Source organism: Pecten maximus, chromosome 2, assembly GCF_902652985.1.
Source record: "Pecten maximus chromosome 2, xPecMax1.1, whole genome shotgun sequence".
Lineage (NCBI taxonomy): Eukaryota > Metazoa > Mollusca > Bivalvia > Pectinida > Pectinidae > Pecten > Pecten maximus.
The window spans coordinates 5,115,489-5,227,444 of record NC_047016.1 but is presented as its reverse complement, the minus strand read 5'-3'; the positions used below and the strand labels follow the sequence as shown (position 1 = coordinate 5,227,444).

Below are 111,956 nucleotides of genomic sequence, written 5' to 3'. Positions count from 1 at the left end.
AAAGATATCTATTTTACTTAAAATGATGTTCACGGGTTGAGAGAATGTTTCAGTGACTTGACTATCTAAATCTCTGCTGCTAATACATATGCTGACTTCACTATGCTTGCGAGCATTTCCTTTCAATATATCTGTATTACGTGTTTGTATAATAGGATTTTCGGAAGTAATCAAGAGTTGCGCGTTATAATTCAAGTAATGGTTTTATGTTAAGGTCGCTTTTAAGCTGTAAAATGTGAATTTTATCAAGAAAAATATGTGAGGGTGCCAGGGTTACGGTTCGGGAGAGCAGTAGGGATTCGACACTTTGCATGTAAATGTGTTAAATAGGCTATTACTGGTATGTGCTATATACATGTCATTCTGATTTTGGTGTCTTTACGTCATGTTGAACCATGACTACCTCCTTTGAAAGAGGTATGGCGCATATTGGCCTGTTTCGACCTAACGGTGACCGTTTTCAAAATAAAAACTCAGTTTTTGAATACAAACCTTAAATCTATAACATTTACAAATTATTATTTGTGAATATTTTGTTTGTTCATTGTAATGGAAATTTCATTAAATGACCGTAAAGTTGCATTATCACACGAAGGTTCTGAGTTCGAATCACCAAGATGTGTCATATTCATATTTTGTTATGTTTCTAAAAATATTACCTTTTTTTATCGTTTTTGAAAGATATTTTCAACAGTAAATGCATATTTGATATAAAGTATTTAGTATAAAGGTGATAGAAATGTTGAGATAAAAAAAATCACTTGGATAAAAAAAGCCTGAGTGAAATCAAAGCCGATTTACTCGGTATCATTCAAAGTAAAATGTAAGTGAACTGCAGCCTTTGACAACAGTCATTATGACATTGATGAGTAGTGTAAAATTTATATTTAGCGTGTCAATTTAACTTTATTTCAAATGGTATTGATTGACTAATACATGTAATCCGTTCACAACACACAGCGCGCAAATGGACTATGACGATCTATTTTGATACTGTTTATTATATCTCCAACACTACAGCGGTTCCTAAAGAAGTATGGCGCATATTGGCCTGTTTCGACCTAATTGTGACCGTTTTCAAAATAAAAAAATTATTGTTAATAACTGAGTTTTTGAATACAAACCTTAAATCTATAACATATAAAAATTCTTATTTGCGAAAAATGTGTTTGTTCATTGCAATGGATATTTCATTAAGTGACCGTAAAGTTGCATCATCGGGCTATTTGCAACTTTCGAGGGGGGTTTTCCCGCATTCATATCATTTTTTGACATAGAACGCATCGGAAGACCAACTTTAACAATGTCTTATCTTATTTCATGTACCAAAAAACAACTAAAATCCTATTCTTAAAAAGTGGTCCTCCGATGCGCTGGTATCGAAAAATTGAAAAAACGTGGTTGATAAAATATTTTAATTTTATCATTAACTAGACTGACTATAATTGATAACATAACGTTCACATTCCCAGAAGTCCGCATAGCTCATATGGTAGAACCATCGCTTAGCAACCTGAAGGTTCGGAGTTCGAATCACCAAGTGTATCTTATTAATATTTTGCTATGTTTCTAAGAATAATACCATATATTTTTTCTTGGTCATAGTTGAAAGAATTTTTTTAACATTAAAGTGTATACATGTATTCAATACAAAATATTTAGTATCAAGATAGCAATGTTGAGATAGAAAATTTTCACTTGGATAAAAAAAGAGTAAAATCATAACCGATTTACTCCATATCATTCAAAGTAAAATGTAAAATGAACTGCAGCGTCGACCACAGGCATACATGGATGGGTAGTGCAAAATTCCTATTTAACATGTCAATTTAACTTTATTTCATATGGTATTGTTTGACTACATACCTGTAATCCGTTCACTACACACGGCGCGCCAATGGACCATGACGATCTATTTTGGTAATGTGGGCATCACTGGGGTCAGAAATTGATAAACGTAAACTGTATTTCCTGCAATTCCTGGCCAGCTCTAATCCGAATACAATATCAAAGGAAATATTCATCCGGAGACTATTCCGTAATTTTGATCAAGAAAGAATACAAGGCGGGTTCATACCCGATATCCTTAACATACTTGATACATATGGATTAACACAGTACTTGACCGAGTATATAGACAAACACCATTTTCCTAACAAATGGACATGGAAACGTATAGTTAAAAACGCTACAGACGTGAAAGAAGAAAAATTACTACGACAGAGAATGAACTCCGACAGTCAGATTTTAAACGATTTCAGTATGTACACAACACGTCGTACAGACCGTATCCACTTCTAAACAATTCTAAAATTAAACCGAATGTGAAAATGTATATATGTAAAATGTTAACATGTGTTCCCTTACACACAACAGTTTCAGAACATTGTGATCAATGTGGTGAACTCCGATCGGATATAATCAGACATTACCTGACTTCCTGTAAGGTTACCTACGCCCTGAGAGATGTGCTCAAAGACAAAATTTTAAATGAATATGGTATACCTCCATATCTAGCTGTTAGTAACATGGAAAATGAAATTCTTGTACAGACTATGTTCAAAAGCAAAATCAAAGACTGTGTATTTGATAATGATGAGCATTGTAACTCATTTCAGAATGATTGCGCGTCATTCTTGTACATGGCTTCGAAAATATATTTCCAATAATGAAAGAAAATGTCTGTTATAACGGAAATGAATAATGAACATTGATCTACAAACGTCTTTGTAAATAGTATTTATTACATTGTATTTGTACTCTCTTTAAAAGAGGAATAAAAGAATATTGATTGATTGATTGATCACTGGGGTCACGTGATATTTTACCTGTATTTTTAGCCCAGACCATCGCTGTACGTGGCCTAGGTCAGGATAAGCGGAACACGACCATACCTCTTTGCTGGAAACATAGCGGGCAGCTCTGCGTTGTACCACAAGTATGGGTCCCAGACAAACGATTACGTACGTTTTGACTTGTTTGGAACCTATTTTGATGTTTAGAAGCAAATAGCTGAATTTGCTTTTGCACAGATGTTTTCAATATGGACATCCCACAGGAGATTTGTTTGGAGAGTTACTCCCAGTTACTCTGCCAAACATGTCGGCGGATACATTTAACGAATTTATATATATTCGTAAGTAAAATATGTTTGAAATTAAATAAATTATTATTTGATCTTTTTAACCTAGGTACGTCTTGTACGTTTGAAGTGTCGGGTTGATTGAAGCGAGAGAAATTCTTGTCCAAACAAGCACCTAAGGGTTTGTCGCAAAATTGCCCCTTTTCAATAATAAACTGAAATACTTGCCTTAGTACAGTACCAATTTTCAACGCTAGACTGTGCTAATCAGTTCCAAAAATACATAAATTGTCGTCCGGCTATGATTTGTTGTTTTCGTCACATTTTGGATATTTAAGGTGAACAATTGACAAACGAGCTTCGTGTTGTCCGACAAGATCTCTATATTTGATTTGATACAGTGACGTTTATATAGACTTATATTGACAAAGTTTATATAGATATACACTGTAAAATGATTCTGTAAGTTTAAGTAACAATAGTAACAGAAAATAATTAAGTAATTGGTCTAGTTGGCAATTTCGGCAAGGAGATGCTGAAATTTTAATTTGTTTAGAGACCCGTGGTTCACAAGTTAAGAGATTCCGTGTCAACATGAAAAGCAAATAATAAACATTCCTAATTATGAAATTATACAACCACAAGAAACACGACACATAATCTGCTATCTTTCACTTACAAAAGTCGACTTGTACAATATAACTTTGACAGGGGGAAATGCTTTGTAAAAGAGAAAAGGCGATTTTTCACAATTTGCTCCGACTGGTGAAACTGTGCAGAGGTGTTTGAAATAACCATGCAGTATTCAGCCACATTCATGGAAGATCACTTAAATATCGCTGCGGTCAGTGCGCTATATAAAAATAAATAAAGATACAACATGTAGTATTTGGAGTACAAGAAACACGATTCCTTAGCTGACCTACTTTCTACCGCTTCAGAATAGAGACCCCCGTGTTCACAGTTTAGAGACCTCGATGTTGAGTTTGAACTCGGTGATATATTTCAAGGATATTTCTCAAACTTCAATGATCACCAACGTCTCTTGTTGTGCCCGTTCAATTTTGAGTCCGATTGGCAAAACAAAATGGCCGACAGGTGGCTCTTTTGAAACAATTGATTTTTTTATTTTATTTTATTTATTTATTTATTTATTTTTGCTATTTCTTGATAAATTTAAGGGATATTTCATAAAATTCACATGCAGGTTACCCTTGTTCCTTGAGTATGCCCATTCAATTATCAGTCTAATCAGAAAACAAAAGACCGACAGGTAGCCATCTTCGATGTTGACAGTTGAAGGTTGTTTTTTTTAATGAAACTTTGTTCCTTTTACTTTGATATAAAGGTGTTTTTTTATAGCAATGATTCCGGTATGTAAAGATATACAAAGTCATTGTAAATACATGTAAATGATGAGTATGAATTACATATATTATTTAATAATAACATGCATTCCTCAATTTTTATCGTTATTTCCAAAAAAAGCACAATAGGTATATTTCTCAAACTTCACATGTTTATAGGTTTTCGTTTGTCCCTGGTTGTGTCCATTCGATCTTGGGTCTGATTGGGAAAACAAATTGGCCAAAAGGCGGCCATCTTGGATTTGGAAAGTTAAAATTTGATATTGATATACAGCTGTATTTCAGAAAGTCCTTATATCTTTCATAGACTTTCTAATTTAGGTTCACCATGTTATCAAATGATTGAGTGGAAAAGGGGAAAGGAGGGGGAAAAGGAAAAGTACAGAAATTACCATAAGGCATCTGCGATATTTTGTCTCGAGGATTACAGGGAGGAATGTACTACTTCAGGTGTAGGTTTCCTTTTTCTCTAATTGAGCATACTTCATTTTAAGTCTTTTCCAAGAAACAAAATGGCTGAATTTTAAATTTTGTATTGATATTTCTAATTCAATGTAAGTTGTTCTGATATCCCTCTTTGATTGCATATGTAGATTCACCTTGTTATCAAATCATTAACCTGAGTAGAGATAACATAAGCCTTATGGTGCCAGAAGGGGGCGCCGTTATTCATGTGGGATCTCATAAAATATCATGATTTCACTGCAATGAGATGATGGAAATTAATCAAGGCTAAAAGAAAGAAAAATACCCTCCCTAAAAAAACAATATATATATAATTAGCCAATGAAAATAATCATATCGACTCCAAGATCTGTAATTTTTCAACATAAATTCCGTTAGTTTTGTCAGAGTTAGTATATAGGTCTCTGGTTTTGTCTCAGGAGATTCAGTTTGATAATCCAGAGATATATTTCGAAAGATATTTTACTAATTAACAATTCATACGGAATAAAAAACAAAAATACCAACATTATTATATGTTTACAGTATACACAGGCAAAATTCCTTCACGTGAAATTCACTTCCATTTTTTCACATTTTTAATATGAAATACACGTGATTTATTTCATGTGAATTTCACGTGAATAATTTCATATGAATTTCACTTTTTTGCCCTTTTCATTTTCACGAGAAAAAAATCTATGTGAAATTCATGTGAATTTTAAGTGAAGGATTTTTTTCCTGTGTACAAGGTTCGTTTATTTGAGATATCATTTGTATAGTAAATCGGTTTTCTCAGTGATAAAGACTTCAAATAACAAACGAGAATATAATGGGTGCTAGCGTAGAACAAAACAGTGTTTGATAAATGTGTCGGGCTTAGTTTGATACCTTGGATCCAGTTAAGTTGTGTTGCTAGATTCCTAATTCTAAATTAAACCGGATTTTTCACTTGGATATGTTTGTGGAACAACATTATTTTACAAATAGGTGTAGTTCTCGTGCACCGAGGAGCATTTATATTCTAGTCCGGTCCGGATCCCGACTTTTAATTTATTGAGAACATAAATTGACCCTTGACCCCATATGGCATGATACACTGAAGAGTTACACATACCCGAGTTACAGCTAGCGACATGGCAGGGAAACAGCGATTAACTGTAATCAAGGAACACATCAAATCAGACACACATCCATCTGCACGGACAGACGAGTTACAGATTTGCTGTAACGATTGCAGTTCAAGAGATGACGGCCGAGTTACGTTCCAGTCGGAGGCACCCACCATTCCAAAACGCCGGTAACTTCTGATGACACTATACAGTAGATATCTACATGTAGTAACATCACATGTGTCCGGTTTCTAATAATCCATATGATATATATGTAAAAGTTCCACTCTGCTACTATATAAATATATTGTAGTAGAGTGGAATTTTAGTAGTAGACTGGATTTTTGATATATATTATATATGGACTATTAGAAACTGGGCACCTGTGATGTACATGGCGTACTTACATAAGCTAATATTTAGTACAAATTATTCCCAACAGCTGACACTCAGTTAGCTCGAGTTTATCCTGGTCTCCACAGTAGATGTAAGACATTTTGACCGACACAATTTTCTGGTCATTGCGTGTCGAAATGTCTAACGTCTGACACAGGGGCATGTCTAATCTCAAGTATTATATTTAAAAATATAGCCACGATTCCTATGTATGTATATAGAAGAGACTGGTAGTAGAATTATGTAGGTACTGTAGGTGTAGTTTTTGTCTGGAAAAAGAAATTTGAAGAAATAGGTAAGAATTTCAATGGCAATCCAGGCGCGGATCCAGGAATTTGAAAAGGGGGACCCCGGCCCTGCCCCCCTGGATCCACTAGTGGCAATCTGTCATTCCCTTTATAAATAGATAGGTATTTTTGGATATTTTAAAGAATAGACACGCCTCTGTGCGTCTTGTGTTTAGCACAATGGAAATGTGTGCTAATGTGGGACCCACATTTATAAGGGGTGTGATAGGCCTATACATGTATATATAGGGCTCGGAGTGAGGGGTGTGACAGGCCTATACATGTTGTATATATAGGGCTCGGAGTGAGGGGTGTGACAGGCCTATACATGTTGTATATATAGGGCTCGGAGTGAGGGGTGTGACAGGCCTATACATGTTGTATATATAGGGCTCAGTGTGAGGGGTGTGATAGGCCTAGACATGTATATATAGGGCTCGGTGTGAGGGGTGTGACAGGCCTATACATGTTGTATATATAGGGCTCAGTGTGAGGGGTGTGATAGGCCTATACATGTTCTATATATAGGGCTCGGTGTGAGGGGTGTGATAGGTCTATACATGTTGTATATATAGGGCTCAGTGTGAGGGGTGTGATAGGCCTATACATGTTGTATATATAGGGCTCAGTGTGAGGGGTGTGACAGGCCTATACATGTATATATAGGGCTCAGTGTGAGGGGTGTGACAGGCCTATACATGTTGTATATATAGGGCTCAGTGTGAGGGGTGTGACAGGCCTATACATGTATATATAGGGCTCAGTGTGAGGGGTGTGACAGGCCTATATATGTATATATAGGGCTCAGTGTGAGGGGTGTGACAGGCCTATATATGTATATATATGGCTCAGTGTGAGGGGTGTGACAGGCCTATACATGTTGTATATATAGGGCTCAGTGTGAGGGGTGTGATAGGCCTATACATGTTGTATATATAGGGCTCGGTGTGAGGGGTGTGATAGGTCTATACATGTTGTATATATAGGGCTCAGTGTGAGGGGTGTGACAGGCCTATATATGTTGTATATATAGGGCTCAGTGTGAGGGGTGTGACAGGCCTATATATGTATATATAGGGCTCAGTGTGAGGGGTGTGACAGGCCTATATATGTATATATAGGGCTCAGTGTGAGGGGTGTGACAGGCCTATACATGTTGTATATATAGGGCTCAGTGTGAGGGGTGTGACAGGCCTATATATGTATATATAGGGCTCAGTGTGAGGGGTTTGATAGGCCTATACATGTTGCATATAAAGGGCCCAGTGTGAGGGGTGTGACAGGCCTATATATGTATATATAGGGCTCAGTGTGAGGGGTGTGACAGGCCTATATATGTATATATAGGGCTCAGTGTGAGGGGTGTGACAGGCCTATACATGTTGTATATATAGGGCTCAGTGTGAGGGGTGTGACAGGCCTATACATGTATATATAGGGCTCAGTGTGAGGGGTTTGACAGGCCTATACATGTTGTATATATAGGGCTCAGTGTGAGGGGTGTGACAGGCCTATACATGTATATATAGGGCTCAGTGTGAGGGGTGTGACAGGCCTATACATGTTGTATATATGGGGCTCAGTGTGAGGGGTGTGACAGGCCTATACATGTTGTATATATAGGGCTCAGTGTGAGGGGTGTGACAGGCCTATACATGTTGTATATATAGGGCTCAGTGTGAGGGGTGTGACAGGCCTATACATGTATATATAGGGCTGAGTCTGAAATGTAGTATCTGTGTATTTTGTAAACTACTGATGTGTTTTCTTGCCTTTAATGCATCCATGTCTTTCCATAAAAGATATGTTGTAGTTACTAATGTAAGTTACTTCTAATCTGCTGGATACCCCATTAAATGACAGTATCAACTTTAACCATCAAATTAGAACTGTCTATAAGATGCATGTTCCGATCATTGGTATGTTGGCATCAGGTGCTCTTCTATCGGTCTTGTAGACAGAAACTTGTCCAGGCAAGCCTTCCAACAGATTTTAGGGACACCATTTATATAACTGTAATAGACTGTTCAATTCACCTTTAGTCGATATTGTGTCACTCAATCTGTTATCATTATACATACACAAACATGTGGAGCAGACGTGGACTGAACTTGATGCTGGTGGCCAGATTGAGGTAGTTCAAATGGTTAGGAGAGTGTTTCTCTAGAGTTGGTGGTCCAGGGTTCAAGTCCCAGTCTGGTCATTGCATTTTCCCTGTGTTTGGTGCCATACTTAATATCCACAGAAGGTGGTATTAGACGATAGGGTCTTTTCTGGGTGTGTTTAGGGTCGGAGACTTTGTTGAAAGATGGATAGGAATGTAATGGAACTAGACTGGACTTCATTCCGAATGTTCAGGCAGCTCAAATGGTTAGGCTTTTGATACATATAGATCTGTCTAGAGATTTGTGGTTCTGGGTTAAAGTCCCAGTGTGGTCATAGTAGTTTTCCTCTCTTGTTACAGGTGTGTTTGATTTATTGAGAAGTAATTGAAGGATTTTTCTTTCTTGTGTTCCAACCTATCCACTGAACTAAAATGATTGAATCTATGATTTGTTGCTAATTTGTATGTGCTGAAATTGTGATGTCATTTGTTATATTGTTACAGGCAAGAAATACTAAAATGGAATGGTTGGGGTTACAAAGATTCAAAATTTAACCTCAATAAGGATGGCCAAGTAGAGTTTAGTGGAGAAAGGTAACTATCAACGTTATATTATAATGTCTCCTGTCTCAGTGGAGAAAGGTAACTATAAACGTTATATTATAATGTCTCCTGTCTCAGTGGAGAAAGGTAACTATAAACTTTATATTATAATATCTCCTGTCCCGGTGGAGAAAGGTAACTATAAACTTTATATTATAATGTCTCCTGTCTCAGTGGAGTAAGGTAACTATAAACTTTATATCATAATGTCTCCTGTCTCAGTGGAGAAAGGTAACTATAAACTTTATATTATAATGTCTCCTGTCTCAGTGGAGAAAGGTATCTATAAATTTTATATTATAATGTCTCCTGTCTCAGTGGAGTAAGGTAACTATAAACTTTATATCATAATGTCTCCTGTCTCAGTGGAGAAAGGTAACTATAAACTTTATATTATAATGTCTCCTGTCTCAGTGGAGAAAGGTAACTATAAACTTTATATTATAATGTCTCCTGTCTCAGTGGAGAAAGGTATCTATAAACTTTATATTATAATGTCTCCTGTCTCAGTGGAGTAAGGTAACTATAAACGTTATATTATAATGTCTCCTGTCTCGGTGGAGAAAGGTAACTATAAACTTTATATTATAATGTCTCCTGTCTCAGTGGAGAAAGGTATCTATAAACTTTATATTATAATGTCTCCTGTCTCGGTGGAGAAAGGTAAATATAAACTTTATATTATAATGTCTCCTGTCTCAGTGGAGAAAGGTAACTATAAACTTTATATTATAATATCTCCTGTCTCAGTGGAGAAAGGTATCTATAAACTTTATATTATAATGTCTCCTGTCCCAGTGGAGAAAGGTAACTATACGCTTTATATTATAATGTCTCCTGTCTCAGTGGAGAAAGGTAACTATAAACTTTATATTATAATGTCTCCTGTCTCAGTGGAGTAAGTAACAATAAACTTTATATTATAATGTCTCCTGTCTCAGTGGAGAAAGGTAACTATAAACTGTATATTATAATGTCTCCTGTCTCAGTGGAGTAAGTAACAATAAAGTTTATATTATAATGTCTCCTGTCTCGGTGGAGTAAGGTAACTATAAACTTTATATTATAATGTCTCCTGTCTCAGTGGAGAAAGGTAACTATAAACTTCATATTATAATATTCAGAAATGGCATAACATTATCATTCTTGTATGAAAAGACCACAATTTTACATACAACATTTCATTTTCAAACTGGAATTATAACTTACTTGCGAATATATTTGTATATAATGATGTATTCTGCTTCGTAACATCGCGGTACCGGTGGGGCGAATCGTCTCAAATCTCACTACGGCGGCCCATACTCGCAAAACACCGTATTGACAATATTTGACTAATTCAATGCCATTATTTTTCATTTTCCCCAACTTAGATTTTTCTAGACTTTTGGTATGATTTAAAGGGTGTCGTATTCTATTTAAAACCAATAAAGTTAATTCTTTTGCAATTAGTTTGAGGTCAAATCTTTAAATGACTGGACTATATCTCATCAAACTTCATTTACATCACTTTGCAGTTGTCTTTAAACAATAATATTGCTTTGCCATCTGTAATGTAACTTTGCAGGTAAACTTCTAAACTGGATATTTTATGCTGGTATAAAGAGTACCCACAGTGGTATCTCACATTCTAAAGAGAAAAACTCACAAGCCTTCTAAATTTTTTCACAAAAAATATATACAAAAATACAAATAAAATATAGCTAAATTTAGTCTTCAATTCAACTTCATATAATATTTATTTCTCCATTTATTCTACATTTGGTGATCAATCTGAAACAAGGAAGAGAGTTATGTTATTTTTAGGGAATGTATAACCACTGGGTAGTCTAGACACTAATGAATAGTAAAGCAGATATATATCTAAATGTAAATAAGTAAGTTTTTCTTTTCTGACTTACAGCATGTTTGTTTATTTCTGATAAGTGATGGTACAGTCAGGTTAACAAAAATAACTGCCACTAGTTCATTTCAATATAAACATATTTCAATTTTATCAAAGCCTGGTATTTCATCATTGTTTTTTCTGATTCTGTCCTGTTTCTCACAGTTGTTCCCAGTTAGATGGTTAAAATATATGAAAATAATAATCCACCATTTTCATGTTACTGACAGGTATCGACTTAGTGGACAGGTAATGCCACAACTTCGAGATTGGATGATGGCGACAGTAGGCATTAGTTTGGACCACAAAACACCTGCTCAGGTAGGTCATACTCAGAATACCTATAACCAGGTACATCAGGTACACAACATCTAACCAGGTACATCACATACACAACATCTAACCAGGTACATCACATACACAACATCTAACCAGGTAAGTCACACACACACCACCAAACCAGGTAAGTCACACACACACAACACCTAACCAGGTACATCACGTACACAACACCTAACCAGGTATGTCACACACACACGACACCTTACCAGGTATGTCACACACACACGACACCTAACCAGGTATGTCACACACGCATCACACCTAACCAGGTACGTCACACACACACACACACACACACACACAACACCAAACCAGGTATGTCACACACACACGACACCTAACCAGGTACATCACGTACACAACATCTAACCAGGTATGTCACATGTACACACACACACACACACACCATCTTACCAGATATGTCACACACACACGACACCTAACCAGGTACATCTCACACACACACACCACCAAACCAGATATGTCACACACACACAACACCTTACCAGGTAGGTCACACACACACAACACCTTACCAGGTAGGTCACACACACACAACACCAAACCAGGTATGTCATACACACACAACACCTAACCAGGTAAGTCACACACACACAACACCTAACCAGGTAAGTCACACACACAACACCTAACCAGGTAAGTCACACACACACAACACCTAACCAGGTAAGTCATACACACACAACACCTAACCAGGTACGTCACACACACAACACCTAACCAGGTATGTCATACACACACAACATCTAACAAGGTAAGTCACACACACATACACACACAACATCTAACCAGGTAAGTCACACACACACAACATCTAACAAGGTAAGTCACACACACATACACACACAACATCTAACCAGGTAAGTCACACACACACACACACACAACACCTAACCAGGTAAGTCACACACACAACACCTAACCAGGTAAGTCACACACACAACATCTAACCAGGTATGTCACACACACAACACCTAACCAGGTAAGTCACACACACACAACACCTAACCAGGTAAGTCACACACACACACCACCTAACCAGGTAAGTCACACACACAACACCTAACCAGGTAAGTCACACACACACACACACACACACACACACACACACACACACACACACACACACACACACACAACACCTAACCAGGTAAGTCACACACACACAACACCTAACCAGGTAAGTCACACACACACAACACCTAACCAGGTAAGTCACACACACAACACCTAACCAGGTAAGTCACACACACACAACACCTAACCAGGTAAGTCACACACACACAACACCTAACCAGGTAGGTCACACACACAACACCTAACCAGGTAAGTCACACACACACAACACCTAACCAGGTAAGTCACACACACAACACCTAACCAGGTAAGTCACACACACACACCATCTAACCAGGTAAGTCACACACACAACACCTAACCAGGTAGGTCACACACACACACAACACCTAACCAGGTAAGTCATACACACAACACCTAACCAGGTAAGTCACACACACACAACACCTAACCAGGTAAGTCACACACACACAACACCTAACCAGGTAGGTCACACACACACACAACACCTAACCAGGTATGTCACACACACAACACCTAACCAGGTACGTCACACACACACAACACCTAACCAGGTAAGTCACACACACACAACACCTAACCAGGTAAGTCACACACACACAACACCTAACCAGGTAGGTCACACACACACACAACACCTAACCAGGTAAGTCACACACACAACACCTAACCAGGTACGTCACACACACACAACACCTAACCAGGTAAGTCACACACACAACACCTAACCAGGTAAGTCACACACACACAACATCTAACCAGGTAAGTCACACACACACAACACCTAACCAGGTAGGTCACACACACAACACCTAACCAGGTAAGTCACACACACACAACACCTAACCAGGTAGCTGTCACACACACAACACCTAACCAGGTAGGTCACACACACAACACCTAACCAGGTAAGTCACACACGCACACAACACCTAACCAGGTAAGTCACACACGCACACAACACCTAACCAGGTAAGTCACACACACAGCATCTAACCAGATGGGCCAAAATGAGGACATCTGCTCATGCAGATATCATAATAAATATATTTATTTTGGCAGTCTTTTAAACAACATAGACTCTTTACTATTAAGATAGATAGTAATTATAAGTTATGCATTGATGATTATAAATCTGCAGAAAAGTCTTCAGTCAAGATTTTTACATTCTTTGTATATATCAGATGTTTTATTCTATCTGTACATTTTTTGAAGTTGATAAATACCAGTAATTCCAGTTAATAAAGTTTTAGATATTCCAGATATGCATGTGATTTATGGAATATTTTGACAATATTTGCAGCCAGAACTCACAGCAAAAGACATTCCAGCACCAGTTAGGAATGAAGACTTCATATCCGAGCTACGGAAGAAAGGAGTAGCCTTCACTGATGATTGTCAGGACAGACTTTTCCGAGCTCACGGTAAGTATCAATTCTGTTGATGAACATGGCCAACCATCATAACTTACTTTCATTGGGTTGTCTCCCTTGTTCATCGCAGGACCAGATAAAATGTCCTCATGTCAATTTAGGTCAAATTCAGATAAATATTTTCAGGTCAAATTGACCTGAACAGAACAGAACAGTCAATTCATGTCAAGAAACTGACCTGAATTAGACCTAAAAATAACATGAGAAGTTTTTCTTTCTGAAATTAAGATCAAATTTACCTCAAGACATTTTGCCTGTGTAGAGATACAAAACTTGAACATCATATTCTATTTCAACCAATTAATATAAAACCAGACAGATCAAAACTGACGCTAATGTGTATATATATAAATAAAACATTCTGTCCAGAAATTTGGGTAGAAGCTTCAAGTATAGATTCAATGTCATTGAGGGATTGGGGTTGTCACAGTTTAGTATAATTTTTGTGCATTTTAGGAACATCCAGAATGTAATGTTAGGTAACGGTGTAAAATTCTGACTTTCTACTGTAACATATTTATCATTTATATACCATTGTTATATGAAGAATGATATATATATATACTGACTACACAGTTCTGACTTTTATCAGTACATTTTCACCCATGTATATATTATTATTTTGATTCTGAACCTGTATTTCTTTATGCCGTCCAGGTCACACATTGCATGAAGTGTTTGTCCTTAGGGAAGGGATATTCAAACGCATTCCAGACCTCGTAGTGTGGCCGAGTAAGTATCTGATTTCCATTCTTGTGTAGAATATACTTTCTTAGAGATGTTTGAATGTGTTGAAAGCTGAGGGTGATAATTACTGTCTTTGGCATTACAGAGCTGATGGTTATGAGTTATACAAGGGTGTAAATGTTCTAATAATCTGTCTCTTGTTTACAATTTAGGGTGTAAATGTTCTAATCATCTGTCTCTTGTTTACAATTTAGGGTGTAAATGTTATAATCATCTGTCTCTTGTTTACAATTTAGGGTGTAAATGTTCTAATAATCTGTCTCTTGTTTACAATTTAGGGTGTAAATGTTTTAATTATCTGTCTCTTGTTTACAATTTAGGGTGTAAATGTTCTAATCATCTGTCTCTTGTTTACAATTTAGGGTGTAAATGTTCTTATCATCTGTCTCTTGTTTACAATTTAGGGTGTAAATGTTCTAATAATCTGTCTCTTGTTTACAAATTAGGGTGTAAATGTTATAATCATCGGTCTTTTGTTTACAATTTAGGGTGTAAATGTTCTAATAATCTGTCTCTTGTTTACAATTTAGGGTGTAAATTTTCTAATAATCTGTCTTTTGTTTACAATTTAGGGTGTAAATGTTCTAATAATCTGTCTCTTGTTTACAATTTAGGGTGTAAATGTTCTAATAATCTGTCTCTTGTTTACAATTTAGGGTGTAAATGTTATAATCATCTGTCTTTTGTTTACAATTTAGGGTGTAAATGTTCTAATAATCTGTCTCTTGTTTACAATTTAGGGTGTAAATGTTCTAATAATCTGTCTTTTGTTTACAATTTAGGGTGTAAATGTTCTAATAATCTGTCTCTTGTTTACAATTTAGGGTGTAAATGTTCTAATAATCTGTCTCTTGTTTACAATTTAGGGTATAAATGTTATAATCATCTGTCTCTTGTTCACAATTTAGGGTGTAAATGTTATAATCATCTGTCTCTTGTTTACAATTTAGGGTGTAAATGTTTTAATTATCTGTCTCTTGTTTACAATTTAGGGTGTAAATGTTCTAATAATCTGTCTCTTGTTTACAATTTAGGGTGTAAATGTTCTAATAATCTGTCTCTTGTTTACAATTTAGGGTGTAAATGTTATATTCATCTGTCTCTTGTTTACAATTTAGGGAGGATAATGGGATTAACCTTATTCAGTCTTTATAGTCTGTTTCCTAGTTTAATTTTGAGTAAAAAGCTTTGAAATAAGAAAAAATCTACTTAAAAGTCTTTTTTTTTTCTTTATTCCATCAAAATTGGCTTTTAAAATTAATTTTGTTGATACAAGGGCTGATTGATAAGTTGTGAGCCTCATATTGAAGGGGGTACCCAAGGGTGTTTTTTTTTTAAAGTCGTACTATTCTCTGGCTATATAAAGATTGTGTCTTGATTTAATTGATTGATCATCCGCCTTATTCACCTGATCTCACTCCATCAGACTTTCATTTATTTCCAAAACTGAAAACAGTTATTTCAGACACCCTAACCCTTACATGCAGTGGGTGACTTTTTGAACAGACAAGAGTTCTATAAAAGTGGCATTGAGGCCCTTTAACACCACTGGCAAAAGTGTAAAGATACTGAAGGGGATCATGTTGAAAAATCATACAATAAGTCCGGCAAAATTCAAATCGTTCAATATGAGGCTCACAACTTATCAATCATCCCTCGTATCAGAGATTCTGAGCTGTTGATTATGCATACACCTGCTGTCTCATCTTGAGAAGTCCTTTAACTTGTTTCTCAGTTTATAAGCGTGCATGTCCATACTCAGGACATCCAGTAGACCCCTGAGAGTATGTTTTTTAACAAAAATCATATTAGAATCTTGGTTTGAAAGCACATCATTGACTATTTGACATATGTTTTGACTCTTCACATTTCTGAGAAGTGGTGATTTGACTTCTGAAATTGCTAAATCTTCAAGGTTTGGATGGTATTATATCAGTGTATTGTTATGTTGTTGTGATTTCAGATTCCCATAATGACTGTGTTAAAGTGGTCAACTTGGCATGTCAACATAATGTTGTGCTCATCCCATTTGGTGGTAAGTTTCTGTTTCCTTAGACATGACTAATAAAACTGATTAAAAATAAGCTCATTATGTTCAATATTTTGAAGTGTAACTACTTTCATATTAAATACAGTTAAGTAATAATTGCCTGTTATTAAATTAAATTTGCATAATATATTATGTAAACAGTCCTATTTGAAATTTTTTTTTCTGCTCAGATTCAATGGAAATTAATTCTTCAGTTATCATTAAAAACATCAAAAAATCAAAATTAATGAACAACAGTTACTTGATCATTTTCAATAAGGAATTATCAATCTGGATTTGGACTACAACTGTTATTCATCAGCCAGCATAACGAAACATTTTATAACATTGTATCTATTGTTTTTTATCAAGGCTTTCCTGGTAAACCCCACCTTTCTTAGAGTCTTTGTTTTAGCAATGATTGTAAATCTATAAGTGAATGATGTTCTGATTTTATTTGCCTACAAGGGGGCACCACTGTGTCTGGAGCTGTCGAATGTCCAGAGGGAGAAACCAGAATGATAGTATCCTTGGATACATCACAGATGGTAGGTACATAAGGTCATTAATAATATACAGTAGTAAAACCTCACTTACTGGAGCTCCTAGGAACCATAGTTTCACCCATGTCACCCTTTTGTGTTTACTGTAAGGAAGAAATACACTTTGAAACTGCAGTTATTTGATTACAAGAAAGGACACAGTACATAGGATGTCTGAAACAGTAAATGCCTACCTGTAGATATCTGTCATACATGTACATCCATAGCTGGTCACGGTTAATTTGAATTACAGATTTACAAAAATATATATGAATGTTTTCTGACATAGAACCATTATAAACTTTTGTGATATCTTCACTCAAAACAGCCATGCAGGATAGGCTGAAATATGTTTTGTCATGTACATACAATGTAGTTATGGAAGTAAAGAGACACATTCAAGACTGGCCCCTTGTAAAAGTGGCATTGGACATTTCATAGAAGAAAAACCTTTGTCCTGTAGCAATCCCCGATAGTGAAAATGATAGAATCTCTGAATATACAGCTGCAAATTTACCATTTTCTTTCATTTTAGATATTCTTTAACCTAATTATGTATTTTTTTTATAAGAACAAGATCCTGTGGGTAGATGAGAAGAACTTGATAGCCAAATGTGAAGCAGGGATCATAGGTCAAGACCTGGAACGGCGGGTAAATACAGTCATAATAGATAAATTAGGTTAATGAACAAATAATTTTCAAGATCTGAAGATGTTCTTCCGAATTACACAAATTGATGTATAGGGAATGAGTGCATATTTGGCCATGGCTTATACAGAATGTATTGCTTTAAAAATATGTTTGTGCTAGCATGCAAAACTTTTCATAAGAAATATTGATGTATCTATCAAATAATTCCCCTTTTTGTTTTGTTGATTTGCAGCTAGCCGAGAAAGGGTTCTGTACAGGTCATGAACCTGACTCCATGGAGTTCAGCTCCCTAGGGGGCTGGGTAGCTACCCGAGCTTCTGGCATGAAGAAGAACATCTATGGCAACATAGAGGATTTAGTTAGTACTTTATACCTTCTTATTTAGTCACTGGTATTTTATGAGAGGGTTGTGATAGCTGAGTTGTTTAGAGCATTGGCCATGTAACCTCAGATAAAAATCTTATGTGTGTAGTTCGACATTCTCTACCCGTGTCAGTTTGTAGTTCTCAGGAAGCTGGTTGTGTCCATGGGCAAGACTTTTTGCCATAATTGCTCTGGATGGGATGTGACGGGCCTCACGTATTTTGTTCAGTCATGTAGTCACCAAATACTACAAGCAGGCCCTGCATCATAGGTGTTACTTTACTTAAGGTGTCCCGACACTTTAACACTAGCCCTCCACTTCTGGGTTGCGAGTTCGAAACCTACGTGGGGCAGTTGCCAGGTACTGACCGTAGGCCGGTGGTTTTTCTCCTGATACTCCGGCTTTCCTCCACCTCCAAAACCTGGCACGTCCTTAAATGACCCTGGCTGTTAATAGGACGTTAAACAAAAACAAACCAAAACAGTGTTACTTTCCTAGCAGCAACAGCGTCAACACTTCTGTTAAACTCGATATTTCTGTCCAAGTATATAAGCTGTCATCATGGCACCTGGAACATACATGTATCTGTATATAACCATCCCAAGACACCTTTCAGATTCAGAATTTCTAATGAAATTTACTGTTAATTGGACTTTGTTGCGATGTGAATAAATTGGGCCATGTTTAAGTTTTCTGTTTAAATGGGAGATAAGTTTAATTTCTCACAAAGTATTCTGCTGTCATAACCAAACCTGGATTATACTTTCACCTATGCAGGGCATATCTAGGTGCATTTCAAATTCTGTACTTCACCTACAGTTTACCGTTAATTGGATTTTGTTAATTGATTGTACTATGTTTAAGTTTTCTGATTAAATGGGGGTTGAGCTTAATTAGTCACCTTTTGTATTTGGAGAAAAAAACATTAAAGAAATATAATCTTTTCTGACATAAAAATCAGGTATTTACAACGTACAATGAATACAATAAATACCAAATGTCGTCTTACTCATACACTAAATGATTGTAGAAGTAGAAGACATGTGAGACATATAATTACGTGTAATTCTTGTGATATTAATTCTCAATTAACTACTTTCTGGAATTAATGGAATGCTTCTTAATGTATAAATTTGTCTATAATGAGTATTGTTGTTGTAGTGATTATGGAATTACTGATATATTTGTTTGGGTTGGCAGATTGTACACATTAAGTTTGTGACTCCTAAGGGTGTCATGGAGAAAAGTTGTCAAGTACCACGAATATCATCAGGACCAGACATTCACCACTTCATTATGGGGTCAGAAGGTGAGGTTGGATTTCCCTTTTCTAATTATTTTTTTTTCCTTGAAAGACTTAAATACTGACCTGTGATTCATAGCTGGCAATTTTGTCAAAGTCACAATTTCTCTGTTGAAGTAGTTCAAGCAACCTCAGTTTTCTATATTGTTATCATACAATGTATATTGCGATATTTTGAGAATGTTTATCTAGATATTTCACTGCATTTACTTTATACCTATTTGTGGGTTATATTTTGTATTCCCCTAGTTGATAAGTCCAGTTAACATATCTTCACTTGTGTATACTCTGCTAATTCTTGTGGTGTTCATTATGAACTTTACTAACTTTTCTGGTGTTCATTATGTTCTTTTCTAACTTTTTTGGTGCTCCAACACAGGTACACTTGGCGTGGTCACTGAAGTAGCTATCAAAGTGAGACCTCTACCAGAATGTAAGAAATATGGGTCCATCGTGTTTCCAGGGTTTGAGAATGGAGTGGCATGTCTGAGAGAGGTTGCTAAGCAGGTAAGATGACTTTGAAACATAATGTTATTGTGCTAGGAAATGTTATACTCCACTTCTACTCAGTCTAGTTTCATTAAAATGCACTATCAGATAATAGCCCTACATTTAAAGTAAGTCTCTATAGATATACCCACCTAGATTTGGTGACCTTGGTTATCTCTTATATATATCCTCCCAGACGTCTGGTGACCTGGGTTATATCTATAGATATCCCCCCAGACATCTGGTGACCTGGGTTATATCTATATACATCCTCCCAGACAATTGGTAACCTGGGTTATATCTATAGATATCCTCCCAGACATCTGGTGACCTGGGTTATATCTATAGATATCCTCCCAGACATCTGGTGACCTGGGTTATATCTAGATATCCTCCCAGACATCTGGTGACCTGAGTTATATCTATAGATATCCTCCCAGACATCTGGTGACCTGGGTTATATCTATAGATATCCTCCCAGACATCTGGTGACCTGGGTTATATCTAGATATCCTCCCAGACATCTGGTGACCTGAGTTATATCTATAGATATCCTCCCAGACATCTGGTGACCTGGGTTATATCTAGATATCCTCCCAGACATCTGGTGACCTGAGTTATATCTATAGATATCCTCCCAGACAATTGGTGACCTGCGTTATATCTATAGATATCCTCCCAGACATCTGGTGACCTGGGTTATATCTATAGATATCCACTCAGACATCTAGTTATTTTGGATTCATAGTTGGTCATGGGCTTTAGTCAATGTTTATTGCAGTCTAATGACCAGAGTTTGAGACATATATCAGTAGAAGTTTTAGACAGATAAGTTTGTTAACCTTTGGGCTTTTTAATGATGATTTTAATTTTTGATGCAGAGATGTGCCCCAGCCTCCATCAGGCTTATGGACAACCAACAGTTCCAGTTTGGTATGTCAGCATACACATTCTTACTATTAAAAAAAATAACAATTTGAGGATCGGTATTCAAATGTTACATTTATCTCTGTCTATATGCATCTTAAATTAAACGTTGAATATTAATTTCTTTTACTGTTACATGATATATATGTACAATAATGATACATCAGATTCGTAATATCTGACTGATAATCTTTGTGTGACAGGACAAATAACTTATGATGTTTATCATTTATGTTAAAAGCATATTACAGAATGGTGCATGAACATGTATATGTTTCTATACTTCGACTGTCACTTATAGAAATTCTAACATATATAGGTCATGCCCTGAAGCCAGAGAGTGGATCCATGCTGACAAGCTTTGTTGACGGAATTAAGAAATTTTATATTACCAAGCTGAAGGGATTTGATCCGCAGAAGCTCAGTGTTGCAACTCTTCTGTTTGAAGGTACCCAACAGGTATGGTGTAATTGGGTTTACTTTTTACATAATTGCCAACCTTTTCCCTTCTTGATAGTTCTGATCAGACAACCTCATTCTTTTCTTATAATACTAAAAGAGTAATATAACCAGAAATAAGAATCTTAGAGTATTGCAACAGACAGGTGATCTGCCTCTAATTTTAAGGTGTAAAGTGACATTGTTTCTGCAAACCAGATCTTTTCATTTAGCATTAGGAATTGGCTGTTGAATGGTTAAACTGTCTACTATATATGTATATGTATGACTTCCATAGGCTACCTGTGCTTACAGTAGCATTGTATTTTCAGGAAGTGGCTGCACAAGAAAAGAGAGTGTATGAAATTGCATCAAAATTCGGGTAGGTTTACTTTTCATGATGAACTAATAAGTACCATTACAGTCGATAAGAAAAAAAAGTTGTAGATTTATTGTACATAATATATCTTGTGATCATTTGTATGACTTGCATTGTGTATTGTCCATTAATTTAAATAAATATTAAGTGATTCTGAATTCTGATTCTGAATTTAATAATTGCGCATCTTCTCTAAAATTGGTTAAACAAGATTTTGATTAATGGCAGTGTATCTATTTATTGTACTGTTACAGAGGTCTAGCCGCAGGAGCTGACAATGGAGAGAGGGGCTACATGTTGACATTTGTTATAGCTTATCTCAGGGTAATATGGCACTAACAGTTTCATCCTTTCTGTAACATATCGAAATCCACACAGTAACCTACAGTGTTTATCCCACAGTTTCCCCATACCTATAGTAATAAGTATAGACAGGGTATATTGCATTTGAGTAAAAACGACAATTGATGCTATTTTTTGTCATGTGATGAGTCGGTCCCCCACTTTGTCTTTATGTGTTTAGGCTTATTACAAAAAAAATATTGTAGATCAAAATAAATTCAATCATAACATGTTTATTTTTCAGGATCTTGGGTTTGAGTACTACATTGTAGCAGAGTCATTCGAGACATCAGTGCCATGGGACAGGTATGTTCAGTCCTAGTGTCATGGGACAGGTATGTTCAGTCCTAGTGCCATGGGACAGGTATGTTTAGTCCTATTGTCATGTGACAGGTATGTTAGTCCTAGTGACATGGGACAGGTATGTTCAGTCCTAGTGTCATGGGACAGGTATGTTTAGTCCTATTGTCATGTGACAGGTATGTTCAGTCCTAGTGTCATGGGACAGGTATGTTCAGTCCTAATGTCATGGGACAGGTATGTTTAGTCCTAGTGCCATGGGACAGGTATGTTCAGTCCTAGTGTCATGGGACAGGTATGTTTAGTCCTAATGTCATGGGACAGGTATGTTCAGTCCTAATGTCATGGGACAGGTATGTTTAGTCCTAGTGTTATGTGACAGGTATGTTCAGTCCTAGTGTCATGGGACAGGTATGTTTAGTCCTAGTGTCATGGGACAGGTATGTTTAGTCCTAGTGCCATGGGACAGGTATGTTTAGTCCTAGTGACATGGGACAGGTATGTTTAGTCCTAGTGACATGGGACAGGTATGTTCAGTCCTAGTGTCATGGGACAGGTATGTTAGTCCTAGTGTTATGGGACAGGTATGTTTAGTCCTAGTGTCATGGGACAGGTATGTTCAGTCCTAGTGTCATGGGACAGGTATGTTCAGTCCTAGTGTCATGGGACAGGTATGTTTAGTCCTAGTGTCATGGGACAGGTATGTTCAGTCCTAGTGTCATGGGACAGGTATGTTCAGTCCTAATGTCATGGGACAGGTATGTTTAGTCCTAGTGCCATGGGACAGGTATGTTCAGTCCTAGTGTTATGGGACAGGTATGTTTAGTCCTAGTGTTATGTGACAGGTATGTTCAGTCCTAGTGTCATGGGACAGGTATGTTTAGTCCTAGTGCCATGGGACAGGTATGTTTAGTCCTAGTGCCATGGGACAGGTATGTTTAGTCCTAGTGACATGGGACAGGTATGTTTAGTCCTAGTGACATGGGACAGGTATGTTCAGTCCTAGTGTCATGGGACAGGTATGTTAGTCCTAGTGTTATGGGACAGGTATGTTTAGTCCTAGTGTCATGGGACAGGTATGTTTAGTCCTAGTGTCATGGGACAGGTATGTTTAGTCCTAGTGTCATGGGACAGGTATGTTCAGTCCTAGTGTCATGGGACAGGTATGTTCAGTCCTGGTGTCATGGGACAGGTATATTCAGTCCTAGTGTCATGGGACAGGTATGTTTAGTCCTAGTGTTATGGGACAGGTATGTTCAGTCCTAGTGTCATGTGACAGGTATGTTTAGTCCTAGTGACATGGGACAGGTATGTTCAATCCTAGTGCCATGGGACAGGTATGTTAGTCCTAGTGACATGTGACAGGTATGTTTAGTCCTAGTGTTATGGGACAGGTATGTTTAGTCCTAGTGTCATGTGACAGGTATGTAAGTCCTAGTGTCATGTGACAGGTATGTTCAGTCGTAATGCAATGGGTCAGGTATGTTAGTCCTAATGTCATGGGACAGGTATGTTCAGTCCTAGTGTCATGGGACAGGTATGTTCAGTCCTAGTGCCATGTGACAGGTATGTTCAGTCCTAGTGCCATGGGACAGGTATGTTCAGTCCTGGTGTCATGGGACAGGTATGTTCAGTCCTAGTGTCATGGGACAGGTATGTTCAGTCCTAGTGCCATGGGACAGGTATGTTCAGTCCTAGTGTCATGTGACAGGTATGTTCAGTCCTAGTGTCATGTGACAGGTATGTTCAGTCCTAGTGTCATGGGACAGGTATGTTCAGTCCTAGTGTCATGTGACAGGTATGTTCAGTCCTAGTGCCATGTGACAGGTATGTTTAGTCCTAGTGACATGGGACAGGTATGTTAGTCCTAGTGTCATGGGACAGGTATGTTCAGTCCTAGTGCCATGGGACAGGTATGTTTAGTCCTAGTGTCATGTGACAGGTATGTTTAGTCCTAGTGTCATGTGACAGGTATGTTTAGTCCTAGTGTCATGTGACAGGTATGTTTAGTCCTAGTGACGTGTGACAGGTATGTTTAGTCCTAGTGTTATGGGACAGGTATGTTTAGTCCTAGTGTCATGTGACAGGTATGTAAGTCCTAGTGTCATGTGACAGGTATGTAAGTCCTAGTGTCATGTGACAGGTATGTTCAGTCCTAGTGTCATGTGACAGGTATGTTCAGTCCTAGTGTCATGTGACAGGTATGTTTAGTCCTAGTGTCATGTGACAGGTATGTTTAGTCCTAGTGTCATGTGACAGGTATGTTTAGTCCTAGTGCCATGGGACAGGTATGTTTAGTCCTAGTGTAATGAGACAGGTATGTTCAGTCCTAGTGTAATGAGACAGGTATGTTAGTCCTAGTGCCATGTGACAGGTATGTTCAGTCCTAGTGTCATGGGACAGGTATGTTTAGTCCTAGTGTAATGAGACAGGTATGTTCAGTCCTAGTGCCATGTGACAGGTATGTTCAGTCCTAGTGTCATGGGACAGGTATGTTCAGTCCTAGTGTCATGGGACAGGTATGTTCAGTCCTAGTGTCATGGGACAGGTATGTTTAGTCCTAGTGTAATGAGACAGGTATGTTCAGTCCTAGTGCCATGTGACAGGTATGTTCAGTCCTAGTGTCATGTGACAGGTATGTTCAGTCCTAGTGTCATGGGACAGGTATGTTTAGTCCTAGTGTAATGAGACAGGTATGTTCAGTCCTAGTGCCATGTGACAGGTATGTTCAGTCCTAGTGTCATGGGACAGGTATGTTCAGTCCTAGTGCCATGTGACAGGTATATTCAGTCCTAGTGTAATGAGACAGGTATGTTTAGTCCTAGTGTCATGTGACAGGTATGTTTAGTCCTAGTGCCATGTGACAGGTATGTTTAGTCCTAGTGTAATGAGACAGGTATGTTCAGTCCTAGTGTAATGAGACAGGTATGTTTAGTCCTAGTGTAATGAGACAGGTATGTTTAGTCCTAATGTCATGTGACAGGTATGTTTAGTCCTAGTGTCATGTGACAGGTATGTTTAGTCCTAGTGCCATGGGACAGGTATGTTTAGTCCTAGTGTAATGAGACAGGTATGTTCAGTCCTAGTGTAATGAGACAGGTATGTTTAGTCCTAGTGTAATGAGACAGGTATGTTCAGTCCTAGTGACATGTGACAGGTATGTTTAGTCCTAGTGTCATGTGACAGGTATGTTCAGTCCTAGTGCCATGTGACAGGTATGTTCAGTCCTAGTGTCATGGGACAGGTATGTTCAGTCCTAGTGTCATGGGACAGGTATGTTCAGTCCTAGTGCCATGTGACAGGTATATTCAGTCCTAGTGTAATGAGACAGGTATGTTTAGTCCTAGTGTCATGTGACAGGTATGTTTAGTCCTAGTGCCATGTGACAGGTATGTTTAGTCCTAGTGTCATGTGACAGGTATGTTCAGTCCTAGTGCCATGTGACAGGTATGTTTAGTCCTAGTGTCATGTGACAGGTATGTTTAGTCCTAGTGTAATGAGACAGGTATGTTCAGTCCTAGTGTCATGTGACAGGTATGTTTAGTCCTAGTGTCATGGGACAGGTATGTTCAGTCCTAGTGCCATGTGACAGGTATATTCAGTCCTAGTGTAATGAGACAGGTATGTTTAGTCCTAGTGTCATGTGACAGGTATGTTCAGTCCTAGTGTTATGGGACAGGTATGTTCAATCCCGGTGTCATGGGACAGGTATGTTTAGTCCTAGTGTCATGGGACAGGTATGTTCAATCCCGGTGTCATGGGACAGGTATGTTCAGTCCTAGTGTCATGTGACAGGTATGTTTAGTCCTAGTGTTATGGGACAGGTATGTTTAGTCCTAGTGACATGTGACAGGTATGTTTAGTCCTAGTGTAATGAGACAGGTATGTTTAGTCCTAGTGTCATGGGACAGGTATGTTCAGTCCTATTGTCATGGGACAGGTATGTTCAGTCCTAGTGTCATGTGACAGGTATGTTCAGTCGTAATGCAATGGGACAGGTATGTTCAGTCCTAGTGTTATGGGACAGGTATGTTTAGTCCTAGTGTCATGGGACAGGTATGTTCAATCCCGGTGTCATGGGACAGGTATGTTCAGTCCTAGTGACATGTGACAGGTATGTTCAGTCCTAGTGTCATGTGACAGGTATGTTAGTCCTAGTGTCATAGGACAGGTATGTTCAGTCCTAGTGTCATGTGACAGGTATGTTTAGTCCTAGTGTCATGGGACAGGTATATTCAGTCCTAGTGACATGTGACAGGTATGTTCAGTCCTAGTGTTATGGGACAGGTATGTTCAGTCCTAGTGTCATGTGACAGGTATGTTCAATCCTGGTGTCATGGGACAGGTATGTTTAGTCCTAGTGTCATGGGACAGGTATGTTCAGTCCTGGTGTCATGGGACAGGTATGTTTAGTCCTAGTGTTATAGGACAGGTATGTTCAGTCCTAGTGTTATGGGACAGGTATGTTCAGTCCTAGTGTCATGTGACAGGTATGTTCAATCCTGGTGTCATGGGACAGGTATGTTTAGTCCTAGTGTCATGGGACAGGTATGTTCAATCCCGGTGTCATGGGACAGGTATGTTCAGTCCTAGTGACATGGGACAGGTATGTTCAGTCCTGGTGTCATGGGACAGGTATGTTTAGTCCTAGTGTCATGTGACAGGTATGTTCAGTCCTAGTGTCATGTGACAGGTATGTTTAGTCCTAGTGTCATGTGACAGGTATGTTTAGTCCTAGTGACATGGGACAGGTATGTTCAGTCCTGGTGTCATGGGTCAGGTATGTTCAGTCCTAGTGTCATGGGACAGATATGTTCAGTCCTAGTGTCATGGGACAGATACAGGTATGTTCCGTCCTGGTGTCATGGGACAGGTATGTTCAGTCCTGGTGTCATGGGACAGGTATGTTCAGTCCTAGTGTCATGGGACAGATACAGGTATGTTCAGTCCTGGTGTCATGGGACAGGTATGTTCAGTCCTGGTGTCATGGGACAGGTATGTTCAGTCCTGGTGTCATGGGACAGGTATGTTCAGTCCTAGTGTCATGGGACAGGTATGTTTAGTCCTAGTGTCATGGGACAGGTATGTTCAGTACTAGTGTCATGTGACAGGTATGTTCAGTCCTAGTGCCATGGGACAGGTATGTTCAGTCCTAGTGTCATGTGACATGTATGTTCAGTCCTAGTGACATGTGACAGGTATGTTTAGTCCTAGTGTCATGGGACAGGTATATTCAGTCCTAGTGACATGTGACAGGTATGTTCAGTCCTAGTGTTATGGGACAGGTATGTTCAGTCCTAGTGACATGTGACAGGTATGTTCAGTCCTAGTGTCATGTGACAGGTATGTTAGTCCTAGTGTCATAGGACAGGTATGTTCAGTCCTAGTGTCATGTGACAGGTATGTTTAGTCCTAGTGTCATGGGACAGGTATATTCAGTCCTAGTGACATGTGACAGGTATGTTCAGTCCTAGTGTTATGGGACAGGTATGTTCAGTCCTAGTGTCATGTGACAGGTATGTTCAATCCTGGTGTCATGGGACAGGTATGTTTAGTCCTAGTGTCATGGGACAGGTATGTTCAGTCCTGGTGTCATGGGACAGGTATGTTTAGTCCTAGTGTTATAGGACAGGTATGTTCAGTCCTAGTGTTATGGGACAGGTATGTTCAGTCCTAGTGTCATGTGACAGGTATGTTCAATCCTGGTGTCATGGGACAGGTATGTTTAGTCCTAGTGTCATGGGACAGGTATGTTCAATCCCGGTGTCATGGGACAGGTATGTTCAGTCCTAGTGACATGGGACAGGTATGTTCAGTCCTGGTGTCATGGGACAGGTATGTTTAGTCCTAGTGTCATGTGACAGGTATGTTCAGTCCTAGTGTCATGTGACAGGTATGTTTAGTCCTAGTGTCATGTGACAGGTATGTTTAGTCCTAGTGACATGGGACAGGTATGTTCAGTCCTGGTGTCATGGGTCAGGTATGTTCAGTCCTAGTGTCATGGGACAGATATGTTCAGTCCTAGTGTCATGGGACAGATACAGGTATGTTCCGTCCTGGTGTCATGGGACAGGTATGTTCAGTCCTGGTGTCATGGGACAGGTATGTTCAGTCCTAGTGTCATGGGACAGATACAGGTATGTTCAGTCCTGGTGTCATGGGACAGGTATGTTCAGTCCTGGTGTCATGGGACAGGTATGTTCAGTCCTGGTGTCATGGGACAGGTATGTTCAGTCCTAGTGTCATGGGACAGGTATGTTTAGTCCTAGTGTCATGGGACAGGTATGTTCAGTACTAGTGTCATGTGACAGGTATGTTCAGTCCTAGTGCCATGGGACAGGTATGTTCAGTCCTAGTGTCATGTGACATGTATGTTAGTCCTAGTGTCATGTGACAGGTATGTTTAGTCCTAGTGTCATGTGACAGGTATGTTTAGTCCTAGTGCCATGGGACAGGTATGTTTAGTCCTAGTGTTATGAGACAGGTATGTTCAGTCCTAGTGTCATGGGACAGGTATGTTCAGTCCTAGTGTCATGTGACAGGTGTGTTTAGTCCTAGTGTCATGGGACAGGTATGTTAGTCCTAGTGTCATGGGACAAGTATGTTTAGTCCTAGTGTCATGTGACAGGTATGTTTGGTCCTAGTGTCATGGGACAGGTATGTTCAGTCCTAGTGTCATGTGACAGGTATGTTCAGTCCTAGTGCCATGGGACAGGTATGTTAGTCCTTGTTTAATGTGACAGGTATGTTTAGTCCTAGTGTCATGGGACAGGTATGTTTAGTCCTAGTGACATGTGACAGGTATGTTTAGTCCTAGTGTTATGAGACAGGTATGTTCAGTCCTAGTGTCATGTGACAGGTATGTTTAGTCCTAGTGTCATGGGACAGGTATGTTTAGTCCTAGTGACATGTGACAGGTATGTTTAGTCCTAGTGTCATGGGACAGGTATGTTTAGTCCTAGTGTTATGGGACAGGTATGTTTAGTCCTAGTGTCATGGGACAGGTATGTTAAGTCCTAGTGACATGTGACAGGTATGTTTAGTCCTAGTGTTATGGGACAGGTATGTTCAGTCCTAGTGTCATGGGACAGGTATGTTCAGTCCTAGTGTTATGAGACAGGTATGTTTAGTCCTAGTGTCATGGGACAGGTATGTTCAGTCCTAGTGTTATGAGACAGGTATGTTTATAGTGTCATGGGACAGGTATGTTTAGTCCTAGTGTCATGGGACAGGTATGTTTAGTCCTAGTGTCATGGGACAGGTATGTTTAGTCCTAGTGTTATGGGACAGGTATGTTTATAGTGTCATGGGACAGGTATGTTTAGTCCTAGTGTCATGGGACAGGTATGTTCAGTCCTAGTGTTATGAGACAGGTATGTTCAGTCCTAGTGCCATGGGACAGGTATGTTTAGTCCTAGTGTAATGAGACAGGTATGTTTAGTCCTAGTGTCATGGGACAGGTATGTTAGTCCTAGTGTTATGGGACAGGTATGTTTAGTCCTAGTGCCATGGGACAGGTATGTTCAGTCCTAGTGTCATTAGACAGGTATGTTCAGTTCTAGTGTTATGTGACAGGTATGTTCAGTCCTAGTGTCATGGGACAGGTATGTTCAGTCCTAATGTCATGGGACAGGTATGTTTAGTCCTATTGTCATGGGACAGGTATGTTCAGTCCTATTGTTATGTGACAGGTATGTTCAGTCCTAGTGTTATGTGACAGGTATGTTCAGTCCTAGTGTTATGGGTCAGGTATGTTCAGTCCTATTGTCATGTGACAGGTATGTTCAGTCCTATTGTCATGGGACAGGTATGTTTAGTCCTATTGTCATGGGACAGGTATGTTCAGTCCTATTGTCATGGGACAGGTATGTTTGGTCCTAGTGCCATGGGACAGGTATGTTTAGTCCTAGTGTCATGTGACAGGTATGTTTAGTCCTAGTGTCATGGGACAGGTATGTTTAGTCCTAGTGTTATGGGACAGGTATGTTTAGTCCTAGTGTTATGGGACAGGTATGTTTAGTCCTAGTGTCATGTGACAGGTATGTTCAGTCCTATTGTCATGTGACAGGTATGTTTAGTCCTAGTGTCATGTGACAGGTATGTTTAGTCCTAGTGTCATGGGACAGGTATGTTTAGTCCTAGTGTTATGGGACAGGTATGTTTAGTCCTAGTGTTATGGGACAGGTATGTTTAGTCCTAGTGTCATGTGACAGGTATGTTCAGTCCTAGTGTCATGTGACAGGTATGTTCAGTCCTAGTGTCATGGGACAGGTATGTTCAGTCCTAGTGACATGTGACAGGTATGTTTAGTCCTAGTGTTATGGGACAGGTATGTTAATAGTGCCATGTCACAGGTATGTTCAGTCCTAGTGCCATGGGACAGGTATGTTAAGTCCTAGTGTCATGGGACAGGTATGTTCAGTCCTAGTGACATGGGACAGGTATGTTTAGTCCTAGTGTCATGTGACAGGTATGTTCAGTCCTAGTGCCATGGGACAGGTATGTTTAGTCCTAGTGCCATGTGACAGGTATGTTTAGTCCTAGTGTCATGTGACAGGTATGTTCAGTCCTAGTGCCATGGGACAGGTATGTTTAGTCCTAGTGCCATGGGACAGGTATGTTTAGTCCTAATGTCATGGGACAGGTATGTTCAGTCCTAGTGTCATGTGACAGGTATGTTAGTCCTAATGTCATGGGACAGGTATGTTTAGTCCTAGTGTCATGTGACAGGTATGTTCAGTCCTAGTGTCATGGGACAGGTATGTTTAGTCCTAGTGTCATGGGACAGGTATGTTCAGTCCTAGTGTCATGGGACAGGTATGTTTAGTCCTAGTGTAATGAGACAGGTATGTTCAGTCCTAGTGTCATGGGACAGGTATGTTCAGTCCTAGTGACATGGGACAGGTATGTTCAGTCCTAGTGTCATGTGACAGGTATGTTCAGTCCTAGTGCCATGGGACAGGTATGTTTAGTCCTAGTGCCATGTGACAGGTATGTTAGTCCTAATGTCATGGGACAGGTATGTTTAGTCCTAGTGCCATGTGACAGGTATGTTCAGTCCTAGTGTCATGGGACAGGTATGTTTAGTCCTAGTGTCATGGGACAGGTATGTTCAGTCCTAGTGTCATGGGACAGGTATGTTCAGTCCTAGTGACATGGGACAGGTATGTTCAGTCCTAGTGTCATGTGACAGGTATGTTAGTCCTAGTGTCATGGGACAAGTATGTTTAGTCCTAGTGTCATGGGACAGGTATGTTTAGTCCTAGTGTCATGGGACAGGTATGTTAGTCCTAGTGTCATGTGACAGGTATGTTCAGTCCTAGTGCCATGGGACAGGTATGTTCAGTCCTAGTGTTATGGGACAGGTATATTCAGTCCCAGTGTTATGGGACAGGTATATTCAGTCCCAGTGTTATTGGACAGGTATGTTTAGTCCTAGTATCATGGGACAGGTATGTTCAGTTCTATCAGTTGCAGATATACAGTGTATGGTATCCAGGAAGATTTCTCCCTTTCTGAATGAAAATCTTAATTACTGCTGACATTGTTTTTGATCAATATTTTGTATGACTTTTTCCCAACCTTGATCTTACTCTAATTCTCTACATTATATAAGTAAAAATATTCAGTTAGCTGTAACACATCCTCTTTCATCAATAAATCCCTAGTTTTATGATCACTATTATTTTCTTTAATGGTAATTGTCAATTGATAAAGATACTAAAGTAGCAGTGAATGTCAGGATTTAAGGATAAAACACTATGAGGTCAGGAAACCTGCTAAAGCTAGTACTTATATGTTATAGATGTCTGGACCTGTGTAACAACGTAAAGGACCGACTAGATCGAGAGTGTAAAAAGCGAGGAATCCAGTTTCCACCTTACATCACCTGTCGAGTCACGCAGACATATGATGCTGGCGCCTGTGTATATTTTTACTTTGGTTTCAACTACCGTGGTCTGTCAAACCCTGTACAGATATATGAAGACATCGAGGTAAATATTTCATTATTCATTATTTATTGCATTAACAATAAGTATACTTCAGTTTTTTTAAATCTGTGTGATTAAAACAATATAATAATATAGAGCCTGCCAATTTGTGATCTGTAGTAATTATTTTAATGAAATTATACGCATATGTAAAATAATTACTAATTATATATATAACTACACTTTATCTAAAACGTTATAATATACATGTTTTCAGAACTGTGCCAGAGAGGAGATCCTTGCCAATGGTGGAAGTATATCCCATCACCATGGAGGTAAATATACAGACTTGGGAGAAACATGGCAATACAGGAAATGTGACAGTTGGGAGTAGAGGAGGAGGTTATGTGGGAATACAATGTATTACCATGGAAATGTGACAGTTGGGAGTAGAGGAGGGAGTTATGTGGGAATACAATGTATTACCATGGAAATGTGACAGTTGGGAGTAGAGGAGGAGGTTATGTGGGAATACAATGTATTACCATGGAAATGTGACTTGGGAGTAGAGGAGGGGGTTATGTGAGAAAATAATACATATTGTAAATGCCGTGAGATGAATTGTGGTAGAATTGTAATGGAAGGACATGTTTGTGGATAGGAGAGACAATTCTATAATTAGAACACAACTTAGGGGAAGGATAATGGTAAAAAGATTGGATGACACCTGTAGTTGATTACAGTTGGAATACAAATGTATGGAGACTATGATTCTCTGTCAAACAGTCAACTATGATCCTCAATTAATGTCCAGTCATGATAGAAGGGAGAGCATGTGCTGAAATATTCCAGATGGACTTGATATATTTTCATGTTTAAAGTCCTAACACTGGGTGGATGGCTCATAATATCAAGTTTACAGTTTCAGATATTTAATATTTTCAAAATACAAAATGTATTAGAGCTTCATTTTTGCTTCTTTTTAGTGGGTAAGCTGAGGAAACGGTACTTGAAGCAGACAGTTGGGGATATAGGCCTTGGTTCAATGCGTGCTATCAAGAATTTCATTGACCCTGAAAATATCTTCGGAAATGACAACCTAATGATTGGAGAACCTAAGTTATAGAACAATACTTTTAGTATAACATGCAGTACAGCAGCCATTTTTCTCAGAAAATTTAGCTTAACTTTATTCTTAACTGTAAATATTACTAGCTGAGCATAATTTTATCATCAGAATCCAGTTGTAATTGTTACGTCTGTTATCACATCATGACGAATCATGATAGCTATTGTGTGAGCATTTCAATACAGTTTTGACTGTGAAATAAAAGGTTTCATGATTAAAGAAAATAACTATTTTTCTAGTGTTAAAAGAAACATTTAACATTAACCAATCAAATGTAAGGATGAATTTTAACCAATCAAATGTAAGGATGAATTTGAAATAGAGATGACATAATCAGCTGTGATGACATCATCAGATTATCTGATTGTAAATCACAGAATGTATCATTATTCATTTGTTGAACATTATGAGTATGAGTAGATATTGATGATGATATATTTCCACCCATGGACTATAACTAGTATTCACAGGAAATGTGATAAGCCTGTCTGGTTTTACTACCCATCTCAGCCATTGGCTTTGATACCAACTGAGAAAACTTTTATATGATTTAAAGGACACAGACTCAAGAGTATCTGGAATACTGCACTTTTTATATAAATTGGCATAGATGAAATGTTTCTTACCCCCCCCCCCCCCCCCCCCCCTTTTTTTTTTTTCTTTTTTTAATTATTCAGTTTACTTACCCATTCCCAATTTAAATGAGGTATTGTGGGGTAAAAATTGACTTTATGGTAAATGTTGCAATGTCAGCGTTGTATTGCACTACGTTGTGTGTAAATTTAAATTAAGTTATTTCATTAATTGTCTTGTTTAAATGAATACGAGAGGAAACATTCCTAGGAACAATGTATAGTTAGCATAATATAGTCTATTATAATTAGAACTATGCCAGTAAAATATACATCCCGCAGGAGGACTCACGAAGAAAAGAAATTTTACAGGTATACAATGTACCTGGTAGGTGCTGTGGAGAAGATGCAGTTTATTATATGGTACATTTCGCATTGAATCATTTCTATGGGTGGTCACTGTTTGACATACCTGGAGTCCTCCTGTTGGGTAGGTATTTTTTTTCTGGAATAGCCTGTAGTATATTGTGTATTCATTTTTTTTGCCTGTTAGAAGAGGTTAATATACTGTTGTAGTAAAGACCGTAGTAAGGGTATATAGCCACTGTCTTGGTACAACACACCAGCATGTCGTTTGTGGTGAAATGTGCCTTTCAAATAGGAATACTCTTGTGGTATTTAAGTGATAAAAGTGTGAAATGTTGTGTTGTATTGTGTCTTTATTTAAATGAATTACACAAATCATGGGACAATTTTGCCCTCCTTAGCTTCCTATACTCTTAAGCATTGCTAACACTTGGTGTTTGAATGTAGAGAGAAGAGATGTTCTTAATATTTTTTTTATTTATAGCACATTAGTTCTTATGTATCTTTTATATATTACTTTCGTATGGTTTCATTTTTGATTGGGTGCGAGTGCGTCTGGGCGTCTGGGACAAGTGTTATAACATGCATTGTTATTTGTGAGTTAATGTTTTTACTGAAACTCATGAAATCCACATTCTCTAAATAATTACGTCCTCGTTCTATGTTCTCGTTTTCTTCCCATCACTTAGTTATGGGACACTGTGCATTAATGTAGTACTTTTGTTGAGAATTTTGTCTGAAATGAACTTGATACAAATGATTATTAGTAATCTAATCCATGACTTCCCATTCTGATCACTGTTCGTATACGACTATAAACTCGTAAAATCCAGTCAGTCCATTATTTTTTTTTTATTCCATATGATATATGAAAACTTTGCGGCATTGTTCCCTGTGTATATCTCAATTTGAAATGTCACAAGGTCCTTTTAGTCGTCATTGGGTTATACTTACTAACAAGTGTTTGCACACTAGACACAAGAAGTTTGTAAAGACAAATATTTTTTTTTGACGTATTTAATACCTGTATGTAGCAGTGAAAGGCAAATATATCAATTGCAACTTTCACATTAAATGATAAAAAATGATTATTGATAATAAATTGACTCAATTAAGTCAGAGTTTACTTATGAGTTCTGAACAAAGACGTAAAGTGTGTACCGTCTGTGACTGGGTTGTTTACGGGACTTCAATACCATTTAGCCTATCACCTCGGTGTTGTGGTTAGCTCTGAAAAAAATCAACATGAAAAAGAAATATTTTAGTGTGTAATCATATGACCATCACTATGCTGCATTTGCTGAAAGTGCAAATGAGCTTAGTCCCGCCGTCAGACGTCAACCTTTTCCTTTAAATAACTTTTCGATAACATCATTGGGCCTCCTGCTGGCTTTATTACCTTATTTCTAGCTTAAAACTCTAAAGCAAAAGGCCCTTATAGAGCTGAGTTTCTGGCTCACTGGACTTGAATTTTTAGCCCACCATCATCAGATGGTGGGCTATTCAAATCGCCCTGCGTCCGTGGTTTTGTGGTGAGACCAATCGGAAAACAACATGGCCGACAGGCAGCCATCTTGGATTTTGACAATTGAAGTTTGTTATCGCTATTTCTCAGAAAGTGCTGAATGGATCTTTCTCAAATTTCATATGTAGGTTCCCCTTGGTATCTAGTTATGCATATTGTATTTTGAGACCAATCGAAAACAACATGGCCGACAGGCAGCCATCTTGAATTTTGACAATTGGAGCTTGTTATCGCTATTTCTCAGAAAGTGCTGAAGGGATCTTTCTCAAATTTCATATGTAGGTTCCCCTGGTTGCCTTGTTATGCATATTGCATTTTGAGGCCAATCAGAAAACAACATGGCCGACAGGCAGCCATCTTGGATTTTGACAATTGAAGTTTGTTATCGCTATTTCTCAGAAAGTACTGAAGGGATCTTTCTCAAATTTCATATGTAGGTTCCCCTCGGTGCCTAGTTATGCATATTGCATATTGAGGACCAATCGGAAAACAACATGGCCGACAGGCAGCCATCTTGAATTTTGACAATTGGAGCTTGTTATCGCTATTTCTCAGAAAGTGCTGAAGGGATCTTTCTCAAATTTCATATGTAGGTTCCCCTGGTTGCCTTGTTATGCATATTGCATTTTGAGGCCAATCAGAAAACAACATGGCCAACAGGCAGCCATCTTGGATTTTGACAATTGAAGTTTGTTATCGCTATTTCTCAGAAAGTACTGAAGGGATCTTTCTCAAATTTCATATGTAGGTTCCCCTCGGTGCCTAGTTATGCATGTTGCATTTTGAGGCCAATCGGAAAACAACATGGCCGACAGGCAGCCATCTTGAATTTTGACAATTGGAGCTTGTTATCGCTATTTCTCAGAAAGTGCTGAAGGGATCTTTCTCAAATTTTATATGTAGGTTCCCCTCGGTGCCTCGTTATGCATATTGCATTTTGAGGCCAATCGGAAAACAACATGGCCAACAGGCAGCCATCTTGGATTTTGACAATTGAAGTTTGTAATCGCTATTTCTCAGAAAGTACTGAAGGGATCTTTCTCAAATTTCATATGTAGGTTTCCCTTGGTTGCCTTGTTATGCATATTGCATTTTGAGACCAATCGGAAAACAACATGGCCGACAGGCAGCCATCTTGGATTTTGACAATTGAAGTTTGTTATCGCTATTTCTCAGAAAGTACTGAAGGGATCTTTCTCAAATTTCATATGTAGGTTCCCCTCGGTGCCTAGTTATGCATATTGCATTTTGAGGCCAATCGGAAAACAACATGGCCGACAGGCAGCCATCTTGGATTTTGACAATTGGAAGTTTGTTATCGCTATTTCTCAGAAAGTACTGAAGGGATCTTCTCAAATTTCATATGTAGGTTCCCCTCGGTGCCTAGTTATGCATATTGCATTTTGAGGCCAATCGGAAAACAACATGGCCGACAGGCAGCCATCTTGGATTTTGACAATTGAAGCTTGTTATCGCTATTTCTCAGAAAGTACTGAAGGGATCTTTCTCAAATTTCATATGTAGGTTCCCCTCGGTGCCTCGTTATGCATATTGCATTTTGAGACCTATCGGAAAACAACATGGCCGACAGGCAGCCATCTTGGATTTGACAATTGAAGTTTGTTATCTATTCCAGAAACTATGAAGGGATCTTTCTGAAATTTCAAGTGTAGGTTCCCTTGGTCTAGTTATGCATATTGATTTTGGGACCATCAGAAAACAACTGGCGACAGGCAGCCATCTTGTATTTTGAAATTGAAGTTTGTTATCGCTATTGTACAGAAGGTACTGAAGGGATCTTTCTGAAATTTCATATGTAGGTTCCCCTTGTGCCTGGTAGCATATGCTTTGGAGACCAATCGGAAAACAACATGGCCAAGCAGCCACTTGATTTTACATTGAAGTTGTTATAGCGCATTTCTCAGAAAGTACTGAGGGACTGTTCTCGAATTTCATAGTTAAGGTTCCCCCGGGCCTAGTAGGCAGATCCAATCTGAATGGAACCTATCGGAAAACAACATGGCCGACAGCATCCACTTGGATTTTGATAATTGAAGTTTGTTATCGCAAAGTACTGAAGGGATCTTTCTCAAACATTTTGTAGGTTCCCCTTGGTCTGTAGTTTTGCATATTGCATCTTGGGACCAATAGGAAAACAACATGGCCGACAGGCAACCATCTTGGATTTTGACAATTGAAGTTTGTTATCGCTATTTTACAGAAGGTACTGAAGGGATCTTTCTCGAAATTCATATGTAGGTTCCCCTTGGTCCCTGGTATTGCATTTTGGGACCAATCCGAAAACAACATGGCCGACAGACAGCCATTATCGCTAAATCTTAAATTTTATATATAGGTTCCCCTTGTTTGAATAGTACTAGAGGGCTGTTTCTGAATTTACACAGATTAGTAAGACTTAGATGAAGAGAAAAGTTGAGAAAAGATCAATCTGACATGGAACCTATAAAGATCATTCAATGGTGGGCGCCAAGATCCCTCTGGGATCTCTTGTTCATAAACCAAACTCAATATAATACCAACGACTTCTGAGCATGATGGTCGTACAGTATTCTACATAGTCATTATTAATCTGAGTCTTTCGAAACCCTGTTTGACAATCAGTTATCAACGTGAACGTATTTTACGGAAATCGTGATATTTGGAACACGACGCCTTTGAATGACAAATCAGATGTGACATGAACACCGTAGGCAGGGAAAGCAAGTATGTAACTATCGAGAAATAGGATCAATTATTCAACGAAATGACATCTTCAGTATAACGTAGGTGCAAAAAATCGCCAAGTTGCTCTAAGATCTAATTACACAGCAGTACATGTAATAGACACCAGATTTGGTTTTCTTTCGTTCGGGATTATAAAATGCTTTACTATATTACTGTGGAAATCTACATGTGTATGCTGAACCCTATTTATTGAATTAGAAGTGATATATATTAATTAATCGGTACTGATATGAATCTAAAATGGCTTACTGTTCTGCCCGGCAGATGAAGTGGTTTTGGAGCTCACATGGCTCATCGTTCCAACGGAAGTCGTGATATCCGTACAAACATAGACAGTTTTCCAATCTGCCCTGGTAATTATTATTGGGCTCGCCAGGGTACCAGTCCGTGAATGTAAACCTTTGTTCATTGGTGGCCCACTCCCATTCGCCCTCCACGTGTGTATCTGTTCCACTGGTGAAGTAACACATTCCGTTCTTGTGCGGGTCTGCGATATATATATGTATATATGGCACTGCCTCATAAATCATTATCACATAACTATATTTTACAGTAGCGCAGATGTATTATCTCCCGATTCAAAACACGAAAATACATATTAAGGTTAACGAAATTGTATCTAAACCGGTAAAACGAGGGCCAATTACGAACAAAATGTATAGATACATGTATAAATAAAATCCTTGAAAAGGAATAAGTAAAAATAAGACCAGGTGTGATAGTAATACTTAGAGATAGTTTAACTAAATATGATCAGATGTGATTACATAGTAATAATTAGAGATAATTTAACTAATTTGATATGACGTCCGTAAGAAATTACGCCTTACACCAACCGTACCGTTTTGATGAAGGCGCATAAGTTCTGATTTCAGAAAGTTGTTTTCATCGGCATCAGTAATAGTTACTAATTCACTGTGGAAATAATTGACAGTTGAACTGAAAAAGAAAGAAAATTAATCAGATGAATAACCTGGTCAGTATATTTCTGAACTAATATATAATGAATCACCCCTACATAACATATCGAGAGCATACTTATTTCGCACAGGTAAGTAAAATGTGTTCGTATTTAATGCCGAACGTAAAATAAATCCATCTGTTAAATTATTTCCTGTGCGAGATATTATTTCAAAAAAAAAAAAAAAAAAAAAACATACGGCGGTTTTCATTGAAGCATATTCACCTATCTTGCATAACCGTTACGAAGTGAGGTATCGGTTTCGTTAAGGGATGTATTGAAATATACCTGTTTTATTTATATTTTACTCGGGAATGAACTAAACACTTACGTTCGCCATTGCCCAGTTATCCTTCTCCCTTGAGAAAAGGTAGCATGATTCCCTGAATGACTGCCAGCCATCATGGCACGCACCCGCTTCCCCAGCTGCAGTCAGAAACACTTAAATTTGTTTGTTGTATGCGTACACTACAGTCCTCAGTGAAATTCATGTTTTTTTTACATTGATAAGGCTTATCACGATCGTATTCATCGTATGTTCTATTGGTCGGTATTGCTCTAAGGTGATCTACCTCTACTGTATGTACAATTACACCAGATGCCGCAGTGAAAAAATAATATCAGACAGATATCATCATCGCGTACAAAACATGTGTACATGTATATACGAGGGCCGATAAATATGTTGTGAGGCTCATATTGAAGGATTTGAGTTTGCCGGGCACATTTTATCTTCCAACATAATCCCCTTCAGTATCTATACACTTTTGCCGGTGATGTTTAAAGGCCTCAATGCCACTTTTTATAGAACTCCTTCTCTTGTCTGTTCAGAAAGGCATCCACTGCATGTATGACATCACCACCGGGCTGAAAGTGGGTGCCTGAAAAAGCTGTTTTCAGTTTTGGAAATAGATAAAAGTGTGATGGAGCGAGATCAAGTGAATAAGGCTGATGTTCAATCAATTTAAATCCATAATTGTGAATGGCAGTCATGGCAATGACAGACTTGAGAACAGGGGTGTTGTCTTGATGGAATAACACACCTTTAGTGAGCTTAATATTTCCCCGTAACTGCCTCAGAATGGAAGCATAATATGTGCCATTGATTGTTTGTCCCTTTTGGAGATAATCTATCAGCAGAATACCATCTGCACCCCAGAAAACCGAGGCCATATCCCTTCTAGCTGATGGAACAGTCTTTGCCTTCTTTGAGCCAGGGTGCTTCCATTGTTTCGATTGTTGCTTGGCCTCTGGGGTAAAATGATGGACCAATGTTTCATCCATAGTGACAAATCTCTGAAGAAAGTTGGCAGGATATTCCTCAAAAAGGTTAAGATTAGCACGCGATAATGTGCGCCTGGTGTGCTTTTGATCAACCGTGTTAAGTCTTGGTACCATAGGCTTTCTCATTGCCAGATCCTCGGTCAGAATGAAATGTAGTCTTTCCTGTCAAATGCCAACTCTACTGGCTATGTATCTTTCTGTGACTCGTCTGTCAGTCATAACAATATCATGAACTTTATTGACCATTTCTGGGGTTGCAACATTGACAGGCCTTCCAGGAAACGGGGATCATCCTTAAGGCTCTGTCGGCCGCGCTTAGATTCCGCCACCCACCTTTTCACTGTATCATATGAAGGGGCATCTTTCGCTAATGTTACTACCACATGATTATGGATATCCTGAGGTTTTAAATTTTTTTTCATGCAAATATTGGGTCACTGCTCTTTCACCGATATTTTCCATTTTGCAAACGCCGCTTGTCTTGTTTATTTTAGAGAGCTGACTCGACGATATAAACTAACCAAATGAGACCAGTCCTTGGGTACACGGCCCTACATACATGTAGTGCGATAATAGTAGGCCTTAAAAAGAACATCCTTGAGTATCTCCTTCAATACGGGACTCACAACATATCAATTATATCTCCTATATAACCTATGCTGACTACATTTTAACCCGCTCCGAAACATAACCAGAAATCTTTAGCCTAAAATAAAGCCCAAGTATTTTTTTTTAAATCGTATTTTGGACTGCTTTATCAATGGTGAATCCCCCAAGAACAAGAAAATGTTTGCTTTCTAGAACATACACTGGATGAGTAAACATTTCAGCCGACCTTCAAATATAGGTACAACAAATTAGAGAAGACTATTTCTTTAGGCCAGCTATTGACTCCTCGAAAACATCTAAGCCAAATATCAGCTTTCTGGTACACAAACTAAAGGTATGACCTGCCGATGCCAAAGCTGGACCACTATATAAAGATTGTACAAAAGACACCCCATATATTGTTACATTGATTGTAATGAATTTCAAATCAAATTGAGAGTCAGATACAACAGGGCAAAAGTAAATTAAACTACTGTATACCCACATCTGTTTCGTCCTTCTTAGCGCATCTTGTTTAGCTTGTAAACGCATCTACATGTAGTTTAGATTGTAAACGAATCTTGTTTAGATTGTACATGATATAAGATATGAGTCGTTGAATTACCAAGTATGTTTTACCATCATTAGACATACTTATGAAATAGACTGTCGCTCTGTCGTCATGTACTAAAGGAAGATGTTATACTTAACACTTTGTATACGTTTCCTCGGCTAATATGTTGTCGTACTTCAGCTAGGTTGTACAAATTCAATTTCAAAGGCTACGCCCACGTAAGTCCTTTCCAAATTATTACAGTCGAATAAATATTTACATGTGTTATTTTGCAGTGGTATCCACTATCACACATGAGGAGAGAGAACTCCAACTTAAGTTGAGTATTATAGAACTTCATTAGATCAATTATCATCATTCCATTATTGCAGATTTACCGATAAGGTGCCAAGTACGGATTCTTTGGGAAACAGGTCATAACGTCCCTGTGTATCAACACATCGACCATCTACCCAACAGAGATACATGGTAGTTCATCAGCAACTCTGCATATTATGGTATTTCATATTAGGAGAGTTTTAATTTGTAAAATAATTTTTTGTCGATGTTTGGAGTTCTCTCAAATAATAAAATAAGAACAGTAAGATTATAAATCATTATTATAATGTTAAAAAAGCTATTGCTGTCACATAACAATATCCATCCAGTCCAGTCCAGTCCAGTCCAGTCCAGTCCATCAAAAACTGATATTAAAGTTGTTAATTGTAATTTACATCACTATATATAATAACTTTGTTTCACTCAAGCAGTAGTTGAGTATTATTTTATGTTTGTTTAAATTGTGAGGAATATTAAAAAAACAAATCTCTTAGTTTGGTATAAATATTCAGTTTTGAAGAATATACTTACTTAATAACAGGTTATACAAGTAACAATATAATCTATGTACGTTAACTTGGCCATATGATGGGTAACATGGGCTATTTCAATTGAGTTAACATGTTACATATTAAGAGATTAAACATGGCATTAATTGTATAAACATCAATAAACATGGAACCGAAAGGAACTTTCTGATAACTGACCTGATACCAGTGCCAGAAGCACCAGACAAACGACGTTGGTAGACATGTTCTTCCTCGGTCTTTCCTTATCTACGTATGTGCCACATAGATTGCCGCATTACTAGATAAGGACTAGCATGTAACTGTGTCTATTTCCGTGTTGGTCTCGCATTGTCATCTACTGGTATGTATTGTTTATAAAACAGACTTTCCTGACTACAATTCGATGGTTGTCATGATGCAGTATATTTGCTATTGTTTAACAGGTGGTGGGTAAATATCAGGTTTGAGAGTAGAGCTGGACTTTACCACGGACAAACTGCCTAGTATAAAAAATTGGCGATGCAAATCATGTCGCAAACCGTGAAATGGTGCGTGTTCATATGTCTATTTGTTAGCTGTCGAAACCTAGGGTATTTGTAATGAAGGCTAGGACGGAAACAGAAGGAAACGAATGTCTGAATACTTTGAAAGCACATGCAATAACGTGGAAAGGAACTTGATCTGTAATGCTAGTCCAATATAACAATATTATTTAGATTTCTTAACACAAACTGTCCATAAAATAAGCTTGATGCGTAATACCGTCCTGTTATCATAAATATTGTGGATAAAGACGTATCAATGATTATATATAATACATAATGATAAAGATGTATCAATGATAAAACATCATACATAATTATACCATTCAGAAATATGTTTGTAAATATTGTTTTCACACGCTCATGAAACAAAACAAAATATCACCTTAATTTCAATGTTTGGCAACAAGGTTTTAATCTTTAGGACACAGGACCGGAACAAATAGTTCAAACATTTCATTCTGAAGTTAATCTACTATTTATAACTCTATCGTTGATTTCAAGGAGTAGATATGACCTTTAGTTATATGGTATTGAAAAAAGAAATGTATATAGTTAAAATGTATACAAATATATATATGTATATATAAAATATATGAGTAGTTAAATATTGTAAAGAAAGATCAAATGATGTCACGCTATTCCGGGTATCTTCTTAACGAAAAATAATGATACAATTGAAAACAAAACGTCAAGATATATTTGTTTGGAAGTATTCCGAGATTCAGAAGGAGATACATGTATTGAGTAGATAAGAGAAACGATAATTATAATAAACTATTCATAATCTCAGATAACAGACCTTAATACAAACATATAGATATCACTCCAGTCACACGTACCAAAACAGAATAATTCTATAACGACGTGGTATCACTCCAGTCACACGTACCAAAACAGAATCATTCTATAACGACGTGGTATCACTCCAGTCACACGTACCAAAACAGAATCATTCTATAACGACGTGGTATCACTCCAGTCACACGTACCAAAACAGAATCATTCTATAACGACGTGGTATCACTCCAGTCACACGTACCAAAACAGAATCATTCTATAACGACGTGGTATCACTCCAGTCACACGTACCAAAACAGAATCATTCTATAACGACGTGGTATCACTCCAGTCACACGTACCAAAACAGAATCATTCTATAACGACGTGGTATCACTCCAGTCACACGTACCAAAACAGTAATTCTGTAACGACGTGGTATCACTCCAGTCACACGTACCAAAACAGAATCATTCTATAACGACGTGGTATCACTCCAGTCACACGTACCAAAACAGTAATTCTGTAACGACGTGGTATCACTCCAACAACACACACCGAAACAGAATACGTCTGTAACGACGGCACATGAGAGCAAATTAATATGTACAAATGGTCAAAACATACTTTCAGATGATGGCAAATAGCTTTCCAGAACCTTTAAACAAACCAAATTGTGTGTTAACGATATAATGTACGAATGTTACTTCGTTTGGTATCACAACAGTCTTTTTACCAAACACAACATGCTTGTACTTAATGCTGGTATAATGTCTTTAAACTCTGTATGTAGATACAGTCAAACCTGTTCTAACGGCCACCTTGAATAAGCAGCCACCTCCCTTAAGCGGCCAGTATGTGGTCCTCCCGATGGAAAACACTATATAATGAACCTTAAATAAGCGGTCACCTGTCTAACGCGGCCAACATCCACACAAATCTGCCCCGAGTCGTTGTATCGTCCTGTATTAAGCGGTCATTGTGTCCGGAAGTAGACATCTGCGATGATCACATGACCAGGTATTTTTATCAAATTCATCAAAACTTTTATCTTTGTTGGTTTTCATTTCAAAATACACTGTACATGATACATTGTTATCAATACCATTAAGTGCATTATGATATCATCAATTTAATAAACTGCATAAAAAAAGAATTGGGCAACAGGCCGTTTCTGGCCAACCTGGTTTAAGCAGCCCACCTGTCTTAAGCAGCCAATATTTGTCGGTCCCTTTGGTGGCCGCTTAATACAGGTTTGACTGTATAAACTATCCAATCCGGATGGAGACGATGAATGCAATATCACCAAGAAACTTCCGGGGATCTAGGTATTTATGAGGGCACACACTTGCCCATGATAACCACAAAACTTTAGGGTCTAATGTTGCCTTTTGTCTGAAGGGATCGTAATCGGACATGCTAATCGGATGTTCTCAGCGGTTAATGGAATACTAAGGTCGAATGAATCGGTAATGCCGACGTCCATTCGGCAGGATCGGATTGCTTCCCTCAGAGCTATGTAAACTGATAACGCCAGATTTAGGGGCGGTTCGCCTACACCCTGTTATAGATACAAATAAAGTTAATATATTTATATGATTTCACAATGTTAACATATCTGTAAAATATACCGCTGATTATACTGATTAACTTATATTGTTGTATTGGATACAGATCTATTGTTCAATGTTGTCAAGGAAAAAAGAGTAAGAATTACGATTAAAAATGTAACAAATGTGTGTAGATAATTTCACTTTTGTTTTCACAAGAAATACTTAATAATATACGACCGTTTGGCCCAACTATCACGTAACATCTGATCTACGTAATGATATCTTGGCCAGGCTTTTATACTCCTATGTAACATCACTCATCACACAAAATATCAAGTGGAGAAAAATCATACCTAGCAAACGAAGTATCCATCAAAGCTAGATAAATGTCAGAAAATATAAATCAATGCACACATTGTATTTAATGTAATGACAATGCCTTTTACCTTTGAGGAATACACGGTGCCTGCGTTAGGACAGTCCTTGAGTATATAAACTTTCATCTGACGTGGGATGTTTCTTATCCCCGGTATTTTGTAATCTACTGGCCCGCTAGCTAGCGTATGGCCTTCGGGTGAGATTTTCACTTCCTCCATAGTAATCCATCCGTATCCCTGGATGATAGCAAAACAGTTTACGAAAACATATTTATATTGTATCAGGTTTATTAACGGATAAATCTTCTAGTCAAGGAATTCAATATTTACATCATACAATCATACAAAAATGTCATCGGATAGGTTTTATCAGCATTACTTAAAAAAAAGGTACAGGGTACATAACGAGTGGTTGTTGTATGTGGTATTTCTTGCACTCGAGTGAGTTATATTTCAAAAGTTAAAAACAAAAAACTATAGCTTAAGCATAGCTCCAGTCAAAGGTCACCGTCTCAACCAATCTAGCAATTTAGAAATACATCTGCGTTTAAATCCATGTATAACTTGTGTCAGTGATGCTAACGTCGATCATTTTTACCGACCCTTTAATCATACGTACCTTTATACCCGCAACCAAAACCTGGATCTATATTAGATAAAATTAGGTTCTTCTATCAGACAGTCGCCTATGACACCTGAACTGAACAAATCCGCCTTCAACTGTTCCACGTCTAGCTACAGTTTCAGAATTCCTCACAGCTACGTATCTGAACATATAATCCCCAGCCTGTTCCACGTCTAGCTTAGTTTCAGAATTCCCAATCGATACTTACCTGAACAAACCCGCCCCCAATGTCACCAACATCTAACTCCGGTTTCAGAATTCGCCATAGATACATACCTGCATCGACCCGCTCTCAGTCTCACCAAAGTTTAGAACCGGTTTCAGAAGTCCAAAAACATATTTACCTGAACAAACCCGCCCTCAATCTGACCAACGTCTATCCCAGGGTTAAGACTGTTTCCTATGTCCATAACTATGTCGGTGCGCAAAACCTATATTAAAAACAGTACAACACAGAAAAAGTATAATGATCCACTCAGGGCCTATGAATGATATTATTGTGATAAGATCGCTATTTTGTCATTAGTTCATGTAGAGAACATATCATTGTTGTGCCTACACCATAAGAACAATACTACCTTGCTGCAGATTTAGAAATTTGTTAACGTTTATGTGTTTTGCATTAATGATTTCTTGAATACTTGATAGAATATATCTTAAATCTAAGGTGTTTCCAATTCACGAATATTTCAATTATTATAAAATGGTCCTGTAAATAACGTTGCACATTACATAATAGTTCATTTAAAAAGCCGAGAAGACGAGTGCATAACACTTTAAGATAATCTCAGTAACATGTACAAGGATTCAACACTGGATCAACATCGCCCAACAAACTTACATGGTAGCTTTAGAAATATGGATATTCTCAAACGCGCCCGAAATATCTGCGTGTATACCATTGTAAAATAATCATTTTTAAGACTTTATCATCGTTACATACCTGATGTGCTCCGGTCAAACAGTCGATTTCCACCTCCGTGCACGCTGCCCCGTAGGTGTAGTAGTGACAAGGATTGCCCACACCCTCAACATAGTCCCACTGCTGGTCCCCTGACCTTAAACAAGAGATATAATATTACTCGTTTTACGGATTATTAGTCTTGTTAGCAGAGTATAGTATTGCATGAAGGGCATTTTATTTCTCTAACATATAATTACCTGCCGATTCCAGTGGCGGAAAGACTGACTCTGTCCATATAAGCCGAATTTATCTAAAACAGTATTTATAGAAACAAGATAAATATCTGAACAACGTCTAACTTGAACTTTCTCAAACGATATGAATGAAGTATATATATAGATAAAGACCCTTAAAATACTTTAGCCAAGGGAATATATATATCATGACATACTATAGTGAAATGAAACTCTAACAGACTTTGGTGTAATTATTGTTAGTAATAGTGTGGTACTAAAAGGCATGCAAATCACTATCAGATACTATAGTACTTTTTTTCCTGAATCAACATGTAAGATTTTAGTGATTTCTAATAACAGAAATAATCAAACATAGACATATCGTGCACGTCCTTTATAACTTTCTATTTCTGTACTTACCCACGTTGTCCACTGGCCAGAGGGATTTTTCTCCTTGTATGGCTGTAGCCGTTTATTGATCTTTCTGCAGGCATCCTATAGACAAAGTAGATAAACAGTTATATTTGTTCTGTTCAACCTTGTATTTATATTTCTCTAGAAAGCCATTGTTAAGCCTTTAGTAATATTTGGAAAACATTTATAAATGAAGACATAAATTGTCTCCCTTTCTATCATGTGTTTATCACTCGCTTGTCTTATTTGAGAAAATGTTTTCTTCGTTTATTATTTATCCCGTCGGTTATCCTAAGTTGTACCAGAACAGCCGCGCCTTGCAGATCTGACGACACACTGGCGGATGTAGAGGTGGTGTTTGGACATGTATTGGTGGCTGTCTCGCTGATGTAGATTTTGTCTATAGGCAGGCCTAAAGCACGGGAAGCAACCTGGTAAAATGAGGCGGTACAATAAAACCTTTATCGCATTAATCCATCAACTTTGTTATGTTAAAACATAAAAGAAATATCGAACGTGTGGGTAGATTATGAACTTGTTCCGATATTTATAAAAAAAATCAGATCTGGCATGCAGGGGATTGAGATTGGAGATAGAAGATTGAAATAAACCAGAAGAGCATGATTTAGTTATTAAAACGCATGCATGGTCACGACAATGTCATAATGATCAATAGTGAAGATCTGTATACCTGATAGGTTGATTGGCTGGTCAATGTGTTCCATCACGGTCCCCGAGACGATACTCACCTGTATCATCTTGGTATGGAGTCCCTGTCCCATTTCCACCCCTCCATGAGCTAGTGTCACGGATCCATCCAAGTAGATATTCAAAAATGCTGAACCCTACCAATCAGAAACGCAATAGTCAATGTATGTAGATAGCATGTTTAACCGTTTATAGTTGCATGACTAAATATCCCATTTAATGTGATAATCAATAATGAAACGCCAGTCCAGCTATTGTGACATTATTTAATCGGCCGGCCGGAGATGGAGAAAGGACACGCTATTGTCAATACTGTCCCGCTTATGCCAAACCAGAATTCAACTAGGTTTTGAAAGGAGAAAAAAACTGAATTTTACTCTCATACTCCCTTGCTTTTGTAATTAATTTAAAAATAGTATAACTTCAATAATTTTCTTAAACGTTAATTTTACTAACGATTTTTTTTTTAATTTCGCCCGTGAAAGGAATTAGAAGAATCAGAAATCTAGGTCAAATCCTGATTAGGTCACAAATTGAAACCAAAGAAAATAATACAACAACATAAATGTCGATGTTATTCCAATTTCTAATTGCTGTAAAATAAGATCGAAGAGATTAACAATATTACCTGATTTAGGAAACGAACCGGGTACCCGATACCGAATTTCAAAGGCATCAATGCAATACCTTTCTTTTTGTATCTGTTCTGTCTGTAACAAACATATACATACTGTACATGTATGTAGCTGACCATTAAATCCAAGATTTTTAGAGTGTATTTATGTTCTAAACATTCCTTATTTTTGGTTAAAAGATAAGTACATTTTTAAACTGAAGGTATTGCTACCTATTGTATAAATTAATGGTATTACCTGTTGTATAAATTGACTACATATTGTTGCCTATTGTATAAATTGACTAGATATTGTTACCTATTGTATAAATTGACTAGATTGTGTTACCTATTATATAAATTGACTGTATATACTGTTACCTATTGTATAAATTGACTTTATATACTATTACCTATTGTATACATTGACTGTATATACTATTACCTATTGTATGAATTGACAGTAGATCTTGTTACCTATTGTATAAACTGACTGTTTTCTTCCTTTCACCGAATTGGCTTTGTAGCATACAATCCCGCCAGCAACGTTGTAACATGCAGTTTTCCAGTTTCCGTTTATAATGAGTAAGGCTGCCTTCCCTGTACATGTTCAGTTCCCGGACCTGCAGGAAAGACATGTGAACATCCATCATTAAAAGACATGATACAATAAATCATATTAAACATATACTATTGCTTATCAACCAAAATCCATTACATCACTGATACATGCCATGGGTGAGTAAAATTTCAAAAGATTTATCAGAAATATGATTTTACATAAATCAAATGTTTGAATTATGTAGTTTGACTGACCGAGTGTTAATTTTACAATTAATGAAGAATCTAATTTGATGGAGGTAACGAGTGGTGAAGTGTGTTTACCATTTTGTACTTACAAGTCATATCCATTGCACCTTTTAAATTAAAATCTTGTGTGTGCAAATTAATTAAATAAGGAATATCAAACACTAATTCTAGAATGACAATTGACATAAACATACCAATTCCTGGTCAAGACCAGCTGTGTCTGCTACACGACACAAGATGGCTTCCATAACGAAGACAGCCTCTACTGTGCCAAATGACCTCATTGATGTATTAGAGGGAGTATTCGTCTTACAGACGTGGCCATATACAGAAAACACGGGGATTGTGTAGGCTGCGTCGGCTTTAAAACAGGCAGTGTCTAAAATCTTAAAAAGAGACAAAATATCCACCAGTTGGTGCAATTTAACACTCATCTCGTTGTACTCCAGTACACAACACGATGCAATTTAACACACAACACGATGCAATTTAACATACAATACGATGCAATTTAACATACAATACGACGTACTTTATTACACATCATGATGTAAGTTAAAACACAACACGATGTAATTTAACACACAACACGATGCAATTTAACACACAACACGATGCAATTTAACATACAATACGATGCAATTTAACATACAATACGACGTACTTTATTACACATCATGATGTAAGTTAAAACACAACACGATGTAATTTAACACAACACACGAAGTACTTTAACACATAGCACGATGTACACAACAGGATGCAATTTAACACACAACACGAGGTATTTTAACACACAACACGATGTAATTTAACACAAAACACGATGTATTTTAATGCACAAGATGTTATTTAACACACAACACGATGTATTTTAACACACAACATGAGGTATTTTAACACACAACACGACGTAATTTAACACACAACACTATGTATTTTAATGCACAAGATGTTATTTAACACACAACACGATGTAATTTAACACAACACGATGTAATTTAATACACAATACGATTTATTTAACAAAAAACACGATGTTATTTCAGGTTTACATTACATTTTCATGAGAGATCGCTATATATTACTTACCTCACTGAAAATATTTAAATCAAACCACACAATGTTTTATGTTTAGTAAGGAGAGTATTATCTTACCACGGATGACACATCTAGAGTGTACCCAGCATTGACATAAAAGTGTATGGACACAGCCTCTAGCGTCCCGTCACGCCGGAATCCCGCCTACACCAAGTAATCGGAGTCATTAATATGGTAATGTAATATCGGGATTTTAGACATCTTTTATAAACAAGAAGTGTTTAAACATATGGACCATATAAAACCGTTTTTTCTATCGTTTATTTAACTATTTTCTTTTGTCATTGTCGTTTCTTTACTACTATGCATATTTTTATCCGTCAATAGTCAATACCGTTCTATTTTTACATACAAAATCCAAACAACAATTCGCGGACAGAAGTTCTAATGGTACTATTAATTGGATATTTACTTTAAATTTTGACATGAACTGGTGCCGCTTTCCGGTAGTTTTGAAATCCACGGATCTCTCCATTATTGTCCGAACAGGCTTACCCCATCTGTGAATACAAAAAAAAACAGATCTAATAGTTTTCATTCAATCATTAATCTCGCCCCTTAACTTTTCTGTGTCAAATATATATGTTGTGAAAAAGTATATATTTTTTAATCGACATGTGAAGTATACAGCTATAACTCTCCATATTAGCTACATCTAGCTTATAACAGATAAATAAACAATATGGTATAGATACATTGTCATTTGATCAATCTCGTCCAATTATATTATTGTGCTATTGCGATTCTCTCATAGCGACCTTGTTCGTGTCACGAATGATGATTAACCTAGCATTAAAACAAAAGAGGTACACAGAAGAGTGTCACCCCCAACTTGTCCAGAATCTGGAGATGTTTAATTGGTAATATCGCCATAATTCTGAACGATTCACCTGTAAGTCGATTACAGGTAAGGCTATTGTTTGTACATCACCTGTTCTCATTTCCTTATGTTTTATTACCTTTACATTGTACCTGTCAATGTATATGTCGTTTATTTTTGGTAAACTTACTTGTGAGCTGCTATTGCCGCTGGACCAAACATTAACGGCGTACGGTATTCTCGTCCTCCAAATCCTCCACCTGTATTAGGAATACATGTACATCACATATGGGCCTATATGTATTTATTCTGGTTTTGATACAACGTTCCGGCATCCCTACATAATGCTTGATTAGAAACAAATAATTTCATAAAAGTGCTAGCCACTGTATATAATGTCATTTTTTATAATTGTGGATATAAAACGGTTCATCAACTCACCAAGCCACTGTATATAATGACATCGTTTATAATTGTGGATATAAAACGGTTCATCAACTCACCAAGTCTTTTCTGTCTGACGATGATTTTGTTCATCGGTATTCCTAGTATCCGGGAGGCCGATGACTGGAAATTAAACAATTTCATAATATTACTATGCATAGTGTGTATTGTATTGTTAACAGTTACACTTTAGTAGAAAACGTTTGAACAGATGTTGTATCCTTGTAAATCCTTCAGTTTCAAACAAATTTTAACTCAATTCTAATACATACTAAATGTTTTGTATATTGATTGACTGGAAATACATGTGATATCTAGATATTTACCTGACAGAAACTTAGTGTTTGTGATGTTGTGAATATTTCTATTTCACTGGACTCATTTTTCGGTACAACAAGTGTCCCCACTAGGTTCTAGGTAGAAATGTTCTTGGAGTCCTGATTGTATCTGGCCCTCTATCACAAGTCACAGTGTGGGTATTGTTTCTCTGGGTCTCCACATTCTATCGGGTGTGAGGTGTACTCGAAGTAGGAGCCGGCTGATATAGCTTCCTGCGGATCACATAATGTAGTAATTATCAATAATATTAGTTAGGCAACGCAGTTTGTCTGGTTCCTATTTATTCGATGCATCATATATATGAAAGTATTTTGACGTTTTAAATCTATAATTTTGTCTAAAAGTAGTGTAAACAGATAACATGGAGGCAACATAATATGTAAAAATAATGTTTTCCAGATAGATTGAAGGTTTACAAACCATATCATAGTTGTTCTGTCACTAGATGAAATAAAATTTGGGGTTCAAATAATGCAAATCCGTAGATTTTTATTTATTTTTATTTAGTCTCAAAGACCCACCATATCAGTGACTATACTAATCCTACCACAAATGATTAAAACGTCTGTCTGGTAAAGTAAGAATACCAGGCAATACAGTTACTTGACGGGTCACTGAAAACATTTCTATAACCTTAATTGTTGTCATACTGCGTACAATCTCAAGGGGACAAACGAAAACACTTGTATATCACAATGTACATAAATGTACCTCTATTGTTATAACGCTAGGTAGGTCCTCATACGTGACACGAACAAGGTTGGCTGCTGTTTTTGCGGACTCCTCCGATGATGCTACAATCGTACAAATGATTTGTCCGACACAGAACACCTGTAACAGAAGAAGCCTTTATCAGGATACAGCATGGTAATCACAGAACTTAAACATTATATTAATAACAAACCATCAACGCGAACTTTCAGAAGTATAACTAAATGATTATGTTTTTCACTTCAACAGAAGTGAATTACTATCGAATATGGTTCTTTCATCGTTTCGTAAGATTATTCAGACATGATATGTTTGCATAGGATTTCAATGAAATTCATAAAGGATATTCTTAAATATCAAAAAACAATCTGACAAAATCGAAACTATGTATCACCTCATTTTCAGCAAATACAGGCTCATCCTGTACGAAAAGTCCCCACAGGTTCTCGCCGGGTACTGATGATGCATCCAAGAAGTCTAAAACCCCAGGCGTATTCATAGCGACACTTTTGTCAACACATGTTAACCGCGCATGAGCCCTTGTACTCAAAACTGTTTGCACGTAAAGTTCATCTGGAAATGGATGCGTCCAAATGAAATACATGCAATTCATCGATACGTATAACATTTTATACTACAACGTATGTAATTGTTTGATAGGAACATAACTCAAGAACTTGAAGATTTGGACATCAGTATACGAGGGCAGATTGATATGTTGTGAGCCTCATAATGAAGAAGGTACTCAAGAATGTTCTTTTACAGACCTACTATTCTCTTACTATATAGGGCCGTGTAACCAAGGACTGGTTGCATTTATTAAGTGTATGTCGACGCGGTATCACTCTAAAGTAAACAAGACAAGCGACTTTTGCAAAATGGATAAAATCGGTGAAAGAGCAGTGATCAAATATTTGCATAAAAACAGATTTAACACCTAAAGATATCTATAATGATATGGAAGCAAAACCAGAGAAAGATGTCCCTTTATATGCAACAGTAAAAAGGTGGGTGACGGAATTTAAGCGCGGCCGACAAGGCCATGAGGATGAATCCCGTCTTGGAAGGCCTGTCAATGTTGCAATCCCAGATATGGTCAATAACATTCGAGGATCTTGCAATGCGAAAGCTTTCGGCCTGAAGGATACCAAATCTTCTGACAGTTGATCAGAAGCACATCAGCCGCATATTATCACGTGCTAATCCTAACCTATTTGAGGAAGATCCTACCAACTTTCTTCAGAGATTGGTCATGGATGAAACATGAGTCCAACTGAGGCAATTAAACTCCAGCGCCGCGAAAAGCTCACTAAAAATGTGTTATTCCATCAGGACAATGCTCCTGATCACAAGTCTTTCATTGCTTTAAATTGATTGAGCATCCACCTTATTCACCTGATCTCGCTCCATCAGACATCATTCATCTATTTCCAAAACTGAAAACAGCTATTTAAAGCCTCCACTTTCAGTCCGATGATGACGTCACAGATGCAGAGGGTGACTTGTTGAACAGCCAAGAAAAGGAGTTCTATAAAAGTGACATTGAGGCCCTTAAACACCGTTTGCAAAAGTGTATAGATACTGAAGGAAATTACGTTAAAAAATAATACAATATGTCCGGCAAAATTCAAATGCTTCAATGAGGCTCACACCATATCAATCAGCCCTCGTATATGTGTAAATTGTTCCGGAATGTTACATTTTATATATCATGAAAAGTAGTATGCATTCCCAAATTATTTCTTACTTTCAAATCTTGGCATATCGTCCAGGAACATGGCCTCTCCGGTCACCAGCGCCGGGCTAGCAACAATAGGGACAGGACGTCCAACACTGTCATGCGCTGGTTGTCCAGGAGATGGCGCCTGGTACACCTGCTGACCTTCGCAAGTCGTCCATTGGAGGTCATTGGTATCCTCTACTTCGCTCTGGCGCTTATTGGAATGAAAAATGTTATCTCTTTACTACCCTTCTACCGCTATCATATTTACCGATGATATAAATTACTGATAAGCAAAGGCAAGCTAGGACAAGGAATAAAATTTAAAGCACTGTGTTTCTACTTACAGGTTTAAGCGTATCTTTCATTTCTTCCCAGTATTTCACCATAAAAGCACATGCTAGTTTCTTTCTGTACTCGCTGATAGTACCGTTGGATTCCAGAACAACTTCCCGTTCTATCTCGTCACATACCAACGCTAGTGTGCCGTCATCTGGATACCTTTTTACGGAGCAAAGTCAATGCTGTTAATACCAAGATCAAGTTCGAGTTAAATGGAATAAATATTCAATAATTTGTAAATAACGGATTTTATCAAAACCTCAGCACGATTTCGATAGTTTGTAAGCTTTTTCGATATTTTCGAAGATTCTATTCTTATTACCAGGATACTTTATATTTCTGCCCTCAAGTAACTGTTACCTTCCTTTTGCCAGTAGAGGGGCACTGATAAGTTTCCTTGTAGTGTTGAATACGCTTCCCAAACAGATAATGAGGTCATCAATGGAACCAGTTTCACTCAGTTTGACATAAAAACAACCACTTAGGTGAGCGTAGCCGCTATCAGGCTGTTTATAGTATGTAATGCATGTGTTCTGGAATAAAAATACGATATTGTAAGTCTCTATACCAACACCATTTACAAGACTTACTATACCAACACCATTTACAAGACTTACTATACCATCACCATTTACAATACTAACTATACCATCACCATTTACAAGACTTATTATACCAACACCATTTACAAGACTTACTATACCAACACCTTTTACAATACTAACTATACCAACACCATTTACAAGACTTATTATACCAACACCATTTAGAAGACTTACTATACCAACACCTTTTACAATACTAACTATACCAACACCATTTACAATACTAACTATTCCATCACCATTTACAAGACTTACTATACCAACACTATTTACAATACTAACTATACCATCACCATTTACAAGACTTACTATACCAACACCATTTACAAGACTTACTATACCATCACCATTTACAATACTAACTATACCATCATCATTTATAAGATTAACTACACCAACACCATTTACATGACTTACTATACCAACATCATTTACAAGACTTGCTATACCAACATCATTTACAAGACTCACAATCTACTGTAAATGCTAACTAAATTAATTCAATGTATTTCATGTATATTGTTATTATGAATATTTCGATTTCATTTCGTTATATAAAACGATATATTGACTTACCACAGAATTTATCGGTAGCTTAACAGAAACCAAAATATCAGTCTGGCGAAGTGATGTGTTCCCATTGTTGATAAAGAACTGATTGTCCAGTGCTATCTCCATTAGTCCGTCTACGAGAAACCGATCATGGTATACTATTAGTTGGTTCCGAGAGAATTCTTTACCATATTTTGTGATTTATTCTTATCAGCTTTGCATAGATGGCTTATTCTTATTTGATAAGATAGACTTTAGTTAATCATAGATTTATTTTAAAATTCATTTTCTACGAGAAACCAATCATGTTTGAACTTTCATTTGGTTCCGAGATAATTCTATACCATATTTTAGAATTAATTCTTATTTAGATGAGCGTAGATGGCATATTCTTACTTAATAAGATATTTTTTAGTTAATCATCATATTTATTTGTTCCTGCCTTATAATCAAGTAATTATTTAATTTGATTATCAGTTAATCAATCCAAAGTAATAAGTGAGAATGAACCATATGTGGAACTGTACCCTTTGTTAGTAGGTAATCGAACCATTAGACCTTAATACCTGATGATAATCATACATCATATTTATAAATGTAACATTATATTACTTTACATAGCAGGACGATAAATGAATATGTTTTGCCTAGCTATATATGCTATGCTTACTTTTTCGTTAATGAAAAATGAAACTTCTTAGTTTTATGAATCACTGAATTATATAAGAAATAAAACTATAAATACAGTTTCTTGTCCTGAAACTAAACTTGCTTTTGTATACGAACTAAAATTATACACAAGTTTTAAACCTACCTTTAGAAGCAATTTTAGCTATCGCTCCTGCTGCCATTAAAACGACACAGAGATCAGATCGAGGATCGGCTGTCATCACGTGACCTCCGAGAGTCTAATTAACAAAACATGAACAACTGAACAATCCTAAATGCATCAGCTGTGTATGGACAACACTGTTTATACAACAATCACGTGACGCCTTCAATTTACATCTTTACTTTAATTGACAGATTGGTACAAAACCAGTAAACGATACTCTCTGACACGAAACTCTCAAATATGACACTTTAACATGATACTCTCTGACACGTTACCCTCCAACACGATACTGCTTAGCATGATACACTCTAAAACAATAATTTATGACAAGTTATCCTTATATGATACACGTTACTCTCCAACACGATACTCTCTGATACGATACGATCCAATATGACATTCTCTGACAAGATATTCTGTGAATTGTGTTGCCATGCAAGTTGTTGAATGAAGCTTACCGCTTGGTTCCTAATCTGTTGACAGGCTAGCCATCGAAGACTCTCCTGCATAGCACTAATGACATGACCGCGTACACTTTGACCTTTTAAAAAGTAATGGTGATACTGTGTGTTAAAACATGTATAGTAAACTTTTAATGTTACCTTGTTATTACAATGTATGGCGCCAAATACAAAAAATACAAACCTACACCATACCGTATAGCGGGTTATTTTAGCGAAGGGGTAATTTAGCGACTAGTTTTGAAAGGCTAAGATAAGAACTGCTAAATATTAACGTCATCTAAAATAAGACCGCTGAAATTTATCCTAATACATACCAACGCATCCATAATTAATCTTTTAAAATCAACAGTAGATTAACATTGTCTTCCTCTTTTACTGCTCATTATTGAAAATAAGGTACTGGCCATCTTTGTATGCTAAACTTAGAATTTAATATTGGACAATCTAAGTCTTGAATTTTGACGTTAAAACACTGGATTTTATAATCGCTAAAATAAATCTCTATACGGTATTATGAAGACTCATTCGCAGTTTATGATGCAAATACATTTAATACTTTGTGTACACTTAAAAATCAGCCAAATTAATAAAAACTTCTAATTTAAACGTACCACAATATTTCACATAAGTGACTTTTTTAGAACATCTTAAACCAGTGTTTTAATTAGTGATAATAAAGAGTCAACCGAGACGTTTGTTTCTAAATACATATATTGGGTACATAAACGTCTGTTTATTATAGAGGATCATCTCCATATCAGTTTTAGAAAGTGATATACAGCAATGTCAGATGATTAATTTGATGCTCCTATTTTATAAATCGTAATTAAAAGAATATGAAGACATACATATAATTGCATTGTTACGTTGTAGCGTTGTTTAAATACCAATTTGATAATAGAACATTAAGAATTACACACCTCCAGGGGACAAGGCACATGCTTTCAAACGCTCCTCAATATCGGTCAGTGTCAGAGCGGCACCTATGGTGATGCTCTCGTCTGTTCGCTCAAATATCGTCATTTCCTGTACATGTGTGCACGATATCAATGTTCCGTGAGTGATCCGCTTTGATTTAATTTGTTCACCTGTGAAAGAATGATGGAACAATGTTGTAGGTACATGTATAAATAGTGTATGGCATTAAAATCAAGGTAGTCATACACCCTGACAACCGACATAATTGTGGATATACATGTACATTGCTCCTCTATTACGTTCATTATAATAAAACGCTAGCGACCATTGTTTCAACAGATAATTTCATACAACATCGGGGCTTACTTTAGTAGGTAGAACATAATTTAATGGTAATCACAACGATGGTTTCTACTAGAATGAGAGCCCCTATGCCATGAAACAGTGTGATTGTTATTTTTTGAGATTATAATTATTTCTGGTGCAGGAATTTTCTACACAAGACTCAATGCATCAAATGTATGGATACAGATTTTGCTAAATCACTGAATTGTAGCCTTAAAATTGTACAATATCTATACTTTTGTATACTTTGATTGTTGACCTCATTTTAATTTCACTACGCATTTGTATAAATAAAACTGGTCCTGGCTATAAAAATAATGTACCAAGATCACGGTGACAATAACAATGCTTAGTACATCAGAATTCGACTATGGTTGCTGTACCTAATTAGGAGGCTCCCGTCACATCAGTGTAGTCAGTGTGGTGATCCCCATTACAATCGCATGTACACTACACTGTATACCTGGTGAGCAGCATACATTCACTTTATACCCAAGATAATGCTTCTAGAACATTGTTGTTGATATGAAGACAATCATGCCCGAATGGTAGCACTCAAAACGTCAAACTTTAGTGTCACAAAAAGGAAGTAACTATGGTAGATGCATTAGGTTTGTACTCTACCTAGATTAGTAGCCCCCATTACGATGTGACAGTCAGGATATTGCTCCATGAGGTTAAGAACGTCTCCCAACATCACAGGCCGAAACTAGCTCCAATGCTCATTCCGGAACTCTACACTTGTCATAGCTTCATTCTAAGATGAAAAGGATTTGAATTGTGAATCGAATCAATTTGTGGTATGTAATTTTAAACTATCAATACACATCTATATAAATTGTTTTGATTTCAACATTCTTAAAGGATGATTGTGTATTTTATATCAGAGTAATTAATGTTTTTGTCCACTAATTATCCCTGACGTAATGGTTAATGAACATTCATTATATGTCGTATATTGATTCACTCGAGTATCGTTCTTTCCTCTGTTCTAAACTAGTAATTATCTCCTCAAGTACAAAGTCAACACAGAAACACGATAGTTCTGATTCGACAGGCGATTTATATACATCAAGTTTTATATCATAAACGTGAACATTATTATGATGCAATTTTTAAATGATATACCTTGAGTTCGTTCTGAAATTGTAACTGACCACTACTTTTAGAGACGCTGCTGTCCTGAAACTGATATTTTTATTTTAATGTAACATTAAAAATCATGAACAAATTGAAACAAAATTCAGTTGTAACGATAATAACAAAAAATGAGTTCAATGTGGAAAAGCCATATTTTGAATGATATACATAAATAGCTCTTACACTGCGACATTATTGCGGATGATATACCCAAGATATACAGTGCAAATCAAACATATCGTACAGTTTTAGAATAAGCTTAATTCAATGAATCAAGAAATATGTATTCAATATGATGTACTTTTTCAGCCATGACGTCATAGTACCAATCTTACCTGGATTGTCCCCTGTTTGTCGGTGTCCACACGACAGAGGTCCTCGATATCCCCACTGGAACACTCTCCCTTATTTTTGTAGAAATAATAAAAATAAACATCAGCTATGTGCTCACTTAAATCCCAGGCCTTACACATAGGAAGAGTAAGTATGTGTTAAAGAAAGCGTATATCGTAGTTTAAAGAGATGAATACACTTTAAAAAGCCACTGTGACACTACTCGGTAAATAGTTACATATTAATTGTACTTTCGATATTAATTGTTAAATTACTACTTTGATAATTCTAGAAATATTTGCTATTCATTATAAACAATGTATTACCTTTTTACAAAATGTTTTAAATGCATCGACTATTGGTCTATATCCCGTGCAACGACAAAGATTACCTGGAAAAATGATTAAATACAAGTATAAAGAGAGTTAAAACATGGAATTTGAGTCACTTATCGTTTTCGTATTCCAAACTATTTCAATGTTTTTACTAATTATAAAATAATGGATTTCTGAAGAACGGACAAGATCGAAATGCACTGTAATATCCCAGTGTTACAATGTTCAAATACATCGTATTAAGACACTCGATAGGTTTCATCGCCATTGATACTTAGATATATAGTAAATCTATGATCAACAATTTGAATGGTATTAATTGACTTAAAGCACAATATAGTTCAAACGACAATATAACTGGTACCCCATGAACATATAGCTATGCTCACTATGCCCCTGGTTAAACTTTCATTCTTAGCTAAGATTAAGTTAACATATACTGAATGGTATGTAAAGAGCGGGTTGTCCTTCCTAGTGTTGTACCTTCTAGGGCTTTCTCGAGAGACTGATCGGATGGGTTCTTGTCATTCTGTAGCAGGGTATACATTGTCATCACCATTCCAGGGCTACAGAAACCACACTGTATACCAAACGACTCCACCAAGCGTTTCTGTAATTATCACACAACTGTATACAAGGCCGAACGCTTAGTCAAGAGTGTTGTATAAATATAACACAACTTTATACAAGGCCGAACGCTTAGTCAAGAGTGTTGTATAAATATAACACAACTTTATACAAGGCCGAACGCTTAGTCAAGAGTGGTGTATAAATATAACACAACTTTATACAAAGTCAAACGCTTAGTCAAGAGAGCGCATAATTATACCACACAATATCATACAGGCCGAACGCTTAGTCGAGTGTGGTTGATTATATCACACAACTGAATAGGAGGCCGAAAGCTTAATCGAGAGTATGATTAATTATATCACACAGTTCTCTATGAGGCCGAACGCTTAGTTGAGAGTATGCTTATTATATCACACAGTTCTCCGAGACCAAACGTTTCTAATGAAGCTTTGTCTTTAACTTCATCATGAATACCGTTTGTCAGTTAACATTTATTCTTGTTTGAATAAAAAAATAAATCAAAGTTCTTAAAGAAGTTATAATATGACATGCATTTTTAAAGAACTGACGAATGTCAAAAATTTAGTTTATGAGATAGCCTATGTATTATAGATTAAAAAAATTAAGATGAAAGCACAGGTGTCTGTTTCTCATTAGTATTATTAAAAATGTCATCCCTTACAATTGGTCTAAGATCTACGATGCATCGACTGTGGAACGGAAGTAGACTTGATCGGTCAACAATTATACTTAATATTGTGTATAGAGGTGTCGACCAATCAGATCCCCCTTGTCTTCCTACCCTTCCACTTCCGTTATGAATTATAAACATGATTTGAGATGAAAGTGTATACCTGTACTTGGCAGAGTCCTTGTCTTGTACTTCCAACCCCTTCCACCGTTGTAATGGCGTACCCATGCAGTTGACATACCAAAACGAGACAAGCATTTAAACTTGAATGTCTTTTGGAAAGTTAAGTCATAATCTTCATAGATTATCCTGTAATTGGTGTAACTGTTGTTAATCATTACTGCTCTCTTTGTATTTCTTTTAATCTTTCCGATTATTCCAGAAGTGGAGTTAATTGAATGTGGATTTTGAAATACTCTAATTGTTTTCATTAATCTTGAACATCCACTATTAAAGATTCTGTCTTCTATCATGTTGTTTATTTTGTCGATACTCTTTACACTTCATATTTCTCATTCTCAGCCTCTGTTGGCTAACTTGTTTTTATTTTCATCTGAAGCTGATTATTTTGAATAGCTTATCAAAACAGGTAACATTTACCTTACAATAATTAATTTTTCTTTGTTTTCATGGTAAATACTCAAATCTGATTGGTCGAAAAATTCTTTTCATTCTTCTATGAAAGAAATTCCGAGAATGGCGCGAAAAATTTGACGTCACAATACGACAATTGACGTTGCGTATTGATTTGAGAAAAAGAATCCCATTTAAAACCAGTAAAATTGTACATGAAACATGTTTTAAATTAGAAAATCATATTCAAAAATTAATTATAAGCGTTGATGTAAATTATTTTTTACTTAAAAAAATGACATCAATGCTTAAATGCATTTGAATTTCTTTAAATTATAAAAACTTAAGTGAATTTGTCAATTAAGGACAAGAAATCGAGGACGCTAAAAATATATCCCTCTTAAATCGAAAATTACGTACAACGTAACTAACAGGGACAGCTTAAAACTAAGCTGTATAATAGGCTCAATGATTTCAATTTGCCAATTGTTCACTTTCAATTTCTAGAAGGTAACATATCTGCTTCCCCTACCTATGGTTTTTACATGTCACAGCCATTCGGTATTCAAGGACTTGTTCCCATTATCACGATTCCCGTCGACTATTGAAGAAGAAATCATCAACACAAACTTTGAGAAATGCAGGTTGCTGAAGACCGTAGGACAGTTTTAGGATCGTCAGAATAATCTCATTTTGAAAAGAAAACCATTTCCTTATGCAACATGAAGTCTTCTTGTCCGTGTTTCGTCGATTTTGAGCTTGAAATATGGTTTCGTTATCGTGCCGGAATGAGTATTAGTAGTACTTTGGTTTGATTGGTTTTGTTTAACGTCCTATTAACAGCCAGGGCCATTTAAGGACGTGCCAGGTTTTGGAGTTGGAGGAAAGCCGAAGTACCCGACGAAAAACCATCGGCCTACGGTCAGTACCTGGCAACTGACCCACGTAGGTTTCGAACTCGCAACCAAGAGGTGGAGGGCTAGTTGATAAAGTGTCGGGACACCTTAACCACTCGGCCACCGCGGCCCCCAAGTACAAACTATGTTTGCAGTATACATAGTGGAACAAATTAAATTGTAAAATCAATGTCTGTACATTTCAATATATTAGAACAATAGAATATCTTGATATTTTTTTGATGTTGAAACAAAAAAATTTTTTTTTTAAATCCCCAAAACAAAGAACAAAAACTAAAATATACATATATGAAGATTATTTGACAAAAGATACTGGAATTGTTGTTCTGCCTTGTCCCACCATGACAGCATCACTGTACACGATCCACATCCTCCCTGGTTACAGCCGTTCTTAGTCCCGGTTAGTTTTACTTGACATCGTTTAGGAAATATGGTGTCCTTGTCTAAATATATATATATATATATTTATATTTATTACATTTTTACCAGTGAAATATCAAAAATTATTCATTCTATACAAGTGACATTTTTCACTAGTGAAAAATATCACTTTTGCTGATTTGACCAAATTTGGTATTACTGAAGACACTGTTAGATATCCTCTATATATAGGTTGAAATATTAAATTTGGAATCTGATAGTCATTCAAACGTGACAGAATTAATATCGTTATAACATTGTCAACAAAAAACACATGTTCTTTTAAATACCTATACCTACTTGTTGTACATCAATGTTCCTGCTACAATCTGCCATGAGAGATTAACATCTTTAAAAGAAACATCTTGTTTATGTTATACAAAAAGAAGGACAGAAACTGAAATTATTCTAATATAATGGAACGTAATATTCACATTCGTTTTTTTAAATTTTCAAGAAATTCTGTAATTATATAACTTTTGTATTTGAATTATTGTGAGTTAATCGAAACTGTTTGTAAGGATACGGTGACGTCTGAGATACTGCAGCAAGGTTGTCGTGGGATTTGGATTATCGTCCACAATCTTAAAGGAAGCGGAAATCGTGAATACAGGTAACATAAGTTGTAGTACGTTAAATAACCAAATAAAAATAAGAACACAATAAAAACGTTATGATATCAAACTTAGGCTTCAGACACTTCCTTTACTCTTTTTAATTAAGTTAATATATCTTCTTTTTTATTTTGGTATTGATCATTTATTCCATTTTTCTAGATTATCACGAATCGGTGTATCATATTTTAAGATCTTAATGAAACAGTCGTTCTCCACTAGTTGTAGAAATAGAAGTCTTACTTTCGCTCCATTTACAAATAATACTAAAGTCTTCTGTGTAGCCGTCATATTTCAAAGAATGCCTTGTCGTTACTGGGTCAAAAGGAAGTGACGTCACTTGGTACCATCATCCAACACTGCCAACAGAGAATTAGTATGGATGGAAGATCAGCGATGTTGTACTATTTGTATATATTTCAGTTAATAATAAGTGAGTGATCTCGGTCTTGGTATATGCCATTGTCGTTACACAATGTTTAATGCATGTTTTAAAACAGTTACACGTGAAGATGAGTTATTTAACACAGGGGGATTGTAGAATTTAGCCTCGAAGCCACAGGATATATATTATTGCATCATAATCAAACGACATAGCCATATCCAAGAGGCAACATAACAAGATTATTGTCATGAACAGAATATGTTTAGATCAACAAAATAAATAAAATATCATACAATCTTTGTTCACGATCTTCTTGAATATTGCATTAGGACAGCGTTAACGTAGGCATTCCTCAATGAAGTACTTCAAGGAGGAGTTAGCGAGAACAAGTAGGCTACACTTATATAAAAGATATACACTTTTTCATTAATAAAATATTCTTCATATAACGATGTTTCAACCCCCAGGTGAAGATCAAGTGTGTGCAGTCAATCGCTACTACTTTTCTCGTGAAGATGAGACCATAGACTACCCTGTATTGACGTGATAGTGTTGTATTTCACTTTATTCTAATTACTCAAGATAACATGCGCCATCTGTATGTTGTTCAGTTAGGTAGACACCAGCTTTTAAATATATATCTTAGAATGACCCATGCAGGTCGTTCACGAGGCGAAAATCCACCAAACAAACGATTGTAGCGCCCCAATCTACAAGCAATTTGTCCCATAATGACAAATTATCGGTTTCCGATTTTTCTTAAATTTTGGCTATCATTACTCCACAGAAAATGCCAAATAATAAAAAAAAATATTTTTAGTGTAAAAGAATCGAAAGTAGGCTATCGCTTTAGCAAGAAAAGACAGTTAAAAACGTGCATCCTTTGAACATTTGTTTCTTTAAGACATCGTCGGATTCCCACGGTTGATTGCACTACACTACCCTAAACAACTGATTACCAGTGGGTAAATTTCAGCCAATCAGATTTAAGCTAACATACGCTTTATAGAAGCTGCATATCAACAACAATGGCAGCATGTGACCTCGAAAACGTGTTTTAGAACCTTAGTATCACTGGTAACAAAATTACACATATTTTGTTGTCAGTTTTGTTTTGCTTTATTTTAGAATAATTTTACGGTGATACATGTATTTTGTTAACGTAATAGTATTTCAGTACTCTCGGTACTTTGACTTAAATGTATGTCGTCTAGTGATGGCTTCACATAGTGACATACGTCAAGACACAATGTACATTTACTGACGCATCGGATTGTATTTTTTCTGTAATATAGACGTGAAATGGGACAATTAAATCTAGCTTGAGTGTACGTTTCGTTCTTACTGCAGGCACGAGCTCCGGAAACCCACTGTCCATATCGGAATTTTATTTAGTTTGTGTGTCGTGAATCCCACCTTATTATACAGTATACCACTATAAAGAAATGTTTAATATTTCCAACGAGTGTTCACACAAAGAAATTGGCCAAGTATTGAGCATGGATGTTTAGTGTAGGGTCAGTGCGGTAAAGAAAACAGAGTTCACCTACCTGACTGAGATATTGTTACGACCCGTCTGTGGTATAGAAATCGGGTTAAACAACAGACGTGAAATGTATACCGAGATGTCCCGAATAGGCTGTGTGCCCGATGGAATAACACCAGTAATAGTTTCATTTATAGTTTATCGGTTAGATGGGCCTGATATAGTTATTTTTAGACTTGCGCAAGTCATATTGCCGTACTTGGTATTTCATAAGAAAGGTTATAGTCCTGCAGAAAAGTGCACAACTGCCCCAAAATCTTACAATACGGTATATTACGATGGCCGATAGCGGCCGCCAAATAACAACTACAGAGTAATAGATTTGTGTACATGTACATTTTCTAGACGTACAGTACAACTACTCAATATTGCAAAATGCGTACATGTACCTTTTACAACTTGTCATGTACAGTACAACTACTCAATATTGCAAAATGCGTACATGTACCTTTTACAACTTGTCATGTACAGTACAACTACTCAATATTGCATAATGCGTACATGTACATTTTGCAACTTGTCATGTACAGTACAACTACCTAATATCCATTAACATTCCTAACATTCGAATCCAACATTCCAAGATTTGACGGTATGAAATTGAGGTTACTTGGTGTATAGGAGGATACGTGTTACATAGGGTAGAGCACGTGGTGACAAACTTATATTCCGAAAGCCTTTTAGTCCAAAGGCACAACAGCTCACTCACGCTCTCCGCATTTATATTAATCGCGAGATTTGTCACGGAGCCGAGAACGAGGCTTTAACAACGTGTGCTGAACATAAACTACATACATGGTCGTTGTTTACATGTCGAGCATACGTGAACTTTGCCTTATAATGCTTTCATTTAAACATATTAACAGAATATTCACGTAATACCAAGGTAACTGAACGAAAAATCAAACATGGTTAACATTTAAATACTTAATTTCAAAATGTAGCATGTGCATACAAAACATCGATAAAATTTTAGACCGGTGAAGTTGACAATGTTCAAAAGCTAATCAGCAATCCAATAGACGTCCGGCAAAATCGGAATTCGAGTTTATTCCCTTTTCTTTTCTCGCTAAGTTCCAACGACTCATTTCCTTTTCTAAGGAAATACTCGGGTTTTGCCGATTCCACTCACTTTTGGCAGAATCTGTCTGCGTTTTCCAGGTCCACGCTTTCGGTGTCCCGCCATTTCGTATGGACTGTAAAACCCGCCGTTGCATTGAGGGACTAATTTTCAGAGAAACTTGGCCCGGCATTTTTTTGGGGAATTCCCCGTATACTTTCATAAATACACATTTTCTTTCAGTTTCTGATTCACGATAGTCTGTTAGGTATTATCAAGTCCAAGAAGTGTAAAAAGCTCAAAATGTTTGTGTTTACGCGCCAAGAACTCTTTCTGCGCATGCCATGCATGCTTTTTTATTCTGTTTATTTCTGTTGATTTTTTCGCTCCAAATCTTTATCTGTGAAAGTTTCTTTTGAACCATTTGATTTTGAATCTGTCTTTATCTTTAATTTCTTATTTTTCACAATAGGGTTAAAAAAAGATTTAATAAAAATTTTGAGTAATGCTAATATAAAACTAAATATCAACATTACTGCACAACGTGTATAAGTATATTACGGACTAGCGGCCCTTCGGACTATCGAGCCTTTGGGCCTTTGGGCCGTTGGGTCTTCGAACTATTGAGTCTTCAGACTAAAAGGCATTCGGAATATAAGTTTGTCACCACGTGCTCAACCCTATGTAACACGTATCCTCCTGCACTAAGTAACCTCAATTTCATACCGTCAAATCGTGGAATGTTGGATTCGAATGTTAGGAATGTTAATGGATATTAGGTAGTTGTACTGTACATGACAAGTTGTAAAATGTACATGTACGCATTATGCAATATTGAGTAGTTGTACTGTACATGACAAGTTGCAAAATGTACATATACGCATTATGCAATATTGAGTAGTTGTACTGTACATGACAAGTTGCAAAATGTACATGTACGCATTATGCAATATTGAGTAGTTGTACTGTACATGACAAGTTGCAAAATGTACATGTACGCATTATGCAATATTGAGTAGTTGTACTGTACATGACAAGTTGCAAAATGTACATGTACGCATTTTGCAATATTGAGTAGTTGTACTGTACATGACAAGTTGCAAAATGTACATGTACGCATTTTACAATATTGAGTAGTTGTACTGTACATGACAAGTTGCAAAATGTACATGTACACAAATCTATTACTCTGTAGTTGTTATTTGGCGGCCGCTGTCGCCCATCGTAATATATAGTTTTTCTTTCCTTTTTGCTGTAATAACTAGCCTATATATCATTACATCAACTGTAATTCTCGCGTCAGTAGGGAACATTTTCTATACATTATCTAATACATAAATAAGGGAAAATCACACAAATTAACACTTTAAAGTGTAATATATGGTTCTTTGGCAATACCGAATATCTAAAATAACATGTATATCATGGTAAACTATACTACAGATTTGTCAAAGTATCACAGTAGAGGCAATCGTTTAAAAAATATGGAACTTTCAATTAAAATGGTTAAACAATCGTTTAAAGCTTCACAATAAAGTACCACTATCCGATCACCAAACAAAATTATGTTATACTTAATTAATCAGTACATGTACGAAATATACAGAATATCAAACGAAATTCGAAGAGTATACTGCGGATGTCCATTAGGTGGAATGCACAAAATACAAAGAAAATATAGGGAATGTCCATTAGGTGGATGGCACCAGATACAAAGCATATAAAGGGGAGGTCCATTAGGTCGAAAGGCATATCGGCTACAGTTAAGTCAGTCTCCTGTCGTAAGGTATATCGGCTACAGTTACAGCCAGTCTCCTGTCGTAAGGTATATCGGCTACAGTTACAGCCAGTCTCCTGTCGTAAGGTATATCGGCTACAGTTACAGTCAGTCTCCTGTCGTAAGGTATATCGGCTACAGTTACAGCCAGTCTCCTGTCGTAAGGTATATCGGCTACAGTTACAGCCAGTCTCCTGTCGTAAGGTATATATCGGCTACAGTTACAGCCAGTCTCCTGTCGTAAGGTATATCGGCTACAGTTACAGCCAGTCTCCTGTCGTAAGGTATATCGGCTACAGTTACAGTCAGTCTCCTGTCGTAAGGTATATATCGGCTACAGTTACAGCCAGTCTCCTGTCGTAAGGTATATCGGCTACAGTTACAGCCAGTCTCCTGTCGTAAGGTATATCGGCTACAGTTACAGCCAGTCTCCTGTCGTAAGGTATATCGGCTACAGTTACAGCCAGTCTCCTGTCGTAAGGTATATCGGCTACAGTTACAGCCAGTCTTCTGTCGTAAGGTATATCGGCTACAGATACAGTCAGTCTCCTGTCGTAAGGTATATCGGCTACAGTTACAGCCAGTCTCCTGTCGTAAGGTATATCGGCTACAGTTACAGCCAGTCTCCTGTCGTAAGGTATATCGGCTACAGTTACAGCCAGTCTCCCGTCGTAAGGTATATCGGCTACAGTTACAGCCAGTCTTCTGTCGTAAGGTATATCGGCTACAGTTACAGCCAGTCTCCTGTCGTAAGGTATATCGGCTACAGTTACAGCCAGTCTCCTATCGTAAGGTATATCGGCTACAGTTACAGCCAGTCTCCTGTCGTAAGGTATATCGGCTACAGTTACAGCCAGTCTCCTGTCGTAAGGTATATCGGCTACAGTTACAGTCAGTCTCCAATCGTAAGGTATATCGGCTACAGTTACAGCCAGTCTCCTGTCGTAAGGTATATCGGCTACAGTTACAGCCAGTCTCCTGTCGTAAGGTATATCGGCTACAGTTACAGCCAGTCCCCAGTCGTAAGGCATATCGGCTACAGTTACAGTCAGTCTCCTGTCGTAAGGTATATCGGCTACAGTTACAGCCAGTCTCCTGTCGTAAGGTATATCTGCTACAGTTACAGCCAGTCTCCCGTCGTAAGGTATATCGGCTACAGTTACAGTAAGTCTCCCGTCGTAGGGTATATCGGCTACAGTTACAGCCAATCTCCTGTCGTAAGGTATATCGGCTACAGTTACAGTAAGTCTCCCGTCGTAAGGTATATCGGCTACAGTTACAGTCAGTCTCCTATCGTAAGGTATATCGGCTACAGTTACAGTCAGTCTCCTGTCGTAAGGTATATCGGCTACAGTTACAGCCAGTCTCCTGTCGTAAGGTATATCGGCTACAGTTACAGCCAGTCTCCCGTCGTAAGGTATATCGGCTACAGTTACAGCCAGTCTCCTGTCGTAAGGTATATCGGCTACAGTTACAGTCAGTCTCCTGTCGTAAGGTATATATCGGCTACAGTTACAGCCAGTCTCCTGTCGTAAGGTATATCGGCTACAGTTACAGCCAGTCTCCTGTCGTAAGGTATATCGGCTACAGTTACAGCCAGGCTCCTGTCGTAAGGTATATCGGCTACAGTTACAGCCAGTCTCCTGTCGTAAGGTATATCGGCTACAGTTACAGCCAGTCTCCTGTCGTAAGGTATATCGGCTACAGTTACAGTCAGTCTCCTGTCGTAAGGTATATCGGCTACAGTTACAGCCAGTCTCCTGTCGTAAGGTATATCGGCTACAGTTTCAGTCAGTCTCCTGTCGTAAGGTATATATCAGCTACAGTTACAGCCAGTCTCCTGTCGTAAGGTATATCGGCTACAGTTCCAGTCAGTCTCCTGTCGTAAGGTATATCGGCTACAGTTACAGCCAGTCTCCTGTCGTAAGGTATGTTTATCATTTATATCAAGCATTGGTTTGGATAAATACATGAATACTACAGCGTTGTTTGACATCTTTGTGGATGCGCAATTTAACCAAGCTGTGTTACATACGATCAAATATTAAACATTATAACAAACTCATGTTGGTAGCTATGATAGTGCATTGTTACGGCTAACAATTAAAAAGACGCAAGTTGTGTTTACCACCAAGCAATGCTTTATTTGACAGGCATACAATAAAGTTATGAAGTGTTACAAAATTTATAGATTATACCATTCTAACTAGAATCACGTGACTATATTAGTGACAATAAGCATCTTTATAATAGAGAAACCATTAAAGTATTTCCAGTTTAAATGGATTGATAAACTTTCTCATATATCGTTTACATTAATTTGGGTTAAGCACCATTTTCCAATCAGAATTATATCAACTCGCAAATACATACAGATTCTAAAAAACGTGTTTAACGTATCCCATACCCATCACGGGAAGTGTTTGGAGAATTAAACTGTAATACTGAGAACGACAAATTCGACCCAAGTCGTACAACTAGAAATGGGACAGTTCGATGCGACTGTTGATTATAGATATCAGGATGTCAAATGACCATGTACAAACCATATGTGTGCAGGTTCATACTAACAGTCACAAACACAGGTATGACGTAATAAAACTTTAGTTATTTATACAAATGTACTTATAATACACCACCCAGGACTATCGCATATCGGGTGTGGAAGGAGACTATTCGACAACAAGCTCGCATGAATATGACTAAGAATCCTTTATCTTTTTACTTTACATATAAAATGTGTTGCCTCTCCATATACATGTAATCGTCAAATAATGTATTGGACTTGAAAATAACAAACGTGCTTAGTGAATTCTGCTTTGTGAAACTTATTATACATTTTTTACCGTGATTTAATTCAACAGACATCTTTAAACCATCAAAATACTTTATGAAACTTTAAGATTATGAAACTTTTTTTTTTCATTTGCTAGACTTGATATGAAATTAACGTCAATATTTCTGCTGGTTGATGTTGCCGCCCAGAGCTAGCTCTATACCAACATTAGTTGTAAGTTATGTAAGAAGAGTACCAATCTTGTCACCAGGTACACCGGTATTTCCAAGGATACCAACATTCCATTTTAGGCCTCCGAACTTTTCTTAATTAGATTTTCCAATATGTTATTTCCGGAGACAAACACTCTCAAGATGTTTCGATCATCACCTGAAAACACAAATGCTCTGTTAATGTCACATCCACAAACTGATTTTAAACTCCATTTTACCGATTATAAATCGTTTGTAACTACAGTTGTATTATCACAATGACAAAATGAATGGAATCAATGGGCCGACAATAAACTACACTCGTTCAGGGAAGACACAGCAAGTCTGAAGGCTATATTCCGGTATGTTAGTATACACAAAATCCTAAACTATCTAAAACATGTGGGACTGTCACAAGATCTGAATAGCCATGGATACTTTTGGATTTTAAACTATTGTTAGTGTGTCAGCATATATTTATATTTTACACGCCTCATGTGCTCGACGTGGTTTTCTTTGTTACCCATTTTATTCATAATTTGTACTCTCCTTTTTTGGCCCTAATGACCTTAATAGCGTTAATGGGCCGTTAAGAACTAATAACTTATTAACTTTGCCATGTTGTTTTAAACTTTATATACATGTATATGGTAAATAATATATCATATTTACCGAGAAAGATAAATTTCTGAACGATATCCTCTATTGTATCATCCTCAAAGACATCGATGGGTCCTCCATCAACAGCCGGATCGATAAGAAGGGCATCGAACTCCTTTCCGACCTCAAAGTTACCGATGACGTCGTCCATATCTAAAACTATGGAAACACAAAACCTAAAATCCACAACAAAACATAAACGATTGATGTACCAAACTGTAGTTCGTAATACAAATAGATGTCACAAACAGTATGTGTCTAAGGACATTTATTCGATTATTTTTCAGGGAGTCATATAGAAGGTGGGAGGATGTTCCGGATTGAGTAGATGGTACTCATACAAAATGGATTTACTGATGATTAGATGTAATACTGGATTAACAAACTAATTAACAGTTAGTATTATCAGGGAAGTACACTTAAAATGAAGACAGTGTTCATTGTTTATTAACAACACTTACCTTTAGCGCCTCCCAACGTCGCCATTTGAAAAACGTCTTTGTAGTCGAGTGGCCTGTACTCGAGATTCGTTTGTATAGCGATGGTGTTTGACGTACAGAGGGCCGCCCTCATTGCATTCAAAATTGATGAGCTGTATCCTCCGGAAATGTCTGATCAATAAAGATGTAAAATATAAGTAAGATTAAGGAAAAACACGTCCCAACTCACGAAAAGAATTTTATTTCCGAGTGACATGTACGTGTGGTATTATATTTTGACACTAAGGTAATGTTTACTTTAAAATCAATTAAAAAAGAAATATGTACTGTTAGAAAGATCGCCAATATAATATACATGTATTGAGGTTGAAACATAAACAAAATGTCTTGTTTGATCATTCACTAGCTTACTAACTCTAGCGCAAAAAACGGGTGCCGAAGGAAAACACTAGGCCATGGTCATTGTATATTTATCAATCTCTGATATATCTTTCGGTCATTTTTAAACATGTATAGGGTCGACGTGAAAGCGCTTCGCTGTTGATTGCTGGTTTAAAAGTTGTTAAAAATGAACAAGCACGTATCATTTCTACAACCTTATCAGTGACATGCACGTAATAATATATCATCAAATGTGGATACAGAAGCAAAACTGACAGCGCCAGGATACACAGGACAAACTGGCGATGTCGGTGGTTATTTAAGGATTGAACTGCTTTCATTTGGAAGTTATGGGCTGATGAATGCCAGCTGGACAAAGGCAAATTCAACATGAAGCGCGCTTCAATGCTTATATTTACATTTGACAACGAATTTGAAAGACTATATCCAGGAATTTTACTCTGATAATGAATAAACAAATTATGATCGTCAAAGACGGAACAGCCTTTTCAACAGCCATCTTTCGTTTTCGCCGACGTTAAAATTATGACGTCACTATAATAATGACGTCATAATAAAGATTTGGAAGTTATGGACTCATAACTTCCAAGTGAGCTTGGTAAAGTTATATAGTGGGGCTGCAGTGTAAATGTAAATATTTAAGCATTAAACTGTCTTTTTATGGATTATATGGTCTATATAGATGCCAGAGCTTTGCAGACAATCTTCATAATGCGCGCTAGCGCATTATGAAATGATTGTCTGCAAAGCTCTGGCATCTATATAGACCATATAATCCATAAAAAGACAGTTTAATGTTTATATTTACGTTTTCTATATTAGTTTCTTTTCGATTTCAACTTTAATTTTCATTATAATTTGAAATCTGACTTTTACCGACGTTTCCACTGTCAGAGGTCAACAAATAGAACAGCCTATTGTGATTCACGTGCTGATTGGCAAAAAAAAAATAAAAAAAATAGTGCGTGGAAATCATTAAAAAAATACTGAAAACATCATCAAATAACAATATCAATAATATTGGTAGTCAGTATTTCAGAATATACGGATGAATTATTCAGTTTGTTAACGATTTCGGATTTTTTTTAAAAATTTACCATCCGGAACAATTATGCGGATGGAAATTTCACCCGTCACCACGCGCACGCAACGGCTGACAGCATTGACAGAGTTTAGCTATGAAAGTTGAATGTGCAGTGGGAGAAAGTGGAATTCGCCAAAAAACCAGATGTAAACATGTTCTTCTAACAGTCGCAAACACAGGTATGACGTAATAAAACTTTAGTTATTTATACTAATGTACGTATAATACACCACCCAGGACTATCGCATATCGGGTGTGGAATGAGACTATTCGACAACAAGCTCGCATGAATATGACTAAGAATCCTTTATCTTTTTACTTTACATATAAAATGTGTTGCCTCTCCATATACATGTAATTGTCAAATAATGTATTGGACTTGAAAATAACAAACGTGCTTAGTGAATTCTGCTTTGTGAAACTTATTGCACATTTTTTACCGTGATTTAATTCAACAGACATCTTTAAACCATCAAAATACTTTATGAAACTTTAAGATTATGAAAAATTTTCTTCATTTGCTAGAATTGATATGAAATTAACGTCAATATTCCTGCTGGTTGATGTTGCCGCCCAGAGCTAGCTCCGTACCAACATTAGTTGTAAGTTACGGAAGAGGAGTATCAATCTTGTCACCAGGTACACAGGTATTTCCAAGGATACCAACATTCCATTTTAGGCCTCCGAACTTTTCTTAATGAGATTTTCCAATATGTTATTTCCGGAGACAAACACTCTCAAGATGTTTCGATCATCACCTGAAAACACAAATGCTCTGTTAATGTCATATCCACAAATTGATTTTAAACTCCATTTTACCGATTATAAACCGTTTGCAACTACAGTTTTATTATTACAGTGACAAAATGAATGGAATCAATGGGCCGACAATAAACTACACTCGTTCGGGGAAGACACAGCAAGTCTGAAGGCTATTTTCCGGTATGTTAGTACACACAAAATCCTAAACTATCTAAAACATGTGGGACTGTCACAAGATCTGAATAGCCATAGCATCTTTTGGAGTTTAAACTATTGTTAGTGTGTCTGCATATAATTACATTTTACACGCTTCATTTGCTTGACGTGGTTTTCTTGGTTACCCATTTTGTTCATAATTTGTACTCTCCTTTTTTGACCCTAATGACTTTTATAGCGTTAATGGGCTGTTAAGAACTAATAACTAGTTAACTTTGCCATGATGTTTTAAACTTTATATACATGTATATAGTAAATAATTCATCATATTTACCGAGAAAGATAAATTTTTGAACAATATCCTCTATTGAATCATCCTCAAAGACATCGATGGGTCCTCCATCAACAGCCGGATCGATAAGAAGGGCATCGAATTCCTTTCCGACCTCAAAGTTACCGATCACGTCGTCCATATCTAAAACTATGGAAACACAAAACCTAAAATCCACAACAAAACATAAACGATTGATGTACCAAACTGTAGTTCGTAATACAAATAGATGTCACAAACAGTATGTGCGTAAGGACATTTATTCGATTATTTTTCAGGGAGTCATATAGAAGGTGGGAGGATGTTCCGGATTGAGTAGATGGTACTCATACAAAATGGATTTACTGATGATTAGATGTAATACTGGATTAACAAACTAATTAACAGTTAGTATTATCATGGAAGTACACTTAAAATGAAGACAGTGTTCATTGTTTATTAACAACACTTACCTTTAGCGCCTCCCAACGTCGCCATTTGAAAAACGTCTTTGTAGTCGAGTGGCCTGTACTCGAGATTCGTTTGTATAGCGATAGTGTTTGACGTACAGATGGCCGCCCTCATTGCATTCAAAATTGATGAGCTGTATCCTCCGGAAATGTCTGATCAATAAAGATGTAAGATATAAGTAAGATTAAGGAAAAACACGTCCCAACTCACGAAAAGAATTTTATTTCCGAGTGACATGTACGTGTGGTATTATATTTTGACACCAAGGTAATGTTTACTTTAAAATTAATTAAAAAAGAAATATGTACTGTTAGAAAGATCGCCAATATGATATACAAGTATTGAGGTTGAAACATAAAAAAATGTCTTGTTTGATCATTCACTAGCTTACTAACTCTAGCGCAAAAAACGGGTGCCGAAGGAAAACACTAGGCCATGGTCATTGTATATTTATCAATCTCTGACATATCTTTCGGTCATTTTTAAACATGTAGAGGGTCGACTTGAAAGCGCTTCGCTGTTGATTGCTGGTTTAAAAGTTGTTAAAAATGAACAAGCACGTATCATTTCTACAACCTTATCAGTGACATGCATGTAATAATATATCATCAAATGTGGATACAGAAGCAAAACTGACAGTGCCAGGATACACAGGACAAACTGGCGATGTTGGTGGTAATTTAAGGATTGAACTGCTTTCAGTTGGAAATTATGGGCTGATGAATACCAACTGGACAAAGGCAAATTTAATGTTGAATTTGCCTTTGTCCAGCTGGCATTCATCAGCCCATAACTTCCAAATGAAAGCAGTTCAATGCTTATATTTACATTTGACAACGAATTTGAAAGACTATATCCAGGAATTTTACTCTGATAATGAATAAACAAATTATGATCGTCAAAGACGGAACAGCCTTTTCAACAGCCATCTTTCGTTTTCGCCGACGTTACAATTATGACGTCACTATAATAATGACGTCATAATAAAGATTTGGAAGTTATGGACTCATAACTTCCAAGTGAGCTTGGTAAAGTTATATAGTGGGGCTGCAGTGTAAATGTAAATATTTAAGTATTGAACTGCTTTCAGTTGGAAGTTATGGGCTGATGAATGCCAGCTGGACAAAGGCATTTAAAGAAGCGCGCTAGCGCTTCATGTTGTTGAATTTGCCTTTGTCAAGTTGCCATTCATCAGCCCATAACTTCCAAATGAAAGCAGTTCAATGCTTATATTTACATTTGACAACAATTTTTAAAGACTATATCCAGGAATTTCGCTCTTACTATGAATAAACAAATCATTATCGTCAAAGACGGAACAGCCTTTTCAATAGCCATATTTCGTTCTCGCCGACGTGACAATTATGACGTCACTATAATAATGACGTCATAATAAAGATTTGGAAGTTATGGACTCATAACTTCCAAGTGAGCTTGGTAAAGTTATATAGTGGGGCTGCAGTGTAAATGTAAATATATGTAAATATATGTAAATATACAAACATACCAGTGCCAGAATACACAGGACAAACTTGTGATGTAGGTGGTTATACAAACACACTAGTGCCAGGATATACAAGACAAACGGCCGATGTCGGAGGTTATACAAACATTAAAACATACCGGTGCCCAGACCAACACTTATATTCTCATCAAGACAGGTCCTCACATCAAGCAAACCGCTACGTATTCTGTGTAGAATAAAATAAAGGTCTGTCTTTTCTCAGTCATTGACATGCTGATTTTAACAATCTTTATATCAATGTGCCAGATTAGTTTCAATGATATGTTTTATAAATGAGAATAATTTCACAAGCTTGAATAATAAAGATAAACGTACGCTATGTTGGAATTAGGACAGTGTGAAATGCCGGAGTGACGTAATCGGATAAGTTTACGTTCCTCTGACGTCAGGTGTATTCCGTGGGCGAGAACTGTCTGCAGAAATAAGACTTGACTTGAAGAACTCCAAAGTGCTTTATGCGAACTAATGTCCTTCCCATAAAGAAAATGCCTTCTGCCAAAATATTCTATTTTTTCACACTTAATGCTTCTATTCTCCATTCCGAATTAAAGAATACATTCGTTCTCTTGTTATGCGAGCTCTCAAGAAGGATATAATGCGAACTATACTGAAGCGTATTTCATGTGATGAAAACAATAATATATACTGAAAATGAAATCGTGATACTTGAATTTTAGGTCGACACCATCTTCGTTTAGTGACAAGAACAAAGAATTACGACATAATCACGAAATCATAATTTGAACTGAAAATCGATTTAACGGGAAAAAATCGAGGTCGGCTGATGTTGAAGGGTCTGTCCTTGTTGTGTACGGTGTAAGTAAATATCGATGCTGGCTGATGTTAAAGAATTTGTAGTATCCTTGATTTAAGTTATACATGGTATATCCTTTCTTTATGGTCGATAACGTTTTTGTTATAATAAGTATTACACATCGTAAATATACCTAGGTGAAATTGAAGGACTTGGTAAGGTCTCTGTTACTTCTTCAATAAAATCATCTTCGTAAGAAAACAAAAACCTCAGCCAGCAGGGAGGCAAAGTTTGTTCCGGCGGGTATGCTAATATATTGTTGGAAGATCTAGTCACCAAACTCCAAAAGATGTTGTTGATCAGAAATTCATTTCGGAAATTTCATTCTCGGGAGACAGTAAAAGTGTCAATGCCCTCACACCCATTCAATAACTGTATAATATTTATATAAATGCGTTACTATTATATATCTAGGTATATCTTACATTGTAATTACCTTTTGCGTCAGCAGACCGGCGTCGTTGTAAATGTCTGTATATGACCTATTTTCCGGAAACAGTTTCCTAACCATGTCACACTCCTCCCTGGTTTCAGCAAGATGGGTCTGTATTTAATTTGAACCAATATTTTCTTGTACATGTTGTATCAAGTTCATATCAATTATGATATATAACGATCGGGATTGCTATATTTATCGATGTTTTAATTAAAGTGATGCAAAAGAAGTAAAAACATGCCAAACTAATTGACTGTTTTCAAGTGGAACCTCTTCTTATAAATCTGTGACACGCATACAGTTAACGATTCTATGTTGTACCACGAATCATTTGAGTGTGAGTTACCCTATAGATTGAGATAAACAAGGAGTTATAGACTATGTTTTCTTATTTGAAGTTGCGACAAGAAATATTTATGTTCCTTGCACCGATTGTTTCGTGTGTAAATAAATAAGAATAATGTGTAAATGTTACACTTTCACTCCAAGCTTTCAATGATCTCAATTCAATTACTGGTCTTTACTAAGTTAAATAACCTCTGTTCAAATTTAACATTGTTTTGCATACACCGCTTCAGTTATTTTATGAAGGCATATGACCTCTATCTATATTGCAACAAAATGTCATTTTGAAATAATACGAAACGTTCGGTAAAACTAGTAGTTTTCATTTATGCCACTAACATATTGTGATGTCACTTTCTAGCTCTAACACAGCATACTTCCTGCTCTGAAGAATGGAGCTTTGAATCTGTCATGCCGTTGATGTTGGCAATGAAATTCTGTACAGCTATAATCGGAGACAAATTAATGAGTAGTGGCAGAAGCTATTAGCCACAACTAATGTATGTTCCAGGAAAAGCTACACCGATCATCAATTGACTTATTTTCATCATTCACATGTATGGCAGATCATGAAGTGTATATCCTAAATGAAAAAGATGACTATAGACTTATATGAACAAGATACTATTCACAAGACAGCATAAAGTGATGACGAATTAGAGTAAATGTCAAAGTAAAACTGATAAGGACAAAGTTGATTACATCGAGACAGTATAAAGTAATCACTGACTGGAGTAAATGTGAAAGTAAAAATAATACTACCTGCACGTGAAGTTTGCCACTCTGGGCAATTTGTCCTAGTTGCGTCATCAACTCCATACTGCAATTCCCGGCAAATCTTGGAGTGATACAAGGCTTGATATGTGTGTACTAGAAAGTAAACACAGTAAAATAAGATTCACCTAAAACTGGGAAACGTATTGAGTCTTCGGACTGTGCCTATTTTATTAAATCAAGTGAAGAGATAAAAGTTTATTATACAGACAGTAAGGTGGAACATGGGCGCTGGATCTATACAAATCGGCTAAATAGGGAAGTAATATGACTGAAGTAATACAATTGTACATTATATGATATAGATGTTCTGACAATTCATAGATTTTCATTGTGATGATACAATTCTGTCCAAAAATTTACCCAAACATAGAGACAATATAAAAGACGGGCTGATATTTAATCAGTTTCATTTGATGTTATGTAAAACTATATTTTTACTCGTATTTAGAGTTAGAACCATTGTTTTATTTCAATATCAGTATTTACTACTGTAATAGTATGGAGACATGTAGATGAGTGTGAAACATTCAAGTGTATCACTGTCAATCACAGACCTTTCTCCTTGCAACCTCTTGGATGTATCTAAAGAAAAAAAATAACAAATCTAATATGCCGACAACTTGATCCACATTATTATATTTATATGAATATGTTTTAAAATCATTATTGTTAAGAATATTTTGATAAATTAATACATATCTAATGCATTCAATAATCAATAAGCAAGTCACCAAACAGGATAAAAAAGGGTTTACGTTAAGTATACCTAAACAGGATACATGTACTAAACCTTATTGTTTCCTCTACAGATGTTACTGTTTTCTCTGTGTAAAAGTCAAGGGAATTCTGGTCCATATTAACTTTGCCGACAATCGCTCTCTGTCCAACGCTTTCTACACAGAAAAGAAACGAACATTTCAATTGGTTGTTTTTTGTTTTTTATTTGTGAATCTTTTTTTCTTTTCCTTAATTTTGATTGCTTGTTGTGGTTTTTGTTTCAAAAGAAAATAATAAGAAAAAACTGACTAAATACGGAATATTTTACTTGAACTGCCACTAAGGAATGGCACGAATCTAATAAAGACATTCACAATCACAGCTGCCAAATTGTGTTAATGTTTGAAGTGATATCAAACTGTGATAATGTTAGAATTGAAATCAAACTGTGTTAATGTTAGAAGTGATATCAAATTGTGTTAATGTTAGAAGTGATATCAAATTGTGTTAATGTTAGAAGTGAAATCAAATTGTGTTGATGTTAGAAGTGAAATCAAACTGTGTTAATGTTAGAAGTGATATCAAATTGTGTTAATGTTAGAAGTGATATCAAACTGTGTTAATGTTAGAAGTGATATCAAATTGTGTTAATGTTAGAAGTGATATCAAATTGTGTTAATGTTAGAAGTGATATCAAACTGTGTTAATGTTAGAAGTGATATCAAATTGTGTTAATGTTAGAAGTGAAATCAAACTGTGTTAATGTTAGAAGTGATATCAAACTGTGTTAATTTTAGAAGTGATACCAAATTGTGTTAATGTTAGAAGTGATATCAAATTGTGTTAATGTTAGAAGTGAAATCAAACTGTGTTAATGTTAGAAGTGATATCAAATTGTGTTGATGTTAGAAGTGATATCAAATTGTGTTAATGTTAGAAGTGATAACAAATTGTGTTAATGTTAGAAGTGATATCAAACTGTGTTAATTTTAGAAGTGATATCAAATTGTGTTAATGTTAGAAGTGATATCAAATTGTGTTAATGTTAGAAGTGATATCAAATTGTGTTAATGTTAGAATTGATATCAAATTGTGTTGATGTTAGAAGTGAAATCAAATTGTGTTAATGTTAGAAGTGAAATCAAACTGTGTTAATTTTAGAAGTGATATCAAATTGTGTTTATGTTCGAGGTGATCCCAAATTGTGGTAAGGTTCGAAGTGATACCAAATTGTGGTAATGTTCGAGGTGATACCAAATTGTGGTAATATTCGAGTCGATATCAAATCATGTAAATGTTCGAAGTGAAACCAAATTGTGTTTATGTTCGAGATGATACCAGACGGACATCTAATAAAACAGAAACAAATACAAATGCTACATAATCAAAAACAATATCTGATGATCGGAATGGATACATTATATGAAGAAGAAAGTCTGATTAAAAAAGCAATGCAGTTTGACTCCTTGGATTTTAACAAAATGAAAATAAAATTATTTCTAATTCTTAAGTATGTGATATGATAAATTACATGATATTGTTATCTTTAGTATTGAAATAATAGCTAAGGGAATCATATGATGGACAATGTTTAACAGACTCCGATCAGTCCACTCACGTATGATATCACAGAGCTCCAGTGTGGAATCGGTGTAAATCGTTGCCAAGTAGCTAGCAGTTGTTGTTCCGTTCTTAATTACCCGGGTCTACAACAAAACGCTAAATCATTAATATTTTCCTGAATTGGCGGACTTAATAAATTCAGCACGATCGAGGTCGACCAAAATTATATTTTTCAAAATAGAAACAATTTTCAGCAAAGAATGGTAAGTTTGAAATATTTAGAAAAAATATCAAAATTGAAAGAATATAATAGTGTTATTTGAAAAGTCAATCTCCCTTACTGGTCCCTGTCAGATCTTCATAACATATTACATAATTGTGATCTTTCTTTCAATAAGACTGGCGAATAGTTATCAATGTTTAGGTTACATTTTGTATGACTGGTCATTGTGAGTTACTTTAATTTAGTATCAACACTTCTGTCCGTACCATCTTATTTTAATACCTTGGGCTAGCTTTATATACTATAAATGTGTTTATTTTCGATGGGGTTAATCTCGCGATTTCGGTATTAAACTATACGTGTGGGAGCAATTTTCGCGATCGATCCACCTTCGTTTATAGTTCGAGATAACTCAAATTGAAATTAAGATTATACGCGTGTGGGACATGTTCTCGATCAAAAGGACTCCGCGTAATAAGCGTTAATTTCCCCCTCCCGTAAATTTTCACGTTTAAAGCAGTTTTGTTATAGTAACTTCCGTTCAACAGTTCTGATCATGAAAGAACAGTCTCTCCTGTGTTTGAGACGTATGCATGTAATGTTATGGAAGGCCGCGATCATCGTGATAGTGCGAATGTGATGGCAATTTTATAGTATTACCTCACTGGAATATACTACTGAAGACATCCAGCAAGACACCCCACCCAGTCACATTATACTGGCAACTTGCTGGCGAACCGGTCGTCCTACTCCCATAATGCCGAGTGCTAAGAAGGAGTAGCAACAACCATCTTTATAGACTCTGGTATGTCTCGGCCAGGGGACAGAATCCGAGCCTTCCTCGAAAGGGTAAACTCTCAACTAAAGGCTAAACGTTTAGCAGTGTCAGTATATATTAAGAAGAAAAAGAGTTGTTTAGAAAGGAGAGTTCCCAAATTTAGTCGCCTCTTATAACCGAGCCAAAATGCGGACAGTAGGAACAATTCCCATAGTTACGCCCTAGCTACAGTGGTGAAGTAGTATGGTAATCGAGCACAAGACTGATGTCTAATCAATTCGATATACTTACAACGACCTTCCAGTATTTTTTCCTGGCAAATTCGAGCTCGGCAAATTTAGCTTCTGTCGGAATGGTGTATTTGTGAAGCCACGATAACATACCTACATCCAGGCATTTACCACAGTTCGGGTACTGTGATGCATGGATGTGGGTATCGACGAACCCGGGGACGACGAAATGTCTGTGAAACAATAACGATAGCATTAACCAAAACTAAACACACCGCAGGTGAACACTTTAGCATGTCCCTGTAAAGATGACAATGTAAGTTATGAGATATCCCCTTTAAGATTACAATATGTATCGGTCATCATATCTTAGGAAGTGCCGGCGTTTAAGTTTGTAGTCTGCTTGGAGATGAATACGCAGATCCGATCCCTATAACAAGAGCTTTTGGAGAACAGCATAGCTCGTCTCGCAAATGTTTGTCAATAAATAATTAAAATATATTAATTGGTATAGTTTTGCAAATTACATTGATAATATTTATAATGTTTACTTGATCAGATTTTTTGTTTTGTGTTTTCATGCAATTTTCAAAGCCATACCAATTAATATATATCTATGTAAATTATTTATTGACAAACATTCGGGAGACAAGATTTGCTGTTGTAGATTGAATAAATATATTAACTACAATGTAATTGCTTTTAGAGATATTTCTTCATTTTTTTTTTATAAAATATTATCCTAATGAGAGTTGTCTCCCTTGAAAAATGTGGACCGGTATATAAATTGTCTATTGTGAGCATTTTCACATTGTTATTTTTCAGTTTCACGCCAAGAAGGGATAGTGTATCTCCAGAGAGACTCTTTTTCCGAATATCAGCACCCTAGTACTATCATAAAGTGATGTGTTAATAGCTTTCAACACTTGCGCAAACAGAAAAAAAAACAAAAACAAAAAATGTCTTTTCCCCAAAAAAAATGTCTTTCAGTCTAACTCCGGCAAGGTATAGTTTAACCTTATACCATGTATAAAAATATGACTTTCAACACTCGCAACATAAACTTACAAACAAAACAAAAAAAACTCCAAAGATTTAAAAAAAAAAAAAAAAAAAAGGTTTAAAAAGAACAAAAATCCATTTATTTGTATACACCAGGAAGGGATAGTCTTACTCTAGAGGGACTCTATTACCAAATATCAGCACCCTAGTATAATTATAAAGTGATGAATTAAAATCTTTTTAATACTTGCACCAAAAACTTAACACAGAAATATTCTAAGTCCAATAATTTGAAAATCTGGGTTCTTTTTAAAAAAAAAAACAACTTTTAGTTTAACTCCGGCAGGGGATAGTTTAACTCCATAGGGACTCTATCGCCAATTATCAACACCCTAGTACAATTATAAAGTGATGTATTCATACGTTTCAACACTTGTGCCAAAAACTTGACGGAAACATTTTCCAAGTCTAAAACATTCCAAAATCTCTTTCTTTTTCCAAAAAATCTTTTAGTTTAACTCCGGTATGGGATATTTTAACCCCCACAAGGAAAATATTACCATGAATTACTATGCCTTTCAACACTTGCAATTGGGTCGGATTCACGTATTAGTCTGCAAGCAAAGCACGAATTGAAATGTCGGTACTTCCTTAGACACGATTACTGGGGCATAATGTCATCAGAAGGAATTATCTCACAGGGATTTCTGAGAACTGAATCTGTGTATATATATTTGAATTTAAGTTGGAAGCTTTAACGAATGACGTGTCAATAAGAGCATGTACTGTGCCGTTTTTTAATCAAGATATATTTATTACGTTTTAACTTTTATTGTGTTGTGTGAACTTTTATTGTGTTGTGGGAACATTTGTTGTTATGTGAGAACTTTTATTGTGTTGTGGGAACATTTATTGTGATGTGTGAACTTTTATTGTGTTGTGGGAACATTTATTGTGTTGTGGGAACATTTATTGTCATGTGGGAACTTTTATTGTGTTGTGAGAACATTTATTGTGTTGTGGGAACATTTATTGTGTTGTGGGAACATTTATTGTTATGTGGGAACTTTTATTGTGTTGTGAGAACATTTATTGTGATGTGGGAACATTTATTGTGATGTTTGAACTTTGCTTGCGATATGGGAACATTTATTGCGATCCGGGGATATTTATTGTGATGATTGAACATTTATTTACCATACATGTACACGAGTAAACAGAGGTCGGTCTCCGTAAAGTAATGTATTCATCGATCATGGCCGCCTCTCTGTGATGTACAGGGACCATAAGGTTTACTATACTTGATCATTTTTTTTTTTTTAAATATATGAGACATTAAAAATAAGATTGCAATGGTGACAAAACTATTAACTGAGATCGGATTACGATTAGAGAACTTGACCACATGTACAGCTGTACTTACAATGAAAGACATCCATGCATGGTCATTACAGGCCATAAAGGTTAGAGTTTAATTAATGTTTACCCACATAAATAGTAGTATATTGGAAATGGAAACCAGTCCAATGTGACGTTAATCAAATGACAATATCAATTATGACAACTAGCGGAGTTATATATGTGTATACTAACGATCCTTTAAGGTAGATGAGAGTATCTTCTTCAATATCATATCTCTGTAATACTTCATTGATTTTGTCGTCGTTCCTCAGTATAAAAACAATCTGTAATAGCAATACACTGAAATATCACCAATGTCATCAATATGTTGGTCAAAAAACAATGAAATTAAGTGACTATCCACATAATTGATATGAGGAATGGGTGATGTGAGGCCAATTAACATAATGATTATTTTGAAATATTGGGCTTATTTTCATCTTTCTTGATGATGCAGGAAAGTCAGACGTGCGTATATTTTCGAGTAATGTTAATGTGTATTTATTCGGTTAAGTTAAGTGTCGTTTGAAACTGCTGTGTATGTTTAACAAGCGGTGCAATGGTCCTATAACACATTACATTTGCTGATAAAGCTCGGTAGAATAGTATAATTATTGTTTGTCAACGTGCTATAGGGACCCTTGCATCATTTATTATCATATCGATTAACATAGTGTCGCTTGTTATTTCATTCTTCTAACGTGAATTGAAAAGTTATTGTAACTAAAAAGTCAGTCTGATCATGATGAGGTCTTTGGTTGTCACGTGGTCAAATGATGTTATTAGCTCACACCACATACCACAACTCAATGCAATACAATAGAAGGATATGGAGCACATATTTTATTGATTGAAGGAGTTGCTATTCTGGGTACTAGTAAATCGATATATAGACTGGAAACTAAAGTGCAATATTGCACTTTAGTTTAATGTCTATACATCGAAAGATCAATATACTATCTTGTTCAAGTATTATAATTCATCTTCTAAACCCAAAAGAAAAAAAATATGATTGAAAAAAATGTTAATTTCACAACTGCAATCTAAAATCGTTCGAAAATTCGATGGAAAATGGCATTTTACGGCCAACAAAATCTATATTAGATAGAAGTGAACGATCACATAAGAAAATCAATCTCTTCACTCGTCATGCATGAAACATCAACATCTGCTTCATTTTCTCTTTTAGATAAAATAATAAAATACTGAAAAAGCGCGTTGCAACGCAAACGTGAACATTACATATTGCCTATTTGTGTATATACACCAACTGTTAAGTCCACTTATAAAATCCCAATCCTACCTTTCCTGAAATGACTCCGATGCAATAATCACGTAAAATCACCATAGGCGAGGAAAGTGTTGAGTGGATAAATGTGCCTATAATGGCAAACGGAGTATGAACCACAGGCACAGACATATCCCTTAACGACTTGGGAGACTTGTTCAACTACTACTGTGTAACAGATGCAATGTAGCATACTGTCTCCGCTGTTACATTCATTATCTTTGTGACACTTAAAAACTTTATCCTGCATAATCAAGATTGCTTGGTATCGTAGATGACATGCCATAAGATATTTCATCATGTAACACACATTCTCATGTCATTGAGGTGACAAATCTAAAAAGAATTAAATACGTTCCATGTTTAAACATCAATATTGTGCGGATAACTGCATATGAAGCTTTTGCTCTTTGTTTTAAACATTATCATGATGTAGAAAGTAAACTCAAATAAAATGAACTGTGCCCCTCTATTTGCCGACATATTTTTTTGTTTCCATACGGATTGATTTTATTCAGGAGTTTAACAAAACAGGAAACCTCGCGAAGTCTTTCAAACACCTCTATAGGTATATTGACGATGTCTTTAAATCACGAAAACTATATTGATCATTTCGATAGAGTATAGTGTATACCAATGTAGAACTTGAAATAAGGTACACTACACACTCTTTAACAACAGCTGTTTACGTCGACCTTTATTAGAACGTAACCAGCTGGGACAGCTTACAGCTAAGCCATATGATAAGCGTGATGGTTTCAATATCCTACTTTTTCAGTTCAATGAAACATTCCTGTTTTCCCTTCCTACTGTGTTTATGAGTCCAGGTTTATTCTATATTCAAGGACTTGTTCCCATTATTCTGACAGATGTTGAATACTGACGGAAACAATTAACAACACAAGATTTCGAATATAAACAAAAGAATGGCACCAGTGATGATGTGGTTAGTGTAAAGTTCTTTTAAAGGGACTAAGTGGTTAGATTTCATTACTTTTCATCATGTATTTGATTTCCGGACAGCGTTGTGATACATGAAATTATATAATTTACAAAAATAAAGCACTTCTTGTGAAATATTGGCAATATATCAACTTCAAAATATCGCTGAACACTGGAAGATGCGTCTGCCACAATTGGCTTTTTTTATTTGTTTTAAAGGTTTATAATTAACACACGCAAAGTGCAAAACTTTTTACATACTTTTAATTCTCATACCTTTTTATATGTTATTAAATGAAAATCTAATCATTTAGTCCCTTTAAAGTGATAGGGTTTGCGATATTCATGTGAAAAACATGTCCAGATTTCAGGGACACGACTCATAAGTTGAATGAATAAATAAATTAGAAAATACCGTACTTTTTTCATTCTTTTATTCGTGTTAAGAGATATTAACGAATGTTGCTGCCAACTCATCTTACTGATAATGGATTACATAGTATTTTTTGCGTAAAAGAATCTTTCTTACGTTATTTACTTTACATTATATATTATAATTATATCAATTAAAATGGACGATGTTTGTGTGAGAATCTTTATCACTATGCCTTTAATTACTTATATATACACACAAAACAATGTTATAGGTGTTTGATTCACGGATTATACTCTTTTCAATTTCATACCGATATTAATTACTGTGAATTATATTTACCAACTATACTGCAGCCATGGGTTGTTTATGAAAGTGCATAGTTTAGTATGCGTTGTATCTAAAACAAAGTACTGTTCGACCTAGTTACATGTACCGTGTCTATGACATGTCTGCTTACTGGACAGTTCACGTGACTGCAACTGCGACAGTCAAAATAAAACTATCGATGTTTTATGCACGTTATCATATTTTGATGTTAACCTAATTTCCTAACGTTAAGAAGACAGTTTGTAATCATATAAGCAAAACTTTAAAATCATTTTGTCTCTACAATCAGAGAGTTTTTTTTATATACAATTCAATGTTTGTATGAAATTTAAGAATTAAAAACTATAACTGTATATAGTCAACATTTTCACAACTTTATTCAACATACCAATAGATGAATAACCATGAATAATCTGTATAAAAAACTGTATAAAATGTGGAACAAAATGGTAACTAGCATGCAGATTATCATTTTACTCATATTGCATAGCACGTTTAATGTAAGTAATCCATACAAATTCCTTTGATATATTCATTGTTATTATGAAACATTTACATGAATGAAGTATTATAGTTTGGCGATAGTACAGACTATCCATTGGCAATAAGACATTCATGGCAATTTATTTTGAAACGTATGAAAAGAAATATGCCCTTAATACAAAAATTTCAAACAAGAATGTCATATGAAACACTTCAAAAATGTATATGTATTGTATAGTGGTCACTCAAGTATTGTAAAGTGGAGATTCACGTATTGTATAGTGGTCACTAACGTATTGTATAGTGGTCACTAACGTATTGTATAGTGGTCACTAGCCTATTGTATAGTGGTCACTCAAGTATTGTATAGTGGTCACTAACGTATTGTATAGTGGTCACTAACGTATTGTATAGTAGTCACTAGCCTATTGTATCGTGGTCACTAACGTATTGTATAGTGGTCACTAATGTTTTGTATAGTGGTCACTAACGTATTGTATAGTAGTCACTAGCCTATTGTATAGTGGTCACTCACGTATTGTATAGTTGTCACTAACGTATTGCAAAGTAGTCACTCACGACTAGTACAGTAGTAACTCCATACGTACGGTGAAGTAGTTAAAAAATGGACCGCTCTACAATATTGTTAATATTATGTCATTCTATAGCATTATTGATAATAAGTCACTCTACAGTGTTATTGATAATAGGTCACTCTACAGTATTATTGATAATAGGTCACTCTACAGTGTTATTGATAATACACTGTAGGTCACACTACAGTATTATTGATAATAGGTAACTCTACAGTGTTATTGATAATAGGTCACTCTACAGTGTTATTGATAATAGGTCACTCTACAGTATCATTGATAATAGGTCACTCTACAGTATTATTGATAATAGGTCACTCTACAGTTTTATTGATAATAAGTCACTCTAAAGTATTATTGATAATAGGTCACTCTACAGTGTTATTGATAATAGGTCACTCTACAGTTTTATTGATAATAGGTCACTCTACAGTGTTATTGATAATAAGTCACTCTACAGTGTTATTGATAATAGGTCACTCTACAGTATTATTGATAATAGGTCACTCTACAGTATTATTGATAATAGGTCACTCTACAGTGTTATTGATAATAAGTCACTCTACAGTGTTATTGATAATAGGTCACTCTGCAGTATTATTGATAATAGGTCACTCTACAGTATTATTGATAATAGGTCACACTACAGTATTATTGATAATAGGTCCCTCTACAGTGTTATTGATAATAGGTCACTCTACAGTTTTATTGATAATAGGTCACTCTACAGTGTTATTGATAATAGGTCATTCTACAGTGTTATTGATAATAGTTCACTCTACAGTATTATTGATAATAGGTCATTCTACAGTATTATTGATAATAAGTCATTCTACAGTATTATTGATAATAGGTCACTCTACAGTGTTATTGATAATAGGTCATTCTACAGTATTATTGATAATAAGTCACTCTAAAGTATTATTGATAATAGGTCACTCTACAGTGTTATTGATAATAGGTCACTCTACAGTGTTATTGATAATAGGTCATTCTACAGTGTTATTGATAATAGTTCACTCTACAGTATTATTGATAATAGGTCACTCTACAGTGTTATTGATAATACACTGTAGGTCACACTACAGTATTATTGATAATAGGTCACTCTACTGTGTTATTGATAATATGTCACTCTATAGTATTATTGATAATAGGTCACTCCACGGTGTTATTGATAATAGGTCGCTCTACAGTATTATTGATAATAGGTCACTCTACAGTATTATTGATAATAGGTTACTCTACAGTATTATTGATAATAAGTCACTCTACAGTGTTATTGATAATACACTGTAGGTCACACTACAGTATTATTGATAATAGGTCATTCTACAGTGTTATTGATAATAGTTCACTCTACAGTATTATTGATAATAGGTCATTCTACAGTGTTATTGATAATAGTTCACTCTACAGTATTATTGATAATAGGTCATTCTACAGTGTTATTGATAATAGGACACTCTACAGTATTATTGATAATAGGTCACTCTACAGTATTATTGATAATAGGTCACTCTACAGTGTTATTGATAATACACTGTAGGTCACACTACAGTGTTATTGATAATAGGTCACTCTACAGTGTTATTGATAATAGGTCACTCTACAGTATTATTGATAATAGGTCATTCTACAGTATTATTGATAATAGGTCACTCTACAGTGTTATTGATAATAGGTCACTCTACAGTGTTATTGATAATACACTGTAGGTCACACTACAGTGTTATTGATAATAGGTCATTCTACAGTGTTATTGATAATAGGTCACTCTACAGTGTTATTGATAATACACTGTAGGTCACACTACAGTGTTATTGATAATAGGTCATTCTACAGTGTTATTGATAATAGGTCACTCTACAGTGTTATTGATAATAGGTCATTCTACAGTATTATTGATAATAGGTCACTCTACAGTGTTATTGATAATACACTGTAGGTCACACTACAGTGTTATTGATAATAGGTCATTCTACAGTGTTATTGATAATAGGTCATTCTACAGTATTATTGATAATAGGTCACTCTACAGTGTTATTGATAATACACTGTAGGTCACACTACAGTGTTATTGATAATAGGTCACTCTACAGTGTTATTGATAATAGGTCATTCTACAGTGTTATTGATAATAAGTCACTCTACAGTGTTATTGATAATACACTGTAGGTCACACTACAGTGTTATTGATAATAGGTCATTCTACAGTGTTATTGATAATAGGTCACTCTACAGTATTATTGGTAATAGGACACTCTACAGTATTATTGATAATACGTCACTCTATAGTATTATTGATAATAAGTCACTCTACAGTATTATTGATAATATGTCACTCTATCGTATTATTGATAATAGGTCACTCTACAGTATTATTGATAATATGTCACTTTATAGTATTATTGATAATAGGTCACTCCACGGTGTTATTGATAATAGGTCGCTCTACAGTTTATTGATAATAGGTCACTCTACAGTGTTATTGATAATAGGTCACTCTACAGTGTTATTGATAATAGGTCACTCTACAGTATTATTGATAATAGGTCACTCTACAGTATTATTGATAATAGGTCACTCTACAGTGTTATTGATAATAGGTCACTCTACTGTGTTATTGATAATAGGTCACTCTACAGTATTATTGATAATAGGTCACTCTGCTGTGTTATTGATAAAAGGTCACTCTTTATTATTATTGATAATAGGTCACTCTACAGTATTATTGATAATAGGTCACTCTACAGTATTATTGATAATAGGTCACTCTACAGTATTATTGATAATACGTCACTCTACAGTATTATTAATAATACGTCACTCTACAGTGTTATTGATAATAGGTCACTCTACAGTATTATTGATAATAGGTCACTCTACAATATTATTGATAATAGGTCACTCTACAGTGTTATTGATAATAGGTCACTCTAAAGTATTATTGATAATAGGTCACTCTACAGTGTTATTGATAATAAGTCACTCTACAGTGTTATTGATAATACACTGTAGGTCACACTACAGTAATATTGATAATAGGTCCCTCTACAGTGTTATTGATAATAGGTCACTCTACAGTTTTATTGATAATAAGTCACTCTACAGTGTTATTGATAATAGGTCATTCTACAGTGTTATTGATAATAGGTCACTCTACAGTGTTATTGATAATAAGTCACTCTACAGTATAATTGATAATAGGTCACTCTACAGTATTATTGATAATAGGTCACTCTACAGTATTATTGATAATAGGTCACTCTACAGTGTTATTGATAATAGGTCACTCTACAGTGTTATTGATAATAGGTCGCTCTACAGTATCATTGATAATAGGTCACTCTACAGTATTATTGATAATAGGTCACTCTACAGTATTATTGATAATAGGTCACTCTACAGTATTATTGATAATAAGTCACTCTACAGTGTTATTGATAACAGGTCACTCTACAGTGTAATTGATAATAAGTCACTCTACAGTATTATTGATAATAGGTCACTCTATAGTATTATTGATAATAAGTCACTCTACAGTGTTATTGATAACAGGTCCCTCTACAGTGTTATTGATAATAGGTCACTCTACAGTATTATTGATAATAGGTCACTCTACAGTGTTATTGATAATATGTCACTCTACAGTGTTATTGATAATAGGTCACTCTACAGTGTTATTGATAATAGGTCACTCTACAGTATTATTGATAATAGGTCACTCTGCTGTGTTATTGATAATAGGTCACTCTACAGTGTTATTGATAATACGTCACTCTACAGTGTTATTGATAATACGTCACTCTACAGTATTATTGATAATAGGTCACTCTACTGTGTTATTGATAATACGTCACTCTACAGTGTTATTGATAATACGTCACTCTACAGTATTATTGATAATAGGTCACTCTACAGTGTTATTGATAATAGGTCACTCTACAGTATTATTGATAATATGTCATTCTACAGTATTATTGATAATAGGTCACTCTACAGTGTTATTGATAATACGTCACTCTACAGTATTATTGATAATAGGTCACTATACTGTGTTATTGATAATAGGTCACTCTACAGTATTATTGATAATAGGTCATTCTACAGTATTATTGATAATAGGTCACTCTACAGTGTTATTGATAATACGTCACTCTACAGTATTATTGATAATAGGTCACTCTACAGTATTATTGATAATAGGTCACTCTACAGTATTATTGATAATAGGTCACTCTACAGTATTATTGATAATAGGTCACTCTACTGTGTTATTGAAAATAGGCCACTCTACAGTATTATTGATAATAGGTCACTCTACAGTGTTATTGATAATAGGTCGCTCTACATATCTCCACCAAAACAAAAACATAATTCAGTTCAATGTTCAATGCCTGAAGAAAGTGGAATGGAATACCAAGTTGTGTGGAGAACCGCAATCAGAAAAACACTGGTAGTATCAATCAAAGCATCTGATTCACACCATTGTGAGTGACGGGGAATTATTCCACAGCAAAATTCAGTCCAACGTTCTATTCCTGGAGAAAGTGGAATGGAATACAAATTCGATGTAGAGCACCGCCATCAGAAAACTACTGGTAACATCAATCAAGACATCGGATTATCTCCATCAGGAGTGATGGGGAATGCTTTCACGGTGACCTGTCTGTACTTACGTAATGAAGCGGCAGCAATGTATAGACATACAGCCATACCATGACAGACTGTCACACCATAAAACGAGGTCACATAAGAACCCGTGATGTCAACTAACCAACCTGCAACAATAATGATTGATATATCAATATTAATATAACGAGCAGAAAGCACGTGTTCTCACGGGTGGTAAACAATCTTGGATAACTTTCAGACAAGTACACTGATTGATAGGCAGTTGTTCCTTACTTAAATTGAAATAAAACGCTGTTTTATTACAGTACGGTAAGATATTGATATTTATCCAATATAAAGACTGAAAAATGACACGTGCATAGATAGTAAATGAATATAAAACTACAAAACAGTCGTTCAAAACAATCAATCATATCAAATAGTTCCGTACATAAATAATATATCTGTATATCTTAGTTACTTTAATTGGCTCTATAACATTTGTCATATACATTTATATATCAATAATGGTTATCTATCACGTGCGTGTTGTATGTTTTGTTGATATGATATCAGTGCCAAAAAACGTTTTCAGAAAAGAAAAAAAAACCGGATGTATATTCCTATTTCTTGAAAGAGCTGTATGGTGTTTCATTTTTGCTTTACTGTACCTAACTCTGAATAGTTTCGAAAGTTCCAATATTTGGTAGTTCATTTGTACAATGCTTTGATATTACGAGTGGTAGGCGCTGCTTGTTGTTTTTCAGTTCCCAGTGGGCTTTTGTAACCTGCTTGCTTTAATTCATTTGAAGTTGCACAATTCAGAATATTCATATCTAGGCATTGTTATTCTAAAATGAAATTATCAAATCTTATTGAACTGCGGATGTTTCGCACCACGTAATTCAAATTTCAGCATTTCTTTTTGATATTTTCCTAGTTTTGGTTTCCATCATCGAGTATTTAGGCCCTTAGCATCATCACTGACAAGTCCTAGGAAGACGAAATAGCTATATGGTGTAGTCAAATTAATTTTGTTTATATATATCTGGCTCTCAATTTGTCAGAAATGTGCTATTATTTTGTGTACTATTCTTTGAAATAATAGAACTGGAAACTGGTCATGACGACGAACTTTTTTTTTTCGATATAATGAATAACTTTATATTTTCCTTGTGTTCTTTTGGGAATAAGTACTGTTCTTCCTAACACGCTTCGCCTGATGATTATTTTACCCAAGCGCAATTTTAGTATAAGTATAACCTGAACAAATTCAAAGTTGAATCCTTGAATATTTCCAGAGGTTAAGTACCTGAAATGGCTCCAGAACACATACAGCAAAGTCCAACCATCGTCATCAGGATACCTACACCAACGGAATAGCTTTCAAGTCCCACAAGTTTCATCGTAGTCATCGACAACACCGTCACATTTCCTCCCATTGATATTCCAAAGCAGCACATCAGGAGCACATGTTGGTAGTATGTAGTCGCCTCAAGTAGACAGACGATTGATAAACAACTAAGGCATGTAAAAAGCGCCGGAATCATCAGAACACTCATGTGCGGAATGTGCTTACAGAACCCTGGGATTAACCTTCCAGTGGTGTTTCCTACATTCATGAAGAAATATAGCAACAAAGCTTCTTTGTTTGCAAATGACTTAGTTTTGAAGAACTCTATCAAATAGATCAAAGTTGAATCATACGCTGGTAGCGTACAGCACACCGCAATGATGAATACAATAAAAGGAGAGTTTCTCGATAATAATCGTAACTTTTCAATAGATGGTCTTTGCTGCTTCGGAATGAAAGTGCCAGACCCATTCATTGCAGAGTTTCTATTTTCGCATATTTGTTGATTGTGTTGCGTTTGCTGGCTCATTCCCTCCGTTTCCAGTAATCCAGGACTATAGTAGGATTTATCAACCAATTGTGGCTGACAAACAGCAAAGAAGCAGATCATATTCCCCATGAGACCTCCAACTATAAGAAGACATCCTCGCCATCCATACGTCTGGATCAATGTATCCAACAAGAAAGGAAATGCCATTGCACCACAACCGGACCCGGAAGCCACAAAGGACAATGCAACAAATCTTGCTTTTCCATTAAAATGTTCACCCACGGACGTCGTTATGGATACGTAACCAAGAGACAGTCCAAATCCTGTAAAAAACAATGACAGTGGAATGCATATAGGCACTGATAGGACGCTACGTCGCGAAGAGCATACCGTGCCTCTTACAAAAATGAATAAAATGACAGCTGTGGTATAGAAATAATCTAACCATCACAACAAATAAGACACGAAACAGCGTCGTAATTATGATCGTTTACAAGATCGAAAGTCACATACGAAATATGGAGGTGGAGCAGGATAGAGTTTCTTTGGGGTGGAATTATTTATCAAGTTTCAATTCAAAACATTAAACATGTGCTATAACATTTGGAAGGTAGCGTATATTACATTTCGAATTTTCTCAAAATATGCAGCCTATTGTTTTCTGTCGATCATTATTACTTCTTGTCAAAGATGAAAAAAATTTAAATCACATTTGAATATAGTGAAAAACATTTTAGATACCATTTATTGATTAATTGTTCTAAACTCACATTAAAAATTACACCACAAACCACTAAGGTCTTTAGTTTCAATCAGAACATCATTACACATAATAACAGAAGAAAAGATATTGCTAGCGATAGGTGTTCTGAGCTTGTGGTTCTACAGTTTTCAAAGACATCTACACCAAATACAGAATCAAGTCCTTAAAATGTACCTCTTAGTAAAGCTCATATCAAAAAACGGATTTAGTATTTAAACTCATCCTCGATACCCCAGGTGTTACGCTCACTTTGTACTCTGTAGCTGCTTGAACATAGCTACATGTATTTGATTAATGTCAAGACAAAAACCTGACTTATCGCTTATCTGCTAATCACAGAGAAGCGGCAACTAAGTTCAATGCCACATCGAGACTTCTGTTGTATCGCAAAGGATCAAAATAGTTTTATTTTGAATTTTGCCAGGATATAATGTTATTCCAGGGGTGCAGTGAGCAAACGTGAACGTACCGATGGTGTTTTGAGGTTACAGTGTACTATACCACATTATACCTACCAGTAACTACACCGACAGTGGTAATTAAATACGGAATGCTTGTTGCAAAGAATGACAGAATTAGGCCAGTTGAGGCCAGAAAGCCAGCACATATTCCCATTTTTCGAACTCCAAATTTGTTTACACACTGCCCGCATGGGAACCCTGTAATGAAACCCAGCAAATACATACACACATAATACTCAAATAACACACAAAACACAAAATGTATATATAAATGGTCTTGTAGTAATAGTACAGACAAGTAAATAGTCAAGGCAATCTGTCCCTTCACAGCGACACAAGTAAATAACAAATGACAGCATATAAGCATAGAACATGGAATAGTTATACAAGTTTAGTAGATAAACAACGAACATTATATCGTTTGTGTTAATGATCCCCTCAGTCAATTAGAAATCATCTTAGGTGGTGTACACAGATGGTATTAATAAAGAGTGTTCTATGTGCATATGAAATATCGTTTGTAATTTAGTTATAGTTTATATATGTACTTACCGGATACTGAAGACCAGAAAAGTTTAGTATATATATGTAATTTGTGTGTCGATTAAATAATAGAATCAACATGTTGTAGCGAAACACAGTTGTCATGTTAATTTTAATTTTGCCATAACAACACGTATATGTATTATATACAACATTCTACCAGGGCATTCCATTTTATGTCGTTATATTGCCATTAGTTTTTGATCGAACAATGTAAAATATCTCTTGAACCCCCATAAAACGTGGGAAATTTGATCATTAGTGTTGTTGTCATTTTACCAGCGAACTCAAAACTATATCTGGTGTACTAAATACTTCGTGATAGACCAGTGGTATATGGCGCCTGCAGGACCGATTGGGATCGACGGAGGTACGATTAATGGTGCAGACCGGCTTTTTTGTTTTGTTTGATGTAACAGAAAGTGTACATATACATTCAGATGACAGAACTAACTACATTGACCCCAAAGTCACCAAACGAATTGTCTAAAATTACGGTACTTTTTCAGGGTCGACTTCATTTTCTCAACACAACTATATAGTTTAAAGCAAATTTAATGACTCATAAATGTCTACTAAAGATCGAAGTGATTATGTTTTGACCAGAAAAAACAAGTTTAAGTACAAAGCATATATAAATATAATTATCGATTAATTGATTATAATTAAGTTATGTCAATCGAGATAGTGTTGTTACTTACAATGTAATAAGCACGGGCATATAATAACTAAGATATATAATAAGCGTGCCGGTTTCTTTATTACTTATTTTCAGGTTCTGGAGTAGCATCCCTACTTCCGATACGTATGTTGTTTACGTGTCCCAGTTGATTACATACTCAGACATATCAATTACAGGATTTTTGTTACAGGTGTAGACGACTTCTTACGGAAATTCTATCAACGAAAGGTGTCGACAGGTGGAGGTTAGACGATAGAAAATGTCCTTTGTGACATTTCAAATTATTTAACGGGGCATTTGATTCTGAAAGCATCTACTTTCGGAAAAGAGAAAATAAATACTCATTCATCATGCGGAGAAGTCCGATTTACTTTCATAGCACAGCGATATGACAGAATGCTGTAACATAGATTTGTCAACATTTTGATACCAAAGATATTGCAATCGTAAAGGTACATCGTCCTTTCCTATCTCCATGATAAGATCGTAACCTTTAACCCAAATATCATTATTACTCCTTTACTTTACCTCCCCTCTGTAACATACTACATTATATCTTAATATTCTGTAATTTGGGTATAGCTATTGACATTAAATAAATATATCTTTAATACTCTTATTATGCAAATCTTTTATTTTATTTCTAGAAATAAAACGTGTTTTCATTGTGAAAACAAATCTGAACTGGAACCCATTCAGATGATTCAGTCATTATATATTTTACGTAAACTTATTGTTTAACATATCTTATGCAATTTCATTAAATTATTGATTTACATTGCTCCGTGATAATGAATAAACGACAACTTGGCATTTACATTCTGTTAAAAAAACCTGACAAGGTCCATGCGAAACACACGTGTGAAAGTGTCCGATTCCTGAAATATTAAAATGCCAAACAGGAAAAACATGACAATGTATATCATTACATGACTGTACACATCAATGCCACATTATTATTTTCTCTAAACAAAATGTGTGTGTCCTTGATCTAATATATTTATATATGTATATATACATGTACACTATGCAGTGAAGACTATTTCGTGAAATAAAACAGGGCTTTATTTTCATACAGTATTTATTATACATGTTATAGGTACACCATAAATCGTGCCTGTAGCCTTATAAAGGATAAAGAAATTATAAGGACTCAATAAATCTGTTCAAATTATACAGGACCCCACTTGTTCTGAAAAGGGTCCATTTAAAAAATACCCAGCACATTGTACAAAAAAGTTGCCACCAATATCAAAATGATCTTCGCTCAAAAGAAATAAATTACCTGCATTCAGTAGCATCCCTGCTGTAACGGACTGTACAAGTGCTGTTTCGGCTTTGCTTTTCTCAAATGCATATAAAAATTGTACGTTTAAAACCGACATGTTATATGGGAAACCAGAACATAAAAACATGTTGAAGAAGCATGCAATCAAAACGAGCCATCTCCGCCTCGACACGTCCTGAACCATACTGTACGAGTTGTCCAGTAATGCGACGTCTGGTGGTACTCTGGTTAACTCTTTGTCTGACAAGGCCATTCACATCGTTTTGATACTCCTTCTACGTAGCTTTGATTATCCTACTTCGACCTGAACAGCACGGTACGGGTTGAGGCTCATTATCTCCTTTCACTGTAATATATGTCCTTTAATATACTTGTTGAATAAAAGCTGTGAGTTCTGAAATATCCCGTGTAATCTTTTACGTATATTATTTCTATTCTTATCCCTGCTGTGCTAGTTACAGTTCCAATCGTTGTTGTTATCGGTAAAGCAGCCGTATATCGACTAGTTATTATTCGTACACAGCGTGACTATTGTTTTTACAGTGAACTATATTGATTAAATTATAGAATAAAAATTGTCAGGAATGTAAAGGAATTTTATTTGAATATGAATTTTATTTTATGTTTGATAATGCTATAGTATCTCTTATTGACACGTTTTTGCTTGTAGATAATGATTAACCCTAACCGGAAATAGCATTAAAAAGGAAAACAGACGCTTGCAGTAGATTCCGGGTTTTTGTTATTTATATCATTCATTATGAATAAAAACTTTCTGTGTTAAATAAAAAGTCTGGGTTTTTTTGTTATTTTGTTGTTTTTTTTTTGTTTTTTTTTTGTATTTTTTTTTACTCCGTTATATAAAATGTATAGCCCCATGTGTACATTGGGATTATATCTATACAACGTGTAAAGAACCACCTGTGTTTGCCCGGAGTCCCGACTCGTCCTACTACAGACATAAGGATTCCCGGCAGTTGCGATCAAAAACTCGCCTATTTGGTAATATCCTGTCCCCTGGTCCTGGGGTCACAGCGTTCATTTGTAACATCGATCGGCTTATAACATAACTAGCCCATTTTTACAGTCATATATCTTATTTACTACAATAATCATGTGAAAGAAACAATATACATATATATCAAATTTCAGAAAAAAAAACCTACTCTGAAGATGAATATTTTGATATATAAATAAATTGATTTGAAAACTTACATTGTTCGTTTTTTTCTCGTAATCAATGAGACATTGACAGTTAAGTTATGTTAATAATAACCTTCCTATTTCCAATATGCGTAACTCGCACTTCTCGCGAAATATGTAAGGATGTTCCATGTGCCTGATTTCATCAAAAATAATATTGTCATTTGTATATCAATGAAAAAAGTCAACGTTTTGTTAGTAGAAATCGAAGATCCTTTGCGTTTCATAAAAGCTGGTAACATGATATCTCGTATCTTGCATTTGTACTCAACATACTGCTCACCACGCGTGGGAAGTAGGAGACGTAGGAAGGAGGTCGGTAGAGGCCCCAGAAAGGTCAAATTTGCATTTTATCATTTTGGCTGCGATTTCTATATTTCGAAACTCTTTGTAGTTAGCTAGTCCTTAAGGCCATACGCTTTTCAAAAGCAGAGAATTTAACTCCTTTACATCTATAATACGATAGGACGTAAGTATTAAACTGTTACCAGATGCTAGTATAGGTCGATATGAATACAATTTTGGTGACAGATAAATATGGATGTCACCCTAACGGCAACATTGGATTATGTATTAATATATCTTTGTTTGAATATATATGAATAAATAAAAAATGAATTGAAATGATTTAGTTCCTAGTGTCGTTTTGAAATTCAGAGTGGTTATTCATTTTAAAATTCGATATTACAGTTTGGTCGAGTATCTCGTACAAATGTGTGTACATTACAGTTTGGTGGAGTATCTCGTACAAATGTGTACATTACAGTTTGGTCGAGTATCTCGTACACATGTATGTACATTACAGTTTGGTCGAGTATCTCGTACAAATGTATGTACATTACAGTTTGGTCGAGTATCTCGTACAAATGTGTACATTACAGTTTGGTGGAGTATCTCGTACAAATGTGTGTACATTATAGTTTGGTCGAGTGTCTCGTACAAATGTATGTACATTACAGTTTGGTCGAGTATCTCGTACACATGTATGTACATTATAGTTTGGTGGAGTATCTCGTACAAATGTATGTACATTACAGTTTGGTCGAGTATCTCGTACAGATGTGTGTACATTATAGTTTGGTCGAGTGTCTCGTACAAATGTGTGTACATTATAGTTTGGTGGAATATCTCGTACAAATGTGTACATTACAGTTTGGTGGAGTATCTCGTACAAATGTGTGTACATTATAGTTTGGTCGAGTGTCTCGTACAAATGTGTGTACATTATAGTTTGGTGGAATATCTCGTACAAATGTGTGTACATTATAGTTTGGTCGAGTGTCTCGTACAAATGTGTGTACATTATAGTTTGGTGGAATATCTAGTACAAATGTGTGTACATTACAGTTTGGTCGAGTGTCTCGCACAAATGTGTACATTACAGTTTGGTGGAGTATCTCGTACAAATGTATGTACATTATAGTTTGGTCGAGTGTCTCGTACAAATGTGTGTACATTATAGTTTGGTCGAGTGTCTCGTACAAATGTGTGTACATTATAGTTTGGTCGAGTATCTCGTACAAATGTGTACATTACAGTTTGGTCGAGTGTCTCGTACAAATGTGTGTACATTATAGTTTGGTCGAGTATCTCGTACAAATGTGTACATTACAGTTTGGTGGAGTATCTCGTACAAATGTGTGTACATTACAGTTTGGTCGAGTGTCTCGTACAAATGTATGTACATTACAGTTTGGTGGAGTATCATGATGTCAATATTTCAACATTTATATAATCATTCTAGACACACTTATTTTTGTGTTATAAGTATATATAACTGTAAAACTCCCTTCATGTTAATTGATTTGGTTTAATATAGCAATACCTCGGTACATTGTATATACAATTCTCCCAAAGTAATTATAAATTACCGAACGGAATATAGGTTATACAAGAGATAATGGGATATGAAATATATCTGAGCCGACGCCACTTTTCATAAGAATTGAAGCGTGACAAGCAGGATAACGATTACCATAGATAAGGCAACTAATAAAGAAATGTATGAGATATTACATAAAACCAAGGATTCTGTCAGGGAAGAAGATTCTGAGCAGGAGTCGTAGCATGTAAAAAGAAAGCTACGTTGTATAGCGTCAAAACGTTAAAAAAATCACAATGCAGTCGTAAAGGACGTAATCAAGGGCAATGTCGTAGGCTCTTAAAAAGAAAAGAAAAGAACCGTGTTTAAAATTATAAGGCAGGTAAGCACATATAAGAGGTTTATAAGAACCCGAGTCTCGAACAAACTTATAAGGAAGGAACGAGACGTGGAGTTTAAGGTACAAAAAAGGCCAAGTTTGTCGAATGAGAGGCCCTCCCCGAAACAATAGAAATAATACAAATTAATGTCCAAGTAATATTGAACATATTTCTATTCCTGAATTTATTTAGCACATGAAAAACTTAAAATGAAAGTATTAAAATAACATTGCATTGATGATTCAGCGAACCTTTGTTATCGTTTTATGACGTTTAGTTAATCAAAGAAGCTTGAGGCCCGCGTCCATCATATCAAAGCATGTATCTTTATTTTAGAAATATCTTATATATTTTCAATAATAAATTAGAGGGTGTGTAATTTTCCACTGAATCTAACAGAGCTTGTTCAGTTCGCCCGTTAAGTCAAATTACTTAAAAAAACTGGGATTTGAATACTGGAAAATCATATACTCATTCAAATAAGAATATGGATATGTTACGATGTCGCTACAAATACAGGACCAACATTTCTCCATGAAATAACAGCTTGGGTTGACATAACTTACTGTGGCTGATAACTATAGTTATAAATATTAGATATGGTCCGAGTTTCCTCAATCCCCTCGTTAGACCTCACCGTGTCTTAGTATGGCAGAAGTCAATGCCAGTAGCAGATTGGAGAACTGTAGCAGTGACAGCTATTTAACATCACCGTGTCTTAGTATGGCAGAAGTCAATGCCAGTGAACAGATTGGAAAATTATAGCAGTACTAAGTAGCCATTTAATCTCACTATTGTCGCCAGTGATCAATGCTATTAATGTTTTATATGTATTTTTTAAATTTACACTAGCTTCCAAAACTGATTTTAAAATCTTTGAAATCTGCCCAAAGTAATGAATATTTTAGCGTTGTTCACTGTGTGAGCAGATCATTAAATGGCAAATACATGATCAGTCTGAATGACTCAGGTGAGTTAACGACTCGCACATTAAGTTATATAAATAAAGATATGCAGTCATGGATTAAATTTTTTTATTCAACAACATTAAAGTAAAACAACAAATAATTGCCTAGTACGCTTGAACTATTACAATTGTAATTACAGCACGGCTCAACATGGCAGAACAATATGTTCTTCTCTAAACAGTTCTAGCCGTCAGTGTACGCATGACTATAAAACAACAAGAGACCTAATGGTCCTGATTCGCTCACCAACTACTAATGCCACTTTTGAAGTTGGTATATAGCTAGTCGCTTATTTGGTTACTAAGCTGAATACATGAGAGTGAACTAAGGAAAATATTCGACATAATTTGCAATCCTTAATCCTGTTAATTTAATTCTACTGGCCCATATATATTTGTGATTTTTTGTGTTTTGATAAAGGGGCGGATTGCCTCGAAAATTTAACAAACCTTATTGTTTACACTGTTTGAATTACTTCTTTGCCCCATATATATATATATATATATATATCAACGACCCTGGCTCTTGCTCATTCGACCCCTGCGACCTTGAAAGTACGTAAAAATTGTCATTTTTCTCATTCTGATGGATTTCTCTATTTAGACCAGCCCTTGCGGCCCTTAGGAGGCTAGAGTCACTATTTACGCAAAATTTGTTCACTTCTCCCTAAGGATGCTTCTGACCAAATTTGGTCAAAATCCAGTCGTTCAATACGGCCGAATTTTAGAAAAAGTTGACAGACCCCAAATGTTGCGCCATGGCATAGGCTTATAACCCTTCAGACCAGGTGAGCAAAGTCGTTATAATTGCATGTAAATAGAAACAACACCAGTACCAAAATCACCTAAAGCTCGTCTGTTTAAGTTTTATGAAACACAAAAACATTGATTTTAACCTGATGATTAGAGATGAAAAATTAACATGTCCAGAACATATGTGAACGTCACAAATCTGAAAACAGATGGGCCTGTATCTCTCACCTGCTATAGAATTTGAAGAGAAGACATTTTTGGAAGATTGAATCCATTTCAACCTCAAATTTGATTAAGGTCATGTCAAATACGTACTGTTTATTTTCAGTAATTGTCACATGACTTATATAGAAACCCTCAAATTTTGAAACTCAGGAACAAATTTTGGAGATTTTAAACCATCTGACCTGTGACCTTAAAGGTAGATCAAGGTCATTAATTTCAATAAATTTGGTAGTCATTCATTCCAGCATATCGGATATATATATTATTACATGTACATCTAATGTAAAATTTAATTTGCAAATTCCATTCAATTAATTGTAGCTGAACTGGACAGGAATAAACGCTGGCGACAAGGTAGCTCAATTGGTAAAGCGTCTGGCTAGTGTTCGGAGGTCCTGGGTTCGAAACCCTGTCAGGCTGTGCATTTTTCTCTGTATCCTATTACATATTGCACCCAACTAAATACCCACAAAGGTGGTATAGGGTCTCATGTGTGTATGTGTGTCTTCAGGGTCAAAGACTTTGTTGAAGGCTAGCCAAAAGTTTCCCCATCTCCAAAGCTGATAGTGGGAAAAGAATGGGCTAGTCAAACGTTTCCCCATCTCCAAAGCTGATAGGGGGAAAAGAAAGGGCTAGCCAAAAGTTTCCCCATCTCCAAAGCTGATAGGGGGAAAGAATGGGCTAACCAAAAGTTTCCCCATCTCCAAAGCTGATAGGGGGGAAACGATGGGCTAGTCAAACGTTTCCCCATCTCCAAAGCTGATAGGGGGGAAAGAAAGGGCTAGCCAAAAGTTTCCCCATCTCCAAAGCTGATAGGGGGAAGGAAACGGCTAGCCAAAAGTTTCCCCATCTCCAAAGCTGAAAGGGGGGAAAGAATAGGCTAGCCAAAAATTTCCCTGCTAACATAGCTGATAGGGGGAAAAGAATGGGCTAGCTGATTGTTTCCCCCGGGGAAGAAATTGGCTAGCCATTTCTTTCCCCGGGGAAACTTTTATAGGGGAAAGAATTGACTCCTACACCAGGTTTGAACCCCAGTGCGGCAGTGCATTTTCCTTCTCCTATTTCATAATTGTAACTTTATTGAAGAATTGTGCAACTTAAACTAGGCCATTACGGTAGTTCAGTCTTCATGTTTTGTAATTTATACTGAAAAAGTTCCCGTTTGAGGTCCTCATTCTCTCTGCGAAGTGCCTGATTTTCAATCATCAATGATTCCAGAGCATCTGGCATGTTGATTACGTTACACTGAGACTCAGTATCAACACTTACACTTGTATTGTCCACTAAAATCACACTGAATGCCTGTAAATAAAAACAATAATTAACAATAAGTTGAACCTTTTAATACAAAAATGTTATCTTTAGATTAGTTAATATATTTTTTCAATACCAGTAAATCATTTCATGTATTTGCATACATATATAAATGTATATCTGCATGTTTCCTTAATAATTGATTCTAATTATATAATTACACAATTAAGTAAATATATAAGTCATCGTTGGATGATTTATATATGCGGTATAAAATTCACCAAAATAAGATGTGCTTTTAAGCTTCAATTTGCTGTTATGTATACATGCAAGTAATTAAATTATAATATGGCATTGTGTTTATTGAAAAATATCCCTTTTCAAAATTTCAGTGTAAACAGAGCATAGTCAAATGACATTTTTTTCGGTTTGAAGTTTTGATATAATAACTAACTCTTAAGATTAAGAATAAAATCTGAGAAAAACCTCTTAAAACTATTTTGCTCTAAATTGCTACCTGATAGGCAGCTCAGGAGAACTCCTGTACAGCATCATTTGAAGAGCTGTGAAAGCACTCAGGGGATCTACAGATTGGTTTAAAGTTATTTTTCATACATTGGGGGATCTACATATTTGTTTTAAAGTAATTTTTCGTATTTCGAACTCCTTCACAAGGACTATTCCACTTTGTTTTAAATACATGTATATATTCGTCTGATGCATATTATGATACAAGTTTTTACAGTAACATTCAGATGATAGCACAATGCTAATCACATTCACTATAAAGTATTCATAAATGTAAAGTCAGAGTATACACAATCTGGATGTATTTGTGATATGTTATAACTTCTACAGTCCTATAGATATATACATAAACCTCATATAACATTACCTGTGGTACAGGAAGTAGCCTTAATTTGTGACGATGATAAAGATGCTAGTCGCGGGGAAGTCGATGCTGTCTGTGATGTGTATGGTGGAACATTTGCTGACCCTGTGGACAAACTTCGTGACGAAAGCATTTTAGCACCCTGTAATCCTTATACTATGATTTGTATAACGTTTTGACATTCCACAATTTTTAGCAAGTTTTGACATAAAACCAGCAAGACCATCCCGTCCCATCGGCTTGTTTCTATACCAAATTGATTCATCATAGCCTGCAGCAAGCCTTCCACGAGGATACTGCCAAAGTCTATCTGTTTTTGGATTAAGCTTTGAAAGATATTTTTCATATGATGCTACTGGGCAATAAAGTGATCCTGGATCCTCTAACATGAATCCATTACTTATTGCATTGCTCATACAAGTGTTCATTAATCCAGTATTTTTTACCACAAACTTAAGGCCAGAGTCAGGATCTACGTTTATCACAAATGTGTCTTTTGTCATTTTTTCAAAATTTTCTGTTCCACGCTTGAAAAAACAGATTCTCACATCAAATTGAACTTTATTCATCAGCCCATATGGTGTGCATGGATCCAGGTGACGGGAACTATACAGTTTCTTTCTGTCCTCTTCACAAATGTACTGGTAATGTTCAATGTTTCCTTTGCCTACAAATACCAGAAACATTTCAACGATTTCAGAGGAGCTTCCAACACAAAAATCAGTTATCAATTAGTTTTACTGTCAAATGCTTTCACACATATCTGTCAACATGTACTGAGAGATAAAAGTAGAGAAAATAATTCCTTTTTACTACCAATATTACAGGCGACATGTGTCAAAAATCTCAAGATTTACAGAGTTATGTTTCAACAGTGACGAGGTGAATTGAGAGAGAAACCCTTGGACTTTGAAGGTAAATCAATATTGTTATATTGGTTCAAGAAGTGCCATGTATTTTGTAGGAGTTATCTATCTTGGTCCTAGTTTATTGTAATTTCTTAGTTGCAGAAGCATCTGGCTGTCTGGTGTGTCGGTTACTCTATATTTAATACCATGTTAAGTCTTACATGTATGCATGAGTTAACCGGCTAACTATTAACTCATTATATAATTTTATACTTGCAACTGACCAGCAGCTCTGAGCTCCTTCCTGGCATCATTGAAACTCTGATTAGCGACAGCAAAGACGGAATCTTTAATAATGTCGAGATCTCTGGAATGTGGCGGTAATTTCAGGTATCTATTTATAGCGTGTCGGAGGTTGTCGAGGGTTGTTGTTTTGTATAACTTGCCACCCTTCGATCGCACGTCATGATAAAAATGACTGAGCTGGTCGTTCAGTTCCTCTACAGTAAACTCTTCAAACTTATCAGGATGTCCTTTCTCGTTCAAATATTTACTGAACATCTTCGCACCTGATACCGTTGCTCGGACTGTGTTTATAGACACGAAATGGGATTTTTTGGCTGCGATTTCGGCGACGGTGCTACTTCCGAACCGCTTAGCGGCCATGATTGTTGTTTACCATAGGATCGAGCGCAGCCCTGGTGGATAGTAAACTTTAGAAGAAAGGGAGGGAACGTACGTCATGGACTTTTTCAAGGAAAGGCTAAAGTCAGGATCTTGAAACCCAGGAGTTGCCCGATTCGTTCTCAGAAGGGTGTCCAGTTGGGCGGACATGTTCGTACAATTGTATAGCAAGTCAAGTTGCCTTTGTTTAGCTGTCAATGTCATTTCAGTATCTAATTAAATTTTGTCAAATACCCGATCATGTCATCCCAAAAACTCTTTAGACTTGTTGATATAAGTCCATATGGTATACTAGTTGCTATATAGTTTCTTAAGGTTTACAGTATTATATACTTTGTCAGTGATAATGGCATATTCTTTGGAAAATGACCCACACAAGGGAACTATTTTTACAAGATATTAAAAAATGATTAAAAGTACTTTTTACGCATGTACCATTAAATCATATTCTTACGTGTAACCTTTAAAAACAATTATAATCTATGAAAAATCAAACTCTAAAATGTAACGAATTTGAAACAATTTTAATCTATGAAAAATCAAACTCTAAAATGTAACGAATTTGACTAAATAAGAGTCATGAGAAGTTGCCAGACAAAAATTACAATATTCAACAACAAAGCTAGGTTAACTAAATTTCAAATAAAAAAATCTGCAAATTGTCTTGGAGCTTGTATTTATAATGAAGGGCAATGTATTTTATGATTATCAGTTGTTATCTGATGCCTTTAACGACGCATTGATGGACGCTTTTCAAAATCTTATTCTTTGTCACATGGAATTGGTTTATCAGTCGACTTCACCATGCTCGATTCTACTGCCAGAAAAAAAAGTTAACAGTGACCCTTCAGAAATCGGGTAACTGCACCCAAAATGATCGATGTCTTGTCGAAATATGTGGTGGATTCATATTATCGTCCAGAGCTACGTTCTCGCAGCTACATGTCAAAGGTACATATATGTATATAAACCGTGGCAAAGCATGTAAGACAGTATACAACAGATGTGGAATTATTGTCAAAGATTAATAGATAGCGAGAGCACGCGAAACAGTGGGACAGAGGGACGTTGCAAACGTTTGCAGGTGTCCAACATCGAATGAAGCAAATGTGTTTGTCTAACCATAGCTGATATCATTGATGTTGTAGGGTAGTATTTATACCAAATTCTAGATCTGTGTTCCGACAGAACGCGAACCCCATTGTCCCTAGGAAAGTCCAATGGGAGACCTTATGCCACGCCAGGGATAAGGTATATATGAGTAAGTATACTACCTTATGAACTCTGAGACATACAAAGTATTCTACAAGGAGTCATTATGTGTTA

General features: G+C 36.2%; 7 protein-coding genes across 7 annotated transcripts; 1 reads left to right on the top strand and 6 right to left on the bottom strand.

The window, feature by feature from the left end:
• Window positions 1–5,978: 5,978 nt before the first annotated feature.
• On the top strand, window positions 5,979–35,800 carry LOC117314867 (alkyldihydroxyacetonephosphate synthase, peroxisomal-like). Its single transcript, XM_033868986.1, has 19 exons — window positions 5,979–6,193; window positions 9,297–9,386; window positions 11,511–11,601; window positions 14,045–14,165; window positions 14,832–14,906; window positions 16,885–16,956; window positions 17,419–17,498; window positions 18,064–18,144; window positions 18,377–18,502; window positions 19,709–19,817; window positions 20,191–20,318; window positions 21,182–21,233; window positions 21,547–21,686; window positions 21,998–22,047; window positions 22,299–22,368; window positions 22,631–22,692; window positions 32,492–32,681; window positions 32,896–32,953; window positions 33,605–35,800. The coding sequence occupies exons 1-19, from the start codon at window positions 6,030–6,032 to the stop codon at window positions 33,742–33,744; spliced, it is 1,899 nt and encodes a 632-aa protein (XP_033724877.1). The 5' UTR covers window positions 5,979–6,029; the 3' UTR covers window positions 33,745–35,800.
• On the bottom strand, window positions 34,866–43,986 carry LOC117314915 (perlucin-like). Its single transcript, XM_033869015.1, has 5 exons — window positions 43,388–43,986; window positions 40,248–40,342; window positions 39,797–39,894; window positions 39,205–39,442; window positions 34,866–35,915 (listed from the first exon to the last, which is right to left on the bottom strand). Exons 2-5 carry the CDS (start codon window positions 40,319–40,321, stop codon window positions 35,885–35,887), a joined length of 441 nt encoding a protein of 146 aa, XP_033724906.1. The 5' UTR covers window positions 40,322–40,342; window positions 43,388–43,986; the 3' UTR covers window positions 34,866–35,884.
• Window positions 43,987–44,428: 442 nt separating this feature from the next.
• On the bottom strand, window positions 44,429–53,560 carry LOC117314883 (xanthine dehydrogenase/oxidase-like). The gene is made up of 16 exons (XM_033868987.1): window positions 53,443–53,560; window positions 53,176–53,239; window positions 52,863–52,932; window positions 52,265–52,352; window positions 51,910–51,996; window positions 50,946–51,137; window positions 50,419–50,564; window positions 49,957–50,038; window positions 49,370–49,465; window positions 48,923–49,051; window positions 48,627–48,701; window positions 48,228–48,280; window positions 48,010–48,124; window positions 47,411–47,497; window positions 46,511–46,678; window positions 44,429–46,072 (listed from the first exon to the last, which is right to left on the bottom strand). Exons 2-16 carry the CDS (start codon window positions 53,207–53,209, stop codon window positions 45,890–45,892), a joined length of 1,605 nt encoding a protein of 534 aa, XP_033724878.1. The 5' UTR covers window positions 53,210–53,239; window positions 53,443–53,560; the 3' UTR covers window positions 44,429–45,889.
• Window positions 53,551–59,734, bottom strand: LOC117314897 (xanthine dehydrogenase/oxidase-like). Its single transcript, XM_033868996.1, has 10 exons — window positions 59,605–59,734; window positions 58,679–58,761; window positions 58,200–58,293; window positions 57,410–57,519; window positions 56,589–56,761; window positions 56,234–56,387; window positions 55,914–56,100; window positions 54,561–54,739; window positions 54,167–54,286; window positions 53,551–53,667 (listed from the first exon to the last, which is right to left on the bottom strand). Exons 1-10 carry the CDS (start codon window positions 59,705–59,707, stop codon window positions 53,575–53,577), a joined length of 1,296 nt encoding a protein of 431 aa, XP_033724887.1. The 5' UTR covers window positions 59,708–59,734; the 3' UTR covers window positions 53,551–53,574.
• On the bottom strand, window positions 59,661–67,553 carry LOC117314907 (xanthine dehydrogenase/oxidase-like). The gene is made up of 11 exons (XM_033869007.1): window positions 67,479–67,553; window positions 65,787–65,902; window positions 65,456–65,513; window positions 64,823–64,919; window positions 63,183–63,291; window positions 62,239–62,365; window positions 61,747–61,811; window positions 61,423–61,491; window positions 61,076–61,135; window positions 60,572–60,704; window positions 59,661–59,772 (listed from the first exon to the last, which is right to left on the bottom strand). Exons 2-10 carry the CDS (start codon window positions 65,832–65,834, stop codon window positions 60,657–60,659), a joined length of 681 nt encoding a protein of 226 aa, XP_033724898.1. The 5' UTR covers window positions 65,835–65,902; window positions 67,479–67,553; the 3' UTR covers window positions 59,661–59,772; window positions 60,572–60,656.
• A 4,891-nt stretch (window positions 67,554–72,444) lies between these two features.
• LOC117340606 (guanine deaminase-like) lies at window positions 72,445–101,615 on the bottom strand. The gene is made up of 14 exons (XM_033902373.1): window positions 101,600–101,615; window positions 99,144–99,287; window positions 97,618–98,188; window positions 85,054–85,225; window positions 83,817–83,904; window positions 82,272–82,374; window positions 82,036–82,063; window positions 81,467–81,574; window positions 80,360–80,467; window positions 79,425–79,522; window positions 79,208–79,275; window positions 77,587–77,736; window positions 73,972–74,118; window positions 72,445–73,477 (listed from the first exon to the last, which is right to left on the bottom strand). The coding sequence occupies exons 1-14, from the start codon at window positions 101,613–101,615 to the stop codon at window positions 73,395–73,397; spliced, it is 1,884 nt and encodes a 627-aa protein (XP_033758264.1). The 3' UTR covers window positions 72,445–73,394.
• A 4,854-nt stretch (window positions 101,616–106,469) lies between these two features.
• Window positions 106,470–110,624, bottom strand: LOC117314856. The gene is made up of 3 exons (XM_033868981.1): window positions 110,231–110,624; window positions 109,102–109,765; window positions 106,470–108,254 (listed from the first exon to the last, which is right to left on the bottom strand). The coding sequence occupies exons 1-2, from the start codon at window positions 110,610–110,612 to the stop codon at window positions 109,233–109,235; spliced, it is 915 nt and encodes a 304-aa protein (XP_033724872.1). The 5' UTR covers window positions 110,613–110,624; the 3' UTR covers window positions 106,470–108,254; window positions 109,102–109,232.
• Between the last annotated feature and the right edge of the window lie 1,332 nt (window positions 110,625–111,956).

What these genes read in the sequence shown, in the direction of transcription:
- LOC117340606 (XM_033902373.1), bottom strand. An exon ending in GTAGGAAACACCACTGGAAG is followed by an intron (nt 85,226 to 97,617) that starts GTTAATCCCAGG and finishes ATTGTTTCACAG; the next exon opens with ACATTTCGTCGTCCCCGGGT. An exon ending in TCAGAAATTTATCTTTCTCG is followed by an intron (nt 73,478 to 73,971) that starts GTAAATATGATA and finishes TTGTGTTTTCAG; the next exon opens with GTGATGATCGAAACATCTTG.
- LOC117314915 (XM_033869015.1), bottom strand. Translation starts at nt 40,321, where the DNA reads ATGATGGCTGGCAGTCATTCAGGGAATCATGCTACCTTTTCTCAAGGG. An exon ending in TATGCGCCTTCATCAAAACG is followed by an intron (nt 39,443 to 39,796) that starts GTACGGTTGGTG and finishes TATATATCGCAG; the next exon opens with ACCCGCACAAGAACGGAATG. An exon ending in TTCATCTGCCGGGCAGAACA is followed by an intron (nt 35,916 to 39,204) that starts GTAAGCCATTTT and finishes GATTTTTTTCAG; the next exon opens with AGCTAACCACAACACCGAGG.
- LOC117314883 (XM_033868987.1), bottom strand. Translation starts at nt 53,209, where the DNA reads ATGAACAAAATCATCGTCAGACAGAAAAGACTTG. An exon ending in AGTTCATGTCAAAATTTAAA is followed by an intron (nt 51,997 to 52,264) that starts GTAAATATCCAA and finishes TACTTGGTGTAG; the next exon opens with GCGGGATTCCGGCGTGACGG. An exon ending in TCCATACCAAGATGATACAG is followed by an intron (nt 49,052 to 49,369) that starts GTGAGTATCGTC and finishes TCATTTTACCAG; the next exon opens with GTTGCTTCCCGTGCTTTAGG.
- LOC117314907 (XM_033869007.1), bottom strand. Translation starts at nt 65,834, where the DNA reads ATGACGGCTACACAGAAGACTTTAGTATTATTTGTAAATGGAGCGAAA. An exon ending in TCTCGAGAAAGCCCTAGAAG is followed by an intron (nt 61,812 to 62,238) that starts GTACAACACTAG and finishes TCATTTTTCCAG; the next exon opens with GTAATCTTTGTCGTTGCACG. An exon ending in AATTTCAGAACGAACTCAAG is followed by an intron (nt 60,705 to 61,075) that starts GTATATCATTTA and finishes TTTTCATCTTAG; the next exon opens with AATGAAGCTATGACAAGTGT.
- LOC117314856 (XM_033868981.1), bottom strand. Translation starts at nt 110,612, where the DNA reads ATGGCCGCTAAGCGGTTCGGAAGTAGCACCGTCGCCGAAATCGCAGCC. An exon ending in GAAGGAGCTCAGAGCTGCTG is followed by an intron (nt 109,766 to 110,230) that starts GTCAGTTGCAAG and finishes TGGTATTTGTAG; the next exon opens with GCAAAGGAAACATTGAACAT.
- LOC117314867 (XM_033868986.1), top strand. Translation starts at nt 6,030, where the DNA reads ATGGCAGGGAAACAGCGATTAACTGTAATCAAGGAACACATCAAATCA. An exon ending in CCCACCATTCCAAAACGCCG is followed by an intron (nt 6,194 to 9,296) that starts GTAACTTCTGAT and finishes ATATTGTTACAG; the next exon opens with GCAAGAAATACTAAAATGGA. An exon ending in AGACCTCGTAGTGTGGCCGA is followed by an intron (nt 14,907 to 16,884) that starts GTAAGTATCTGA and finishes TTGTGATTTCAG; the next exon opens with ATTCCCATAATGACTGTGTT.
- LOC117314897 (XM_033868996.1), bottom strand. Translation starts at nt 59,707, where the DNA reads ATGACGATATTTGAGCGAACAGACGAGAGCATCACCATAGGTGCCGCT. An exon ending in CCTCTACTGGCAAAAGGAAG is followed by an intron (nt 56,388 to 56,588) that starts GTAACAGTTACT and finishes CTCCGTAAAAAG; the next exon opens with GTATCCAGATGACGGCACAC. An exon ending in CGATATGCCAAGATTTGAAA is followed by an intron (nt 54,740 to 55,913) that starts GTAAGAAATAAT and finishes ATCCATTTCCAG; the next exon opens with ATGAACTTTACGTGCAAACA.